The sequence below is a fragment of the Callithrix jacchus genome, chromosome 5 (assembly GCF_049354715.1).
Source record: "Callithrix jacchus isolate 240 chromosome 5, calJac240_pri, whole genome shotgun sequence".
NCBI lineage: Eukaryota > Metazoa > Chordata > Mammalia > Primates > Cebidae > Callithrix > Callithrix jacchus.
Window position 1 is genome coordinate 83701379 of NC_133506.1, and position 119429 is coordinate 83820807.

Genomic DNA, 119429 nt, shown 5'->3' on the forward strand with positions numbered 1-119429 from the left:
TGGGGTACCCACTCCAGGCCTCATGTCCACTGTGTCAAACTCAACTTCCTCCTTATTACTATGGAGACTGAGGCAGCCTGACCCTAACAGTCCCCTCCACCTGGCTTCTAGTCCCCACTCCAGCGAGGGAGAACAACTGTCACTCTGCTTTACTTTGCTCAGTGGAAGGACGGGACAGGGACTATAGGAAACTATCCAGAGCACAGGCCTCCAAGTCCAGTGGAGCATACAGTTAAAGCAAATCCTTACAGTAGGAATAGCCAGTCAGCAATTTTCCAGGTTATGGCTTGAATACAGGTGTCACCCCATCAATGTGTGAACTGGTATATTTCCACTCTAAGAAACACGATATGAAATTAAAAAATACTCAGGGAAACATAAAGCATTTGTTTATTATTGCTATACTCAAGGCAAAATCTCTTAGAATTAGCCTTGATAATGGAAGTATAACCAGAACCATTACTCATGAATTTACAGTTTATTCTTTTCTGCTGTTAAGTTTTCACTCTTTCACACACACCATCTACCCCAAGACCTTTATTATGCAAGAACAAGAAGAATTAACTTGAAAGTCACAAAGCAGGCTTGACTGCATGCTTAGTTCCTGACTTTAGGCCAATCACTTCCCCTCTGAACCTGTTTCAACCTGTGTTAAAAAAGAAATGAGAGAGGGAGAGGAAAGGACAGAATAAACCTACAACTGAGATAACACAGATGATAACTGAGAGAACATGAATGAAATTTCACTGTGAACAAAAAATATTATACACAAAAACGTATCGCTAATAACAATTAGGGCTGGGGAGGTATAGAACAGTCTATGTTCCCGGAAGCCTGCATGACAGTTGCCAAAATCTAAATCCTGGGGCAGGACAAAGGATATTCATGACCAAGTCTCTGAACTCACTAACAATGCATCTGGTTCAACAAGCCACTTAATATGTACCCAACTACACCCTAGAAACACTGTCAGTTTTATTTGACCTTAATATACATTTGTACAGGCAATAATAAAAAGGCTATTACACAACAATTCAGTGAGTTTTACCTAGTTTCAAGAATAATGCATGCAGTTACAAATGAGAGGTAGAAACACTGTATTAAAGACCTAAAATACAAACGTCATATAAATAAATGTTCAAATTAACTACTGGAATTTCATACAGATAAATAAGGTAAAAATTACATTACTTTGTCAAAGTAAAGGAAAACCATGTTTGTTTTTATCAGTACATTAAAATTAGATTAATGACAAAGAGCTCTGCGCAATTTGTCAAAGAGTTCAGATTATTTTACATAAAGGGACTAAAATAAAAGGATTAAAATTGGTGAATGGTTTATTCAAGTATTCAAGCAGGTAAGTAAAAGAAACCAAATAATACACAAGGCAGGAACCATTCCTGAAGGGATATGAAGTTAATTGCCTCATTCTCCATGACTATTTGGTCAACTGTCAGGATTAACATGAAAAATACACATTAGGCTGAAGAGAGCTGCCCATTTTCCTAGGAGAAAACGAACTTCATTTTCCACTCACTTCATGTAGAAACACCACACCACTAACAACCCTTTAGGTCACCAACTTTGTTTCGGCTCTAGTCAAATTCTCAAGAGTATCTCTTGATCCATTTTTTTTTCTAATACTGCCCAAATAAACCTAGCTTTCAGCAAACCTAAGGTCACAGGCATCAATGTACATTCTGCATGCACAATAAAAAATGGAACCCAAGAATTAATAACCAGCAACTCAAAATATTACTGAGAAAATCTGTAGGTGTAGATGAAGAAGTAAAAAAAAAAAAAATTGCAAAGGTTTACATGAATACAAGTTCAACCAAGCACTTAAAAGTTCACTGGAGATTACATGTGAATTCTGGAAAGGGTGTATGTATACAATCAAGTAAAATATTTTAAACAAGTCCATTGTGCCTCAGTTAAATTACAAAATCCAATACACAGTTGTTTTAATAAATTAGTGCAATATGAAAGATTTTGGAAGATTAACACGTGTCCATATCAGATCCAATTGAAGATTTCAAAATTTCTTCCAAGATCCATGTTTCATTTCTTCTTAAGCTATTTCTTCCTGAGCTGTTTAAAGATGCATGCTCAGATTTAAACAAACTTACTCCATATAACAAACTGGCTGGATGAGGGGTGAACACTTTTACCTTTATACCTCAGCAAACACATGGAATTTCACACACTGCTCTGATGAACTGAGTGAGGAGCACTCACTTTGTTTCACTTTAATTATCTTTAAGAATAGCTGTACCAATTATCCTAGTTCTATGGTACATTTATTCAACAAGTCCAAACTGGGAGCCCAACACTCTTGCTTCTACAGAGAAAAAGGGAAAGGGTGACTTCTCCAATAAGGCAGATTTCCTACAAATATGTAGTTTTTGGATTGTTTTTCCTTTTTGAAATCACTGCTTGTTCTTTGGTAGTCACCAGTTAAGAAGCTACAGTTTCTTGGGGTGACAGAACCAAGCTGTAATCCCAAAGGCATCACCTCATGTTCCCACCACCGGTCCACAGGATGAACCTGCTGCTCACACGGTTGCGGTGCTATGGCAGAGCGCCGACAGTCTTCTCTCAATACTACATTTATCTAGAAATGAAATAACAAAAATGAAGAACTAATGAAAAAAATCACTATATTGTCATCTCTATTCTATCTTTGCTCCAAAGTTAATAGTTCTGAATGTGTTTTCTTCTTTCTGCTTGGTAATAGTTTAGATATAACTTCTGGCTTAGTGTTGCACAGTAGTAAAATTCAGGTAAGCACATCAGCTAGCCTGCTATGTAACTAGCTTGCTTATAACTGCAAATAATATTAGAATTGCCATCCTCCTGTGGCTACTGAAAATGTAGCATGACCACATACACTCCAAAAGGTCCACCACCTCCACCTAAAAAACCAGATTACTGGGTTTGTATGTGTTAAGTAATAACATCCTGGGTATCCCATCAATCTCCATTCTGCTATCTATACCAAATCTGCAGTTTCACAGGACTCTTCAGTCACTAAGAGTCCTTAAAATAGTTGCATTTAATAATAAAGTCCTCCTACATATACAAACACACACTCACCAACAAAGTAATGCAGTATAAAAATCTCAAGATGAATTACGCAGTCACCAGTACTTTTCAGGCATCACCTCTAATCCTCACAACAACCCTGCAAGGCAGGCACTGCTGTATCTATGTATGTATCCATCTATGTATGCATCTATCTAGCTATGTATCCATGTATCTACCTATCTATCTATCTACCTACATACCTACCTACCTACCTACCTACCTACCTACCTACCTGGGATGGAGTCTTGCTATGTCGCCCAGGCTGGATGCAGAGGCACGATCTCAGCTCACTGCAATCTCCACCTCCTAAAAGCTAACAACCGCCTAAAAGCTAACAAGCTCCACCCCCTAAAAGCCAACAAACAATTCTACTGCCTCAGCCTCCCAAGTAGCAGGGCTTACAGGTATGTGCCATGATGCCCAGCTAATTTTTATATTTTTATTAGAGACGGGGTTCCCCCATGTTGCCCAAGCTGGTCTCAAACTCTTGACCTCGAGTGATCTGCCCACCTTGGCCTCCCAAAGTGCTGTGATTACAAGCATGAGCCACTGCACCTGGCCATATTCCCATCTTATGAAAAAGAAGCTGAGGCCACACAAATACTCAGTGATTTGCTCAAGGCTGGAAAGCCACGATTCAAACCCAGGCACGATTCCAAACTCCAAGCTCTTTGTACTATGCCTGTGGTGGACAACTAAACTGCAACTTACATTTATGTACATTTTCAATATCTGCAGGGTCCTGTAGAATCTTAGTTAGGCCTTCCAAAAGAAGGGCTGCCTTATGATAGCGATACACAATATCTTCGGTCTGCTGAAACATCTCATCCAGGGCTGCAGACTGAACCTGGAACCAGTCAACAAAAACACAATTCTCTCAATTTTTCCAAGAAAATACAAATCCATTTGGGCAATGCAGCTTTAAATGGAATCACTTAAAATTAACACATTTTGGTAAAGTGATATAGTCTGCAAAACTACATAAAATTCAAAGATTATTTGGGATGAGCAATACATAAAAACAACTTGATAAAGTCATTCTGCTTTCAAACATAGCCTTCTGGTATTCAGAGGTATGCCTCATAAAATTTATACTAGAACCCTTTTAAACTGGCTCTTATAAAAGAGTATGTTTAAAAGAGTGTATTTTAAACATACACTTTCACACAAGGGTAACATGAAATTTCATTAAAGCAGATTTTGTTACAATAATATAATTAAATGATGCTAATAGTCACTTACTGGCTTTACTGGTTTCTTTTGCTAGTCAAATAATTTTTGGGTATAGTCATTCATTCATTAAAATGTAGTTACTGAGCACCTACTAAGTGCCAGGCACTGTGCCTACAATGAATGAGAGCTCCAAGTCTGGAGGGAGATACAGTCTTGCAAAAAATGCAATTCTAATTCTAAGGGACACATGGTATTACAGGAGGAAGCACTGGATGGTAATGAATACATAGGGGATGTCTCTAACCCACATTATGGAAGGACTAGATGATTATGGAAAGCTTCCAGGAGATGCTGTTTCCGCTGAATCATAAAACAACAACAGCAGAAGTGAATTAGGTGAGGAAAAATGTAGGAGGGGGCTCTCCAGAAAGAGAAGATGGTAGCATATTCACAGGGGTCTCTCCATTGACATTCTGATTTTCTCTTTAATCATTAAACATCAGAACTCTCAGTAATTGGTATCCTAATTTACTTGTTAATATGCTCTATATTTTTTTGTTTTTAATTTTTAAAATTTATTTATGCATTCTTATAGAGATGGGGCTCTCACTCTGTTGCCTAAACTAATCTCGAACACCTGGGATTAAGTAATCCTACCACCGCAGCTGCCCAAGTAGCTGGGACTACAGGCACATGCCACTGCACCTAGCTATACTCTGCCAATCAAAAAAATAATTTCAAGCAGTTAACAATGAAGCAAATAAAATGATACAGAAAATCGGAGCCAGGACAAGGAAAAAGAAATAACTAAATGTGTTAATTGCCGCTAGGCTCAGTAAGCAGCCAGGACAAAAGCAGGAATTTATTAAGTTACACCACTCTTTATTCTGAGAAGGAAAAACAGCACTATAATTCCTTATGGAGGGCATTTTTCTGGCACGAAATTCTAAAATTAATTTATTACATGAAGTCTCACCTCACCATACAGCGATGCAGTACATACTATTCATCTGAATAGTTTACAGATTATATTTTGTCAAGAATTTCTATTCCAAAGTTGTTTTCCTAAGGTTATTTTAATAAATTTCAAAGTAAGGCCACAGATGTAATATAACAGCACAGTTCAAAGTAGACAAATGGAAAACAGAAAGAGGGATCTGTTACGTTAATGTGCTAAAAATACGATTGGCAGCCTGGGCACAGTGGCTCACGCCTGTAATCCCAGCACTTTGGGAGTCTGAAGCGGGTGGATCACCTGAGGTCAAGAGTTCAAGACCAGCCTGGCCAATATGCTGAAATCCCATCTCTATGAAAAATACAAAACTTAGCCAGGTATGGTGGCAGGTGCCTGTAATCCCAGCTACTTAGGAGGCTGAGGCAGGAGAATCGCTTGAACCTGGGAAGCAGAGGTTGCAGTGAGCCGAGACCATGCTGCTGCACTTCAGCCTGGACAACAGAACAAAACTCCATCTCAAAAAATAAAAAGAAAAAAAAAAAAAGAAAAGAAATATGATTGGCTAATACATTTTCCCCACTTTACTTTTTTAACAGCCTCTATTTTTATCTAAAGTTCAGAGCAATTTTTCCCCAAGAGAGAGAGAAAACAAATTATTTCCATTATAACCAGAAAACTGGAAAAGCAGGCTTTGTGTCTATACTTCAGTAAAATCAGTAAGTGGAACCTGAGCATATGAATTTATGCAGATTGATTAATAAGGCAGTGTTTTTTCTAAGACTGTTATCAAGCCAACGTTTCTTCAACAACAGAAAATGCAGAAACAGATCCTACTAATGCTTTTAGATGCATATTACAAAAAGATTAGATCAGCTGTGCGAGGTGGCTCACACCTATAATCCCAGCACTTTAGGAGCCTGAGACGGGTAGATCACCCAAGGCCTGGAGTTTGAGACCACTTGACCAACATGGCAAAATTCGATCTCTACTAAAAATGAAAAAATTAGCCAGGTGTGGTGGTGGGTGCCTGTAATCCCAGCTACTCAGGAGGCTGCCGCAGGAGAACAGTTTGAACCCAGAAGGCGAAGATTGCAGTGAGCAGAGATTGTACCGCTGCATTCCATCCTGGGCAACAGAGCAAGACTCTGTCTCAAAAAAAAAAAAAAAAAAAAAAAAATCCTGCTAAGCAGTCTAGGGGAAAAAAAGTAAAAAGATTCGATCATGCCTAATGCCAGCAGTGTTTAATAAGAAATGTGATAAATGGATTTGTAATTACATCAAATACATTCAATATCTTTTAAAAGGATAGATGTCAGATATTAAATTAAAAAGATAAGTAGTATTATACTTAAAGATAAGTAGTATTATACAATATTAAACCTTAGAAAGGGTTACCATTTCTACAGCACAATTATAGATGAGTTTCTCTGCAGTTACACTGTTGATTTCATCAATAAATCTCTGTTTGTCAGAGAAGAATCGATTCAGCTTTTCTGTAAGTTTCTTGCACATGGCGATGCAGAATTTATATCGTTCGTTCAGATTTTTGACAACTGAAAAAAAAGTTGAGATGGGAACTAATTTTAATTTTCCTCCAGAAATAAAGATGCAATGATATGTATCTTTCCTGCTGATATATAGGGAAGGTGGCCCTAAGTGATCATTCAAAAAAAAGGACCAGAAATAGAATTCTTTCATGTTATCTCTTTCAATGTGAAAAGTTTGAGAATAATGCACTTCTCACTTCTATCAATTAAATTGTAAAAAGCTAATAACCTAGCATCTTTTCCCTTTAAGAATATTGAAAAACAACAATGAGTACTCATCAGAAACTCTTGCATGCTGTCTTCTCCCATACCTTGTTTCACAGCTGTGGATGGGCTTAGTTTCCCGGACTTGATCTGGGCTTTGGCAAGATGCAGAGAAGCCGCAAGCAGCTGTGCTGCTTTCATGTACAACACCAGCTGCTCCACTCGCCTGCACCCAGAAGACAGTAGCAGAGGGTTATCTTGTGAACTAACAAAAGATGTGGCACTCTACACATCAGGTCACCATTAAAATTGCCTATCTATAAAGGAAAAGCACCTTCCTTGATTTCTTTCTTTTCTTTTCTTTTTTTTTTTTTTTGAGACAGTCTCTCACTCTGTCCCCCAGGCTGAAGTGCAATGGCTTCATCTTGGCTTACTGCAGCCTCTACTTCCTGGGCTCAAGGGATCCTGCCACCTCAGCCTCCCTGATATTAATAGCTGGGACCACAAGGGTGCACCACCCTGTTGGTTAATTTTTGTATTTTTTGTAGAGACAGGGATTCATTATATTGCCCAGGCTGGTCTCAAACCCACAGGCTCAAGCAATCCTGCCCCCCGCCCCCATCAAAGTGCTGGAATTACATATAGGCATGAGCCACTGTGACCAGCCCTCCTTAATTTCTTAATGCACAAGTAAACTCTCCAGGGGGAAGGCATTGTGAAAGATGTGTATACTTTGAAAACAAGGGATACACGCAGATAAAACTCAATACAATCTCTTTGCATAAAAGACTTTCAACAGTATAATTTACAAGGAAAGGCTGCATAATCTTCAGGTCTTGGCTCACATAGTAAAATCTAGCACAATGAAATAACTGAGATTCCTAACTTTTAATAACAAGATATGATCTTCAGTGGAGGACAATATTGACAACTAAGACACAAGTTTAGAGAAAGCATGAAAAGTCTGGAAATGAATGACAGAGGGGGAACCCACCCCCAGTCTTTGCTCAGCTGACTGATCTGGTCCACCACCACACTCTCTTGGATCTGGTACAAGGACACAGCAGATGTGCACAGCTCAGGGTTTCCTCCCCTCATGGCTGTCAGGTCCAGCACACACTCGGTGAACATCAGCATCACATTCAGATGACGTAAGGTATCTGTGTGTTCCCGCTGAAGCAAAGTTAATTTGTCTTAGAAAATTTCAGATTAAAAATAGGTACATATTAATTTCTGTACATAAACCATGGCCACTGATAATGTTTTCTATACTTATGAGTATCAAAATGACCAAAGGAGATTGAAATTTTTTAATTTCAGAAAGCTGGTAAGAAAATGAACACTAAGGCCAGGCACGGTGGCTCACGCCTATAATCCCAGCACTTTGGGAGGCCGAGGCGGGTGGATCACGAGGTCAAGAGATCGAGACCATCCTGGTCAACAAGGTGAAACCCCATCGCCACTAAAAATAAAAAAAATTAGCTGGGCATGGTGGTGCACGTCTGTAGTCCCAGCTACTCGGGAGGTTGAGGCAGGAGAATTGCTTGAACCCAGAAGGCAGAGGTTGCAGTGCCGAGATCATGCCATTGCACTCCAGTCTGGGTAACAAGAGCAAAACTCCGTCTCAGAAAAAGAAAATGAACACTGAAACCACATGTGTTTGTGTATATGTATCAGAGTACCCACATAAGTAAACTCTAAAGATGGGTCACTGTGCTTTCACCAGAAAAAGAAAAGCTGAATGATTAAATCAATATACATGAGACAAAAACGTGACAAGTTAGACATCAAGATTATAAGCATACGACATGTGCTGAATCATACCTCTTGATACTGTGAATTCTACTGACTTCTTATAATTTCAGAGTAGTTTTATTTAATTTCTGGTGGTTTTTCAGTTAACAGTGATTACTAATACCAAAGCTCTAAATTTCTATGACTTTTTCAGTTAGTTAAAGAGGAGAGTGTGGGTAGACATAACAGCATTCAGAGAGCTGTCATTTAAAAATGGGTATTGTGGATTGGACGCAATGGCTCATGCCTGTAATTCCAGCACTTTGGGAGGCTGAGGCAGGTGGATCACCTGAGGTCAGGAGCTCAAGACTAGTCTGGTCCACATGGCGAAACCCCATCTCTACTAAAAATACAAAAATTAACTGGGTGTGCTGGCACGTGCCTATAGTCCCAGCTACTTGGGAAGCTGAGGCAGGAGAATCACTTGAACCCCGGAGGCGTGGGTTGCAGTGAGCCGAGATTGCACCACTGCATTCCAGCCTGGGTGACAGAGCAAGATGCCATCTCAAAAAAAAAAAAAAAAGGATATTCTAGACTTAATGTTATTTTGAGATCTGTTTTTAGTTATAAATGTGTCATGAAATCCAAATAACCCTAAACATTTCCTAGTCTTTTATAGTTAAAGAAAGATGAGAATCATTTTCCTAGCGACAGGAGAATAAGCCAATCGACTTCTAAAAGTCTCTCTACTCTGTGACAGCATATTGGACTATTGTTTCAGTACTGGAACATGTACTAGAATGTAATACATGTCTAACTTGACGGAGACTGAAAAAACTCAGAATTGTTTTTTCCCATTTTAAATTGGATTAGATATATTTTCAAAATTACTACTAAAACTACAAAATGACTACTAAAGTTTTGTGGGCAATATTTTATAACTTTTATGTGAAATGTTTAATTATCATTCACACAAAATAGAAATATGAGAGGTCCTTCAAGGAGAGAGAATCTGCTCTGTATTCAGTCTAGGGAGCTGACCATTTTAATTTAAACCTCAGGCTGTCATCACTGTATCCAGGGACAGAGGACACACTGCTCCAGTGAGAGCTGTACTAGAGTTGAATCTGCAGAACTGAGTGGGCACAGCTTTCAAACCATAAAACTAACTTTTCTTGTTTTGTTTAGATGGTGCTCAGCAAGCTGCAGATTACGTACATGTTTTTCCCTGTAGAAGGGCACCATGGAGGCAAAGTACTGATCTACAAACATGAGCATCTAGTCTGTTTGGCAGGTGCCATGTATATTTCTGCATTAATGACTCATCTAGCATTACGGATTACTATTTTTAAAAAACTGAGTTTAAATGTGTTATTTTTATCTTGTGGAGAAAAGCAAAGTTAGTTTGAGAATTAAGTTACATTTTTAAGACAGATCACGCTTTAAAATCATGTAAGTAGTAAATAAAACTTGAATTAAAAATGAAAAACATAGAATCTATGTGCTTCTTCCTATAAACCAAAGCTTACTATGGATGACCGTCACTGTCAACACTAATCTAAAGACACCAGCAATACTTTTCAAATAGAAAAGAAAAGGCACGTCAAAGAGAACAGAACTTCATAACTACTTAATGTATTTTGTTCTTGTCATCACTAGAATGTTCTCATATTGAATTAACATTACATTCACACCACTACAGTCTCTTCTATACCTCCATCAGGGTCTCCTCTGGCAGTTCAGGAGCTTCAAAGGTGATGAGCCCCTCTAGGCTGGGAGGTGAAGCACCGTAAGGCACGTATCTCAGGCTGGGAGCTGCCTCTGCTCCTGGAGGGGAACAGCCGAAGCCCAGGCCAGGTGGGGACCCCAAGCACACACAGCCACTCGCAGAACACAGAGAGACCCCAGAGTTGCTGGAGCCCACTACAAGGAAACAGAGGATACACGGAAGTGTCCAGAGTTAGGGCTTTCACACCCACTCCTACTCTTATTTACTGAACAAACCTGCTGAGGTGATAAAGGAAAATGTTAAAAGAAACTCACCGAACCCCTATGTACTATTTGAGGATATTAACAGTTTCTACTTAACCATGTTCACTGTTATTCCTTATCTATATATTTTATATCAGGCATCATCACAGCTAGCTTTTTATATTCTGTTTCAAACAAATTTAGACCATATTCATTTCTCCCTGCTGCTCCACAGGGTCTCATAATTATAAAACTCAATGGATGCATAGTGGTTCATTAAGTTTATATATATTATATAATGTTTATCTGGAGTCATTTATACTATTTCTGACTTTATTCAGATTACAAAAAGCACTGTAATGAAATGCAGACAGTTATTCCTTCTTTTAAATAATTTCTTTGTGATAAATAGTCCAAAGTGGTATAAGAAGGAATGGAATTAGCATAGAAATTAATACACATTTTTACAGCTCTTCCTAAGAATTGCCGTATTACTTTTTTTCTTTTTTTTTTTAAAGATGGGGTTTCACCATGTTGGTCAGGTTGGTCTTGAACTCCCAATCTCAGGTGATCCACCCACCTTGGCCTCCAAAGTGCTTGGATTACAGGCGTGAGCCACCATGCCCGAGAACTGCCGTATTACTCTCTAAAACAGCCCTGAGTAAGCACATAGATCCTACTAAACCTCATTAACACTGGACATTATACTTTTTTTTTTTTTGAGACAGGGTGTTGCTGTTATCCAAGCTGAATTGCAGTGGCACGATCACAGCTCACTGCAGCCTTGATTTCCTGGGCTCAAATAATTCTTTCACCTCAGCCTCACAAGTAGCTGGGACTATAGGCATATGCCACCATGTCTGGCTAATTTCTGTATTTTTTTGGTAGAGACAGGGTTTCACCATGTTGCCCAGGCTGGTTTCGAACTCCTGACCTCAAGCGATCCTCCCACGTTGGCCTCACAAAGTGCTGGGATGACAGGAGTGAACCACCATGCCCAGTCTTGAGCATTATACTTTTTTAAATGTTGGTATAGGTAACAGATACAAAATGTTACTTTCTTAAAATGGTATTTTCTTATTTAAGATTTTTAATCATCTTAAAAATAAGATTTTTGCTCTATTTTCTCTCTTGTTATCTATTTCTATTCTTTGCTTATTCATCTGATATCTTGATTAGCAACTTATTTAGAATAAGATGACTTATGGTACAACAGATAAAATGACATCAAATTATTTATTTCAAATCCAATCTAAATACTTTATTAATTTATACTCTGTAAAAGAGTATAAATGATAAAAGAAATCTATTAGCCTTCTAATTATATATAGGATTAAGTGCAAAGATTGGGGCCCAAAGTACAAAAAATTTAAAAAATAAGTAAGTTTCTTTTTCTTTCTTTCTTTTTTTTTTTTTTTTTTTTTTGAGATGGAGTTTCACTCTAGTTACCCAGGCTGGAGTGCAATAGCATCGACTCACTGTAACCTTCACCTCCCGGGTTCAAGTGATTCTCCTGCCTGAGTCTCCTGAGTAGCTGGGACTACAGGTGCCTGACACTACACCTGTCTAAATTTTTGTATTTTTAGTAGAGACAGGGTTTCACCATGTTGGCCAGACTGATCTAGAACTCCTGGCCTCAAGTGATCTTGCTGCCTTGGCCTCCCAAAGTGCTGGGATTACAGGCATGAGCCACCACACCTGTTCAAAACAAGCTTCTTAAAAAAAAAAAAAAAAAAAACTATCATTTTCGAATGATTTATTGGGTCTACTAAAGGAACCCTGTAATATATAAGAAAAGAAACACCATATATGATTTGCTTCTTCATGAAGAAGTCATAAGTCATTTTGAAATATATTATATACAACATATATTTATAATATTTTAATATATAATATAGCATTTTACAAAGTTTTTTTCCCACAAATGTTGCCTCATTTACTTCTTATAACCCATTAAGATAATGAAAATAGTAATCTCCATTTCACAGATAAAGAAACTGAAGCCCAGAGAATTAAGTGACTTGTCCAAGTTACAACACTGACTCATTTGTCAAAACACTATATTCCAAATACTAGCCAAAGCCTGTAATATAACAAATGCTCCTTACCTGAGGTTGTTCTTGTTCGAAGGAGCATGTGGGTGCAAGTGGGGGCCGCCGCACTGTGTGGAGGAGACCCTACAGTGAAGAGGACAGCCTTGGAACTTGCTGCTGTTCCTATAGGAGGTGCCAGAACAACACCACAGGCTCCTGCTGGAGCTACAACAAAAAATTCATAGAAGGTCATATTACCTTGATAGTGTGTATATCTGGGGGATGGGATTGCAGGGGGATACTGATTTTTATATCAGGAGTCTAGTGGTTTTTTTCTTCTTCTTATGTAAGTACTTATTGCTTTTAAAATCAGAAAATGTAATACACCATTTTCATTAAAATAATTTATAGTAATCTCAAGTGTGAATCTTCTTCACACCAAAATCTAGCATTCGGAGTTACTTTTGTATACTTCTAAAATACATGAACTGCAAGTCATACATGTTGAAGATAAAGTGAAGGCCAAGAACTGGGAATAAAAATAGGTTAAGCTAGGGTGGGTGTGGTGGCTCACACTTGTAATCCCAGCACTTTGGGAGGCTGAGGCAGGTGGATCACCTGGCCAACATGGTGAAACCCCATTTATACTAAAAATACAAAAACTAGCCAGATGTGGTGGCATATGCTTACAAACCCAGCTACTCAGGAGTCTGAGTCAGGAGAATCTCTTGAACCCAGGAAGTGGAGGTTGCAGTGAGCCAAGATCATGCCATTGTACTCCAGCCTGGGTAAAGGAGCAAGACTCTGTCTCCAAAAAAAAAAGGGGAAAAGAAAATAAATAAATGAAAACCAAAACATTCCGAAATAAACAAAAGCTTAAGAATTTAAGCGGTGGGTGGGGAGTTAGGGAGAGACAGCATGGGGAGAAATGCCAGATATATATGTGAAGGGGAGGAAGGCAGCAAATCACACTGCCATGTGTGTACCTATGCAACAATCTTGCATGTTCTTCACATGTACCCCAAAACCTAAAATGCAATTAAAAAAAAAAAAAAAACTTACTGCTAGCAGACCTGCCTTATAAGAAATACAAAGGATAGTTCTTCAAGCCAAAAGTAACTAACTCCAAATAGCAATCCCAATCTATGTGGCGGGGGCACAAAAGAACATAGGTAAAGATAATTATATAACACAAACCGCATATTTCTTCTGTTAACTGATTTAACAAGCAACTGTATAAAACAAGTATACAGTTGCATTTTTGGGTCTATAGCATATAGAAATGTAATATTCATTTATTTTTAAATTTTTTTTAGAGACAGGGTCTCCCTCTCTCATCCAGGCTGAAGGGCAGTAGTGTGACCATAGCTCACTGCAGCCTCAAACTCCGGGGCTCAAGTGATCCTCCTGCCTTGGCCCTCCAAAGCGTTGGGATTACAGGCGTGAGCCACTGGACCCAGCCAGAAATATATTTGATAATAACAACATAAAGGAGTCAGATGGGAGTAAAACTGTATTAGAGTAAGGAAGTGACACCAGATGGTAACTCAAATCCACAAAAACAAAGAGAACCAAAAATGGTAAGTAAGAAGGTTAATACAACAAACTATAAACATATACTTGCTTTCTTATCTCAGCTTCTTTTAAAAGATATAAAATTACAAAGCAGAGTAAGATGGCAAAATAGAAGGCTCCACCAATTGTACAGCCCACCCCCAAAAAATTTGCACATAATAAAGCACCTTTATAAGAACCAAACATTAGGTGAGTAATCACAGTGCCTGGTTTTAATTTCTTTTTTTTTTTTTTGGGACAGAGTTTCGCTCTTGTTACCCAGGCTGGAGTGCAATGGCGCGATCTCGGCTCACCGCAACCTCCGCCTCCTGGGTTCAGGCAATTCTCCTGCCTCAGCCTCCTGAGTAGCTGGGATTACAGGCACGAGCCACCATGCCCAGCTAATTTTTTGTATTTTTAGTAGAGACGGGGTTTCACCATGTTGACCAGGATGGTCTCGATCTCTTGACCTTGTGATACACCCGCCTCGGCCTCCCAAAGTGCTGGGATTACAGGCGTGAGCCACCGCGCCCGGCTGGTTTTAATTTCATATCACTGAAAGAGGCAATGAAGAGGGCAGGAAAGGCAGTCTTCAATCGCCAGCACCATCCCCTGCCCCTCCCCTGGCAGCAGCTGTGTGAGGTGAGAAAATAATCTGTGTGCACTCAGGGAAATCAGAGTGCAGCAATTTGAAGACTGCACATTAAACTCAGTGCTGCCCTGTCACAGTGCAAAGCAAGACCATGCTGAACTCAGATCGCGTCTGCCCATGGAGGGAGCATTTGGACCAGCTGTCGCCAGAGGGAAAGCGTCCATATGAGTGGCCAGAAAGTGAGTTTCCGCAAGCCTCACCACTACAGGATAAAGCACTCTGGGTTCAAAGTGAACTTGAAAGGCAGTCTAGGACACAAGGACTACAATTCCTAACCAAATCCTGGTGCTATGCTGGGCTTAGAGCCAGTGGACTGGAGCAGTGCATGACCTAGGAAGACATCAGACAGGGCTTCTAAGGGAGTGTTTGTGCCACCCCTCCCCTCAAACCCAGGCAGTGCAGCTCAAAGCAATGAGAGTGACTTCTTTCTTCTGCTTGAGGATGATAGAGAAGGGTAAAGAGGGCTTTGTTACCTGTCATGGAGGCTCATGCCTATAATCCCAGCACTTTGGGAGGCCAAGGTGGGCAGATCACCTGAAGTCAAAAGTTCAAGACCAGCCTGACCAACATGGAGAAACCCCATCTCTACTAAAAATACAAAATTAGCCAGGCATGGTGGCACATGCCTGATCCCAGCTACTCAGGAGGCTGAGGCAGGAGAATTGCTTGAACCTGGGAGGTGGAGGTTGTGATTGAGCCGAGATTACACCATTGCACTCCAGCCTGGGCAACAAGAGTAAAACTCCGTCTCAAAAAAAAAAAAAAAAAAAGAAAAGAAAAGAAAAGAAGGCTTTGTCTTAGACACTAGGCTCAGCCACAGTAGGATGAGCCCCAGATCTCCATCCCAGGCCCTAGTTCCTGTTGACATTTCTAGGCATACCCTGGACCAGGAGGGAACTCACTGGCCTTGAAAAAAAGGACTCAATTATGACAGGATTAAACACCTGCTGAATGAAGAGTCCTAGGGCCCTGAATAACCAACAACACTACCCAGGGAGCATGCCTTGGGCCTTGAGTGAGTTGTCTGAGACATGATGGCTTCAGGTAGCAGCTTGGTCACCATGGGATATGTAAGGCTGGTTGCCTCGCCGGGAGGCCAGACACATCCACTTCTGCACTCAGCACCTGACTCTACACCCAGCACCAGACTCTGCACTTAGCACCTAACTCTGCTGCATGGCTCCTCTGGAAGGCTCCAGCTAATGCAACCCTGGCTGGCTCTCACACCGGAAAACCCACCCAACAACCCAACAACCAATGGCGGCCCGCACTGTCCCAATCCCGCTCCCCTCGAGCCAATCAGAGCACCCAGCTGTTGCTTGTTTCTCATAGCCATACCCTCCCCTCCCGCCCCAGGAAGTCAGCGTGACTTCCCTGGCCCCTTTCCCTGGATCACAGAACCTCACCTGGGAGCTGAATAAATTGGCATTTGATTTTCTTATACTGGCCTCAGTTTCCTCATTTTAAACTCGGCAATGACCCTTACAGGATAGAGCACCAAGCAGACTCTTAGGGTTCCCATATATAGGCCTAGGCTCTTGGACAACATTTCTGAACCTGTCCTGAAGGGTGAGTCCTAGGTCTAGTAGCACTCAGCACATGCTGACTGAAGAGCCCTTGGGCCTTAAATTAACATCAGTGGTGGCCTGGCAGAACTCCTTGTGGGCCAGTGCTGGTTATAGCCACAGAAACAGGTTCCTCTGCCTGTGGAAAGGGCGGGGAAGAGGGGGAAGAACTTTGCCTTGTAGTTTGAGTGTCATGTAGATTTCTAAGGTTTTTGATTCCAAGCCCTGACTCCCAGATAGCATCTGTGGACATGCCTGGAGACTGGAGAACTTGTTGCCCTGAAGGGAAGGACACAAAGTTAGTTTCACCTCTTACTGATTGTAAGCCCTCGGGCCTTGAGCGAACATAAGCTGTAGCCAGGCAGTGGATAAAGAGGGCCTTAGGCAAGACCCAGGGCAGTGCTGGATTCCTCTGATCCAGGTGGTTCCAGTGGTGGTGGCCACAGGGGTCTTTGCATCACCTCATCCCCACCTCCAAGCAGCTCAGCATAGAGAGATTTGCCGTTAGTAGTTCACTTTTTTTTTTTTTTTTTTTTTTAAATAAAAAGGGAAGAGAACAAGAATCTCTACCTGGTAATCCACAGAATTCTTCTGGATCTTATCCAAGTCTACAAGTCAGCAAGAACTACAGCATTATTGGGCTTGGAGCCCAAGTCCTGTCAAATACCTGAAGTCTTCCCAAGAAGGACTGGTACAGATTGCAAAGCCCAGATTGTGAAAACAACAATAAATATCTAACATGACAATGCCCAGACACTGACAAAAATCTACATCAAGACCAGCCAGAAAAACATGAGCTTACCAAGTGGACTAAATAAGGCACAAAGGACCAATCATGGAGAAACAGAGATATATATAACCTTTCAGACAGAGAATTCAAAATAGCTGTTTTGAGGAAACTCAAGGAAATTCAAGATAACATACAGAAGAAATTCAGAATTCTATCAGATAAATTTAACAAGAATTAAATTCTAGGGTGAAAATTGCAATTGACATATGAAGAATGCATTGGAGTCTATTAATAGCAGAATGGATCAAGCAGAATTAGTGAGCTTTGAAAACAGGCTATTTGAAAATGCAGAGGAAACAAAAGAAAAAAATAAAAAAAATGAAGCAAGCCAACAACATCTAAAAAATAGCCACAAAATGGCAAATCGAAGGGTTATTGGCCTTTAGCAGAAAGATTAATAACCCAATCAAAAATAATAACTACACCAACTTTTCAAGACATAGACAGTACAAAAACACACAAAGGAAACAACAGCAAGTTAAGAAGCAAGGAGATAAAGTTAGAGTAGTTTTAGTCTTCTTATTGCTTGTTTATATAATCAGTGTTGTCATCACTTTACAATAATGGACAGGACCAGGCGTGGTGGCTCATGCCTGTAATCCCAGCACTTCGGGAGGCCAAGACAGCCTTATCACCTGAGGTCAGGAGGAGTTCAAGACTAGCCTGGCCAACGGTAAAACCCCATCCCTACTAAAAATACAAAAATGTGCAGGGTGTAGTGGCAGGCGCCTGTAATACCAGCTACTCGGGAGGGTAAGGCAGGAGAATCGCTTGAACTCAGGAGGCAGAGGTTGTAGTGAGCCAAGATCACACCATTGCACTCCAGCCTGGGTGACAAAAGCAAAACTCCATCTCAAAAATAAAATATCAAATAAAATAATGGATATATTCAAGCCTCATGGTAACCTCAAATAAAAAAACATACACGAGATACACAAAAAATAAAGAGCAAAAAAATCAATTATGCCACCAGAGAAAATTACCTTCACTAAAAGCAAGGAGGAGGGAGGGTGGGAGGAAAGAAGGAAAAGACCAGAAAACAAATAGCACAAGGGCAGGATTAAGTACTTACTTATCAATAAAAACACTGAATATAAACAAACTAAACTCTTCAATAGAGAGTTAAAAAGACCTTGAGCAGTTGAATGGATTAAAAAAACAAGCCCTACCTATTTGATGCCTATAAGAAACACACTTCATCTATAGAGAAACACACAGACTGATAATAAAGTGATTTTAAGATATTCCATGCAATGGAAACTAAAAAAGAGCAGGAATAGCTATGCTTACATCAGATAAAATAGATTTCAAGACAAAAATCATAAAAAGAGACAGAAGTCATTATATAATGATAAAGGGGTCAATTCAGCAGGAGGATATGATGACTATAGATATATATGTACCCAACACTGGAGCACACAGATATAAAAAGCAAATATTATTAGAGCTAAAGACAGAGATACACCCAAATGCAATAACAGCAGGAAACTTCAATGACTCACTTTTACCCTTGGACAGATCATCCAGACAGAAAATCAACAAAGAAACATCAGGCTTAATCTGCACTATAAAACCTAATTTATATTTAGAGAAAATTTCACCCAGTGGCTGCAGAATATACATTCTTCTCAGCATATAGATCATTCTCAAGGATAGACCATATTTTAGGTCACAAAAAAGTCATAAACCATCAAAAACAACAACAATGGCTGGGTATAGTGGCTCATGCCTGTAGTCGTAGCACTTTGGGAGGCCGAGGCAGGCAGATCACTTGAGGCCAGGAGTTCAATACCAGCCTGGCCAACATGGCAAAACCCTGTCTCTACTAAAATTACAAAAATTAGGTGGGTGCAGTGGCTCACGCCTGTAATCCCAGCACTTTGGGAGTCCGAGGCGGGCGAATCACATGAGGTCAGGAGTTCCAGACCAGCCTGGTCAACATGGTGAAACCCCATCTCTACTAAAAATACAAAAACTAGCCAGGTGTGGTGACGCATGCCTGTGGTCCTAGCTACTTGAGAGGCTGAGGAAGGAGAATCACTTGAACCCAAGAGGAGGAGGTTGCAGTGAGCCAAAGATTGCACAACTGTACTCCAGCCTAGGCAACAGAGATAAACTCCATCTAAAAAGAAAAAAAAAATACAAAAATTAGCCAAGCCTGGTGGTACAGACCTGTAATCCCAGCTACAAGGGAGGCTGAGGCACAAGAATCACTTGAACCTGAGAGGTGGAGATTGCAGTGCACTATGATCATGCCACTGCACTCCAGCAATGCCTGTTTCAAAAAAATAGAAATCAACACAGTTTCCAAAAAAAAAAAGAAATAAAAAAATTGAAATAATATCAAGGCTTCTCTGACCACCATGAAATAAAACTAGAAATTAATAACGAGGCATTTTGGAAACTATACAAATATATGAAAATTAAACAATATGCTCCTGAATGACCAGTGAGTCAATGAAGAAATTAAGAAGGAAATAGAAAAATTTCTTGAGGCAAATGATAATGGAAACACAACATACCAAAACCTGTGGGATTACAATGAAAGCAGCACTAAGAGGGAAATTTATAGCTGTAAGTGCCTATACATCAAAAAAGAAGAAATCTTTAAGTAACCTAACAATGAATCTTAACGAACTAGAAAAGCAAGAGCAAACCAGGCATAAAATTACTGGAAAAAAAGAAATAATAAAGATCAGAGAACAAATAAACAAAACTGAAACCAAAAATATAAAAGATCAAGGAAATGAAAGCTTGGTTTATTGAAAAGATAAATAAAATTGACAAACCTTTGCCAGACAAACTAAGAAAGGAGGAAACAAGACCCAAAAGCCCTCATGAATGGATTAATGCCGTTATGAAAGGGCTTGAGGTTAAAGGGCAAGCCCTCTCCTGCCCTTCTGCCTTCCACTATGTGATAATGCAGCAAGAAGACCCTCACCAGATCAAGGGCCTTGATCTTGGACTTGCAGCCTCCAGAATGGTAAAAAGTAAATTTCTGTTCATTATAAATTACATAGTCTCAGATGTTCTGTTATAGCAGCACAAAATGGGCTAAGACAGATTTCAGTACTCACTAAATTCATCTACAGATTTAATGCAATCTCAAAAAAAACCCCAGCCAGTCTCTCTACAGAAACTGATAAGATAATGCTAAAATTCATATGGAAATTCAAGGCACCCATAATAACCAAAACAATCTTGAAAAGGAACAGAAAAGAAAAACTCATATTTCCTGATTTCAAAACTTAAGGCAAAGCTATAATAATCAAGGCATACCAGCATAAACTGATGTATAGATCAATGAAATAGTTAAGAGTCCAGAAATAAACATATTTATGGTTGTATTAGTCCGTTTTCATATTGCTACAAATAACTGCTCAAGACTGGGAAATTTATAAAGGAAAGAAGTTTGACTCACAGTTAAGCATGGCTGGGGAGGCCTCAGGAAACTTACAATTATGGCAGAAGGCAAAGCAGAAGCAAAGCACTTTCTTGTCAAGGAAGCAGGAAGGAGAAGTGCTAAGCAAAGTGGGGAAGCGCCCCTTTTAAAACCATCATCTCTCGTGAGAACTCACTATCACGAGAACACCACAGGGGAAACTGCACCCATGATTCAATTCCCTCCACCTGGTCTCTCCCTTGACACATGGAAATTATGGAAATTACAATTCAAGATGAGATTTGGGTGGAGACACAAAACCTAACCATATCGATGGTCAACCAATATTTGACAAGGCTAGCAAAACAACGCAACAGGTAAAGTATAGTCTTTAATGGTGCTGGGACCACTGAATAGCCCATCCAAAAGAATAAAGCTGGATCCCTTCACCACATCATCCACATGAATTAAATCAAACTGTACCACAGACGTAAGAGTAAGAGCCACGTCTTACACTTATAAAATTAGAATTATGAAACTATTGGAAGAAAATACAGTTAGGCAAGATCCAAATGCAATTTAAGGAGTGCACAGGGAAACACAAAAACAACAGGAGAAACCAAAACAAGGATACCAGAGAAAATTTTAGCCTCTGATACCTACAGCTACAGCAAACACTAAATAAAGCTTAACTCACGGCCAGATTAAAACAACAACAACAAAAAAAAAAAAAAAAACCTTCATAATAAAGGCCTATTTAACTCAGTTCTTAAACAAAATACATTATATTCAGCCTGAATTAAAAGGCATGCTAAAAGACAAAAATACAGTTTGAAAAGAGAGAGCAAGTCAAACATCAGAACCAGACCTACATATGGCAGAGATACTGGAATTATTTAATATGACACTGGAAATGTAAAATAATGATGATTAATATACTAAGGGCTCAAATGGAAAAAGTGGACAACGTGCAAGAACAGATAGGTAATACAGACAGAAACATGAAAACTCAGAAAGAGCCAAAAACAAATGCTAAAACTCAAAATCACAGTAACAGAAATGAAGAATGCCTTTGATGGGCTCATCAGTAGACTGGACTTTGCCAAGAAAGAATCAGTGAGACTGAAGATACATCAACATCTTCCTGAAACTTCCTGAACTAAAAAGCAAACACAAAGAAGAATGAAAAGAAGAAAAAAAAAAGAACAGACTATCTAAGAACAATGGAGCCGGTGCCTGGCTAGCTCAGTTGGTAGAATAGGAGACTCTTAAGAACAATGGGCCAACTGTAAGAGTGGAACATATACTTAATGGGCATACCAGGAGAATGAGAGAAAGAAACAGAAGAAATATTCGAAGTAATAATGACTGAAAAACTTCCAAAATTAATGACAGAACCAAACCATGGACCTAGGAAACAGAAAATACGCAGAATGAATATGAAAAAAATCTACACCTAAGCATATCATATTCAAACTTCAGAGAATTAAAGAAAAAGAGAAAATCTTGAAAGAAGCCAAATAAAAAAAAACATACCTCGGCTATAGAGAGCAAAGGTAAGAATTACATCAGACTTATCTTTAGAAACTATGCAGGGAAGAAGAGAGTACAGTGAAATATTAAATCCTATAGTATTCTCTTTGGATTAGAAACCATGACGCTGGCTCAGATATTTCATCCTTTGGATGCTCATGGGGAGAATTAAAAAATCACAGAAAAAAAAACAACGAAGATTACAACAGTGATTCTCAAATTTGAGTGTCCACAGTAATCATCTGGGAGCATATTACACATAGTGATTCCTAAAAACAACCCCCAGAAAATTTAAGCAAGCAAGTCTAGAATATGGAATTAGAGTCCAGAATCTGCATTTTGTTTTTTGACACACAGTTCAAGAAATCTAGCATGGGTGGTTATGAACATATAGTCTCTGAAACAACTGTGAAAGGTTCAGGGGTCTCAGTGACTTATGGGTCTTTATAAAATCCAGTTACTATAAAGTAAATGCACAGGAGTACATGTAGGTTTCGGCTAATTTTTCCCAGTATTATCCTACTGATAAAAAAAATCTTGGTCAGAAGTCCTTCTATTAACAACTCATAGGCTGCTGCTCATCCAGACACTGAATAAGCCCCTGCTTTGAATGGGCTACTGAGAAGGAAGTTGATAGGATAGAGATGACATCCAGAACTGTAAAATAATACATTTGTGTTGTTTTATGCTACCAAGCATGTGGTGATTTGTTACAACAGCAGTAAGAAACTAATGCATATGCTAGCAAATTACCTGCCTAAAAAGAAACATTTTTCTTACCTATATCCATTGGTCGTTCTGTATTTAAACTGTCCGTGCTGCCCTGGTGTCCACCTCCAGGAGTCTTTCCTTGTTGATCTGATAACTTTCCAGTACTGACAGATCTAAAAAGAATGGTTATGTTTTTAATAAAGGAAAAGTACACTTTTTTTTTTGTTCCTCAGCTGGAATACTTTTTAAAACTAGAAGGGTTACTAGGAAGTCAGAGAATGAGGAAACAATAAATAGATAGCAAACAATTCAGAATAGAGATTAAACTTCAATAATAAAAATAAAGGACAGAAATAGAATCTTCAAGAAGTTCAGGAAGAACTAAGTATTACACAATTACAGGGAGCATCTGTGGTTTTCCGAGATTCTAAATGTATACAATATATATTAATAACGATATGGCACGACTCAGCCATTACTCTAATGCAGTCTTACATATTTGTTTTACTATTACACTTTTCATGTTTAAGGCTAGAATGGAAACAGTATTTTACCTGCCAAACACTGCCTTGCTCTGCTGCTCGGCCCGCTGCCTCTCACTTCCTTGCACTAAAAGGCAATGGGCACATTCCCGTGGTTCATTCCCATCTTTGGATTGTTCTTCTGCAGGCCCATGATGAGTAACCAGGGCTAACAGGTTGGAAGATGCTTGTGTTTTAGGGATTTTGAAAGGAGCTGTGGTCTAAAGAGACATATATACGTAAGCTAGTTAATACGATGCATGAGCTATTCCGTACTGGCAGGCTTGTGTGACCCGGTAGTCAGGAGCATAGACTCTGGAGTCAGTCAAACCTGGATTCAAACACTGGCAGCTCTACTTACAGCTTGTATGACCTTATACAGTTCATTTAAACTCTCTAAGCCTCAATTTCCTTTTTTCAGGATCAAATGGGATCATACACAAAAAGCATTCTGCAAGTATGCTTTGGCACACATAAGTATGCCAGGGAAGTGCTCATTAAATTACAGCTATTCCTGGGCGGGCGTGATGGCTCATGCCTATAATCCCAGCATTTTGGAAGGCTGAGGCAGGTGGATCACTCAAGGCCAGGAGTTCAAGATCAGCCTGGCCAACATGGTGAAATTCTGTCTCTACTAAAAATACAAAAAAAATTAGCAGGGCATGGTGGCACATACCTGTAATCTCAGCTATTAAGGAGGCTGAGGTACCAGAATCATTTGAACCTGAGAGATGGAAGTTTATAGTGAGCTGAGATTGTGCCACTGCTCTCCAGCCTGGAGGACAGAACAAGACTCTGTCTCAAAAATTAAGATAAAATAAAATAAATTATAGCTATTCTTATCATGAATCCTTACCATAAACACTATACCAATTCCTGACCTACAAAAGGGTTTAATAAACACACCTTAGTAGGAGAACCAATGATTGTTGGCAAAGGAGTTTTAAAGAACCAGTCAGAATTCCGTGGAGAGGACCCCATGTGCTTGGTGGGAGAAGTTCCAAGGCTGCCAGGCCGACTGGGCTGAGGTGAGTAGCTGTATCCAGCCCCAGCATGGGAAGGGCACACGGGGTCAGAGTGCTGTTTTCTGAGCTTCTGCTTGTTCTGATAGATGTCAGTGAGGGTGGGGGCACTCTGCAGTCTAGCACCCAATAAGAGGGAGTGTGGTGACTGAGCTTGTGGCACTGGAGAACCTAACAAGAAAACAAATGTAACATTAACCCAAAGTGAAGAAGTGCAGTACAAAAACTTAAAAATTAAGAAGACAATTTTTAAAATGAGAATTCTGATAAATATCTTATTTTTCATAAGATATTCTAGAAGTTATTTACTTGGCAAGAGACTATTTTTCTGTCATCCTTTGCAAAACAAGTCCATCATTCATATTCTCAGGAGACAGAATTTAATGATTATCGGGTTATTATCTGTTTTTAATCAGTAGCTATCAAATAACTCAGATTAATACAAGGTCTGGTTAGCACCAAAGAAAACGATATCATTAATGAAATTAATGAATACAACAAAAACCTCCATTGAACAGAATGATTTTTACTCTATATGAATAATACATACTTCGGTAAATCAATGTAATTATTCTCTTTTCTCACATAGCAACTAAAAGAAACTTCAAACTAATCTAAAATAACTTCTTATACAAAAAAATATAAACAAATGTATATAATGTATAGGAAAGAAGATCATAAGATAATAGACCTTTCCTAGATTTTACTTTGTGTAAAAATAACAAGCATGTGGATTCTCTGTACTTTGTCTGCTAAATTACACACTCAAAACCTAAAGCATCCATATTCTCACAAAGACAACACTTGCTCACAGATATCCTTGAATTACAGTTATTAGATTAATATTAAAGACATGTAAATATTCTTAGTGACCTAACCATCATTCTTCTAAAAACAGAAACCAATAGAAGCTTTGCTATTGACCACTACTGGCTTCATCTCATTCCAAACCTGATATTTAATTTTTCTGCCCTTTGTTTTTTTTTTGAGACGGAGTTTCGCTCTTGTTACCCAGGCTGGAGTGCAATGGCGCTATCTCGGCTCACCGCAACCTCCGCCTCCTGGGTTCAGGCAATTCTCCTGCCTCAGCCTCCCGAGTAGCTGGGATTACAGGCGTGCGCCACCATGCCCAGCTAATTTTTGTATTTTTAGTAGAGACGGGGTTTCATCATGTTGACCAGGATGGTCTCGATCTCTTGACCTCGTGATCCACCCGCCTCAGCCTCCCAAAGTGCTGGGATTATAGGCGTGAGCCACCACGCCTGGCCTGCCCTTTGTAAAAATAAATTTGTGTTAAAATCTTATGGTCTGAAGAAAATTATTTAAGCTTCATTAAAGAGTGCTCTTCTAAGTAACACAGGAGTCCTTTAACTCACCAACTCCTCAAATATCCATACAATAGAATTTGACTTATAAAATCGTGACTTACACATATCTTTTCAGGCATATATATATTGTATAGTTTTTTAAAATTTATATTATTTTATCCGATGCTGACTCATGGCTCTTACCAAAATGATATTAATAAACAGTATGAAAGTAATGAAATTTCATTTCATAGATAAATAATTTTCACTATCTATGTGAAAACTTAGCTAAGTTATTTAATTCCTAAGACTTACTTTCATTAAGGAATCTCATATCCAAAAGGAAGTATTAGATGAGCTATATCACATGTTAAACCACATTAGACCAAGATTCTAAAAATCAGGATAGCAGAAGAGATATTTCATATCAATTCTGTTCTTTGAAAAGGCTAGAAAAATACAACTCAAATCCATTTTATAATACAGTTCGAATTATTAATATACCAAATACATTCTCCTACCTGAGGAGTTTCTACTCCTGGAGTCATGGCCCTGAGGATGCCCACAGCAGCACTGACTGAATTGCTCAGGAATGGTACCAACTGAAAAGAAAAAGAAAGAGAGAGAAAGGAAGAAAAAATGATTCAAAACCAATAAAAGATAACAACAGGTAACACATGCACAAATTGCACAAATTACTGGTTAGAAAATTTTAAGTAGCAAAGGTTTTAGTTCAACTAAGATTTACTGGATGACCAATCTGCTGGGTGCCGCACACTAATATAAAAAGTATCATATAATCTGCCTTGAAACAAGAACAATGCGGGGGCGGGGGAAGCCACATAAACAAATAAATGCTCCTAAGAGGTATGGCCACAAGACAGACAAATACAGAGTTTGCACAAAGTGTCCAGGCTTGTGGAGCTGCAGGGCACAGCTAACTGACAACCCCAGCTGTAGTCCCTCTGGATCTACCACACTGGTGCCAAGACTAGGCTTCCATCAGGGCTGCATATGGTGGGGCACTCATTCAGGCTTGTTGACGCAGGTCAGGGAATTCTTCTAAGACAACCCAGTGCTTGGCACTACTCCTTCAGTCTGGCTGAAACCTTCTTAAAACGACACCACAGTCTGAGACTCTTCCTGGCCAGTTCTTCCTCTTTCCTGCCCTCCTTTTCCAGGTGTTGGACCTATGTCTTTGTCTGAGGCCCCTCCCCACTTCCTCCTGCTCCTCCCCTTCATCCTTCACAGGAGTTTCCCCAAGTTACTCTCTTGCATATCTAATATGTTCTATGGATCCATTTCTCTTGAGAACCAAAACTAACAGAGAGAGAGAGTTGAGGAAGGCTTCAGGGAGTTTAATTTTTTAATTTTTAATTTTTATTTTTAAAAAGAGACGGGGTTTCACCATCTTGGCCAGGCTGGTCTCAAACTCCTGACCTCATGGATCCACCCGCCTTGGCCTCCCAAAGTGCTGGGATTACAGGCATGAGCCACCATGCCCAGCCTTCAAGGAGTTTAAGCAGATGTCTGTATCAAGAGGACTCATTCCAAGGGATCAGGCAGTGGCAGAGATCAGATTCTTAAGAAGGGCTTTATCCTTGTGTGCAAGGATGAGATTTGGACTTTGTCTTCAGAGACCTTGAAGTACCTCACCGCTGCAGCGGTGAGAAAGGGCCAAAATTTTATTCAAAGATTTTTCATCTAAAAAAAGCTCTGAAATTGTAACAACAAGTAATGTGGCAATTTAAACTTTTTTCTTTTTTTAACACTATCATTGTGTGTTTTGTATTGTTTTAAATAGGGGTCCTGAGGAAAGCCCTTCTCTTTCTGTCTCTGGAGATTACTTCCTATTCCATCTTAGTCTTACTTCAGCAGCGCTGACTGAAGGTGGGGCCCTCTCTTGTAAGTTATTTTTTTGCAGTTTTGAGATCTGCCACCCCCAGGCCCTGTCTACACCACCTGTTCTTTCCTACCACCTCAATGCTACCTCTCACACAGTTGCTGCAGTCTCAGTGGCTTTGGCTCTCTTACATGTATTTCTGGAGTTTGAGCTTTTATTTTTGTCTCTTGGTTTCACTGAAGATATGGTACGTGGTTTGTTTTTCCTTCAGGTAGCGTTTTTGTTGTTGCTGGTGTTTTGTTTGTATCGGCATTCTCCTTATTAGAGTACCGGGGAAGTGAGAAGATCTGTAATGAAGCTGCCACCACATGCCTCCCAGGACTACAAGGTTTCTGGTAATTGTGACCCAGAGCTGCTGTACAGTAATCCTTACAAGTATGAGTGTTAAGTAGAAAAGGCATGTTACACTTTAGCCAAGGATTTCTGACTTTGCGTTTACAGCCCAATTTCAAAGGAGATGTTTTTTATACATAAGGTACATCTATATTACTGTATTTCCAGTAAAGATCCTAACAGATTTATACAGACTCTCAAAAAGAAATTGGGGCTGGGCACAGTGGCTCATACCTATAATCCCAGCACTTTGGAAGGCCAAGGCAAGTGGATTGCTTGAGCCCAGGAGCTCAAGCCCAGCCTAAGCAATAGTGAAACTTTGTCTCCATAAAAATTTAAAAAATTAGCTGGGTGTGGTGGCATGCACCTATAGTTCCAGCTACTTGGGAGGCTGAGATGGAAAGATCCTTTGAACCTGGGAGGCAGAGGCTGCAGCAAGCCGAGATCATGCCCCTGCACTCCAGTCTAAGCGACAAAAATGAGACTTTGTCTCAAATAAAGAAAGAAAAAGACTAAAATAAAAGAGGGAGCTGAGATTGGGGTAAAAATGGAGGGACAGGGTAGTCTTTAACCAGCTCAGAATCACTGCCATCATGAATCAAAGTTCCTAAAGAGAATGTCTCATGTCAGATTTATTACAGTGAAAAAAAGGCTGAAAACTGTTTCTAAACTCTCCTGACCCAAAGGGGAAGGTGAGTAAGGCCTAGAAGATCCAGTGGAGAGTCTTCGTCCAACTGTCTGTGCTGCGTCTGCTGGCACCGGGGAGCATGATCCCAGCCTGAGGAAGCCCATGGGGCTGGTGTTGGACCTTCGTACCACTGCAGATCTGAAAAGTAAATTGTTTCTTTTATGAAAGGTTCTAGAACTCTCTCTTTAGTCATGCATTTTCTGAAACTTCCTAATAATATACCATGGAGTAGTTTTCAAAAAATATGTAATACAGTCACATGGAACAATTATAAGATGCATAAAATTAGACAGAGTAAGGTATCCCTCCCATTTTTCTATTCTATCTGCCTATTTCCCAACACTTCCCCAATTCTATTCAAAATGTTACCATGATTCTTAGTTTCTAGTGTATCCTCCCAGAGTTCCTTAATGCATAAACAAAACAAACTAAATATATACTCTTATTCTCACCAGGTTTTAACACCAAAGGTGATATATTACATACCACTCATTTTGGATCTTTTTGGTCTTAGGTCCCCTTTATACACTTAAAAATTACTGAAAATCCCAGAGAGCTTGGTTTATGTAACTTATATCTATTGATATTTACTGTATTCAAAATTAAGCTGAGAAATTTTAAGAATTATTAACTCATTAATAAGCTTATTCCACATAATATAAGATTATGAAAAATAAGCATATTTTCCAAAACAAAATAAATTAGTGAGAAGTAAGGCATTATTTTACATATTTATAAATATCTAATGGCTCGCAGAAAACATTTGGGTTCTCATAATTGCTTCTGCATTCAATTTGTTGTAAGATATGTTATTTTGAGTGAAGTATATGAAGAGGATCCAGCCTTCCACAGATGTGTAACTGTGAAAGGAAGGAATATTTTGGTAGCCTTTTCAGGTTAACTGTGACACACTTCTTTGATACTACACCAAAACGCAGCAAGTGGTCATTTCTAAAAGGTTGGTTGCAATGTGGATCTGAAACCAGATCAGTGAACTCATTCTCCATTATGTCAGACTCCATTCTTTTGCAAAGAATCTTGCACTTTGAATAAAACTTTTACCTGTACATGATTTTTTTAAACTACTTAGTAATTTGGAAAACACTGCTTCACTGAATTATGCAGATATTCCAATGCTGATACATTAAACAATATCAAAAAGTCACAGTCATATCAAAACATCACCCTCAATTTTTTTTTCTCCTGTCAGACATACCCTACCTGAGGATCACCCTCAATTTTAAAAGAAGCACCTGTCAAGGTATAATAGAAGCTGTCAAACTTGTATTCACCACTGAATTTTTCCAACATTATAATTTTTGCTTAAAATCTCATTTTATCATTGACATTTATCACCACTTGTTTTCTTCAAAGTGGAAAGACTTACGATTTTTGACAAAATGGCTGCTTGATACCCAATAACCAGTTTGTCAGCCATTTCTTAAAGTAAAAAGAGTAGTCTATGACAAAGCAGCTAGTTCAACTTGCAACTAGAACAGTCATACAAGTACTTTTCCTAAGATAACTACTCTAATATGCAGCAAAAGTGGTTTATACTTATATCCCATTCAAGGATTGAGATTTTCAAGGAAAAATAATAATTTTTACTGTCTCATTAAGGACATTCCTTTGTACCGCAAGTGTGTGGTGGAGAAAAACACAAAGACTAATAGCACAATTTGAGTACCACCACCCTGATTCAAGCAAAGGTACCAATAGCTTTGTCCATCTTTGCTTTTTGTACTACCAGTTATATATCAATGCAATGAAAAAAGCAAATAGTGTCCTAATTTTTATTATGAAAATAGTTTAGACCTCATGGACCCTCTGAAATGATCCACAGACTGTATTTTAAGAACCACTACATAATATACTGTTAATCACTTTACTTTTTTCATTTTATAATATAACTTGGAAATCTTTCTACCTTAGTACAGAGAGAGCTCTTTTACTCTCTGTGGAATGGAAGATGTGTAGTATTCCATTATCAGAGATAGATCATCATAATAAATTAGTTCATTACTGGTGGGCACTTGGCTTATTTTTCATCCTTTGGTAGTTTAACAGTTAATAACTCTGTGTAAATGCAATTTCATTCATTCATTCACAGGAAAGGCCTGTGTATGTGGAGTATATCTATGACTATACATATATGTAGAGTTAGTTACCAGAAGTCAAAATGCTATTTTCTCCCTCTACTCTAGTGTGTTCTCTGAGACTTAGGTCTTTCTGAAGGTACTGCGGGGCTCAGTGATTCTCATTTTGTCAGAATCCCTGATTATATGCACACTTACTTCTGTCATGCTAAATTAAGTACCATTCTTCCATCCTCTTCTGCTTTTCACAAATTAACTGAACTCTCTCTCTCACTGAATAGAATAAGAATAAGCTATGTTTGGCCAGGCGTGGTGGCTCACGTCTGTAATCCCAGTACTTTGGAAGGCTGAGATGGATCACTTGAGGCCAGGAGTTCAAGAACAGCTTGGTCAATGTAGCCAGACCCCATCTCTAAAGCACAGAAAAAAAGGAAAAAAAAAAAAGAAGAAGAATCTATTCTTATGTCACTTGTCTTTGTGGACTTGTACTTTTTTTTTTTTTTTTTTGAGATCTCAGCTCACTGCAACCTCCGCCTCCCGGGTATAAGGAATTTTCCTGCCTCAGCCTCCCGAATAGCTGGGACTACAGGTATGTGCCACCACACCCAGCTAATTTTCAGATTTTTAGTAGACACAGGGTTTCATCAGGTTGGCCAGGATGGTCTCAATCTCTTGACCTTGTGATCCATCTGCCCTGGCCTCCCAAAGTGCTGGGATTACAGGCGTGAGCTACCACACCCAGCCAGGACGTGTACCTTTGTTATTCCTTTAATATGATCTTAGTAAGGTCTCAGGATGAGGAAAAAGTAAACAATATGTCAATAATCTGCTAGAACTGGTGAGATTTCATTTAAGTGCTTCTTCAGTTCTTAAAAGTAATTACTTCAGTATACATATATCTATCCACATATATACTTAACATATAAGATATATACATATATATATATATAACCAAGCTAAGCTTAAATATCACTTAAATTGACCAACTATAAAACTTTCTTATTATTCATTTTTGTGCATTTCCATTATACACACATGTAAGAGGCTAAGTATGCCATGGAAAGTAACAGATTTTCCAGTAAGAATATTTTTTTTATTATAATAATTTTTCTTGCTCTGTCACCCAGGCTGGAGTGCAATGGCACAATCTCAGCACACTGCAACCTCCACCTTCTAGATTCAAGCAATTCTCCTGCCTCAGCCTTCCAAGTAGCTGGGACTACAGGTACATGCTACCATGCCTGGTTAATTTTTTTGTATTTTTAGTAGAGATGGGGTTTCACTGTTAGCCAGGATGGTCTCGAACTCCTAACCTTATGATCCACCCGCTTTAGACTCCCAAAGTGCTGGGGTTACATTTTTTTTTTAAAGAGAAGAAAAAGAATTAAGAAAGAAAGGAGCTACTAACTTACCTTGGAGAACCATGTACATTTGTGCCTGAGCTGGCAGTAGATGTAAGATTCTGCTCTATGCGTTGATAATTCCTTATTTGAGTAGGAACTGGAATTGGTGCTGTTTCGCTGTGAGGTGACACAGTAGGCTGACACTGCCTGCAATCATAATTTATTGAAAAAGGAAAGAAACAGTGGTAGGACTGTTTTTGTTTCATTTGACCCATTAGTTATATTTAGAGAAAATTCTAGAAAGAGCCAAATGATCACTCTACTACCTTAATAAGAAATGATCTTGTTAAAAATATATATAAAGCCAAAAAAAATCACATTTATTATCTAAAAAACTCCTGGCACTCATATGCATATTGAGGACTAAGAATTACAATAACCTGGAAAAAAGCTCTTTACAACAACAGGAAAAGTCCACAGGTCAGCAAAACTGTTTCATCTACTCACATTCTGCTATTCATTACTATGTGAAAGAAAAAATATTCAGGAAAATATGCTGAGTAAAAGAACAGGAAGTTCAACAGCAAAGATGACTGGAATGTTTACAAAAGTCATGAATGCTGTAAGCAATCCCAAAGAGCTCTGACTTTATGAAGAGGGAGAACACATTGTACAAACTCTCAAAGCATGTGACTGATCTGATGTCCACATTTTGTAGTATTTGGTTTCTTTAATAGCCTCTTTCCTCACTTTCATAAATTCAGAAATAGAATATCCTTAAATCACTTTCAATTCAATTTACAAAATATCCTAAAACCCATCAGAGGTAACACTGGGCCCTAAGAGAGATGACTTATTTCAAAGTAAAAAGAAATATAAAATACTTCTGTAGTGGAGATGTTAGCTGCTTTCCAAATATCCATTCAGTCTATGTCTTACTAAAAAAGAGCTTAAATTTTATTTAGTGGTAATAATATGCCCAGTTAATTGTGGCACAACCCAGACTCCCTTATGGCCAAGGAAAGCCATATATCTTTCTTGGTCAGTGAGATATAAGCAGAAAGAAGTCTTCTATTCATTCTTCTTGCTCAAAATGTGAGTATGCTTGCTGGAGCTTCAGAAAATACCTTTGAACCACAAAGAAATGGCGAAAAGAACTGAAGACACCTAACTTCCTTAAGCCACAGAAACCAAGGAATCACTGTTTATCATGACTTTTCTTCATGCCAGAAAACCCTTTTAACCACACTACAGTTAGGATCCTGTGGTTTATAGCCAAGTGTAATTCCTCATGATACACCATTTAGTGTGCTGCTATGAGTTCTCCCTATACATTTTTATGTAGGTATTTCCATTTAGTATCTTTAAATACAATAACTTAGGTTTTTAGTATCTATACATCTGATTCTTCAGTTCATCTACATCCTAAAAACAAACAAACAAAACCCCAAAAAACAAAAACAAACCCTCTACCACTCAAAATGCTGTGATAGCTTAACAGTAGTTCACTAATCAGCACTGGTGCCTGGAAGCAAGTGCACTCACAAGTCTGACAACCCAAATTCCTTGACAACAGAATAACCAACACAGCCATCAAATATCAGAATGTGAACGAATAAATGCCATTTTTCTTTAGTTTCAATTCAGCAAGTAAACAGAGTTGCTGAAGCATTCATTCCCCGATGAAGTACATCAGGGAATTTTTTTAAACATACACATTGCCAAGTTCTAAAACTTTTCCTGTACTGGTTAATCTCCAAAGGGAAGAAGCTAAATATAGGTATCCAAAGAAGTAAACTTAGCAACCTCATAATTCTAAACACCTCTCTCAGATTACGTAATCTCCGCTGGCTTCATTAACACCTCTGGTTCCTCCCTCTACCAGCATGAGGACATGAACAGCCATGGACTGTGTTCTGTAAATGTTATCTCAGTCTCTGGATAGGCCCTGCAAGTAGACTTGCTCAGAGTCTTAAAGTCTTCCCTGGACAAATTCCAGATCTTCAGCTAGCTAAGACAACGAAGTAATTTTCCTGTACAACTTATATTATTAACACCAATATTTAACCATCACTCAACTCCCTGAGCCCAAGGTAAAAAGAGGGAAAGTCTATGTATGTCCTGAGTCTCCAGCACATCTTTCCTCACCTCCACTAGGACCTACAATTCACAACGTTCTGTGTGGACGATCATCTTTGACCCATACGAAATATGTGGAAGATGAGGCAGCCTAGCCACACAGTCAATCACAATGTTATTCTATCTACTCCTGTAAATGCTGAGAGGAAGGAACAAATGCAAAAGGACAAATGAAGACTAGGTGATAGCATGACAACTTCTTCAAATTCACAATCTTTACACCAGGAGATCCTCGGTTGCCTCTTTGTTTTAGAAGACTCCATGAATAAATCCTGAAAGGTTAAAAAGTAATCAGGAAAGCAAGAGTTCAGCTGGAAGCAATGCCAAGGGACAGAGGGAGAGAAGAAGAAAGGATCTATGCTTATAAGAGCTCCTGTGAAACTCAATCTGGCAGACTAATGCTAAGACATAACTGTGAGCTCATGCTCATGGGGCTGTGTAAGTGATAGGGAGCCAGGTGGAAACAACCTGCTAATTACCCAGAGGCCAAAGCAGCAACAGAGAAAGGCCTAGTCTAGCACACAGGCACACAGCTTGCAAGGTTTCAGTAAGAAAGGGGTTACTGCCTGTAAAGGGAAGCAATGAGAAAGGTAGAAATCTACTCAGATGGCTGACTCCGATGCACCTGGCTGTGTATGCAGCTGGCCTCCATCAATGCCTGGCAACAACCTGTCTTCAGAATTCTGATATCATAAATCCCACCCCTGTGCCTACTTTTTGCCTGGGTGCACAAGTAACAGATATTTGAATTCCCTTATCCTCAAAGAAAGAAAACAAACAAGTTTGAACAAGATTTGCTTATCCCCATGGTTCCCAAACTGTGCACTGACGAACCCCAAGGTACCACTGCTACTCAAGGGGTGCCTTAGAGTACATCAAATTGTTTAAGGTTTGGGAGGCTGAGGCAGGCAGATCACAAGGTCAGGAGTTTGAGACCAGCCTGGCCAACATGGTGAAACCCTGTCTATACTAAAAACACAAAAATCAGTCGGGTGCGGTAATGTGCGCATATGATCCCAGCTACTCAGGAGGCTGAGGCAGGAAAATCACTTGAACCTGGGATGCAGAGGCTGTATTACGCTGAGATTGGGCCACTGCACTCCAACCTGGACAACAGAGCAAGATTCCATCTCAAAAAAACTTGTTTAAAGAAACACACAGACACTTGGAAAACTATTACTACTATAATACACTAAAACTAATATTAAGATGTAGGCCAGGCTGGGTGCAGTGGCTCACACCTGTAATACCAGCTACTTGGGAAGCTGAGGCAGGAGAATCACTTAAACCTGGGAGGCAGAGGTTGCAGTACACACACACACACACACACACACACACACACACACACACGATGTGCCAAAAGTGGATTCCTGATCTTAGAGGAAAGGCTTTCAGTCATTTACCATTGAATATGATGACAGCTGTGGCCTTTTCATATATGACTTTATTATGTCCAGGTAGTTTTCTTCTATCTTTAGTTTGTTATTTCTATCATAAAGGGTGTTATATTTTAGCAAATGCCTTTTCTGCAGTAAGTCAGATGATTGTATGAGTTTTGTTAATGTGGTGTATCATATCACACTGAGTGATTTTCATTTGTTGAGCCATCCTTGTATACCAGGGATAAATCCTCCTTAGTCATGAAGGATGACCCATTTAATGTAGTGTTGAATTTTATTTACCAGTATTTTGTTGAGGATTTTTGCCTCTCTGTTTATCAGGGATATTAGCTTGTAGTTTTCTTTGTCTTTGCCTGGCTTTGGTATCAGAGTAATGCTGGCTTCATAAAATAAGTTTGGAAACGTTTTCTTCTCTTCAGTTTTTTGGAAGAGCTTGAGAAGGATTGGTATTAATTCTTTAAATGTTTGATAGAATCCACCAATCATACAGTGGTCCTGGGCTCTGCTTTGTTGGGAGGTTTGGATTATTATTGATGCAGTCTCCTTTCTAGTTATAGGTCTCTTCAGATTTTCTGTTTCTTTATGATTCAATCTAGATAGGTGTGTGTTTCTAGGGATTTATTTATTCTGAATTGGCCAATTTAGTTGTCCAGTTTACTGGTACACCATTGTTCACAGGATTCTCTTATAAATCTTTTCACTTATTTATGAATGAATGCATGCATGAAAGACAGTCTTGCCGTGTTGCCTAAGCTGAAGTGCAGTGGCTATTCACAGACACAGTAATAGCACACTACAACACTGAACTCCTGGGCTTAAGCAATCCTCCTGCCCTAGCCTCCTGAGTAGCTGGGACTACAGGCTCGTGCCACTACACCTAGCTTTAACATGAGATATTTTAAACAAAGTATGAAGAAAAGTAAAATATGAAGAATGATATGATTGCCTGTGTACTTATCTCTCAACTCTGTTAAATCTTAATACTTTGTCTTTTAACAGTTTTTAAGAGAAACTATCATAAAGTCAATTGAAACCAAATATATACACACATGTAGATATGTGTGTGTATACAGTCCATAAGCAGCATAGTATTTTTGATATAAGTGGCATTAATGACATATGTTTTAGTTTTCGAAAAAAGTTTTTCACTCAATTAGGAAAAGTTAGAAAGGTAAGCTGAGGTTTTGAATGTTCCAGGCTTCAGTGGCGAAGTAAGGAAGGAAAACTTAGGAGACATATGAGCACAGGCTTTCTCTAGTGTTTTTATTTTTGCTTTTTGGTCTTGGTACCAAAGATATCTACAAAGAGATAGTATTATTCAGCTTTTGCTAAGTTAATGCTGTAGTAACAACCCCAAAACTTCAGTAGCTTACATAAAGGGTATTGTTCTTACTCCTGTTACTATTGGCTGTGGATCACCTGTGACTGTGCTTCACATGTGTTCATCTTTCATTGTTTTTGGGTTGAAAGAGCAGCTCCATCTGGGACATGCCATTCTCAAAGGAGAGGAAACAAGAGTGAAAGCAGAACTATGTAAGGCCCTGAAAGCTTCTTTTCTGACATCACTCTCTTACCAACTGCTTTGAGAATGGCATGTCCCACATGGAAGCTGCTCTTCCAACTTGCTTCCCAGGGGTTTGTGGCAGAGAGGAGAGTACACCATATAGAGTGTAGAAATGGGTCCAGGGAGAGGTAGTGAGTATTTTGAAAAAAATAATGCATTCTACCACAAGATATTAAGTGCAATGAAAACAGGAATATAAAAAAAATGTTAAAAGTTATGCTGTGTGGCCAGGCACAGTGGCTCATGCCTGTAATCCCAGCACTTTGGGAGGCCGAGGCAGGCAGATCATGAGGTCAAGAGATCAAGACCATCCTGGCCAACATGGTGAAACCCCATCTCTACTAAAAAATACAAAATTAGCTGGGCATGGTGGTGTGCGCCTGTATCCCAGCTATTTGGAGGCTGAGACAGGAGAATTGCTTGAACCCAGGAGGCGGAGGCGGAGGCTGCAGTGAGCCGAGATCCCACCACTGCACTCCAGCCTGGCACCTGGCATCAGAGCCAGACTCTGTCTCCAAAAAAAAAAGTTATGCTGGGTGCAAGATTAAAATGGTTGATGCAACTGAAAGACTTACTTCTCATGAAATCATGAAGATTTTGTATCTCCATATCACAATGGCTATATCTCATATGAGAATCTCTGTAATTTTAATAGTGATATATTTACTTCTTTCCTTAGAACCTCACTTTTACTGAAATAACTTTGAAATATTCTGTTGTACTGAAATGAGTTAATTATATTTAGAGTTCAGAAATTTTCTTGAAAGACCTAGTTCCAATCTTACAATATTAGGAAAATATAATTCAAGATATGGAATTTTTTTTTTTTTTAGACAGAGTCTCGGTCTGTCACTCAGGGTGGAGTACAGTGGCACAAACTCGGATCACTGCAACCTCTGCCTCCTGGGTTCAAGCAATTCTCCTGCCTCAGCCTCCTGAGTTGCTGGGATTATAGATGTGTACCACCATGCCCAGCTAATTTTTATATTTCTTTTAGTAGAGACAGGGTTTCACCATGTTGGCCAGGCTGGTCTCAAACTCCTGGTCTCAACTGATCTGCCGGCCACAGCCTTCCAAAGTGCTGGGATTACAGGCATGAGCCACTTCTCCCAGCCTAAGAATTTTACTTGTAGCATTCATTGGGGAACATATATATATATGTTATATAATTTTAACTAAAATCTTTGAAAGTCTTAAGACCTGAAGTTTTTAGCCACAGTGCTCTAGCAGTACTAGACACAAATGTAGTCTACTATTTCAGAAAAGCATTGCTTAGTAGTGCTTTTTAAACAAAATGCCATTTACAAAATCCAAATTTGAACTAGGAATTTTGGAACTGTGTTGTGTTAGTTTACCAGTAAAACAGATTAAGCTAGAAGTTCTTTGAGTGTTCAGTAATTTTTTTTTTTTTTTTTTGAGACACGGTCTCACTCTATCACCCAGGCTGGAGTGAAGGGGCATGATCTTGGCTCACTACCACCTCCCAGGCTCAAGCGATTTTCATGCCTCAGCCTCCCGAGCAGCTAAGGTTATAGATGCGTATCACTATGCCTGTCTAATTTGTTGTTTATTTAGTAGAGGCAGGGTTTTGCTGTGTTGCCTAGGCTGGTCTTGAACTCCTGCACTCAGGCAGTCTGCCTGTCTCAGCCTCCCAAAGTGCTGGGATTACAGGTGTGAGCCACTACTCCTGGCTGTGTTCAGCCATTTCTTTAGTGACTAGGCTTAATAGAAAGAAATAACTAGCAGTTCTGTTTGTTAATTAGTTCAGGCCAAACAACTTAATAGCAGTTGTGATTTATCTGTCTGTCTGCCTGCTTGCCTGTTTATTTGAGACAGGGTCTTGCCCAAGCTGGAAGTACAGTGGTGCAATCTTGGCTCACTGCAATCTCTGCCTCCCTGGTTCAAGCAATTCTCCACCTCAGCCTCCTGAGTAGCTGGGACTACAGGCATGCACCACCATGCCCGGCTAATTTTCTGTATTTTTAGTAGAGATAGGGTTTTGCCATGTTTGCCAGGTTGGTCTCAAACTCCTGGCCTCAAATGATCTTGCCCACCTCAGCCTCCCAAAGTGCTGGGATTACAGGCATGAGTCACCGCAACTGGCACTTTTATTCAACACAGTACTGGAAGTCCTTGCCAGAGCAATTATACAAGAAAGAAAGAAAAGGCATCCAATTTGGGAAGGAAGAAGTAAAATTCTCTCTGTTCACAGATGACATGGTCTTATAAGTAGAAAACTCTAAAGATTCCATACATGCATACAAAAACTAAAACTACTTGACAAATTCAGCAAAGCTGCAGGATACAAAATTGACACATAGGAAATCAGCTGTGTTTCTATACCCTAACAATGAACAACTGTTTATCTCCTATAAGGAAATTAAGAAAACAATCACATTTACAACAGCATCAAAAAGAATAAAGTATCAGGGCCAGATGCAGGGGCTCATGCATGTAATCTCAGCAATTTGGGAAGCCGAAGGCAAGGAGGGCTTGAGCCTAGGAGTTCAAGACCAGCCTAGGCAGCATAGCAGGAACTGTCTCTACTACCAAAGAAAAAAAAAATGCTGGGCATGGTGCACTTGAGGCTAATTTACTGGCAAGGCTGGAGTGGGAGGATTGCTTGAGTCCAGGAGCTCAAGGCTGCAGTAAGCTATGATTACGCCAGCCTGGGCAGCAGAGCAAGACCCTATCTTAAAAAAAAGAGAATAAAATATAAACTTCTCAAGGAGATGAAAGATCTGTATACTGAAAAAAATATAAAAAACTAATTAAAGAAGATGAAGACACAAATAAATGTAAAGATATCCCATGTTCATGGATTGAAAAACTTTATGTTGTTAAGATATCAATACTACCCAAAGGAACCTACAGGTTCAATGCAACCCCTATCAAAACCCGATGGCATGTTTTTGGAGAAAAAGAAAAACTCACCCTTAAATTTATATGGAATTTCAAGAGACTCTGAACAGTCTAAACAGCCTTGAAAAAGAAGGACAAAGTTGGAGGTCTCACATTTCCTGATTTAAAAACATATTTTGCTACAGCAATCAAAACAATATGTTATAGTACTGGCAGAAGACAGACATACAGACCAATGGAATGTAATAGAGAACAAAGAAACAACTCTTGTGGCCGGGCACGATGGCTTATGCCTATAATCCCAGTACTTTGGGAGGCCAAGACAGGCAGACCACCTGAGCTATAAACATAAAAATGGCTGAAATAGTAGATTTTATGTGTTTTATATCACAATTAAAATTTCAGACTGGGCATGGTGCCTCACAGCTGTAATCCTAGCACTTTGGGAGGCCAAGGCGAGCAGATCACCTGAGGTCAAGAGTTCAAGACCAGCCTGGCCAACATGGTGAAACTCTGTCTCTACTAAAAATATAAAAATTAGCTGAGTGTCACGGCACATGCCTATAATCCCAGCTCCTCAGAAGGCTGAGACGGGAGAATCACTGGAACCCAGGAGGTGGAGGTTGCAGAGAGCCAAGTGAGCACCAATGCACTCCAGCCTGGGCCACAAAGCAAGACTCTGTCTCAAAGAAAAAAATAACTAAATAAAATTTCAAGAAAAGAAATAATGGACTGTAAAACAAAATAAATCTTCAATCAAGAACACTAAGTTCTATAACCTTCCTCACAAAAATAAAATATAACAAATATTTCAATAAGAAATATGTAAATATACATACCCTCCACACACCAAAAACTCGTTTGAAGCACGTCTACCAGCAGTTCCCGTTGGCATGTCATCTAAAGGAGAGAAAAGTACAATCAGTTCCTGTTATACTATCTGCTTAAAAAAACACAAATTTGTTCCAGTATGATTATTAGGAAATAATTTCAGCGTAATGCAAAATGACCATCTGCTTATGTTATGATTTCATCTATAAGAAATAATAGATGACCACAGAAAGCTACACCTAGCTGAATACATAGGCTGCAACTCTTTGGATGCCCATTTCTATAAGCAAATTTGAGGTCTTCTTCAAAATAAAATGCAATATTTATTGCACTGTTTACATATTTCTTCACCACTAAACATGCAAAAACTGAGCTGTTTTTATCAGGTTCCTTTTTCTGTGTCAATGACAAAGGTGAGAGTTGTGCCCTTAATACCATTTTGCACATAACTTTATAGCAAAATTCTGCATAGAACATATATATAATATAATAGAAGAACTGACCATATAACAAAGTCTAGTTGAATAAAATGTCAGATTAACCCATCCTCCTGCATCACACTCTCTCAGGTCTTGCATGAGTTGTTGAACAAAATGTCATGGAAGGCCAGGTGTGGTGGCTCACGCCTGGAATCTCATCATTTAGGGAGGCAGAGGCGGGAGAATAGCTTGTGCCCAGGAGTTTCAGACCTGCCTGGGCAACATAGCAAGACTCCGTTCTCAAAAAAAAAGATGTCACTGAAGCTGGGGCCTCTTGAATTTAGTAACACATGACACGGGCCATCCTCATCAACCTCTACATCATCTGCATATAGGAGTAGAGTGCAGCTCAGAACTCAGGAGCACCTCATTCACTGTCAGTTACAACCATTTTATCACATTGCCCTTTGTGATTTTAAATAGCTGTGAAGGTATAATATGTGTTGATGGCAAATAGCAGTGTTGAACAAAAAATATAAGCCTTTAAAACTAAACTATGCTTCTAACTTATTCTCAAAAAGGGAAAAAGAAGCCGGGCACGGTGGCTCACGCCTATAATCCCAATACTTTGAGAGGCCGGGGGGCGGGGGCAGATCACTTGAGCTCAGGAGTTCAAAAGCAGCCTGGCCAACATAAGTGAAACCCTGTCTCTACTAAAAATACAAAAATTACCTGGGCATGGTGGTACACACGTGTAATCCCAGCTACTCAGGAGACTGAGGTGGGAGTATCGCTTGAAGCTGGGAAGCAGAGATTGCAGTGAGCTGAGATCACGTCATTGCTCTCCACACTGGGCAACAGAGTGAGACTCGATTTCAGAAAAAAAAGGAGCGGGGAGCCGGGAATCAGGAAAGAAATCACAAATATCCCTCTGGCCCTACATAGGAATTAAGAAATGCATTGATTTGGTACATCTCAGGCCCCTGGTCTCACAAAGCGTATATATTCAAGTAGTAAAACAACACAATAATGCCAGGTAGCAACAAACATTATGAAGGAAAACAAACCAGGGTCAGGGAACAAAGAGTAGCAGAGGGAGGGATAAGTTCATTTCTATTTAAAGACAATGAATAGTTGCAAATAGGGGAATTGGGAAAACAGGGAGAGGAGGCAGAAATAGCAGCTAGATTTCACTAAGTGTACTTTCTTTCATAGCTTTGAGTTTAAAATCATACATAATTTTAAAGCAAAATTAAATCAAAAGAAAATAAAATCCCTAGAAATCAAAAGTAAAGGAATCTAACCAACCATGTATCAACCTGACAGCTTAATCACCAGAGGGAAATTATTTCAAGCAACTTTTTTTTAAAAATCTACATATTTTTGACACAGAGTCTCATTGTGTTGCCCAGGCTGAAGTGCAGCACATGATCTCGGCTAGCTGCAACCTCCACCTCCAAGGTTCAAGCAATTCTCAGCCTCTGGAGTAGGTGGGATTACAGGCATGTGCCACCACACCCAGCTAAATTTTGTATACTTAATAGAGACGGGGTTTCCCCATGCTGGCAGCTGTTCTTGAACTCCTGACCTCAAGTGATCTGCCCACCTCAGCCTCCCAAAGTTCTGAGATTACAAGCATGACCAACTGACCCAGCCTCAAGTAACTTTGAAACTCAATAATTTGATTGCATATACCCAATGGGATTATCCTAAGGACAAAAAAGATTCACAAAAAGATGTTAAATGGCTTTCAATGACCACATTTAAAAAAAATTTAAGTCAGATAGGACCCATAAATAGCCATATTTTAAGTAATAGTCATAGAGTTCTTTTGATACCATATTGTAATTTTGAAACTATAGGGGCAACGGGAAGGACAGGAAAGAGAAGAACCTAAACTCACAAGTACAAGAAGAACAGAAAAGTCGGGCTGGGTGCAGTGGCTCATACCTGTAATCCTAGCACTTTGGGAGCTGAAGTGGGTGGATCATGAGGTCAAGAGATCAAGACCATCCTGGCCAACATGGTGCAACCCTGTCTACACTAAAAATACAAAAATAATTAGCTGGACGTGGTGGCACATGCCTGTAGTCCAAGCTACTTGGGAAGCTGAGGCAGGAGAATCATTGGAACCTGGGAGGCAGAGGGTGCAGTAAGCAAGACTCTGTCTAAAAAAAGAAAAAAAAAAAAAAAAAACAGAAAAGTCCACAGCCACCAAAATTTGCTGGAAGGTATAAAGTTGATGGATGAATTGTATTCGACTTAGTTGACCCAAGAAGATAGAACCTTAGCCCAGAAGTAAACCCATTTACATCACAGAACTCCAAAAGGCTGAGCAATCAGCAGTACCAGATACCTTTCAGAGTGGCACTGAAGGTAGGATTAAAAGCAGGATTGACTGAAAGTCTATTTAGAAGCAGTTAAAAGAGTTAATCGTAGTGTCCCTATTTAATAATTGAATAGATTATAGCTGCTCATGGAGGGAGAGGTGGGTAACTATGTGAGTTGATGAATATGTTAATTTATTTCACTATAGTAACCATTTTACTACGTACAGATGCCCCTCAACCTAAGATGGTGTCACTTCTGAATAAACCCATTGTAGGTTGATACTGTTTTAAGTAAAAATGCATTTAATACACCTCACCTACCAATCATGATGACTAAGCCCAGCTACCTTAAACATGCTCAGAACACTTACAGTGGCCTACAATTGGGAACACAAAGCCTATTTTAGAAATAAATGTTGAATATCTCATGGAATTGACTGTAGAGTCTAGCCTCGTCTGTTTACCCTGGTGATCATGGCTGCAGCTTGCTGCTGCCACCCAGCATCCCAAGAGAGTTCTGTACTGGATATTGCTAATACAGAAAAAGATCAAAATTCAAAATTTGAGGGATGGTTTCTACTGAATGCATATCATTTTCGCACCATCACAAAGTCAAAAAATTGTAAGCCAAGGACCATTTCTATTTCTCAAAATACAATGTATTTTTTACATAGAATTCTTTTTAAAAGAAGTGGTTAGAATTTTACATCCTTTCTCCAACCTTATACAGATAGGCAATGCCTATGTCCCACTATAGCAAAAAACTGGATATTCATACTTGAGACAGAGTAAAACAGAGGGTCTCTGGACTGCAGAACACCAGGAAAAATTAAAAGCAAGGGTACTCTGATAAAAGATTAGTGGAAAAGAGTTATTAAATGAAATTTTACACTGACTATTGAGAACTCCAGAATTCTTCCCCCATTTTGCTACTCCAGATAGTATCAGGTTTATACTCTTTAGGCAAAAGATTGGATGAGTCTCTGGGGGATCTGAGTAGCCCTCCAAAAAGAAAATAGTCCAAAGAATTGCCCCCACCATACCATTCATCAAAGAGGCTTACTGTCAATGAGATGATCCCATGTACAGAGCTCTCAAACAACTGTCAAATTCTCCATCCTCAGGAAGCATACAACAATATACTGCATGTTGAAATAAAAACAATATTCAAAGAGAAAAAAAACTTCTGAAAATTTAAAACACGAAAGCATAAAAGAAAAACTGTACAAGGGTGAGAAGAAACATTAATGAAGTTAAATTAGAGCAAAAAGGCAAAAGATGAAAAATCAGACCAAAATGATAAAAATCAGGAAGGCACTCCGGTATTTGTTATATATTGCTCTTAAACTGATAGCTGTTTTAAACATCTTGTATGTATGACATATTTCACAGAAACACATTTTTAATCATCAAAAAAAGGGCATGATCAACTGTAACAAATGTGGATATATCAGGACAATGAGGACTGAGAACTGGCCCCCAGGATTTGGCAGCACAACGATCTTGACAGGAGCAGTTCTGAAACATTGACATCACAACATAAAAGAAACAAGGTAACCAGAATAAAACAAAAGATGTGAATGCTCTTTATGTAGAAAGTATAAAGAAACCTAAGTAGAGAAATACACATTCATGCTTGACTTAATACTGTAAAGAACCTACCTGTCCCTAAATAAGTCATACTATACAGTCAATGCATTTCCCATCAAAATCCCAAAATGGTTTTTATAAACTTATCAAGCTGAAATTAAACAGTATGTGGGGGAAAGGGCCAAGAATACTGGAATGCTCTCCTGTCCTCTCTGACCACACACACATACTGACTCACACAAATTTTAAAATTATTATAATATAGACCAATAGACTAGAATAGCAAATCTTAAAAGAAACCCTATCTTGTATTTAAAGCTGACATGACAAATGTGACACCACATATCAGCAGAGAAAAGACAAATATTTAATAAATAGGACAAGTGATCAATATCTACTTTGCTCCATCTACAAAAATGAATTACAGGTAAAGTTATAGGTGGAAAAAAAATCTTTAGAATATAGGAGAACACCATTATAACACTAGGACAGCATGACAGAGAGTATCGGTACAAGTTGTTTGTACCAATATATTATAGAGTTAAAGTTGTAGATATCTAAGGTTTTTAGTAGAAGAAATTTTGGAACACGTACACAAGAATGTTTTATATATATTTTTGAGACAGGGTCTCGCTCTGTTGCCCAGGCTGGAGTGCAGTGGCACAATCATGGCTCACTACAGCCTCAAACTCCCAAGCTGAGACTATAGGCATGGGCCACCATACCCAGCTACTTCTTCTATTTCTTGGCAAAGGTGGGGTCTCTCCATGATGCCCTGGCTGGTCTTGAACTTGGGGGCTCATGTGATCCTCCTACTTCAGCCCAGAGAAGCTCTAACTACAGCTATGCACCACCATGTCTGGCTAACTTTTAAATTTCTATAGGGAAAGAATCACACTGTGTTGCCCAGACTGGTTTCAAATTCCTGGGTTCAAGCAATCCTTCCTCCTTATCTTCCCAAACTACTGGGATTACAGGTGTGACCCACAATGCATTTTGACCCTTATTACATTTTGGATAGAGAAATGGTAGAAATAACCCAAGTATAAATCAGTAGGGAAATGGATAAACAGTGTTTTAATTACATTGTAAAATTCAGGTATTAAAATGAATTTTGAATTTTAGAATATTCACATTATACTGAGCATTCCAAATGCGAAAATCTAAAATCTGAAATGCTTCAATGAGCATTTCCATTGAGCATCATGCTGGCACTCAAAAAGTTTCAGATTTGGGTGCATTTCAGATCTTCTAATTTGGCAGGCTCAACCTGTAACTGCAAAAACACAAAAATTCTGCATCGTGTATGGATGCAATTATATATAGAAATATAAAATCTACAGGAAGAATATACTTCTACCAAGAGTAGAAAGAGAAAAGGCACTTTTGCTGTACTTACCAGAATTATATCTTTTTAAAAAAGACATCTAAGACAAATATGGCAAAATGTTGACCTATATAAGTAACACAGCCTAGTGGGTGCCTTGAGTATCTGCTATATTATTTTGTTTGAAATGTTTCATGATTTTAAAAGTTTTAATTACTTTTTGTAAAAAAATAAAACCACTGTACTAGATGACTTTTATAGATAACTCTCACAGTGCTGGTTATAAACTGCCACAGCACTGCGGCTGCAGTCCATGTTTTCTCTTCCCCAGTCAGCTAATACTTAATGACATTCAGCCTAGGCATTACGGTCTTCACAACAACTAGCACAACTAGCACAGTGCCTAGAATGAGCATCTACTAAATAAGTACTAGACGAACAACTAAAAAGACCTGATACAAACTTCTGCACATAGTCAGCACTTGCTATTATTCAATTTTTAAGGTAATCAAATCTCTAGTTTTTCTGATACTATTCCTTTATGACCAAACCATGGTTCTTTCTGTTTAGTAGTTTTACATAATCTCTCCTTTTTGTAGGTTTTCTGGTATCCTTCACTATTCCAAAGTACACTGGCTCTATTTAGTCACTTGAATTCTAGTTCCTTTATGAAAATTCTTCCCATATATCTATGAAGCATATTCCTTAACTTAGAAAAGTATTTTCTGAAGGATGTTCAGATTGTTTAACACTCTTCTGACTCAGGTTTTTCCCTAGATGAGTTGTTCCTTTATTTCCTTAGTTTCACTCATTCGGCTGGTTTCTCTATTTCTATTTGGATACAAACAGAATTTGGTATCATTTCCTTTAAAGTTTTCATGTACCTTCAGAATCCAAAATTACTGTTTAATAGAAGATGACTGAGCAAATTTTAGAAAGGTAGGAATACAATTCTGAGAATTCAAACAACTAAATAAAATGCTCATTTGAAAAGGTGCCCTACACAAGAAAATGTAATATGTGGGTTTTAAAAAGATGCTAGTTTAGTAGATTAAGAAATATAATATGTACAAGTAAGTAGAAAAGATTCTCACATGAGTGGTCTGACGAGATGTTGTGTGGCACCAAAACAAAGTCATCCGTGTCACAAGAAGAATTCTTGCTACTAGTACTGGCAGAATCTTTGGAAACTTGTAGATAGTTGGGAGGACCCAATGGTGGGGAAGATAAGTTTTCTTCCTGAATATGCTGCATATCTGGAAGGGACTAAAATTAACAACATAAAATTAAAACTGGCCTAATAATCAAATGCAAGTCAGAATAGCAACTAGACTAAGGAAATTTTTTTTCCCACAAAAGTGGGCATAAAGTCCAATTCCATCTAAGGTTCAAAAAATCTGGAAAAGCTTTCCTTTAGAAACCCTTTCTTTTAAAAGTGTTTGCATAGACTTCTAAAATGTTTTCCAAAAATGATACTTAAAAATATATTATACCACTTATCACACGTACTTGCCTCCCTCTCTGGAAGTTTTTGAGAAAGGTGAGTTTTTATTATCACAACATCACCAGTTCTAGCTCATGGCCTAACAAAGCAGATACTTAATAACTGTCCACTTAATGACTAAACACAAAATGTTCAGATTTTAAATTAATGACATCTTACACACACCAAAGTTTTAAATCTATTATGAAGAAAAATTACAAGCAGGAAAGCAAGAGACCACATTATGTAAAAAAGTAGACAAATCAGTAATGTTGCCCGCACTTAAGACCAGAAATGTATTTATAGACTTGGAAAACCTTACAGGTATGCATGTGTTCCTTTTGTTTTTGTTTAACAGTGGGAGTAGTTGGTTTGTTAGTAGGAGATAGGACGGGAAGGGAAGAAAAGCATGTAAATATATTTAAACAAATACTTAAGATATAACTAGCTACATATCTTTTGTCCTTTATCTAGTTCAAGGACCCTAGCTGACAACTCATTGAATATCTTGATTATACAATGGTTTTCTACAACAATGAACTTCATAGCTTGCTGTGTTAAGCCCCTATTAACCTGTTTCATCTTTGCCTCTATTTAAGGAAAGGAAAAATTTTACATTATGCTCTTCAAACCCAAGCTTTAACTACCTGGTTCACTGCTGCTGCTCCTTTGAATATCATGGTGCCATGATATAGGTCATGACACATTTTTTGAAGAGACTTTATGTCTCAAGGTAACGAAGGGAAGGGAAGATGGAAGAACTAGGACTACTGAGCTTCAACCATGGGCTAGGCACTGTTAGGAGCTTTCCATGTTACCTAACTTTAGCCCTATTCTGAACTCCATTTCACATATAAATAAAGTTCAGAGAGGTAATTTGCCCTAGATCACACAATTAAAAAGTAGTAAAGCTGGGCTGGGTGGGGTGGCTCATGCCTGTAATCCTAGCATTTTGGGAGGTGGAGGTGGGCGGATCACGAGGTCAAGAGATTGAGACCATCCTGGCCAACACGGTGAAACCCTGTCTCTACTAAAAATACAAAAATTAGCTGGGTGTGGTGGTGCACACCTGTTGTCCCAGCTACTCAGGAGGCTGAGGCAGAAGATCACTTGAACCCAGAAGGCGGAGGTCACAGTGAGCCGAGATCATGCCACTGCACTCCAGCCTGGTGACAGAGTGAGATTGTCTCAAAAAAAAAAAAGGAATCAAGCTGGGATGTGATTCTAGGTATCTACCTCCATGATTTCTTTTCAGTGGTTTAGGCAGAAACTTTCCCAGTTTCTCAGTTTTTTTCTCCTACTATCTACAACCACCCTGGTCATTCTGTCTCCTAAAAGACAAGATGCTTTTCTTCCATGGGATCTCCTCTCTCTACCTGTTGCTCTGCATCCCATGCTCCTCTATGTCCCCAATGACCTAAAAAAAACTCCCCTCAGCTCCTGACATTTTCACCCTCTCCCTTTATTAAGGCATTTTTCCCCCCTGCAAATAACCATGTTTAACTTTCTCACATCTCAAATCCCTACAACCCTCTTGAACTACCATCTCTTCATTTCTTTATTCTTTTTTTTTTGAGACAGAATATCACTCTGTCACCCAGGCTGGAGTGCAGTGGCACAATCTCGGCTTACTGCAACCTCTACTGCCCAGATTCAGATTCTTCTGTCTCATCCTCCTGAGTAGCTGGGATTACAGGCACCTGCCACGGGGCCTGGCTAATTTTTGTAGCTTTAGTAGAGACGGGGTTTCACCATCTTGGCCAGGCTGGTCTTGAACTCCTGACCTAATGATCCACCCACGTAGGCCTCCCAAAATGCTGGGATTACAGGCATGAGCCACTGTGCCTGGCCTCTTCTTCATTTCTTAAGGTTTCTTGAAATTATCATCTTCACTGACTCAAATTTATCACAACCTATATATCCCTTAATTCATCATAACCCACTCTGTCTTTAACCCTTCAATAAAATTGCCTTTACTAAGTTTACCAATAATTTCTACTGCCGAGTCCAGCAGGTATTTCCCCTATTCCTTAAAGTACTTGAACTCTGCTCCATCTGCACTGTAGACCATTCTTCTAAATACTCTTCCCCTTCATTCAGTGATCCTATTCTCTCGTCTTTCCTCCTACTTCTTGGGGACACCTTCTGAGCCTCTTTTGTGAGTACATACTTCTCATTTGCCCCTTAAAAAGGAGGAGGAGATGAGTATAGAGTTCCACAGGAGCCACTCTGGGCCCTTAAAACTTTACTTGTTGTATTCACCCTAGTGACCATGCTCACCGTCCCGCCTACCTTTACCACTCACAAAATGATGGTTCCTACTTTTTTTTTTTTTTTTAAGATGGAGTCTCCCTCTATCGCCCAGGCTGGAGTGCAGTCGTGCAATCTTGGCTCACTGCAACCTCTGCCTCCTGGGTTCAAGCAATTCTCTAGCCTCAGCCTCCCGAGTAGCTGGGACTACAGGCATGTGCCACCATACCTGGCTAGTTTTTGTATTTTTAGTAGAGACAGGGTTTCACCATATTGGCCAGGCTGGTCTCAAACTCCTGACCTCATGATCTTCCTGCCTTGGCCTCCCAAAGTGCTGGGATTAAAGGCGTGAGCCACCGTGCCCAACAGTTCTCACATTTTGATCTCCAGCCAAGATTCTGACGAGTTCACTTGCCTATACAACAAATCCATGCCTGTACATTAACTCATCATCTTTATATTCCAAAGCACTGCTCCTCAGGTTCCCTCAGAGTGACCCTGCCAGGCAGCCACTGTAACCAGCAAGGTCTCTCTCTTCGTCAGGTCCCAAGTTCAAGCAATCCTCAAGATCTGTGTGCTCTTTGCCTTTCTCTTACCTGGCTCTTCTCTTCTCCTTTCCTACTGCCACATAGTTCAGGCTTCGTTCTCAAAATAGCAATGATGACAATGACAATAATGATGATAATAACAAAAGGTGCAAGGGTCTCAAGGTGTTCTCTCTCCTCTAGTGGAGACCTCTCTCACTCTAACCTAGTCTTCCACCCTGCTTTTGGGAGAATCTAGCTAAAACACACAATGGACATATCACTCTTCACTTTAAAGTCATTCCAATAGCTCACTACAACTTTTAAGGATGCAACTGAAATTCCTTTGCTTGACATCCAAATCCTGTTGAGCCTCTGCCACCTCTCTAGCTTTCTTTTCCCCTCACCCATCACCAATGCTCTCTACATCACCAAACTGAACTGAGTGCAGCCTTCTCCTTTCTGCAATGATAGAAAAGGCCTATATTTGAGCTATCCACCATGGGAGCCACCACCTAGCTAAGGCTACTAAGCACTTGAAATGTGGCTGGTGTGAATAAGAAAGTGAATTTTAAAATTCACTTTATTTCTTTTTTGGCACAATAAAATTCTTGTTTATTGCTGGACAGTATTGTTTCACACATACATCAAACAGGCCAAAAAAAGCAAATGGCGACTTCATAGACAAAAAAGGGAAAAAAAAGAAACCTTTTATATTTGACCTTATTAACCATGTCATACAAACCAACTACTTATAGTAGAGCTAAGTACATATACAAAAAAGTTACTGGAATGCTTGGAATAAGATTGTTTTTCTGTTGTTGTTTTTGCTTATTTCACAAGGCTTTTTTTCTCCTTTGAGATTATAATGAACATGGTCACACAAGTCAGAAGTAGGACAGAGAATGCTCCAAGGGCTGGTTTGGTCATCCGAGATCATTAAAAAATGGCTGACCTAACAATACGTACAAAAATATAAAATGTAAATAAAAAATACAAACAAATTTCCTTTTTAAAGTACTTTTAAAAAAAAAGCAGGACTTTGGAAGTTTTGGTTCTTTTTTCCACCCTTGTTGCAAACTCTCATGGTTTGGGCTGGGTGGTGAAGAGCATGTGTTATCTGCAGGTGACACTGCCCACAGTGGGTGGGCTTCTCTACTCAAAGGTAATCACTTTTAGATTCTGAGATGGAGTCAAGGGTGAATAGGTCACCCTTTTTTTTTTTTTTTTAGTTTGACTTTTCCTTTTTTGCTGTCTAGTCATCCTAATTGGTCTTCTGCTTCTTGGTATCGACATCGTTAAGCTCATGATCTTCAGCTGCTTGCTTCCTTGCCTGTAGCAGACTCAGCTTCCTTTTCCTCACTATCACCTTCTTCTTCATCCTCTTCCTCCCCACCTTCTTCCTCTTTTTCATCTACCTCATTGTCAACCTCCTGCTCTCCATTTTCCTCATTATCATTTCCATTAACAGGGGCATCTCTTCCCTTTGTCACCTCTTCCACAACTTCCTCCTTCTTAAGTCCTTGGGTAGTAATTTCGAAGCTGGTGTCCACAGCTGCATCTGACATGGTAGGGCAAGCCAGTGATCCAATGCAGGGGATTAAAAAGAAAGTGAGAGTCAGGGACTCTGGCGATAAAGCTGCTGGAGTCCGTGGTGGCTGAGGTGGCTGCTGTGAGCACGGAGTCGGACAGAGGAGCAACAATGCAAGGATGACTTTTCAGAGCAGCCAATGGGGCAATTCACTTAATCTTAACAAATTTAAATGTAAATGGCCACGGAGAGCTAGAGAATTCCTTCAGTGGCTCATGCTTCTATGACTTCCAGTACAGAAATTCTTCTGCTTACAGTATCATTCTTTCACTAATTCATCTTGCAAACTTTCTTCAAAACTCAGCTCAAACAATCCCCTCTTCTGAGTAGCCTTCCTAAGTCCTTAGTCTAATTTTGATGTTCCCTATTCACATTCCCATAAGCAATGAAGACACATATACATATGCTTCTAGCAATGATTGAGTTACCCACCTCTTCTCCATACAATTAAATCAAAACCGCTTAATGTTAAGGACCTGGCCATCTCATTCATTAGTATAAACCAGAACATCACACAAAGTATTCAATAACTGTTATAAAATGAATACATAGGCCAGGTGTAGTGGCTCACACCTGTAATCCTAGCACTTTGGGAGGCCGAGGCAGGCAGATCAGGTCAGGAGTTGGAGGACAGTCTGGTCAACATGGCAAAACCCTGTCTCTACTAAAAATATAAAAATTAGCTAGGCGTGGTGGCTCACTCCAGCTACATGGGAGGCTGAGGCAGGAGAATCACTTGAACCCGGGAGACGGAGGTTACAGTGAGCTGAGATCACACCACTACACTCCAGCCTGGGTGACAGAGCAAGACTGTCTCAAAAATAATTAAATAAATAGGTAGGGCGAGGTGGCTCACGCCTGTAATCCCAGCACTTTGAGAGGCTGAGGCAGGCAGATCACCTGAGGTCGGGAGTTCAAGACCAGCTTGACCAACATGGAGAAACCCCGTCTCTACTAAAAATACAAAATTAGCCAGATGTGGTGGTGCATGCCTATAATCCCAGCTACTTGGGAGGCTGAGGCAGGAAAATCGCTTGAACCCAGGAGACAGAGGTTGCAGTGAGCCAATTACACTCCAGCCTGGGCAAGAAGAACAAAACTCTGTCTATAAATAAATAAATATTCAAGATTTACCATCTAAATAGCATTTAATCTCTAGTCAGTATCAATAATTAAAAGAGCAATTTGGAGGGTTTTTTTTACTGGTCATAATTTTTTGTTTTTAAGGGGACGACAATTCTTCTGGAATAAAGTAGCAGCTAAATATTTACCTGAGAATGTAAAAAAGACAATGTTATATTGCATGCCTGTGTACATCAAGCCTCTGTATGATTCTACACTAGTCCTAGGAAGGGGACACATGTATGAAATCATCTTATTTTTGGCAGTTTATGTTAAATATAAGGTCCCATCAAACCATTCCATTTTCTGATCCCACTAACTAAAAATTATATACAAATGTTCCTACTTTCCTTTTTTCCCCTGCTTTCCACTTCATTTCCATTTTTTTAAAAGCCTTCCTAAAATGGTGTTTATTTGGTTGGTTGGTTGGTTGGTTTTTGAGACAATGTCTCTCTGTACGCAGGCTGAAGTGCAGTGGAGCAATCACAGCTCTTCAACTCGGGCTCAAGCACCCAGCTAATTTTTTATTTTTTGTAGAGAGGGGATTTCACCATCTTCCCCAAGCTGGTCTCGAACTCCTAGGCTCAGGCAAACCTCCCACCTTGGCCTTCCAAAGTGCTTCCAGGTGCGAGCAAGCACACCCAGCCAACCTTACCTTTTTTTTTTTTTTTGAGACAAAGTCTGGCTCTGCAGTAGTACAATTTCAGCTCACTGAAATGTCCACCTCCCAGGTTCAAGTGATTCTCCCACCTCAGCCTCCCAAGTAGCTGGGATTACAGGCGCACGCCACCACACCTGGCTAATTTTTTAATTTTTAGTAGAAACAGGTTTTCGCCATGTTGGCCAGGCTGGTCTCAAACTCCTAACCTCAAGCAATCCACTCACCTCAGCCTCCCAGACTGCTGGATTATAGGCATGAGCCAGTGAGCCTGGCCTAACCTTACTTTTTAAAGAACTCTAATGAATAAGACATAAAAAGGGTATGTTTATGCCAGTGACTTATTTTGAGATGGCGTCTCACTCTGTCACCCACACTGGAGTGTAGTGACGCAATCTCAGCTCACTACAGCCTCTCCCTCTGGGGTTCATTCTCCCACTTCAGCCTCCTGAGTATCGGGGATTATAGGCACATGCAGCCATGCTCAGCTAATTTTTTATTTGAAAAAAACACTGAGACGCAGGGTTTTGCCATGTTGGCCAGGCTGGTCTCAAATTCCTGACCTCAAGGGATCCACCTGCCTGGGACTTTCAAAGTGCTGGGATTATAGGCGTGAGTCACCACACTCAGCCATATTGTATTTTTTTTTAAAGAGTACATATAATTTCAGAATGGGAACCTGATTTGCTGCAAATAAAGATACTTAATTAGGCCAGGCACAGTGGCTCACGCCTGCAATCCCAGCTACTCAGAAGGCTGAGGCAGGAGAATCGCTTGAACCTAGGAGGTGAACATTGCAGTGAGCCCAGATCGTGCCATTGCACTCCAGCCTGGGCAACAAGAGGGAAACTCTGTCTGTAAAAAAAAAAAAAAAGAAACTTGATTAGGATTTACTTTTTTAAGAGAGGCAGGTTCTTACTATGTTGCCAAGGCTGGTCTTGAACTCCTAGGATCAAGCAATACTCCTGCCTCAGTAAAAATAGGTTTGTCCACCAGAGTTTTTAACATCTAAAAAGTCTTTCTCTCTGTCCTGCCTCTCTTCACTCTTCCAGTTAGTTCTGCATTCACCTACTCCTTGACAGTCTAGCCTGGCTCCTATTTTGTTCTCCTCTTTCAACCAACAAAAACCTCAAAATGCTCTCTCCAGTCAAAGGAAATTTCCAGTTCAACATATCCCTGCTGGCCTCTCATCCCTCCGTCACACTACCATCCCACAGGCTCCTTTATGTTTGCTCTCCCAAAATTAGATTCTTCTCTGTTGTTCTCTTCTCTAGCACAAGCTTGCTTTTCATATCACATTGTGTCAACTATATGGTTTATAATAATAGCCACAATTTATAGAGAATTTGCTATGGCTAGGCACTTCCCACATACCACTACCAGGAGCCTGCAAGCAAAGGTTAATCAAGTCTATGGTCCAGATGAGGGCTCCATAGCCCACCTCTCTAACTGACTAGTCCAAAGTCACTGAGCGGGCAAGCAGCAGGGCTAGGATTGGTGACAGTGTGCCTGGCTCTTAATTTTTTAGTCCACAAGAATATAACATAAGACTTATTAACATAATCTCCATTATCTATTTGGTATGAATTCTCAGGGCTGCGTAAGAAAGGTTTGGTGCCAGTTTTGAGACTTGTCTGTTTGCAACAGGTTACATGTGCACCTGCTTTATCTAACAGTTGACACTTCCTGCGTTATATACTATGTGCCAGACACTACATGCAGTAAGTGCTTGCACTCACTTATCCCTGAAGAACCCTATGAGGTAGGTAAATTATACTCACTCGACATATTTTAAAAAAGGTGTCCTAGTTAATATGACAGGTAAGGGATGTGGAGGCTCCAAGCCCCATCCACTTAAACCTCTAAGTTGCCTCACTTTTATGGTTCCCCTACCTTTCTGCCAGCGGAATTCAAGAAATTCAAGTCTGGGGCTGGGTGCCATGGCTCACACCTATAATCCTAACATTTTGGGAGGCCAAGGCAGGCAGATCACTTGAGGTCAGGAGTTTGAGACCAGCCTGGCCACCACAGTGAAACCCCATCTCTACTAAAGATACAAAAAAATTAGCTGGATGTGGTGGCATGCACCTGTAGTCCCAACTACTTGGGAGGCTGAGGCTGGAGAATTGCTTGAACCCAGGAGGCGGAGGTTGCCAAGATTACACCACTGCACTCCAGGCTGGGCGACAGAGCAAGACTCCATTTCAAAAAAAACAAACAAAAACCTAAGAGGAGAGCTAGGTAAAACCCTGGGAGAGAAGAGTAGGAAGAAGTGACTAGAGTGATCAGAAGGCCTCGGGATTAGGAAGAAGTACTAAGATGGGAGGGAACACAGCCATGAAGAAAATGGCTTGGGAGATTCAGGGAAAGGAAGAGGTTTGAGTAGAAGCCACCTTAGAGGGCCAGAAATCATGATTAAGAGAATCTAAGTCAGAGAAATCTGGCTCAGAGGTGGCTCCTCCATCAGTAGAAATTCCAAGTACAAAAAAATCCAAGCTCATGTCTACTGCATTCAGACAAAATAAATATCTACTGCCTATCCAGCTGTAATGGGTACTCTTTGTTTACAAGTATCATCACCAAAATACCATACAGTATAAAAAGGTGATAGTACTGTACTCACTGTTCAGAGGAAAATGGCCCAGAGAGGTGGCATTTCTTACTGAAGCTTACACAGTAACATATGGGCAGAGGTCCGAATACAGGTCCCTTTGACCCAAGTATAATGCTCTTTCTCCCAAACCTCAGCTGCATTAGTAAACATTATGCATAAAGAGAATAGCCACAGCATATGTGCATGTTCCATTTGAGAACAGATGTAATAGCACTAACTCTGAAATTACTTTTAATAAAACCAGAACTTACTGGTGGAGAAGCAAAACGACAAGATGGAGAGCCGACACAGGAGCTTCCAGAGACAGAACCAGAATAAACGGGCACTGGAACTGGGCAAGCTGGGGGAAGAAACACAAATGAACTACATCATTTTATAGTGCAGTCACATGATCTGTATAATAGAAAAACCTGCCAAAACTACCACACCTTTGTGTTCCCCAAAATTTGCATTCACCTACATATTATCATAGCTGATGAAACTAAAAATGCAGCAATTACTAAAACTATTCCAACTTTGTTTCAGAAGGAAAAATAGAACTGTCATTATAAACACAATCCTAGGTATCTAAGAAAGTCAGGCCAGGCACAGAGGCTCACTTTTATAATCTCAACACTTTGGGAGGCTGAGGAGGGAGGATCACCTGAGGTCAGGAGTTTGACACCAGCCTGGCGTACATGGTAAAATCTCATCTCTACTAAAAATACAAAAATTAGCCAAGTGTGGTGGTGACCACCTGTAATCCCAGCTACTTGGAAGGCTGAGGCAGGAGAATCACTTACACCAGGAGGCAGAGGGTGCACCACTGCACTCCAGCCAGGGTGACAGAGCAAGACTCAATTAAAAAAAAAACAACAACAACAAAAAAAAACGTAAATTCAATGAAATTTTAATAGGCACAGTAGAAGATTAATTTTGTAATAAAAAAATCATTAATTTTTCCTAAAGCCAGCATTCATTCTTAAATAAAAATACAAAAAATGGGTACTCACATTTCTTAATTGGAACTTGCTCAAGAAAAGGATGACTAAAAAATGCTTCTGTAATGAGAAATGAGAATGCAACCTTTAAAGAGACATTGACTAAAGTATCAACAAGGCTATTTTACTCAATGTATTCAACATAATGTCTAAGATCAGAAATAAATTCTTCATATAGCCTCCATTTCCTTTAAATGTAAAAGCATATTTTTATAAATCCTCTATAAAATAATTATTTTAATAATATGTAAAATAATGTATCAATAAACACTAAGTAATTATGAATTCTCAAAACACCTATCACCAACACAACATCCTCTGATGCTACTTACACAGACATGTTCTCTAAAGAATGCCACCCTCTAGCGGACAGCCACACGAGAGAACTGTGATCACCAGGACCGTATTAAGCAACCATGTTAACTACACCTGTCAATTGTCCTGAGAGGAAACTGAGACAGCTGATTTATACAACAATCTATCCTTTGCCCCTAGAAGTATTCCAGATTCTGGTTTCACATTTAAAAATAAAAAAAAGCTGGGCACACACGGTGGCTCACACCTGTCATCCCAGCACTTTGGGAGGCCAAGCCGGGCAGATCACAAGATCAAGAGATGGAGACCATCCTTGCCAACATGGTAAAACCCAGACTGTACTAAAAATACAAAAATTAGCCAGGTGTGATGGCACGCACCTATAGTCCCAGCTACTCAGGAAGCTAAGGCAGGAGAATCCCTTGAACCCAGGAGACAGAGGTTGCAGTGAGCTGAGATCGCAGCCACTGCACTCCAGCCTGATGACAGTGCAAGATTTCATCTCAAAAAAAAAAACTGGCCAGGCATGGTGGCTCATGCCTGTAGTCCCAGCACTTTGGGAGGCCGAGGAGAGCAGATCACCTGAGGTCAGGAGTTTGGGACCAGCCTGGCCAACATGGTGAAACCTGGTCTCTACCAAAATACAAAAACTAGCTGGGTGTGGTGGCGGGCGCCTGTAATCCCACCTACTCAGTACGCCGAGGCGGAAAATCACTTGAGCCTGAGAGGCAGTAGTGAGCAGACACTGCATTCCAGCCTGGATGACAGAGCTAGATTCTGTCTCAAGAAAAAAAAAAAAAAAAAAGAAAAACTGGCTGGGTGTAGTGGCTAACACCTGTAATCCCAGTACTTTGGGTGGCCAAGGTGGGTGGATCATTTGAGGTCAGTAGTTGGAGACCAGCCTGGCCAACATGTAAAACCCTGTCTCTACTAAAAATACAAAAATTAGCCAGGTGTGGTGGCAGTTGAGTGTAATCTCAGCTACTTGGGAGGCTGAGTTCCAGTGAGCCAAGATCATGCCATTGCACTCCAGTTGGATGACAAGAGTGAAACTCCATCTCAAAACAAACAAACAAACAAAAAAACCCAAAAAGCTATTAATTTCAATTTCTTCAGCTATCCACCAAGGTTAAAATCTACATGATAAGCCTGCTAATTAGCCAAAGATAAGTTAGTAAGTACATGGAAGTTCATTATTTTAGTCTCTTTATTTCCTATGTTTATTAAAACCCACAAACATAATCTCATTTATCATTAGGGCTCAGACTTTTATATTAACTGTGTATTAATATTTGAATATCACAAGTAGCTGGGCATGGTGTTGCATGCCTGTAATACCAGCTACTCGGCAGGCTGAGGCAGGAGAATCGCCTGAACCCAGGAGGCAGAGGTTCCTCTGGGTTCTGTGGTGAACTGAGATCATGCCATTACACTCTAGCCTGGGCAACAAGAGTGAAACTCTGTCTCAAGAAAAAAAAAAGAGAATTAGGTTGAAAAGAACAATCTTTTACATAAGGATGGTAAGAACAAGTCAAAGAACCATCCCCACAGAGAGGAACTAAGAACCAAGCAATTTCAGGGATAAATGTTCTTCCAAAACCAGAACCAGGGGTGGGATAGAGGAAAAACAAAAAGCAGAACTGGAAAATCCCTACAAGACTAAATGTTCCAAGTTCTTTTACTATATGTGAAGTGGTTTTAAAAAAATTAGTGAAGACAGACTGTGGTATATTGAACTGCTCAGAGGGAAATTATTAGCCTAACACCCATGTTATAAAAGAAGGCCCCAAATCAATATTCCTACTGTAAGAATCTAAAAATCTAAGAACGAGGCCTCTGAGACTACAAGCTGCTCTCCCAAAGCCTCAGTGAGAGCAGAGCTGCCACAGGGCCTATTCCTAAAGAGCCACCACATGGAGCTAACCCTCTCTAAGCCCCATCTTTGAGGCCATGGTGTTTTACACCAAGGGTGTCTCTCCTCTCTTCCCTCCCAGATCTAATGATCAAAGAAATGAAAAAGCCTGGAGAGAGTTTCAGGCTCTGGGTACTTTCTCTGCAAAGCCAATCCGGAATCTGGCCAACTACCTATCATGTTGCATTCCTATGCATGCTACAAAAGTCAACCTCCACAGCACCAAGAGCCCTGGCCACAGCTTGCTGGCACTGGTGTAGACGTGTGGGCCTTTCTAATTATAGAATCCAAGAAGAGCAAATGCTTAACAGAAACTGATAAAATCACCACTTAAGAATAGTGGTCTTCCCACCTCATAGTAGTTCAAGAAATATCTTCTGTTCTCATAGAGGTCCGCTTTCTTATTTCCCTCCATTTTTCTATGTAAAACAGCCTGAGGAAGGTAGCTTGTTCAAATGGTTAAACTTTTTGCTGTTTTTATTTTTCCCCTCCCTCCTACTGCTGCCTGGTTAAGCTTGTTATAAATAAGAATTTAAAATAAACGAGTAGTATCGTGGGAATATAAAAAAGTAGAACCATCAGAAATGTATGTCACACCAGTGAATTATACACTTAAAAATGATTATGATAGGCCAGACATGGTGGCTCACCTCTGTAATCCCAGCACTTTAGGAGGCCTGAGGCAGGTGGATCACCTGAGGTCAGGGGTTTGATACCAGCCTGGCCAACATGGTGAAACCCCCTCTCTACTACAAATACAAAAAATTAGCAGGGCATGGTCGTAGACACCTATAATCCAAGCTACTTGGGAGGCTAAGGCAGGAGAATCACTTGAACCTGGGAGGCAGAGGTTGCAGTAAGCCGAGATCACGCCGTTGCACTCCAGCCTGGGCAACAAGAGTGAAACTCCATCTCAGAACAAACAAACAAATGATTATGACAGTAAAATTTATGCAATGTATATTTTACCATGATACAAAATTGTTGAAAAGAGGCTAGGTGCAGTAAAACACGCCTGTAATCCCAGCATCAAGAGGCCAAGGCAGGAGAATCACTTGAGGCCAGGAGTTTGAGATCAGCTTGGCCAACATGGTAAAACCCTGTCTCTACTAAAAACACAAAAATTAGCCAGGCGTGGTGGTGGGCACCTATAATCACAGCTACTTGGGAGGCTGAGGAAGGAGAATTGGTTGAACCCGGGAGGTAGAGGTTGCAGTGAGCCAAGATCAGGCCATAGCAATCCAACCTGGGCGAAAGAGCAAGACCCTGTCTCAAAAAAAAAAAAAAAAAAGCTGGGCGCGGTGGCTCACGCCTGTAATCCTAGCACTTTGGGAGGCTGAGATAGGTGGATCACCTGAGGTCAGGAGTTCAAGACCAGCCCGGCCATGATGGTGAAATCCCATCTTTAAAAAAAAAAAAAATTTTTAATTAAAAAAAATAAAATAAAATGAGAGCAATTTTTAAGACACAACAGGAGACTAAATCTGAACCTTGATATTAATAAACCATCTTAAGATGGCAGAACATACTGAAGAACATATAGACATGTGTGACCCAAGGCTGGGCATGGTGGTTCATGCCTATAATCCCAGCATTTGGGAGGCCGGGGTGGGTGGATCACTTGAGGTCTTCGAGACCAGCCTGGCCAACAGGGTGAAACCCTGTCTCTACTAAAAATACAAAAATTAGCTGGATGTGGTGGCACATGCCTGTAATCCCAGCTACTAGGGAGGCTGGGGCAGGAGAACTGCTTGAGCCCAGCAAACAGAAGTTGCAATTAGCCAAGATCATGCCACCTCACTCCAGCCTAGGCAACCGAGTGAGACTCCATCTCAAAATAAATAAATAAATAAAACAAAAACAAAAACAGAAATGTGTAACCCAGTGGACCAAGGAAAACTAAATTTGTATTCTGATTTTGGCACATATCTTGGTAACATTAAGTTGTTTTTTTATTTTTGTTTTTGTTTTTGAGACAGAGTCTCACTTTGTCACCCAGGCTGGAGTGCAATGGTACTATTTCAGCTCACTGCAATCTCCCCCTCCTGGGTTCAAGTGATTCTTTTGCCTCAGTCTCCCAAGTAGCTGGGATAACAGGCATGCACCATTACACCCTGCTATTTAGAAATGTTAAGTTCTGCTACTTTTTTTTTTTATTTGTCAAGACAGAGTTTTGCTCTTGTTGTCCAGGCAGGGCTATAACGGTGCTATCTCAGCTCACTGTAACCTCCGCCTCCCGGGTTCAGGAGATTCTCCTGCCTCAGCCTCCCGAAAAGCTGGGATTACAGGCACACACCACCACACCCAGCTAAGTTTTGCATTTTTAGTAGAGACGGGGTTTCACCATGCTGGTCAGACTGGTCTCAAACTCCTGACCTCAGGTGATCCACCCACGCCGGCCTCCCAAAGTGCCTGGATGAGCCACCGCGACCAGCCAAGTTCTGCTACTTATCTTAATGACAGCAACACACGCTATCAGGAGAAACTCACGGTAACTGCTTAACTCTGACTATTTAATAACAAGTAAATTTTAAAATATATTCCAGACAAATCCTTTTCTACTTACACCTGCCATTTTTTTCTGCTTTACAACTTTAAATCCTTACCCTCTTTCCACTACAACTGATTCTTCTTGGTAGACAAAATTAGTGAACATAGGAATCAATTTTATATACTTCACCAAAAATATCTACACTGAATGTACATATTTAACCTTTCATCTAATTATTTAAACTCAGGTCCTCTTCTTAGGCTATCATCATCATATGTATATGTCTATGTATATGCATGCATGTATAGCTTTCCCCTTTCTCTGTGGTTCAGTATCCACAGTCAAATACGGTCCAAAAAAAGAAAATCCCAGAAATAAACAACTCTAAGTTTTACATGGCACACTGTTCTGAGCAGTGTGATGAAACTCACATTTTCCTAATCCATCCCACCTAGGACATAAATTATCCTTTTATTAAGTATACTCAAGCTGTATACATTACCCACCCATTAGCTGCTTAGTAGCAGTCTCAGTTATCAGATCCACCACTGCAGTATCACAGTACTTGTGTTCAGGTAACCCTTATTTTACTTAATAACGATTCCAAAGCACAAAAGTAGTGATGCCGGCAATTCATTTATGCCAAAGAGAAACTACAAAATGCATCTTTCTTTTTTTTTTGAAACAGAGTTTCACTCTTGTCTCCTAGGCTGAAGTGCAATGGTGTAACCTCAGCTCACTGCAACCTCCACCTCCCAGGTGTTCAAGCAATCCTTCTGCCTCAGCCTCCCAAGTAGCTGGGATTACAGGCATGCACTGTAAACCAGCTAAGCAAAATGCATCTTTTAAATGAAAAGGTGAAAGTTCTAGCTTAAAGAAAAAAGTCATATGCTGAAGCTGCTAAGATTTATGGTAAGAATGTATCTTCTGTGAAACTGTGAAACAGAAAAATGCATGCTAGTTGTGCATCTCAAACTGCAAAAGTTACGGCCACAATGCATGTTAATTGCTAAGACAGAAAAGGCAATAAATCTGTAGGCTGAAGACATGAACAGAGACATGCTGTACTGAGACAATCAGGTGCAGTACTAAATGCAGTTCCAGGCGTCCACTGGGGTTCTTGGAATGTACCCCCATGGAAAAAGGAGGATTACTTTATGTATGTACATATGTGTATATGGATGTCAAGTATGTGGAAGACAGCACAAGATGTCTTCACGTTTTCTATATATAGTTGTCCTTAGGTATATGGGGGGCGCGACTGGTTCCAGGACTGCCCACGTATACCCAAATCCACATATACTCAAGTCCTTCAGTTGGCTCTGTGGAATCTATGTAAACAAAAAGTCAGCCCTCCACATATGCAGTTTTGTATCCCACAAATATTTTATTTTCAATGTGTATTTGGTTAAAAAAAATCCATACATAAGTGGACTCACACAGTTCAAATCGACATTGTTCAAGGATCAACTACAACTGCAAAAGTTGTTAGCTGCCTGGAATCACATTAAAAAAGTGAATGAAGTTTGAGCACTGTCTATTCACTACTGGATCTTTTTTTATTTTAAGAGATGGAGTTTCATTCTTGTCACCCATGCTGGAGCGCAATGGCTCTATCTCAGCTTACTGCATCCTCTGCAGAACACAGACAGAAACTGTCTAAACCAACTTTGTTAATGCTCTGGAAAACAATGAAAGGTTTAGAGCAACCAAGCAAATAATCAAGAAAAAGCCATCTTAAAAATGCTCCTGGCATTCAAGGAAATACTGTGAAAACAGCAACCAAACAAATGGAAAGAACAGAGACATCAGTGTTCATACAAAATGAGAACAGTCTTTGCAAAAAGTTTGGAAACTTTCAAAGCAAAGAGACTACCATGATATCAATAATTTAAAAAAATAAACAACAGCAAAATAAAAATCTGCTTTTCACCACTCCTACACTATAACTGGAAAATGCCAAGCTTTCAAGAAAAAGAAAAAAATTACAAAGCATACAAAGAAATACGAAAATGTGGTCAGGCACTGTGGCTCACACCTGTAATCCCAGCACTTTGTGGGGCCGAAGCAGGCAGATCACGAGGTCAGGGGTTTGAGACCAGTCTGACCAACATGGTGAAATTCCATCTCTACTAAAAATACAAAAAGAGGAAAAAAAGTTAGCCAGGCGTGGTGGTGTGTGCCATAATCCCAGCTACTTAGGAGGCTCAGACAGGAGAATTTTTTTTTTAATTTCCTGGCAACTTTCATTTAAGAGACAGGAGAATTACTTGAACCCGGGAGGTGGGAGGTTGCAATGAGGCAAGATTGTGCCACTGCACTTCAGCCTGGGCAACAGAGCAAGACTCTGTCTTGGGGGAAAAAAAAAAAAAAAAAAAAACCAGGAAAATGTGGTATACTTAAAGGATCAAAGGAAACTGACAAAAAGTGTCCCCAAAGAAGTCCAGATGTTAGACTTACTACACAAAGTCTTTAAAATAACCATCTTAAATATGCTCAAAGAACCAAAGGAGGCTAGGCACAGTGGCTCAAACCTATAATCTCAGTACTTTGGATGCCCAAGTGGGGGCTGATCACTTGTGGTCAGGAGTTCAAGACCAGCCTAGCCAACATGGTGAAACCCCATCTCTACCAAAAATACAAAAATTTGCCAAGCACACACTTGTAATCTCAACTACCCAGGAGACTGAGGCAGGAGAATCACTTGAACCTGGGAGGTCGTAGCAAGATGTCGCCACTGCACTCCAACCTGGGTGACAGAGCAAGACTCAAAAAAAAAAAAAAAGCAGGTAACTTCCAAGAACTCTAAGGTAAACTGATGAGACCTACACAGAGATATAGAATCAAACTTTCAAAAGACAAAGAGAGAATCTTAGAAGCAGCAAGATAGAAGCAATTGTACAAGGGATCCGTAATAAGATAATCAGCCAATTCCTCATCAGAAATCTTGGAGGCCAGAAGGCAGTGGGATATTATCTAAAGCGCTGAAAGAAAAAAAAAAAGTTAACTGAGAATTCTACATTCTACAAAACTGTCCTTCAAAACTCAGAAAGAAATTAAGATATTCCCAGAAAAACAAAAGTGGAGGGAATTCAATACCACTAGACCTCCCTGTAAGAAATGCTAAAGAGAGTACTTCAGGTTAAAATGAAAAGAGCTAAACAGTAAAGAAAAGCCATATGAAGATATAAAGATGTCTAGAAAAGATAAATACACTGCCAATTTAAAAATCCAAGAGTACTGTAATTTTGATTTGTAACTTCACTTTTCACTTTCTACAGACTTTAAAAGACAAATGCATTAAAATTATTATAAAGATATAACTTGTGATATCAATAACATAAAGATGGGACAGAGCAATACAGAAGTAGAGTTTTTGTATGCAACTAGAGTTAAGTTAATATGAATTCAGTAACTTCAGATGTTATATGTAATCCCCAGGTAACCACAAGGAAAAATATACACAAAAGGAAATGAGAAGGAATCAAAACACATCACTACCAAAAAAAAATCAAGTAACACAAAAGAGAGCAGTAATGTGTAACAAAAAAGCTGTAAAACACAAAAATAGTGAAATGGTGAAAATCTTTCCACATCAGTAATTACTTTAAATGTAAATAAATCTCCTTAGGCAGAGATTGGCAAAGTAGATTAAAAGGAAATAATCCAACTATAAATTGTCTGGAAGAGAGTCCCTTTAGGCCATGCAAGGTGGCTCACATTTATAATCCCAGGCAGATCTCTTAAGCTCAGGAATTCAAGACCAGCCTGGGCAACATGGTGAAACCCTGTCTCTACCAAAAAGATAAAAAATTAGCCAGGCATGGTGCTGCACATCTGTGGTCCCAGCCACTCAGGAGGCTGAGGTGGTAGGATGCCTTGAACCCAGGACATGGAGGTTGCAGTGAGCTGAGATTGCACCACTACACTCCAGCCTGGGTGAAAGAGTGAGACTCTTTCTCAAAAAAAAGACTCACTTTAGAGCTAAAGACACAAATATACTGAAAGCAAAAATGATGGAAAAAGATACTCCATGCCAATACTAAGCAAAAGAGAAGAGCAAGGTTGGCTATTAGATAAAATAGAATTTGAATTGAAAACTGTTATAAAAAACAAAAACTACATTAAATAAGGCCAGGTGGCTCAAGCCTGTAATCCTAGCACTTTGGGAGGCCCGAAGCCGGTGGATTGTTTGAGCTCAAGAGTTCAAGACCAGCCTGGGCAACGTGATGAAACCCTGTTTCTGCAAAAAATATAAGTATTAGCCAGGTTTGGTGGCTTGCACCTGTAGTTCCAGCTACTTGGGGGGCAGAAGCAAGAGGATTGCTTGAGCCCGGGAGGCAGAGGTTGCAGTAAGCCAAGATCGAGCCACTGCACTCCACCCTAGATGACAAAATGAAACCCTGTCTCAAGGAAAAAAAAGGGCATTAAATAATGATAAAAGGGTCAATTATTATAAACACCAGAGCCCCAAAATACATGAAGCAAACATTGATAACGGAAGTGAGAAAGAGATTTGTACGATAATAGTTGGAGACCTCAATATCCCACCTTCAGTAATGGACAGGACAACCAGATACAGCATCAATCAGGAAATTGAGGCATTGAACAGTGCTACAAACTAACTGGACCTAACAGATACACACAGAATATTCTAGTTTCTGAGAGTAGAACATACATTTCTCTCAAGTGCACATGGAACGTTCTCCAAAACAGACCACACCTTAGGCCACAAAACAAGTCTTAATAATTTTTTTTTAAAATCAGAGACAACGTCTCTCTGTTTCCCAGGCTGGAATACAGTGGTGCAATTACCTCACTGCAGCATCAAACTCCTGGGCTGAAGTAATCCCTCTTACCTCAGCCTCCCAAAGAAGCTTGAACTAAAGGTGCATACCACCACACCCAGCTAATTAAAAAAATGTTTTTGTAGAGACAAGGTCTCGCTATGTTGCCCTGGGTAATTTCAAACTCCTGGCCTCAGCAATCCTACTGCCTCAGCCTCTCAAAGCACCAAGGTTACAGATATAAGCCACCATGCCTGGCCCACAAATTTTAAAAGACTGTACTCATGGCTGATTATCTTTTCCAATCACAATGGAATAAAAGTAGAAATCATGGCCTTGGCACGGTGGCTCATGCCTGTCTTTTTAAGACTTTGTCTCAAAAAAAATTAAGTAGAAATCAATAACAGAGGAAATAACTGGAAAATCCAAAATATGTGGAAATTAAATAATACACTCTTGTATTACTCCATTTTCACTCGCTATAAAGAACTATTTGAGGCCAAGCACCATGGCTCACACCTTAATTTCAGCACTTTGGGAAGCCCAGATGGGCTGATTGCTTGAGGCCAGGAGTTTGAGATCAGCTGGCCAATGTTGTAAAACCCTGTCTCCACTAAAAATACAAAATTAGCCAGGCATGGTGGTGTGTGCCTGTAATATAGCTACTCAGGAGCCTGAGGCAGGAGAATCGCTTAAACCCAGGAGGTGGAGGTTGCAGGAAGCCAAGATCGCGCCACTGCACTCCAGCCTGGTGACAGAGCAAGACTCCATCTCAAAAAGAAAAAACAAAAGAATTACCTAAGACTGGCTAGTTTATGAAGAAAAGAGGTTTAATTTACTTCTGCATGGCTGGGGAAGTTTCAAAAAACTTACAATCATGGCTGAAGGCAAAGGGGAAGAAAGCATGTCTTACCATTTTAGATCAGGAAGGAGCAGGGAGAGGATGTGCCACACTTTCAAACCATCAGCTCTTGTGAGAACTTACTATCATGAGAACAGCATGGAGGAAATCTGTCCCCATGGCTCACTCACTTCCCACCATGCCCCTCCCTGGACACATGGGGATTACAATTCGAGATGAAATCTAGGTGGGGACACAGAGCAAACAATACCAACTCTTTTTTTGGAGCTGGAGTCTTACTCATTTGCCAGGCTGAACTGTAATGCCATGATCTCGGCTTACTGCAACCTCCCCCTCCCAGGTTCAAGCAATTCTCCTTCTTCAGCCTCCCAGGTAGCTAGGATTACAGGCACCAGCCACCAGGGCCAGCTAATTTTTGTATTATTAGTAGAGATGGGGTTTCACCATGTTGGCCAGGCTAGTCTTGAACTCCTGACCTCAGGTGATCTGCCTGCCTCAGCCTCCCAGTGCTGGGATTACAGGCGTTAGCCACAATGCCTGGTCAACGATAACAACTCTTAAGCAACCATTGAGTCAAAGTCATAAATGGAAATTAGAAAATATCCTGAGACAAATGAAAATGAAAACACAACATAGTAAAGCTTATGTAGCAAAAGCAGTACTAGGGAAATATTTAGCTGTAAACACCTCCATTAAAAAAGATAAAATAGAGCCAGGTGCAGTGGCTCACACCTATAATCCCAGCACTTTGAGAGGCCAAGGCGGGTGGATTACTTGAGGTCAGGAGTGCAAGATCAGCCTGGCCAACAAGGTGAAAGCCCATCTCTCTGGACAATACAAAAATTAGCCGGGCACATGTAATCCTAGCTGCTTGGGAGGCTGAGGGAGGAGTATCGCTTTAGCAGAGGAGGTGGAGCTTGTAGTGAGTCAAGACTGTACTGCAGCCTAGAAGACAGAGCAAGACTCTGTCTCAAAAGAAGAGGAGGAGGAGGAGGAAGGAGGAAGGAGGAGGAAGAGGAGGAGGAAGAAAGAAGAAGAAAAATAGGCCAGGCATGGTGGCTCACACTTGTAATCCCAGCACTTTGGGAGGCCAAGGAGGGTGGATCGCCTGAGGTCAGGAGTTCGAGACCAGTGTGGCCAACATCATGAAACCTGTCTCTACTGAAAATACAAAATAGTCAGGCATGGTGACGTGTACCTGCAGTCCCAGCTACTCTGGAGGCTGAGGCAGGAGAATCACTTGAACCCAGGAGCTGGATGGAAGTCGCAGTGAGCCAAGATCGTGCCACTCCACTCTAACCTAGGTGACAAAGTGAAACTCTGTCTCAAAAAAAAAAAAAATGAAAGAAACATCTAATGAATAAGCTAACTTCATGCTTATGGAACTAGAAAAACAGCAAACTAAGCCCAAAACTAGTAGAAGAAGTAATAAAGATTGGAGTTGAGATAAATAAAACACAGAAAAGAAAAACAAAAGAAAGAAAAGGCCACAACAGATTTGAAAGTTCATGAACTTTATTTATTTATTTATTTAGCGACAAGGTCTCGCTCTGTCACCCAGGCTGGGAGCATTAGCATGATCACAGCTCATGGTAGCCTTGACCTCCAAAGCTCAAGAAATCCTCCCAGCTCAGGCTCCCAAGTAGCTGGGACTATAAGCCCACAGCACAACACCGGCTAATTTTTGCATTTTTAGTAGAGGGGTTTCACCATGTTGCCCAGGCTGGTCTCAAACTCCTGAGTTCAAGTGATCTGCCCACCTTGGCCTCCCAAAGTGCTGGGATTATAGATGTAAGACACCATGCTCAGTTGTGCTCGAACTCTTAGTGCATTCACAAGCCATACACAGATCTATGGACAAAGGACGGTAACTTACTGTCTCAAAGTGTTTAAGCACCACCTTTGACCAATCACCAGCTGACTGCTAGAAAATTGTTGACACAGGGTGACCCCTAAGAAACAGGGCTTTTTTAACTGAAAAAAATACAGAAACAACTTTGGAGATAAATCAATTTTCAAAAACTGCAAGGAAAACAATATTCCACAGATTTGATCCAGACAAGTTACTAAACAAATAGAACAATCCGGCCAGGCATGGTGGCTCATGCCTGTAATCCTAGCACTTTGGGAGGCCAAGGCAGTCAGATCACTTAAGGTCAAGAGTTTGTGACTAGCCTGGCCAACATGGTGAAACTCTGTCTCTACTAAAAATACAAAAATTAGCCAGGCATTCTTGCAGCAATTATTCCCTATGGTGCAAAAAAAAAATAGTGGTGTGCCCCTGTAATCCCAGCTACTCAGGAGATTGAGGCAGGAGAATCATTTTAACTCAGGAGGCAGAGGTTGCAGTGAGCTGAGATTGTGCCACTCCATTGGCTTTTTATACTATTTATTGAGTTTTTTAAAAAAAAATAATTGCTCTAGGGATTACAGTATGCATCTTAATTTATCACAATTTATTACACTCCAGCCTAGGCAACATAGTGAGATTCTGTCTCACTGTAAAAAAAAAAACAAAAAAACAAATAGAACAATCCCCAATTGGAAGAGGCGGAGGGTGCAAATCTAAAGTTGCTATCTGTATTGTACAAAAAATCTGATTTTCGACAAAAAACTGCAAGGCATGCAAAGCAACAAAGAGGCAAGGTCAATACACGGGGAACAAAACAGTCAATGGAAACTGTCTGTGAAGGGAGCCAAATGTTGGACTTCGCAAAGACTTTGAAGCAGTTATCATAACACATTTTTAAAAGTAGAAAAAACCAGCCAGGCGCAATGGCTCAAACCTGTAATCCCAGCACATTAGGAAGCCAAGGTGGGTGGACCGATCGATCACATGAGGCCAGGAGTTCTAGACCAGTCTGGACAACATGGTGAAACCCTTACTCTACTAAAAATACAAAATATTAGCTGGGCATGGTGGTGTGCACCTGTAGTCCCAACTATGCAGGAAGGTGAGGCAGGAGACAAAACCTCCATCTAAAAAAAAAAAAAAAAACAATTTAAAATTAGCTGGGCATGATAGCTGGGCATGGTGATGTGCACTTGTAGTCCCAGCTACATGGAAGTTTCAGGCAGAAGGATCCCTTAAACCCAGGAGGTCAAGGCTGCAGTGAGGCATGTCTGTACCACTGCTCTTCAGCCTGGGTGACAGACTGAGACTCTGTCTCAGAAAAAAAAAAGAGAAATACACAAAAGGACTCTATACATGTTTTTCACTTTTCTTCTCCTCGCTTCTTTAAAAGAGGTAAGAGTGTATAAAGCAATAGTTGTAACACTGCACTGTTGAGATTACAACATAGACATAATACGTGAGCCGATAACAACACAAAGGGAAGAGGGAACGGAGCCATATTAAGAGAACAAAGTTTCTATGTTTTAATGGAATTCAACTAGTATTTATATAAATTGTGATAAATTAAGATGCATACTGTAATCCCTAGAGCAATTATTTTTTTTAAAAAAACTCAATAAATAGTATAAAAAGCCAGAAAACTCAATGAAAGTATTTAAATAGTACACTAGAAAATAATCTATTTTGACTATGCACAGTGGCTCACACCTGTAATCCCAGCACTTTGGGAAGCTGAGGCAGGAAGAGTGCTTGAGGCAAGGAGTTTGAGACCAGCCCTGGTAATATTGTGAGACCCTATCTCTACAAAAGGATAAAAAAAATTAGCCAACTAAATGTTGTTAATAAGATTAACAGGTTACTTCTCACCTGCTAAAGAATGTGAGTGCAGGCTTACAGTCTCAGCTACTAGGGAAGCTGAGGCAGGAGAATCACTTGAACGTAGGAGTTCAAGGTTGCAGTGAGCTATGATCATACCACTGCATTCCCATCCAGCCTGAGTGACAGAGTGAGGCCTTTTCTCAAATAAAGGGGGGGAAAAAAGATAAAATAATCTATTTAATAAATATCACCGAGCACGGTGACCATGTGCGTAGTCTCAGCATTTTGTCAGGCCAAGGTGGGTGGATTGCTTGAGCCCGGGAGTTTGAGACAAGCCTGGGCAACATGATTAAACCCTGTCTCTACAAAAAAAAAAATACAAAAATTAGCCAGGTGTGTTGTATACTTGTAGTCCCAGGTACTGGGGAGGCTGAGGTGAGAGGATCACTGAGCCTGGGGAGGTCAAGGCCACAGTGAGCCATGATCACACCACTGCACTCCAGCCTGAGTGAAAGAGTAAAACCCTGTCTCAACAATTTTTTTTTAAAAACCAACAAATAAACAAATATCAACCACAGGCTGATAACTCCCCAATCTGTCCCCAGTCTAACCTCTCTGAAATTCACATGCACTTTTGACATCTACACTTAGATATTCAATGGTTATCTTAAATGTAACATGTCCAACAGAAACTCCTCATCTTGTTCCCACAGCCTGCTCTATTTATACAGTCTTTCCCATCACTGTAACTGACACCATCCTTTCAGCTGCTCAAGCCAAAAACGTTGGCGTCATCCTTGAGTCTTCTCTCTCACACCCCCACATTCAATCCCATCAGTGAATGCTGTTGCCTCTACCTCTACCTCCAGAAAGACTTCTTACCACCGCCACTGCTATTCCCCTATAGTCAATGCTACATACACTCATCTCTCACCTGGGTAATGACAAGAGTCTCCTGATTAGTCTCCCAGCTTCTGCTCAAGAAGCAGCCAGCTTGATCCTTTTTAAAAACATTAGTCAGATCACTTTTCCTCTACTCAAAACCCTCTAATGGCTCCCATCACACTTTGTGGAAAAGCCCATGTTTTCAACTGGCCTTCTAGTTATTCTTCAAGTTATTCCTTCTAATTATTGCTCAGGCATGCTTTCAGCCCTAGGCATTCATATTAGCTGTTCACTCTGCTTAAAAAGCTCTTCCCATGGATATCCACATGGCTCACTCTCATTTCAAGTAAAGTCTTTATTCAAATGTCCCTTTCTAAGGTCTTCACTGACTACCTTATTTAAAATTTGTTTCCCACCCCTACCCCCACCCCCAATTCTTTTTTCCCACAATACTTAGCAACTTCTAATATAATATGCAGTTATGGTTTTCAATTTGTTTCTTGTCTCTCTCTACCACGAAAATATAAGCTACATGAGAGGAGGGATTTTGTTTATTACTCTGTCTCCCGGACCTAGGACATAGTAATAAGCACTCAATACATATTTATGAAACTAAAATAAACAAATACAAATAAACAAAAAGAAAAGTGAAACTGACTTTAATTTTCTTCTGAAATCTCTATGGTATTTTTTAAATCTTTCAGCACATATAAAAATAAAATTAGAAGGCATGCAAAAGTTGAAACTATTTCTTACCAAAGTCCAGTCTATCTTTCTGGTTTCTCTGAAGCAAACCCAAAAGGAGATTAGCCAAGTAAGGTGATGTTTCTCTTGGAATACTGGGGGAAAGAAAAAAAAACAACCATCTGAGTGGTAAGTTCATACATATAAATGACGTTAACTTTTGCCTTCCACATAGAAACTAAAACATATATGTGGTTTCACAAATACCAATACATTTATACCAAGAAGACCATGTAAGACTCATCTAAAGAAAAAAAAAAGCACTAAACAACTATCTTTGAGAAACAGCATCAAATTGAGAAGATTCCTGTATTGTGCTTATTCTTGTTCAAGTATCTGCAGGAATAAAGCATCTCAAAAGCCCAATGTTGAGTTTTAGCATAACCTCAACCTTGCACTAATAGTTGCTATAGTGTTCTCTATTACAAAATAGCCACTTCGCTTTCTGTCTGGAAAAGGGCAGCACTTAAATACAAGTGAGAACTAACACAACTTTGTAACATCCAATATGAAAACAAGCAATAGGAAAATGAGTTAAGTAATAGGAGTACACAATTCAAAGAATAAGAATTACAAAAAAAAATATTAAACAGGCTGGGCACAGCATCTCACGCCTGTAATCCCAGCACTTTGGTAGGCTAAGGTGGGTAGATCACTTGAGGTCAGGAGTTCAAAACCAGTTTGGACAACATGGTGAAACTCTGGTAAAAATAAAAAAATTAGCCAGGCGTGGTGATGTCTGCCTGTAATCCCAGCTACTTGGGAGGCTGAGGCAGGAGAATGGCTTGAACCCGGGAGGCAGAGGTTGCAGTGAGCAAAGATCGTGCCACTGCACTCCAGCCTGGGTGACAGAACAAGACTCTGTCTCAAACAAACAAACAAAAAAAGTGGCCAGGCACAGTGGTTCACGCCTGTAATCCCAACACTTTGGGAGGCCGAGGCAGGCAGATCACGAGATCAAGAGATCAAGACCATCCTGGTCAACATGGTAAAACCCCATCTTTACTAAAAATACAAAAATTAGCTGGGCATGGTGGCATATGCCTGTAGTCCCAGCTACTTGGGAGACTGAGGTAGGAGAATCACTCAAACCCGGGAGGTGGAGGTCGATATGAGCCAAGATCTCGCCACTGCACTCCAGCCTGGGCAAAAAAGCGTGAAACTTTGTATCAAAAAAAAAGATATTGAACAAATACAAAGAGCCAAGCCAAATTCACCAATGAAGAGAAAAATGCAAATTAAATTAACAGCTAACTTGTCCTCATGCATTTGTAAGGCATCAAATCTAACATTCCGTGTTGGTAAAAATGAGGGGAAAAGAACAGTCTTCTATCTTGCCGTATTCACTGGGATAGCCTACTTGGAAAGCATCTCTTTTGGTCTGACAATTCCACTTCTAGGAGTCCATCCTAATAAAATGCACACATACACAAAGGTATACACACACACACACACACACACACACACATTTACTAGAGCCTAATTAAATTATACATTTATAGTAACCAAAAAATGAAAACAAGGACCTAATTAAATAAAATAACATACATCTATGGGACTCTCTGTGGCATTTAAAAGCATAGAGTGAATCAAGTATGGTGGCTCATGCTTGTAATCCCAACACTTTAGGAGACTGAGGCAGGAGGAGCACTTGAGGTCAGGAGTTCGAGACCAGCCCAGCCAACATGGTGAAACCCCATCTCTACTAAAAAAAAAAAAATTACAAACATTAGCTGGGCACAGTGGCAGGCACCTGCAGTCCCAGCTACTAGGGAGGCTGAGGCAGGAGAATCGCTTAAACCTGGGAGGCTGGGGCTGCAGTGAGCCGAAATCTAGCCTGGGAGACAGAGGAAGACTCTGCCTCAAAAAAAAAGCATACAGTGGCTCTCCACATCCTGTTGTGGAACATCATCTGTGGTATATTACAAAGTAAAAAACAATACGCTGCAAACAACTCAAAAAATAAGATGTAATTTCTCTTAAACTATGCGTGTATATAAATACATACATAAACAAGCACTCACCTCATGACACAAGTTCAGGAGAGAAAAAAAAGAGAACAAGCACTCAAACACGTATAAAGAATTCCCACAAAAACAACATAGAAAGAGACACAGCAAACTCTTGTTACCCATAAAGAAGATAGCAAAGCTGGAGGGAATTCACTTTCTACTTTACATGCATCTATTCTGTCCACATAACACTCCTTACAAGGAACACATGTAACTTCTGTACTTTTTTCTTTTTTTTGAGACAGAATTTTGCTCTTCTTGGCCAGGTTGGAGTGCAATGGTGCAATCTCGGCTCATTGCAACTTCTACCTCCTGGGTTCAAGTGATTTTCCTGCCTCAGCCTCCCAAGTAGCTGGGATTACACGCGTGTACCACCATGCTCAGCTAATTTTGTATTTTTGGTAGAGATGGGGTTTCTCCATGTTGGTCAGGTGGGTCTCAAACTCCCGACCTCAGGCGATTCATCCACTTCAGCCTCCCAAAGTGCTGGGATTACAGGTGTAAGCCACCACATCTGGCCACCTTTTTCTTTTAAATTTACTTTACATTTTAAAAAGGAAAGAAAAGAGTACAGCACTACACAGATACCTATAATGTGCCAGCAATTTTCTAATTTCTTGTTATAACAAATCCTTTCACGTTACTATCAACTGAAAAAGAATTCAATAATGAGAATACATAAAACGCATAAAAACACATACAATAAACAACACTCTGTTCACAAATAGTAAAACCCAGTGTAATCTAAACACATACCTAGGCATTAAGCTCCTGTTTTTTTCATAAAACATCCTTAAGTCTTGAGGACTATTGGCCTATTAAAAAAAAAAAGGTTTAATTTCCTAAACAATGGGAGCAAAACTTCCAAATCATATGATTGACGCTCATATTTTTTTTAAGGGATTGAGGGAGTGGGAGTTTCAAGAAAAGGATTGAGGGGAAAGTACGAGGGAGGAGGAAAGGAAAGACAGACGATGCTCATGTTCTTGCTACAGAACATAAATTCTCAACTTGAAAGCCACAAATTGCTGAAGGAGCCATAACTGGTCATTAGGAACTCATAAAACCTGTGAAATTGTGTGAAAATTTTGCACATTTGAGTATAATGTATCTTTTTTGAGGTACCTTTTTCAAGGTCAGTCTCTCAGGAGTCTGAAACTTAGAATAGATTAAGGACCACTATTCTGAAGGTTACATGACCTGCCCAATACGTAGATTATTGTTGTGTGAAATTCAGGTGTACTCTACCTTAGGAGCCTAAAGGAATTCAAAGAAAAGAACTATGTATACTGCTACTATTCAGTCTCTCCACACCAACAAGTAGCTGATAACAACAGCTACCGACTTAGTGAAGCCTCCTCTATATGCAAACTAGACTAAGAAATTAAAAGTGTTTAACTTGGCTGTGTCACTAATCTTCTTAATATTATCTTGGGCAAATATTTTCACTTTGTTCCAGTTTTCAAATTCAAAGATCTTTTTTGTAACATAAGAAATTATAACATGGCGGCTGGGCATGGTGGCTCACGCCTGTAATCCAAGCACTTTGGAGGCCAAGGCGGGCGGATCACCAGAGGTCGGGAGTTCAAGACTAGCCTGACCAACATGGTGAAACCACGTCTTTATTTTTAAAAAAAGAAATTATAGCATGGCAATATTAACTCAAAAGAAATCATTGTGATTATATTCTACAGGGTCACTTTTTGACAGGATATTGGAGGAGAGGAGGAAAAGACAGACTCATAATAATTTCCATAAAGCGTATATAATTACCTCCCTCTCACCTAGCAGTGTCAGGAACAGACAGTTACAGGTGGTTTCCAGTGATCTCCCCAGACCACCCCCAGCCCTCATGTGGATTCCAGGCTAAGCAGGAAGCTCTGGTGTCACCATTCACACCCATTTCCCAGCAGGCTGTTTTATCCCTGACCCCAGCTAGTTTTTACTAGCCCGGAAAACATATAACAGGCTTCATGCCCAGTTCAACTACAAAGGGCAGGCAAAAAAAAGGGGAAAAGCAAAGGATGTTCTGAGTCATTAACACAGTTTTTGCCTATAACAGAATCAAAGTAAGTCACAGAGAAGCCAAAAACACTGCTTTCAAAGTATTCTTCATTTTACAAATCAAAGGCAACTATATAATGAGAAGGTTCCAAAACTGAGGACATAAGAAAAAAATCAGGCTACCTGAAAAGGTGGTTTTCCAACTAGGCATTGGTATATGACTGTTCCTATGCTCCACAAGTCAGCCTTAGCATCATAATGTTGAGACATAATAACTTCAGGAGCCTAGGTACAGAGAAATTTAAGGGGTATGGAGTATGTTATTCACATAATTAATATGCACATCTTAATTAACTCGTTAAAATGACACTCCTAACAAACTACCAGAATAAAACAACACCCTGTAATAGTTCTCTAATCAAATAACTTAGAACTATGTAATTATATATTGAGATTTACTAGTAAATCTCAAAAACAATGCTGCATGAAAAGACGCAGTTATAGAAACAAATGTTTCAACTGATTATAATGGACACATAAAGTCCAATGACAGGACTGAAATAATAATAAAGAAAAATACACACCAATTATAGGACAGAGGATCCCTCAGGTATGTGAGAGAAGCAGAAGAGGAAAGGTGCAAAGGAACTTTGGCTGTTTCCAAAATATTTTATTTCTTTTAAAAACAAGAGCAACATACCCAGACACCAGGCCAGAAAAAAAAAAAAACAAGATCAAGACAAACATGGCAAAATGTTAACTTTGTGAAATATGGATGGTGGGTATACGGGTGTTTGCTATATTATTCCCTATGTTTTTTGTAATCTGAACACTTTCATAGTAACAGAAAAACTATGATGCAAAACCTCACACAATAATAAAAATTGTCCTAAAAGCAAAACCATTTATCTGCTGCTTTGTTACAGGTATTTTCAGACCTCTCATCAAATTCTGCTTTTTAAATATATCATTAATCAGCACTATTAAATAGAAATGGAAAATACACTTAAAGATAGTAAGTTTTATTTCCCAGATGTAACATTTATTTTCAATTTTAATTCCCTTTGGAAATCGGGTCTTTCTGTGTCCACAGCTAGCCATGAATTCCTGGGCTCCAGCAGGCCTCCTGCCTCAGCCTCCTGAGTAGCTGAGTTTAAAGGCATGCATCACTATACACAGCTTAGACATAACATTTTTATTTTCCCTAGTAAATTGCTTATTAAGTCAATTTCTTTTAATAATCAGCCAAAGCACTGTAACCTCATGGCTAAACTAATTTTGCACTCAAGAAGTACAAAGTATCTTGCATTAGAACTGAATCATTTTCTTAAAAAAAAAAAGAAAAAAATAAAGAAGTACAAAGTAATTTTAAAATTTACATAAAATTCTAAAATTTATTATATATAAGCAGTAAAATTAGGATCAAGAAAGTAAAGCTGATAAATTTTTTTGAAATGTGATTACTAGTTCAAAATTGATTTTAGTTTAGAGAAATTTCTAATTTAATATAAACCCATTTTAAACTTAGAACTAAAATAGGGACATTTATTTCACATAATTCTGAAGCTCTAGAATTAACATATTTCCAGACTAAATGCTGCACATTAGTTTACAAGTTTCATAGCCTAACCCTATAATATATAATGATATCTGTATGAGAGGATAAAGGGGAAAGCTGATATTTTTCAGCTTTGAGTGTGAGGCTGATGGAAAAAACATTTATAATATAGGGATCCTGTCAAAAGAGTTAACATGCAAAAGATGAGCACCTTACAGCTGAAGAACTGCTCGCAGAAGGTGTTTGTTAAGCATTCCTAGTATTATACATTATGTACAGCATGGCTATTCTTGATGAATTTTTATTTTTGAATTAATGGATTTGTGCCATAACTAATTTTTTTCTAAAAATAAAAACAAATGGGCAAAAATGACTTACTTTTACAGTCCACTATGCTAAAGCAAAAGATGCCTGTATTATAGCATCATCAGTAATAGAATCAACATTAGGAATCACAACTTGGACTATATGTAAAATCACATCTTATTTGGAATCAAGTATTATATTTAAATTCCAATGCTTATGGAGCCACACTTTAAACACACAAGGATGCAAACACCCACTCACCATGTACATGGGGGATCCACACAGTGTTGCAGCCATCATGTTACTGTGTAGGTAACGAGCAAAACCAAAATCCGCTATTTCACAAAATAAAAAGTAGAAAAGCAAATGATACCTTTGTTCATACCTAGCATATATGATTCTTCAAGACACAAGAAGGCACAAAGGACTATGAAAAATAAACAGCTTATTGAATAAGACTGTCCACCAAAGAAAAAAGTAGCTACCTTGATTTCAACAAGCTAAAAATAGTAGTCATCATCAACTGTACAAGTCATTGCTCTGCCAGATTTGTAACCAAGGTGCACCAAGCTTTGCAGGTGAAAATACTAATTATAATAAGTTCATTAATAAAGCTTTCATTAAATATCAATACCAGATGTAGAATGTGAACAATTATGTTTTTCTTTTCTTTTTTTTTTTTTCTTGTTTGAGGCAGAGTCTCGCTCTGTTGCCCAGGTTGGAGTGCAGTGGTGCAATCTCAGCTCACTGCAACCTCTGCCTCCTGGGTTCAAGCAATTCTTCTGCTTCAGCCTCCCGTAGCTGGGACAAGAGGCATGAGCAACCACACCCAGCTAATTTGTGTAATTTTAGTAGACGGGGTGTCACCATATTGGCCTGGTTTTGAACTCCTGACCTCATGATCTGCCCACCTAAGCCTCCCTAAGTACTGGGATTACAGACTTGAGCCACTGTGCCCAGCCAACTATGTTTTCTTTATTGTTCTTTATTTTCTTTATTGTTATTCAAATCCTTTTGAGATACTGCTAAAAAAGAAAAAACTGCCAAGGGCTAAACTAGATGGTCTCTGAGATCCCTATGTCAAAAGCCTAGGAACTGTAAAGAATCAGGGTTAATTTGCTGCCAGTAACCACACCACATCAATTTCCCACTCAAGAGAAGCAGGTATTCATAGTTAGAGTTCTCGATGTGGGTCTGTCAGCACTGCTTGAGATTTAGCAGACACTGTCAATAAAGTTAAGGATTCACCTATCTAAGCAACCTCCACAACCTCAATAAAAATATCAAACTGCATCAATAAAATCCATCATTTGGCTAGGCGTGGTGGCTCACACCTGTAATCTCAGCACTTTGGGAGGCTGAGACGGGCAGATTGCCTGAGGTCAGGAGTTCGAGACCTGCCTGGCCAACATAGTGAAACCCTTTCCCTATTAAAATACAAAATTTAGCTGGGCATGGTGGTGCATGCCTGTAATCCCAGCTACTCAGGAGGTTGAAGAAGAATCACTTGAACTCAGGAAGCCTAGGTTGCAGTGAGCTGAAATCACACCACTGCACTCCAGCCTGGGCAATAAGAGCAAAACTCCCAATAAAAGGAAAAAAAAAATAATCCATCATTCAACAAAGCTAAAGTTGTCTAAAAATAGTTTCAAAAATGTTCTTTCCACAACGCAATACATGGCAATTTACCTATTTTGATGCGAATACCACTGACACTTGACTTTCTGCGATTGACATAGGACAGCAAGATGTTCTGTGGTTTGAGATCTCTGTGGATGATTCCTTTGCTGTGCAGGATTCTCATGGCAGCTGCAATCTGATGCAGAAACACTCTGATAGTGTCTTCGCTGAGAGTTCCTTTCACTGGTATAAAAGGAGTCACGTAAATATTTAAGCACACAAAATCAAATTCCATCTGCATATTCCAACAACATCGCTGAGTTGTAAAGGAAAGTATGAAGGGAATAAGGAATCCTTATTAACATTTATTCATTTTTAACTTTAATAATTGAAGTCTATGAAGAAATACCAGATTTCTCAAGACTTGAAATCAATCTGTTGTAAACAGAACTGACTGGCTCTTTCATCTTTTGTTTCACCTGTGTCTTTTGCTTTTCCCTTCCTGTTTTTACTGCTGAAGGTGCCCACGTGACTTTGAACACCACAGGTACTCAATAAACATGAATCCCCTTTACCAGCCAAAAACTAAGTTCCCCTTCATATTAGTCAAATATCTGGAATAAGTGTCCATATTTAATTCTAACCATTATGTGAGCACAAATGAAAAACAAGTAAAATCCTTGACCAGAGGGACCTGGATACTACTCCTACCCGTAGCTGTGAGACATCTATGTTCCTGCATCTTCTCTATCCTTTTCTCTCCCACGTACCTGTCCCACCATAATATCTTTCATAACTAAAGATACCCCAAGAATAAATGTTTTAACCTATTTCACCACTATAAAGAGGTGATATGAGCTGGGCGCAGTGGCTCATGCCTGTAATCCCAGCACTTTTGAAAGGCCGAGGTGGGTGGATCATGAGGTCAAGAGATCAAGACCATCCTGGCCAACATGGCCAACTCCCCACCTCTACTAAAAACACAAAAATTAGCTGGGTGTGGTAGTGCATGCCTGTAGTCCCAGCTACTCGGGAGGCTTGAGGCAGGAGAATCACTTGATTCTCGGGAGACGGAGGTTGCAGTGAGCCAAAACAGTGCCATTGCACTCCAGCCTGGTGACAGACCTAGACTCCGTCTCAAAAAAAAAAAGAAAATCCCTCTGTGCCATATATAAAACTTGATGAGACTAACTACATGAGGCTGACATGATGATTAAATAAAATCCATTTAATAATGAAAACTTGCAGCTGGGCGCAGTGGCTGAGGCCTGTAATCCCAGCACTTTGGGAGGCTGAGGGTGGGCAGATCACAAAGTCAGTAGTTCAAGACCAGCCTGACCAACATGGTAAAATCCCATTATCTAATAAAAATACAAAAAAAATTAGCTGGTGTGTGGCACACACCTGTAATCCCAGCTACTCAGGAGGCTGAGGCAGGAGAATCACTTGAACCTAAAAGGCGGAGGTTGCAGTGAGCTGAGATGGTGCCACTGCACTCCAGCCTGGTGTCAGAGTGAGATTCTGTCTCAAAAAATAAGTTAATAATGAAAACTTGTGCTCATTTCAGCAGCACATATATTAAAATGAGAATACAGAGATTAGCAAAAATAAATTTATATTAAAACCTTTAAAAAATATGAAAACTTTAGAAAAAGTTTTACACATAATAAATATTTCAATGTATTAAGTATGCAAATAAGTTTATTATAATGAGTCTAAAAGTCACAAGTGTAATTCCTTACCAACACTAAGGATTTAATATCCATGAACCTATTTAAATTATTTGTGAATGCATGTCTGTTCATGTAATTCTTAGAAAATGTTTACATAACATATTCCATTTGCAAATAAGAGAAATAACATTAATACATGGAACAAGTGCAATATTATGGTTTTAAAATCATTGTAATGACCTGTCAAGTAATACATGTCCTTAACATCTTCAAATAAAATAAATCTTTATGGTTTAAAAATTAGCAAATATGCCAAGTGCTGTGGCTCATGCTTGTATTCCCAGTTCTTAGGGAGGCAGAGGCAGGAGGATAGCTTGAGCCAAGGAGTTCAAGACCTGCCTGGGCAATATATCGAGACCCCGTTCTCCACGAAAAGGAAAAAAACAAAAAAATTATCAAATATGGCCCAATGCATGGTTCACGCCTGTAATCCCAGCACTTTGGGAGGCCATGGCAGACTGATTGCTTAAGCCCAGGAGTTTGAGGCCAGTCTGGGCAACATGGTAAGACTCATCTCTACCAAAAAAAAACAAAAAATTAAGGCCAGGCACAACTGCTCACACCTGTAATCCCAGCACTTTTAGAGGCCAAGGTGGGCCAATCACCTGAGCTCAGGAGTCTGAGACCACCCTGGGTAACATGGTGAAACCCCACCTCTACTAAAATACAAAAAATTAGCCAGGCGTGGTGGCACACATCTGTAGTCCAGCTACTCAGGAGGCTGAGGCACGAGAATTGCTTGAGGCCAGGAGGCAGAAGCTACAGTGATATGAGATTGAGCCACTGCACTCCAGCTTGAACTACAGAGTAAGATGCCATCTCAAAAAAAAAAATTAAAATTAAAAAAATTTTTTAATCATCAGGTATTTTTTTTCTGTGTGGGCTGTTCTTAACCTGTTCTTTTTTCTCTCTTTCTTTTTTTTAAAAAGATGGGGTTTCACCATGTTGGCCAGGCTGGTCTTGAACTCCTGACCTCTGGTGATCTGCCCGCCTCAGACTCCCAAAGTGCTGAGATTACAGGCGTGAGCCACCACACCCAGCCCCTTAACCTGTTCTTAACCTATCTTCCCTTTTTTCCATTTTTATTTTTTTTCTTCTAACTACCAAATTCAGGACAATGGCTGCCTCTAGGGAAAGCACAGGAATGGGACTGCAGAATGGCTTACAGGGAGCTTCAACTTTATTTATAATTTCTTGTTTTTCTTTCTTTTGTTTTTTTTGAGACAGAGTCTTGCTCTATCACCTAGTCTAGACTAATGAAATGGCGTGATCTCGGCTCACTGCAACCTCTACCACCCAAGTCCAAGCAATTCTCCTACCTCAGCCTCCCAAGTAGCTAGGACCACAGGCATGCACCACCATGCCAGACTACTTTTTACATTTTTAGTGGAGACAGGGTTTCACCATATTGAACAGGCTGGTCTCGAACTCCTGACCTCAAGTGATCTGCCCACCTTGGCCTCCCAAAGTGCTGAAGTTACAGGCGTGAGACACCACGCCCAGCCTATAATTCCCTTGTAAATAGTGGTGGGGGTTCGATACCAGTATTCTTTACACTTTTCTCTACACAGCTTTTGAATGCTAGCAATATTCTATATTTCAAATATTTCTGAATCACACCCCAATTACTAGGTGAAATTGAACATTAACATGTTATCTTTTGTAAACTGTCCACACTCTTTGTGTATGCATCAATTGAGGTCTTAGTGCTTTTACCATCAACTGCCATAATCTACTTATAGGTTGAATGTATTAACCTTTTGCTGTCTTTTTGAGTATTCCCCCTGCAACTTTTAAGGGGTGAACAAGTAGGTGTTGGCTACTTGTTAAAGAAATATTAAAAGAAAATATTCTGGGCCGGGCGCAGTGGCTCACGCCTATAATCCCAGCACTTTGGGAGGCCAAGGAGGGTGGATCATGAGGTCAAGAGATCAAGACCATCCTGGTCAACAAGGTGAAACCCCGACTCTACTAAAAATACAAAAATTAGCTAGGCATGGTGGTGCATGCCTGTAGTCCCAGCTACTCGGGAGGCTGAGGCAGGAGAATTGCTTGAACCCAGGAGGTGGAGGTTGCGGTGAGCCAAGATCATGCCATTGCACTCCAGCCTGGGTAGCAACAGCGAAACTCCATCTAAAAAAAAAAAAAAAAAAAAAAAGAAAAGAAAATATTCTGGAGGGACATAATTTGATCTGAATATCCTACATGTATGCATTTCGGGTTCAGAATTTCAAGCACCATCTAACACTAAAATCTGTACTTCTGTACCACAGAATACTGTAAGGTCTTATAATGTTTTTTGTTGCCTTTTTTTTAATTACAAGAAATGTTCACAAAAATATATTCTTGGATATATTTTTCACTATAATTTTTTTATTTTGAAAGAAATGAAAAGGACTAAAACTCAGTCAAGCCTTTTGAAGGAGAGGAATTCTATCTGGTTTCTTCTCTCCTTGGGACAGGCCCATATCTCAAACACTGTCAGAGGTAACAAAAAGGTAAACACTGATATAAAAGTAAAGCTTAGGAACAAAACTACAACCAACACCAACTTGGCTACAAAGTTACCACAAGTCAAACACAAATCTTTATTGAATGTTTCTATACAAGAGCAGAAAATGGGTAGTGTAATTCAGAAGTACCTCTCAGCATTAAACAGATTGCAGCACTATCTTTGTTGAAAACTGACACATAGACAAAATTACCTTGCAAATAATCTGCGAGGTCTCCACCATTGCAATACTGACATAGAAAAGAGAAAGTAATGAAAATAAGGATAGTGATTCAAGATTAATTCAATCCATTGTCAACTGTGATTAAAAAATCATTTGCATATAATGTAATGTAAATCTAATCTAAAAACATTATAGATTCAAAATTTTAAAAATTTTAAATTCCTTGAGTAGAATTGAGATCACTAAATCAACTTTATTAATACAAAAATTAAAATAATTTATCTACTGCCAATTCTAAAGTACATATTAATCAAAGGGATTTGAAATATGCAGATTTATGCTAGAATCTAAAAAAAAAAAAGATATTTGAAATAAATTCAACAGAAATTTGCATACTACCTACCTCCATCACCAAAAAGACAGAGTTGGGTAATTCCTGAAAAGTAAACATATTAAATACAATTTAGAGAAAAATTAAACACAAAATTTAAAGATAATGATAGTTAAAAATACCATACTTGTTCATTATTAAAACTGATAAAATGAAATCACAAAATCTATTAGAAAGTGAAATAAAAATTCCCAACACAATGATGTATCTCCTCTAGAAAGCCAGATCAACTTTTAGTAACACTAATGTAGTCATCAAGAAGTAAAATTTTGTTTAGCAAAATAACTAGAGAAAAATTCAACTTTTGGTTATGATTGATCTAAAACAACAGATATAAGACAAAAAGCATGGCAAATTTACAATGGGGAAAAAAAAGGAAGGATTCTTTGCTCCTTGGGGAAACACTTCCACTTTGAAAAGTTTATGATTTGGCCGGGCATAATGGCTCATGCCTATAATCCCAGCACTTTGGGAGGCCGAGGCGGGTGGATCACGAAGTCAAGAGATCAAGACCATCCTGGTCAACAAGGTGAAACCCCGTCTCTACTAAAAATACAAAAATTAGCTGGGCATGGTCGTGCGCGCCTGTAGTCCCAGTTACTCGGGAGGCTGAGGCAGGAGAATTGCTTGAACCCAGGAGGCGGAGGTTGCGGTGAGCCGAGATCATGTCATTGCACTCCAGTCTGGGTAACAACAGCAAAACTCCATTTCAAAAAAAAAAGAAAAAAAAGTTTATGATTTGGAGCAGTAAAATGTCATAATCCTCCCTAGAAACACTAAATGCACAATCTGATTTCTGGAATACATGACTCAGGATGCCTGGTTTTCTGTTTTTCTGGGTTTTTTTTGTTTATTTGGGGCAATTACATTATCAGGAATTGTTGGCAAAGGGAAATGCTTTATCACATTACCAACACATGTTCTAAAATGTTAAGGAAATGAATTGAGGGCTCTTCAAAAGTCTCTGCTGGTAAGTAAGTCAAAGATTGATTAGCTGGCTCTTCAATGGCAATTTTTATAATGATAACTAAATTTTAGATTGGGCTTCCCTACGGCTTAACTTGAGCCAGTGTGCAAACGTGATTCAAAACACAACTTTTGGGCTGGGTGCAGTGGCTCACACCTGTAATCCCAACACTTTGGGAGGCTGAGGTGGGCAGATCACCTGAGGTCAGGAGTTCAAGACCAGTCTGGATAACATGGTGAAAGCCCATCTCTACTAAAAACACAAAAAAATTAGCCAGGCATGGTGGTATGTGCCTGTAATCCCAGCTACTGCTGCGGCTGAGGCATGAGAATCACTTGAGCGGGGAGGTAGAGGTTGCAGTGAGCTGAGATTGCGCCACTGCACTCCATCCAGCCTGGGCAACAGAATGAGACCCTGTCACAAAATAAATAAATAAATAAATAAATAATAAAAATTTAAGTCTTGAAGGACACACAACAGTATTTTCTTCTGAAAAAAAGGAAATACAGAGGCATAAGAAGAGGGCATCTCTTTTTTACTTCATATACTGCTTGACTATTTGAAATGTTTTTATACTGATGGTCATTTACTTTTGTAATTTAAAAAAACAATAAATTCTTTTTAAAAGTCAAATAGCATGAGTAGGTGGTTCTCTCCAGTAGAATTCAGAGGCCTAGAAGCAGAAATAGAGAAAAAAGCAGCATGATACAAAGCAATAGAAAAGAAGTAAATGATAAGCCAGACAATTCAAAAGAAAAATTCCTGGTTTCTTTTTTATTTTAAAGTGATACTTTTAAAAATTTTTTGTTTTAATTTTTTTTTTCTTCTTGAGACAGGGTCCCGCTCTGTCACCCAGGCTGAAATGCAGTGATGTGATGTTGGCTCACTGCAACCTCCGCCTCCAGGGTTCAAACAAGTCTCCTGCCCCAGCCCCCCAAGTAGCTAGGACCACAAGTGCACACCACCAAGCCCAACTAATTCTTATTATTTTTAATTTAATATTTTTAATATTAAATGTAATATTAATAATATTAAATTTTAACATTTTTTCTAGAGACAGGGTTTTGCCATGTTGCCCAGGCTGGTCTTGAACTCCTGGACTCAAGCAATCTGCCCACCTTGGCCTCCCAAAGTGCACCTGGGAGGCATTAGCCACTGCACCTGGCCTAATTCCTGATTTCTAAAACCCAAATCCTCACATCTCTCTGCTATATTTCTTAATTCATTCTCTACCCCTCAGGAAACTTCTATGGTTTATCTCACAGAAAAAGAGAAAGAAAACATTCCTACAATCCTTGGGTTTATTTCCCTTGGTGTTACCTGGAATTAGACTGCCTTACAGCATGACTAACTAGCATTGGAATTATCATCCACACTTTGGTGAGAGGGTGGTTTTAACATGGAAAAGCAGTTTGCTCAAGATCCTAAGTTAAGTTGAGTTTGCTAATAAAAACAGTACTCTAAGCCCGTTTCCTATTCACATCCATGGCTCTTCCTCTCAGATCATTTCTTAGTCTATTTAGGCTGCTAAATTTTCATAACAAACTAGCATAGACTGGGTGGTTGAAAACAGAAATGTATTTCTCACAATTCTGGAGGTTGGGAAGTCCATCAAGGCAGAAGCAAATTTGGTGTCTGGTGAAGGCCCACTTCTGGTTCAGACAGCTGTCTTCTCACAATAAGGACACATAGTGGAAAGAGCAAGGGAGCTTCCTCTGGGGTCTCTCATAAAGGCACTAATATCTCATTCATGAAGGCTCTACCCTCATGATCTAATTGAGGCCCCACCTCCTCATAGCATCACCTTGAGGGATAGGATTTCAACACAGGAATTTTGGAGAGATGTGAACATTGACACCATAGCAGATCTTTAAGTTCTACAAAACTTAAAGACGCAAAATACAATATATAAAAGCCAGTTCTAGCTTCCTGACCTAACACAAACCCAACATAGGTTTATGGAAAAACTCTCCCTTAACATGTATCTCAGTAATACTAATTACACCAAAGGCTGCAAAAATATTCAGAATATATAACACTGATTTATATACAAATTTATAAACTGATACTCACCTAATCCAACCCTGATTTGCTATAATTCTTCAAATTCCCTAAGTCCTAACTCTTTTTAACGGTCTTATAAAAGATACCTTCTTCTGTAGTTATTCTCAAAAACAGGTAGGTATCTGGGATAATTGGTTGGGCTTTCTAAAAAATAAGTTAAGTCTCTATATTATCCTTGGTATATAACTGAATTCCAGAGATCAAAAATATAAATATGAAAACTTGAAACCCTATTTACTAGATTAAAACATGGGAGATTATTTTCACAAGCTCAGGGTAAAAAAATTCTTCTAAAATATGAAATTTAGGGGTCATTAAAGAACAGGTTGGATAAGTTCTACCATGTAGAAACTTTCCTATATTAAAAAGAGGCAGCCAGGCACAGTGACTCATGCCTGCAATTGCAGCACTTTAGGAGGCCAAGGTGGGCAGATCACCTGAGGTCGGGAGTTCAAGACCAGCCTGACCAACATGACAAAATCTCCTTTTTAAAAATACAAAATTAGCAAGGTGTGGTGTATCTAAAAATACAAAATTAGTCAGGTATGTTGGCACATTCCTGTAATCCCAGCTACTCTGGAGGCTGAGGCAGGAGAATCGCTTGAACCTGGGAGGTGGAGGTTACAGTGACCCGAGATTGTGCTATTGCACTCCAGTCTGGGTAACAAGAGCAAAACTGTCTCAAAAAAAAAAGAGGCTAAAGTAAGACACACACCCCCAAAATACCAGACAAAATGGGGAAAATATCTCAAAACATGACAAAGAGCTAGCAACTCTGATTCCCTCTTGTTTACCTCCTACTTGGGCACCTCAAGTGCCCAAGTCCTATCAATTCTATCTCTTAAACATCTCACCAATCTGTCCAGGCCTCTGTCACCACTGATGCCATCATTCTCTCTTATCCAGATATATATATATATATTTCTTTTTAATAACAGTATACACTGAGCACGGTGGTTCAGGCCTGTAATCACAGCTACTCAGGAGGCAAAGGCAGAAAGATTGCTTGAGCCCCGGAGTTAGAGGCTGCAATGAGAGATGATGGTGCCACAGAAGAAATGCACTCCAGCCTGAGTAATAGAGTGAGACCCCAATTCTAAATAAGTATTTAAAAATAAAAATAAATGTACAGTTCAATGTGTTGTGACAAATGTTTACACCTATGTATCTACCATGCCAATCAAAATATATAACAATTCTATCACCCCAAAAGTTCTCTTATGCCCCTTTGCCATCAGTCCCTGAGACCAAGGGGCAACCTCTGTTCTGATTTCTATCACCCTAGCTTACTTCTGACTCCTCCAAAATTCACAAAAACAGAATAATACTATAGCAATATATGCCAGGCTTCTTCTTCTTTTTTTTTTTTAAATTTTTATTTTTGAGACGGAGTTTTGCTCGTTACCCAGGCTGGAGTGCAATGGCGCGATCTCGGCTTACTGCAACCTCCGCCTCCTGGGTTCAGGCAATTCTCCTGCCTCAGTCTCCCAAGTAGCTGGGATTACAGGCACGCACCACCATGCCCAGCTAATTTTTTGTATTTTTAGTAGAGACGGGGTTTCATCATGTTGACCAGGATGGTCTCGATCTCTTCACCTCATGATCCACCCGCCTCAGCCTCCCAAAGTGCTGGGATTACAGGCTTGAGCCACCGCACCCGGCCCTATGCCAGGCTTCTTTTTCTCAAAACAATATTTGAGATTCACATTATAACAAGGATCGTTTGTTCCTTTTTATATATGTCAATTTGTTCATTGCATTATTTACTATAAAACGAGTTTTAAATTTTTTTATATGTCCCTACTACAGCTGCTGAGTTTCTTATCTGGATTTAAAATGTCTTTCTGGCTGGCATGGTGGCTCATGCCTGTAATCCCAGCAGTTTGGGAGGCTGAGGCGGGCGGATCAACTGAGGTCAGGAGTTCAAGACCAGCCTGGTCAACATGGAGAAACCCCAACTCTACTAAAAGTACAAAATTAGCCAGGAGTGGTGGTGCATGTCTATAATCCCAGCTACTCGGGAGGCTGAGGCAGGAGAATCGCTTGAACCCACGAGGCGGAGGGTGCAGTAAGCCAAGATCACACCACTACACTCCAGCCTGAGCAACAAGAGCAAAACTCTATCTCAAAAAAAAAAAAGGCCAGGCGCGGCAGCTCACGCCTGCAATCCCAGCACTCTGGGAGGCCGAGGTGGGTGGATCACCAGAGTTCAGGGGCCTGACCAACATGGAGAAACCCCATCTCTACTAAAAATACAAAATTAGCTGGGTGTTGTGGCAAACACTTGTAATCCCAGCTACTCAGGAGGCTGAGGCAGGAGTACGGCTTGAACCTCAAAGGTGGAGGTTGTGGTGAGCCAAGATTGTGCCACTGCGCTCCAGCCTGGGCAACAAGAGCAAAACTCCATCTCAAAAAAAAAAAGTCTTTCTATTCCTTGGATTATACAATCATCTAAATATTATTCTGAGACTGTTATTGTTTATATATTTAACCCTTTAATTCATTTGGAAATTATTTTGGAAAATAATTCAGTTCCAATTCTATTTTTTGTAAGATGTCTCAGTTTTACAAGCACCATCTATTAAATGAATCATTTTTCTTGCTGTACTAAAAATTACCAAGAGGTCGATATTTAACCAGACCACTGACAATCATGCAGGTAAGTATTCCTAAGTGAAAGTACTTATGCTCAGAGTGCTCTAGGAGATTTATCTTTTGAAAAACAAAAATAGTATCACTCTCCTGCTTTAAAACTCTTCAATAGCTTTGCACTGTCCTTAGGATAAAAGATCAGATCTGGCTCTTGTTAACCTCTCCAATATCACTAACACTTCTCTTGCTCTCATTATTGTACTCTGGACACACTATCCTTCTTCCAGTTCCTCAAACTCCATGATCTCTCCTGTCAGCGGTCTTTACAGAAGGCTTCATCTCCTAGGGAAACCTACTTTATCTTCTCCCACTAACCCCCACCTAAACCTTCTCCCACTCATCCCTCACATCTCTATAGACATCATTTCCCCAGGAAGCCTTCCCTTGTTCCACTTCCCTAGCCCCCATATTGTTTCCTCCAAACCTCTTCACTTCTCCCTGACAGCACTTGGCACACTTATAAATAGTAACTACTAGCCCAGGTGTGGTGGCTCACACCTATAATCCCAGCACTTTGGGAAGCCCAGGTAGGCAGATCACTTACATTCAGAAGTTTGAAACCAGCCTGGGCAACATGGTAAAACCCTGTCTCTACAAAAAACAGAAAAATTAGCCAGGCATGGTGGTGCCTGCCTGTAGTCCCAGATACTTTGGAGGCTGAGGTGGGAGGATGGCTTAAGCCCGGGAGGTAGAGGCTGCAGTGAAGCATGATCATGCCACTGTACTCCAGCCTGGGCAACAGAGTCAGACCCTCTCTCAAAAAAGAAAAAAAGAAACAGTAACTATTTGCTTAATGTCATCTTCCCTAATTTACTGTACATTCCATAATGACAAGGACCATTTCTACTTTGTTCACCATTATACTCCTGTACATCTCATTACCGAGCTCAGTAAAAAAAAAAATGAACACAACCGATGCATCAAAGAACAGCAATGGGAACATCACAGAAGAAATGTAAAAAGACAAATATAGCAAAAAGCTGATCAATACCCTAACAATTTAAGGGAAAAAGAAATCAGCCAGGTCTGGTAGCTCACGCCTGTAATCCCAGAACTTTGGAAGGCCAAGGCACGCGGATTGCTTGAGGTCAGGAGTTCGAGGCCAGACTGCCCAACATGGTGAAACCCTACCTCTACTAAAAATACAAAAATTAGCCAGGCGTGGTGGTGGGCATCTATAACACCAGTTACTCAGGAGGCTGAGGCAGGAGAATTGCTTGAACCCAGGAGGCAAAGGTTGCAGTGAACCGAGATCATACCACTGCACTCCAGCCTGGGCAACAGAGTGAGTGAGACTCCATCTCAAAAATAAATAAATTTTTTAAAAAAGAAATTAAAAAAATTTAGGCTGGGCATGGTAGCTCACACCTGTAATCCCAGCATTTTAGGAAGCTGAAGCAGGAGGATCACTTAAGTCCAGGCATTTGAGACCAACCTGTGCAACACAGTGACTGTTGTCTCTACAAAAATAAGTAAACAAATACAATTTAAAATTTTAAAAAAATATATATTTTCCTAGTATGAGATTATAAAATTTTTTCTTTAAAAGGTCACTACTGGTTAAAAGAACTGATATAGGCTGGGCATAGTGGCTCATGTCTGTAATCCCAGCACTTTGGGAGACTGAGGCAGGTGGACTGCTTGAGGTCAGAAGTTCAAGACTAGCCTGGGCAACAAGGTGAAGCCCCATCTCTATTAAAAATACAGAAACAAAATTAGCCAGGAGTGGTGCTGGGCACCTGTAATCCCAGCTACTCAGGAAGGCTGAGGCAAGAGAATTGCTTGAACCTGGGGGGTGGAGGTTGCAGTGAGCCCAGACTGTCACTGCACTCCAGCCAGGGCAACAGAAAGAATTGGTATCATCTTTTAAAAGACAGCTAGTATCTTTGGCCAAGCAATTCCACTTCAAGGAATTTATTCTATAGGAATGCTATAAAAACACATAAAGATAAAAAAAATAAAAATAAATAAACACATAAAGATATATGTACAGAGATTTCTCTGCAGTACTGCTTTTAATATGGAAAAAATAGAAAACACTCCAAATAACCATAATTGGGTGGTTTTTTAAGAGACAGGACTCACTCTGTCACCCAAGCTGGAGTACAGTGGCCAGTGGCACAATCACAGCTCACTGTAACTTCAATATCCTGGGCTCAAGTGATCCTTCGGCTTTAGCTTCCCAAGAAGCTGGGATTACAGGCATGCGCCACCACATCTGGCTAACTTTATTTTTTTGTAGAGATAGGGTCTCACTATGTTGCATAGGCTGGTCTCGAACTTCTGGCCTCAAGCAATCATATTACTTCAACTTCCCAGAGCACTGAGATTATGGTGTGAGCCACCACACCTGGCTCATAATTGGGTTTTAAGTAAATTATCATTTAGCCCTACAATATGATACTGATTATGAAAATGCATCTAAGATACGTTAAGCTTAATGAAACAAGTTGTATTTCTGTACAAACACTACTAATTCTCTCACAATGAAAAGCTTTAAACACTAAGTATAAAGGTCGGGTACAGTGGTTTACGCCTGTAATCCCAGCACTCTGGGAGGGTGGATCACAAGGTCAGGTGTCTGAGAAGAGTCTGACCAACATGGTGAAACTCCATCTCTACTAAAAACACAAACATTAGCCAGGTGTGGTATAATCCCAGCTACACAGGAGGCTGACGCAGGAGAACTGCTTGAACCCAGGAGGCGGACGTTGCACTGAGCCAAGATCAGGCCACTGCACTCCAGCCTGGGTGACAGAGTAAGACGCTGTCTCAAAAAAAAAAAAAAAATAAGTATAAATGGTTATAGATTGATATATGTATTTAGAAAATTCTAAAACAAATATACCAAACAGCGGTTATCTCTGGGAATTGCCATCTCTTTTCTAATTTACCATTTTCATAGTACTTGATTATTTTAACTGTGGGCATACATTACTTTTGTAATTAAAGGAAAAATGCATTTCATTTTAAGTGTCATTTAAAACTGAAAGCTGATTTTTACAATGTCAAAAGTTTTCAATTTGGCAGGGCATGGTGGCTCACACCTGTAATCCCAGCACTCTGGGAGACCAAGGCAGGCAATCACCTGAGGTCGGGAGTTCAAGACCAGCCTGACCAACATGGAGAAAGCCCATCTCTATTAATAATACAAAATTATCCAGGCATGGTGGTGCATGCCTGTAATTCCAGTTACTGAGGAGGCTGAGGAAGGAGAATCGCTTGAACCCAGGAGGGAGAGGTTTTGGTGAGCCAAGATCGTACCATTGTACCCTAGCCTAGGCAACAAGAGCAAAACTCCATCTTAAAAAAAAATGTTCTCAATTTCTAAACCTCAGACAGATAACCAAAACTAGTGCTCAGTAAAAATGACATTTGCTTCAAGTTGGTAAAGTTACTATACTAGTTCCTAAACATACTGTACCCCTTGATGAACAATTTAAATCAAGAAAACAAATGTAGGTTGCGCGCAATGGCCCACGCCTGTAATCCCAACACTTTGGGAGGCCGAGGCAGGTGGATCACAAGGTCAGGTGATCAAGACCATCCTGGCCAACATGGTAAAAGCCCATCTCTACTAAAAATACAAAAACTAGCTGGGCACAGTGGTGTATGCCTGTAATCCCAGCTACTCTGGAAGCTAAGGCAGGAGAATCACTTGAACCAAGAAGTCAGAGGTTGCAGTGAGCTGAGATTGTGCCACTGCACTCTAGCCTGGCGACAGAGCAAGACGCCATCTCAAAAACAAACAAACAAATCTGAAGTATTAGGTTAAGACTCTGCTTATTTAATAGCCAAATGCTCAAAACGTTTGAATGATACTTCCTAAGTTTATTTTCACAAATTAGTTCCAAAGCATTGGTGGTTCAGTGGTAGAACGCTCACCTCCCACGCAGGAGACTCAGGTTTGATTCCTGGCCAATGCAACTCCCGCTGGTTGCCAGGCATTGTAGCCCACACCTGTAATCCCAGCACTTTGGGAGGCTTAGGCAGGTGGACTGCCTGAGGTTAGGAGTTTGAGACCAGCCTGGCAACATGGTAAAAACCCATCTCTACTAAAAATACAAAAATGAGCCAGGCATGGTGGCAGGTAATCCTAGCTACTTGAAAGACTGAGGAGGGAGAACCGCTTGAACCCAGGAGGTGGAGGTTGCACTGAGCTGAGATCTCACCACTGCACTCCAGCCTGGGCAACAAGAGTGAGACTTTGTTTAAAAAAAAAAAAAAATTCCAGTAGTATACAATGTATGAATATAACATTTCAATGCAGTCACCTTGAAATTCCTGACTGTTTAATAATACACATTTTTTAGTATGTTCTCTCTAATGATACCCCATTCTGTAATCAAAGCTGGTACTAAAAAATATTTTTCATTCTGATAGAAAAAAATCTAAGTATACTTTCAAAACAAAACCTACTCTGCAATTGCCATGGTTTTCTGTATCTCTCCAAGATTGGAAAACTTAAGAGTTAACATTATTTAACAGTTTTTGTACTAGGCACTGAGTTGTACCACTTGGTGCCCTCTATCTACAGAGACTAAGACCAACTACACAAACAGCAGTGAGGAGAATCAACATTTCAACTAGGGACTGAGAGATGAGTTTAGTTTTGACATTAAAGTTTCTCCCCTTTTTATACTGCTTTGAATTTCTCAAATGAAGGAATGAATTACAGCTATATGAAAAGATACTAAAATATACCTACTGCATTCACATATTTCATGAATGGAAATTTAAATTGCAATTTTTTTGGAAGGCAATCATACTCTACAATCAAAAACTTTAACACTGTGCATGCTATTTGACTTGGTCTTTCCAATTCTAGAAATTGAAGTTTAATAATCAAAAATATGTTCAGAAGGCATACATAATTCTTATAGCATTTTTCTGTTTAGGAAAAACTTAAACATCCTCCCCCCCTCCCCCAGATGGAGTCTCGCTCTGTCACCCAGGCTGGAGCACAGTGGCACAATCCCAGCTCACTGAAACCTCCACCTCCCAGCTTCAAGTGATTCTCCTGCCTCAGCCTCCAAGTAGCTGGGATTACAGGCATGCGTCACCATGCCTGGCTAATTTTGTATTCTTAGTAGAGATGGGGTTTCTCCATGTTGGTCAGGCTGGTCTGGAACTTCCGACCTCAGGTGATCCGCCCACCTCAGCCTCCCAAAGTGCTGGTATTACAGGCGTGAGCCACCCCGCACCCGGCCGCAAAATGACAATTTAAAAAATATATATATAACAGGGCCGGGCGTGGTGGCTCACGCCTACAATCCCAGCACTTTGGGAGGCCAAGGCGGGTGGATCACTAGGTCAACAGATCAAGACAATCCTGTTCAACAAGGTGAAACCCCGTCTACTAAAAATACAAAAATTAGCTGGGTATGGTGGTGCACGCCTGTAGCCCCAGCCGCTCGGGAGGCTGAGGCAGGAGAATTGCTTCAACCCAGAAGGCAGAGGTTGCGGTGAGCCAAGATCGTGCCATTGCACTCCAGTCTGGGTAACAATAGCAAAACTCCGTCTCAAAAAAATAAAAATAAAAAAAATTAGCCAGACATGGTGGCAAATGCCTGTAATCGCAGCTACGTGGGAGGCTGAACCCAGGAGGAGGAGGTTGCAGTGAGTCGAGATCGTGCCACTGCACTCCAGCCTGGACAACAAGAGCAAAACTCTGTCTCAAAAAAAAAAAAGAAAGAAAAAAAAGGAAAAAGCTCTATTTAGGCTGCATGTGGTGGCTCACATCTGTAATCCCAGCACTTTGAGAGGCTGAGGGAGAAGAATCCCTTGAGCCCAGCAGTTCAAGACCAGCCTGGACAACACAGAGACCCTGTCTCTACAAAATAAAAAAAGTTTTTGTAAAAAAATAAGCCTCCATTTAGGCAGGGAGCAGTGGCCCATGCCTGTAATTCCAGTACAAGGTGGGAGAATCACTTGGGGTCAGGAGTTCGAGACAAGCTTGGCCAACATGGTGAAACTCCATCTCTAATAAAAATACAAAAAAAAAATTTAAAAATTAGCTGGGCATGGTGGTACATGCCTACAGTCCCAGCTACTCCCAGGGCTGGGGCAGGAGAATCACTTGAACCAGGGAGGTGGAGGTTGCAGTGGGCCGAGATCAAGCCACTGCACTGCAACTCGAGCAACAGAGTGAAACTCCATCTAAAAAATTTTTTTAAAAGCTCTATTTTTAATAGTCCTTACCACATTTATCAGAGAATGCTATATCTGGTATCAATATTCCTCTACTTTACCAAAAATAATACTACCCCTATATTATCAATTGTTAATAAACTTACTCATGCAGCATATTCTTTCAGCCTGTTACTCTGGGCTGTTTTAAACAATTTCTTAATTTAGAAACATATAACTCAAGCTATATATCTTTTCAACAAGAATTAAGGTCATTTTTGTTTTTATTAAGAGTCACTTAAATCTGTATGAAATAGAAAAAAATTAACTTTAAGTTTAAAAAATTTCTAAATAAGGTACCTGAACATCATAGAGTGCTACAATATTTTCATGCTGAAGCTCCTATTAAGAAAATTGAGAATAAAAAATATGTAAGTATTGTAATAATTTTACTATATTTTAATATGTAAATAAAATTAAAGTATACACTTCTACACTACTAGTATTATACTTCTATTAATAGGCCAGAAAAATTCAGTATCTTAAAGAATAAGAAACATACCTCATCAAACAGAAAGCACATTATCTCACTGAAAGAAAATATAATTGTTAGCTCAAAGAGCTATAATTCTTAGCAAAGAGCTCTCCACAGGAAGTAGTTTTGAAGAAGCTGAGTGTTAAATAAGGGCTCTGGCCAGGCGAGGTGGTTCACACCTATAATCCCAGCACTTTGGGAGGCTGAGGCAGGCGGATCACCTGAGGTCACCAGTTGGAGACCAGCCTGATCAACATGGAGAAACCCCGTCTCTACTAAAAATACAAAAGTAGCCAGGTGTGGTGGCACATGCCTGTAATCCCAGCTACTCAGGAGGCTGAGGCAGGAGAATCACTTAAACACAGGAGGTGGAGGTTGTGGTGAGCTGAGATCGCACCATTGCACTCCAGCCTGGACAAGAGAGAAACTCCGCCTCAAAAAAAAAAAAAAAGAGCGCCCCACGCTTGTATTAGTTTGGAAAACACCAGGTCCAGTACTTCCAAACTAGTTTCTTCATTGTAGAATTTTTCAGACTTTCTTTAATGAGCCATAGGCTTTGTGACTCTCCAAGAAGTATTTAGCAAATAGGATTTTCCAAACTTACTTAACTATCTTCTTAAACCATCTCACTTAGGTAATGATGGTTGTGAGTGATCTAAAAAGACCACCTCTAAGAAACACAACTTTCTTCAATTTAAAGAAAGATCCCAAGTGCCTCCACTCTAGTAACATGAAAGGGGACAACAGGAGAGGTAAAAACAATGTACAAGATGGGTCTGCCTGGCCCTCCTCTCAAACACAGTAACTAGGAAAAAGGAGAAATGATGAGAAGCTAAACTCAGTCTTCACAGAATCCATCTGAGCTCTGGTTCTTAAAAACAGATTCTGAGGGTTGGGCGTGGTGGCTCATGTCTGTAATCCAAGCACTTTGGAGGCCAAGGCAGGCGGATCACCTGAGGTTGGGAGTTCAAAACCAGCCTGACCAAAAAAAAAAAAAAAGCTTCTGAGTACTCAATGTTTTAAAAAAGTGAGCATGTAAAAAGGAAAGCAACAGTTGAAAATTCTCAAACTTGGACCCAACTACTAAAATTACAAAGGATGGCAGCAGGTATTCATTTAAGTTTTAACTTTATATGAATACTACTACATAAAGAAACATACCTTTAAGATTTTAATTTCCTTTCCAAGTAGTATTTGTGATTTTGACAAGTTCTTTTTATTAATACTTTTAATAGCTACCTCCCAATCAGTTTTCTGAAAAGGAAAAACAGTGTTACTCCTAGATATCACTCCACAGAAAAAAATTCATAAGCACGAAGATGTTTTCATTAAAAATATGTACAGCATTGGGGAAAATAGAAAAGAACCTGGATTTCCAATAATGGAAAAGTGATTTCATAAACTATAGTGTTATATGCCAAGGTCCTACAACATAACTACTAAAATAACAAATATGAAGGCCACATAGTAACTAACATTAAATGAAAAAAGAACAGTTCACAACCACCTCAAAGTTATGGAGAAATGTAGAAATCAACTTGAAAGGTGATATGGTTAATTGAAAAATTATGGTTAGCTTGGCAAGATTACACCGTGCTTTTCTTGAGTTCTAAATTATTTTCATAATAAATGAAAAGTTGCCAGGCATGGTGGCCCACGCCTATAATCCAAGCACTTTGGAGGCCAACGTGGGTGGATCACCTGAGGTCGGGAGTTCAAGACCAGCCTGACCAACTGGTGAAACCCCGTCTTAAAAAATAAATAAATAGGCTGGGCGCGGTGGCTCACGCCTATAATCCCAGCACTTTGGGAGGCCGAGGCAGGTGGATCACGAGGTCAACAGATCGAGACGATCATGGTCAACAAGGTGAAACCCCATCTCTACTAAAAATACAAAAATTAGTTGGGCATGGTGGTACGCGCCTGTAGTCCCAGATACTCTGGAGGCTGAGGCAGAAGAATTGCTTGAACCCAGGAGGTGGAGGTTGCGGTGAGCCGAGATCGCGCCATTGCACTCCAGCCTGGGTAACAACAGCGAAGCTCCATCTCAAAAAAATAAATAAATGAAAAGTTAGGCCGGGCACCGTGACTAAAGCCTGTAATCCCAACTCTTTGGGAGGCCCAGGAGGGCAGAACACCTGAGGTCAGAAGACCACCCTGGCCAACGTGGTGAAACCCTGTCTCTACTAAAAATACAAAAAAAAAAAAAAAAAAAAAAAAAAAAAAAATTAGCTGGGTGTGGTGGCCTGTAATCCCAGCTACTCAGGAGGCTGAGGCAGGAGAATCTCTTGAGCCCGGGAGGCCGAGGTTGCAGTGACCAAAGATCTTGCCATTGCACTCCAGCCTGGGCGACAGAGCAAGACTGTCTTTTAAATAAATAAATAAATACATGAAAAGTAGCATCACTTTATCCGATAAGCAACAAAGTCAGCCCACTTTTAACTCGCTCCGTGGCAACAATCAGAACTGCCACACCCTTTAAGACTATTTCCATTCCCCAAACGCCTTTCCAAATTCTTTACATTCTAAAACCTCGTTTAACTGTACTTGCAAAATAGCAATGGCTTAAAGAAAAATTTTTTAAGGCTTAAACATGCTTTCATGTTTCTGTGTACTGAAAATGAAGCGTCTAACCATCTTTTTCACCCGGAGTTCGCCAATCTGACCCCGGAGGGGAAAAGGATGGGGGGCTCTTCGGGGTGCAAGGGACCAGTGCTGGGAAAGGTGACACCTCCCAGGCAGAGAAAGCCTGAGGCTAACGGGACATCCACCCATTTCCCCTCTGGGTATGTAATTATCAACCTCAAAGGTGATCAGCCCTGGGCGGGGGTTAAAAAAAACAAAGATCCATTCACACCGGAGCCTTGAGAGCGCACCGGGCTGTGCCATCTATTTTGGGTCCAGAGTAACCTAGGGGCAAAGGCTCCTGCAGGCGGCAAAGGGGTGGGTCCCAAGCATACAGGAGGGTCAGCAGCAGCTGGTCCGTAGGCGGAGAGCCGTGAGAGGCTTGGGCCCCAGAGCAACCCTCGCTGGACCAAAACAAACCGCGAGACTGACAGCGCGCACAATAGCAGCCCCGGCAAAGCGCCGAGATGGGGGCTCGGTCCGCGGCTCCGCCAAGTTTCAGGACCTCCCAGCCCCGTGCCGGCCGCCCGGGGCCCGGCCTCCCCCCGGCCGGAGCTCACCTGGCGGTGCCTCCCCCGGAAGACCACGGCGAAGGCCCCGTGTCCCACGAGGTCCCTCTTGCTGTACTCGAAGTCCCCCACCACCTCCATGGCCGCGCCCCCGGGGAACACAGCAGGAGGGCGGCGCAGGTATCAGCACCGCAACTCCGCGGGTCCGGAGCGCGCCAGCGGGCGGCGGGTCTGGGGCAGCCGCAGCCCCGGCCCCGGGCGGACTCTCATGCCGAGAGGCCGGAGCAGAAACGGGGAAGGCCGCCGCGCGGAGCCGGGATCAGCGAGGCCCGGCCAGGCCCCGGCAGCTCCTCACGGCCCAGCCCGCGGGCTTCTAGCGAAGCAGCCTCTGCGCTGCCGGGCCAGGGTTACCGGCGCCGTCACTGTGCGCGCCCACAGCCGTACCCGCGCTGTGAGGCGGTGAGGGACCTGATACTCTCCATCCCCAGCTCGTCCGGCCTCCTCCGCCCTTCCCCCCCGGGGCGCTGCTGCTGTGGAGGCGGCCGCCGCCCTATAACCCGCAGCGCCGCGGTCCCGCGCTTCCCCGCCTCGCGGCGGCGCCCAACACCCTCGCGCGCGCCAGCCGCTCCCGCGCGACTGGCTGCCCTCTGCGACGTCCGCGCGCCTGTAGGCCGCAGCGCCAGATCGCTCCCTCCGCCGGGGAAAGGAGTGCGGCCCGGTAGCCGCGCCCGGAGCTGGGTTGGTCCTCTGCCGCTCCTGAGGCGGGGACAGTGGACGCGACCCGCTGCGGCCACAGCAGGTTACGGGCTGGGGGCTCCGTGCTGTGCCAGGGGAGCAGATTCGAGCCGACCACGCCCCGGGCTCCGGACCGCTGGGAGGCGGACTTCAGAGAAGCGGGTCTTGAACCCCAACTGCAGGCGGGACGGGAGTATCTGTGCAGGGTAGACCCCCAGATTACTGCCAGAGCAAAGAAGCAACTGCTACTCCCTCGCCCGCGAAAACCAGAGTTCACGCTGCCAAACTGCTGGCCTTCGGACATCTCTCGGGGTTTACTCGCTCAGGGACGGCTAGAGGGACTGTGTCAAGCGGGATTCTGCACCTTTTGGGGATCCCTTGACTCTAAGAGAAGCTGATGACAGCTCAGGGCCCTCTTCGCAGAGAATTGCCTCTGCACACTGACTCAGGATCGCACATGCTTTCAAGGCTTTGCTGGGGCTTGTGGTGTCAGGCCAGTTTGACCTCAGGCTTACCTCACATGGCCGAAGAGAGCTTTCTTTTCTACCTGATTGTTAAAGTTGTTCAAGTGACAAGGAACAGATTGTCAGCGTTCCCTCAAGGAAGTGTCTTATGAAACCATTTAGTAAACAATATGCTTGAAGCTATCATAGAAAACTCAGGCCCCATACTTGAGTGTGCGTTCCATTTTTAAGGGTATGTGTTTTCAGGGTCTCCCTCACCACCCCCACTGCCACTCCCTGTCCCTGCAAGCTGATCTCTGAACCGTGACAGAGTCAGCTCCAGGATTCTAAGAGAACCCTCCTTCTTCACACTCTCAAAACGTAGGGCCTTGGTTTCTGCTTCTGCTACTGTGCACCCTTTGTCATCCTGTCCTTATATCTGGCTCAGCTGGTTGCCTTAGACACTGAAAATCTGGAGCCTTTGAAAGTTTACAGCAAGTTAAGCAAGTTTGCACATACACACAAAAATGTGTGGAGATGATTCCTTACCTCACTGAAACATTCTCTAGTCTATCCTTTTCTTTCTTTCTTTTTCTTTCTTTCTTTCTCTCTCTCTTCTCTCTCTCTCTCTCTCTCTCTCTCTTTCTTTCTTTCTTTCTTCCTTCTTTCTTTTCTTCTTTCTCAGAATTTCACTCCATCACCCGGGCTCGAGTGCAGTAGTAGCACAATCTCGGCTCACTGCAACCTCTGCCTCCCAAATGCAAGCGACTCTCCTACCTCAGCATCCCAAGCAGCTAGAATTACAGGCACACCCCACGCCCAGGTAATTTTTGTATTTTAGTGCAGATGGGGTTTCTCCATGTTGGCCAGGCTGGTCTCAAACTCATAAACTCAGGTGATCCGCCCACCTCGGCCTCCCAAAGTGCTGAGATTACAAGTGTGAGCCACCATGCCCAGCCAATTTTGGTTTTCAAAAGGATAGACTGGGCCGGGCGCGGTGGCTCACACCTGTAATCCCAACACTTTGGGAGGCAGAGGCAGGTGGATCACGAGGTCAAGAGATCCAGACCATCCTGTTCAACATGGTGAAACCCCATCTCTACTAAAAATATGAAAAAATTATCTGGGCATGGTGGCACGTGCCTGTAATCCCAGCTACTCAGGAGGCTGAGGCAGGAGAATTGCCTGAACCCAGGAGGCGGAGGTTGCGGTGAGCCGAGATCGCGCCATTGCACTCCAGCCTGGGTAACAAGAGCGAAACTCCGTCTCAAAAAAATACAAAGGGCCTGGTGGCGCCGTCTGTAGTCCCAGATACGCAGGAGGCTGACGCAGGAGAATCACTTCAATCTGGCAGATCACAGTACTGCACTCCAGTCTACTGCCTGGGCCACAGAGCGAAACTCCGTCTCAAAAGAAAAAAATAATAATAATGCCCGGCACAGCCAAAGCGCTGTTTGTTTGTTTGTTTGTTTGTTAAGTATGTATGGATACGGTGGCTCACGCCTGCAACCCAGCACTTTGAGAGGCCAGGGCAGGCAGATCACGAGGTCAGGAGAGCAAGACCATCCTGGCTAACACGGTGGAACCCCATCTCTACTAAAAATACAAAAAATTAGCCCAGCGTGATGGCGCTCACCTGTAGTCCCAGCTACTTGGGAGGCTGAGGCAGGAGAATCACTTGAACCTGGGAGGCGGAGGTTACAGTGAGTGAAGATCATGCCACTGCACTCTAGCCTGGGCGAGAGAGCAAGACTACATCTCAAAAAAAAAAAAAACAACTAAACAAAAAACAGGCCAAAGTTAGCCTTAGGCAACATTTCCCAAATCCCAGACCAGTGCCGGCTGGATCTTTCCCCCTTCCTCCTCTCTCCACTCCTGGGGTGGTTTTCAGAGTAATAGAGACCAAATTTTTCAGCTCCAAGGATAAGGTAGTTTATCTAGCAGATGTCTGGAGAATTCACTTTCTGTAAACTCTTTGTAGAAGCAATCAGAGTAAAATTTTGGATAGCAAGGAAGCAATTGAGGAGGGGGACAGCACACCTGGAGTGGGCCAGCAGCTATTTTCACACCGTTACCTGGCAGCAGCCAGCATCACCTGGAGCTCAGGGAGAGCCCTCCCTGGCTGTCCAGAGGCAGCCAAAGCTGCTGGATTCTGGGCCTGCCCACCACAGCACTTTAGTACAATGGAAGCAGCATGTCCACCTTCCTGCTGGCCAGCTGCCAACTACATGAGGACAAGTGCACCCGCTGTCAGCCGAGCCAGTCATATTTTACACATACCTGTGTCGCCATGTTTTTGTCATGAGACACAATTCACAACCCTTAAGCGTCCTACTGAAGACCCCCAAAACTCCCATTCACAAAGGTTGCATTTACTAGACACTAACTATAATTAATATACAGTTTTGAGATGTTTGTATTTAATGCCATTAAAATCTCATCCCCATGCCAGAATATTATGAAGGGTTTTTTTTGTTTTATTTTTGTTTTTTTGAAACTGAGTCTCGCTTTGTTGCCCAGGCTGGAGTGCAGTGGCAGGATTTCAGCTCACTATAACCTCCATCCCTCAGGTTCAAGTAATTCTCCTGCCTCAGCCTCCCGAGTAGCTGCAATTACAGACCTGCGCCACCATGCCCAGCTAATTTTTGTATTTTTAGTAGAGACAGGGTTTCACGATGTTGGCCAGGCTGGTCTCAAACTCCTGACTTCAAGCGATCTGCCTGTTTTGCCCTCCCAAAATGCTGGGATTACAGGTGTGAGCCATGACATCTGGCCACAAGAAGGCATTTTTAAGAAACGACAGGCCGGGCACAGTGGCTCACTCCTGTAATCCCAGCACTTTGGGAGGACAGGGTGGGTAGATCAGGAGGTCAAGAGATTGAGACCATCCTGGCCAACATGGTGAAACCCCATCTCTACTAAAAATGCAAAAATTAGCTGGGTTTGGTAGCACGCACCTGTAATCCCAGCTATTCAAGAGGCTGAGGCGAAATAATCGCTTAAACCCGAGATTGCCCCACTGCACTCCAGCTTGGCAACAGAGCGAGACTCCATCTCAAAAAAAAAAAGAAAGAAAGAAACCACTGATAGGCCCTTCATTTAGACATGTGTCATGTCCTGTATTCACAGGCCAAACAGGGGACCCATGGACATATGCATTTGAAAAGCAAGATGTTCAGGATTTCTGACCTCAAGGGTCAGAAAAGATGTCGGGGCAGGAGGCAGGGGGTGCCTTGCTAAGCAAATGTTTAGTTAGGACTATGTTGGTAGCAAATAGCAAACATCAAATGTGATAGAGTGAAAGGAATGTAGATAAAGATAGAGGTGTGCTTCGCAGAGTTCAGGCTTCTCAGGCCTCAAAAGCAAACTACACACAGAACCAGGATCTCAAAAAGAACCACACTCCATCTGTGCCCCTCTTTGTTCTCTTGTCTGAGATCTCCTACATGGTGGCAATGGCAGCCCCAGTCTCCAAATCAAATTCTTAAGGCAGGGATTCTGATCAACCTAACTTCAGCTTGGTGCTATGCCCTGAACAATCATCAGAAGCCAGGAGTGGGACTGAGGAAGGCAGAATCATATAACCATGGCTGCCCCAACACAAGCCTGTGGGTGTTCTGAGTCCCCAGAAGCAGGGACCACATAGGCACTCCAAGAAGTGTCACCCTAGGTCAGCTTTAGGCTTCATTTGAGTGTGTGGCCAGGAGAGATTTCCAGTTTGCCTCTAAAATCACTGGAAATTGCCAATTTGATTCATGTTTATTGTTCTTAATTTGTCCTGTGTGTGCAGGTGCATGTGTGTCTAAACATGCTAAACTGTTGAAATGTTTCAATGCCAGTTAGTAAATAGTATAACAGTAACTGCAATGAGAGGTAAAATTAATTACTAATATAGGCCGAATGCGGTGGCTTAGGTCTGTAATCCCAGCACTTTGGGAGGTCAAGGTGGGTGGATCACCTGAGGTCAGGAGTTCGAGACCAGCCCGGCCAACAGGGTGAAACCCTGTCTCTACTAAAATTACAAAAATTAGCTGAGCATGGTGGCAGGTGCCTGTAATCCCAGCTACTCAGAAAGCTAAGGCAGGAAAATCACTTGAACCCAAGAGGCGGAGGTTGCAGTGAGCCAAGATCATACCATTGCACACCAGCCTGGGTGACAAGAGTGAAACTCCATCTCACAAAGAAAAACAAAATAGCTAGTCATGGTGTCTTGTGCCTGTAATCCCAGCCTCCGAGAGGCTGAGGAAGGAGAATTGCTTAAACCCAGGAGGCAGAGGTTGTGGTGAGCCAGGATCGCACCACTGCACTCCAGCATAGGTGACAGAATGAGACCTTGTCTAAAAAAAAAAAAGCAATTACTAATATAAATTCTAATATAAAACTAGTATATTATCCAGTCCTATAGAAATGTTCTGATTATAAAAGGCCTCCTGTGAAAATAAATGTGAGAAATATTCTGCCGGGCAGGGAGGCATTCCAAGATGTAGGAGAATAGCCAGTTTATTATAATCTTCAAATTACATCATTGCTATTGCTTCTATTTTGGTTCTATTGTTTCTACTTTGATTACAATGCTGATGCTTTGAAATTCTTGTGAATAGTTGGGGTGCAATGCTTTGATATTTATAAATGCAAGAATTTACAATAAAATATGAAAAATAGGCACTAAAAAAGCAATAATAAATTTTGAGCATGTTTTTTAAAGTTGAAAAAATAACATAGTAACAAATCTGAATAATAAATATAAGTTTTCTGAAACAATATCAGTAATAAAGTTCAGCCTAGGAATTTTCTGATTCAGTGCAAAAAAAAAAAGCAGGGAGCATCTTTTTTTTCTTTCTTTCTTTCTTTTTTTTTTTTTTTTTTTTTGAGACAGAGTCTTGTTCTGTCGCCAGTCTGGAGTGCAATGGCACGATCTTGGCTCACTGCAACCTCCACCTCCCGGGTTCAAGCAATTCTCCTGCCTCAGCCTCCTGAGTAGCTGGGACTACAGGCGCACGCTACCACGCCCAGCTAATATTTGTATTTTTGGTAGAGACAGGGTTTCACCATGTTGGCCAGGATGGGCTCCATCTCTTGACCTCGTGATCTGCCCGCCTCGGCCTCCCAAAGTGCTGGGATTACAGGCGTGAGCCACCACGCCCGGCCGCATCTTTTTATATTGTGCAAAAATCAGTATAAAATTAGCATTTCAGGCCAGCACAGTGGCCCATGCCTGTAACCCCAGCAATTTGGGAGGATGAGGAGGGCAGAGAGCAGGCGCTCAGGAGTTCAAGACCAGTCTGCACAACATAGGAAAACCTTATCTCTACAAAAAATAAAACAATTGGCCGGGTACGGTGGCTCACGCCTGTAATCCTAGCACTTTGGGAGGCTGAGGTGGGTGGATCACCTGAGGTCAGAAGTTCAAGACCAGCCTGGCCATCATGGTGAAACCCCATCTTTAAAAAAAAAAAATAAGAAAAAATAGGGCCGGGCATGGTGGCTCAAGCCTGTAATCCCAGCACTTTGGGAGGCCGAGGCGGGTGGATCACGAGGTCAACAGATCGAGACCATCCTGGTTACCTTGGTGAAATCCCGTCTCTACTAAAAATACAAAAAATTAGCTGGGCATGGTGGCGCATGCCTGTAATCCCAGCTGCTCAGGAGGCTGAGGCAGGAGAATTGCCTGAACCCAGGAGGCGGAGATTGCGGTGAGCCGAGATCGCGCCATTGTACTCCAGCCTGGGTAACAAGAGCGAAACTCCATCTCAAAAAAAAAAAAAAGAAAAGAAAAAGAAAAAAGAAAAAAAGAAAACAATTGACCAGGCTGGGCGCTGTGGCTCACACCTGTAGTCCCAGCATTTTGGGAGGCCAAGGCAGAAGGATCACTTGAGTTCAGGAGTTCGAGACCAACCTGGCCAACATGGTAAAACCAGAAGACAACGACTCCAACGTTGTTTGGGGTTGCAGAGTTTTCTGGAAGAAAGTCACATTGGAGAAAATTCTTAAAAGATGTATCAGAGCTTGCCAAGTAGGAAAGCTGAGTGAAAGGAATGTGTTCAACATGTGACATTTGTGGGAACCAGTGAGCTGCTTGGCATAACGAGAATATAAGGTACATGGTTGGATGGATTGGATAGAATAGTGGGAGATGGGGCTGGGAAGTTAGGTTAGGACCTTATCCAGAAAGGTGCTAGAGGCCCTGCCAACTCCTACTTCCAGTCCATCTGATGAGGTCATGTCCAAAAAAACCATGAAAGGGGATGGAGAAGGAGCTGGGTTCCCCAATTCTGTTCACCACACTGTTGTCCATAGCTCTTACTTCCTTATCTGGGCTCTGGTGAACATGCGTCCTAGATGAACAGATGCACAGGTCAAGGCATGTCGGAAGGGGCATGGAGCTTCTATGTCGCTCCAGGCACACCATCCTCTAGGAACCTCCACCTGTTCAGCTATCCGGAAGTGCTTCAAAAATGTCAACAGAATCTACTGTATGGTTTAGAAAGATTAGAGCATTTTCAGTCATGATGGATTTACTAGAAATTTAAAAAAGAGTAAGACCTGCCAGTTACGGTGGCTCATGCCTGTAATCCCAGCACTCTGGCAGGCTGAGGCAGGTGGATCAGTTGAGGTCAAGTTTGAGACCAGCCTGGCCAACATGGTGAAACTCTGTCTCTACTAAAAAAAAACAAAAATTAGCCAGGTATGGTGGGACACACCTGTAATCCCAGCTACTTGGGAGGCTGAGCAGGGAGAATCACTTGAATGAAGGAGGCAGAGGTTGCAGTAAGCCAAGATGGCATCATTGCACTCCAGCCTGGGTGACAGAGCAAGACTCCATCTCAGAAAGTAAATAAATAAATAAATAAGACCAATGTAGATGTCTCATTGTAATCTAGATTTGAGCTCCCTTTTGCAAAACAAAGACCTACTGAAACGACAAAACTATTGTCCTAGGTTGCCTTCTCTGCAAACAGATGGTGACCTGGACTTGAGGTAGGGGATGATTATTAGGGATTAACACCAGTGAAAAAAATGGGGGCTGGAAGCAGAACTGGACAGAAGAGGAAGAACTGTGATGCAGCTTTGACCAAGCCTAACCTCCGCAGCAGAAAGCTCTGGAGCAGACCATCAAAGTTGTCCTGGATAGAGCCAAAATGTCCCACCTCAGTCAGTCACCTGATGGGGCCACCCAGGCCCCCTGACACAGCGGTGAGGCTGCTCTGAGGCCGGGAGAAGCTAACTGCTGGAAGCTTACTGTGCTACCCCAGCCTTGCAGCAAGTCTGTCCTCCAAAGAAAGCATGTCCTCAAGTCTACTGCAACAACTGTCATTTTCTACCATTATCAATGCCACATCTATTATTTCCTTTTTTTTTTAGACAGAGTCTTACTCTGTCGCCAGGCTGGAGTGCAGTGGCATGATCCCGGCTCACTGCAACCTCTGCCTCCCAGATTCAGGCAGTTCTCCTGCCTCAGCCTCCCAAGTAGCTAGGACTATAGGCACCTGCCACCATGCCCAGCTAATTTTTTTATTTTTAGTAGAGACAGGGTTTTGCCATATTGGCCAGGCTAGTCTCAAACTCCTGACCTCATGATCTGCCTGCCTCACCCTCCCAAAGTGCTGGGATTACAGGTGAGAGCCACTGCACCCAGACAAAAATTTATCTCTTTTTTTGAATCAGGTTCTTACTCTGTTACCCATGCTGGAAAGCAGTGAGTGGTATAATCACAGCTCACTATAGTCTTGCCTTCCTGAGCTCAAGCAATCCTCCCACCTTGGGTAGCTGGAAGCACAGATGTGAGTCACTGTACTGGGTTAATTTAAATTTTTTTGTAGTGATGGGGTCTCACTTGTTGCCCAGGCTGGTCTCCAACTTCTGGGCTCAAGGGATCTTCCTGCCTCAGCCTCCCAAATTGCCGGGCTTACAGATGTGAGCCACCACACCTGGCCAATTTCTGTATTTAATTTCTGATACAGTATGCATATGTCAGTAGTTCCGACCTACATAAACCAAAGTTCTTTGAAATTCTTGAAACATTTTCAGGGTGTGAAGCATTTCTGAGATGAAAGGTTTGAGAACCGTTCCACTAGTCCAAGGTCAGGCTAGAGGCCAGGCTTCATCTACACTGTGCTGTCTGCAGGAAAGTAGATTCAGTTCCATGTTGTGCCACATCCCGGCTATGGGACCTTCAGTCTTTCCCTCACCTCTCCAGGCCTCTGTGCCACCTGTGGAAATGGAGATGATGTGTTTAGTGACTGCTGGTGGCAGTCAGAGATAGAGGCAAGTTCACTGCCTTGCAAAACGTTGGTGGGACAGTCAGAAGGTCCTGATGATGTATTATGAAGATGAGGGTAAAGAGTTGGTGGACAGGCACAGCAGCTCACACCTGTAATCCCAGCACTTTGGGAGGCTGAGGCAGGTGGATCACCTGAGGTCAAGAGTTCGAGATCAGCCTGGCCAACATGGTGAAATCCCATCTCTGCTAAAAATACAAAATGCTAAAAATTTGCTGGGCATGGTGGCATGCTCCTATAATCCTAGCTACTTGGGAGGCTGAGGCAGGAGAATCGCTTGAACCTAGGAGATGGAGGTTGCAGGAACCAAGATCATGCCATTGCACTCCAGCTTAGACAACAAGAGGGAAACTCCATCTCAAAAAGTAATAATAATAAATAAATAAAAATAAAGGGTTGGTTTTTCTGATTTATTACAAAGAGAGACCCATCTCATGACCTTATTCCCAAGGCTACTGTGTCCATGCAGCCCTTGCAGCCCTCAGTTCCTCCTTAGAGGAGTCTGTCATCAGGAGGACTGATTTCTGGCCATTGCGTAATTGCTAACACTGGGAAACTGATATTTCCCTTTTTCTCCCCACTGTAGTGAGAATTGCTGAGCTGGTATGTTCTCCAACTCAAGAGGAAGTGAACCCCCTGCCCTGCACAGAGGGTCCGAAGCCATCTCTGCTGCCTCTCAGGGATGTGGCCGGGATCCTGCCCGAGCTTGACCACACGGCACACATATGCCCACATGCCATGCCTCTCAGCGAGGAAGCTTTTGGAGGCTGCCAGCCTTCTTCAAAGGAAGGAAGAAGCAAAACCCACCAGCAACAAGGACTGAAACCGTGTGTGTGATCTCAGTGCAGACGTAGTGGAGACATCAGTAGAACCAAATGGAAAGCCCTGAGACACACGGCGAGGTCAGCCCGCAGTGCTGCGCCATGACAGTGAGGGGGTCAGCTTGAGAAGCCACAGCCGATGTTCTCCCTAAGGCTTCACAATGGGACACATGCTCTAGAGAAACCACAGCAATCAGGATGGAGAACTTGGCCTGGCAGATCCATTAACCTGATTTCATGAGCACCCAGAGATCAGGGTGAGAGTCTCTCTCAAGAAGAGTTCACATTAATCACAATCCTAGAGGCTGTGACATACATCCCTGAAGCCAAATGTATTGATTTGTGAGGGAAAGGTTCAGTTGTTAAAAAGTAAACCAGAAAAAGGCCAGGCGCAGTGGCTCATGCCTGTAATCCCAGCACTTTGGGAGGCCAAGCTGGGCAGATCACCTGAGGTCAGGTGTTTGAGACCAGCCTGACCAACATGGTGAAACCTAAAAACACAAAAATTAGCCAGGCATAGTGGTGCGCACCTGTAATCCCAGCTATTCAGGAAGCTGAGGCAGGAGGATCATTTGAACCTGGAAGGGGGAGGTTGCAGTGAGCTAAGATTGTGCCACTGCACTCCAGCCTGGGAGACGGTGTGAGGACTCATCTCAAATAAAAAAGTAAACCAGAAAAAGCATTTGACAAAATCCAACACACATTCTGATAAAAACTCCTAGCAAACTAGGAATAGAAGTGAACTTCTCCCAACTTTGACGTTTGTCCAAACCCACAGCACATCCACCACCAAGAGTAAACGCTAATGTAAAAACTCTCCTGTAAATGGTGGACATCAGGCGATTAGAGCATGCCAGTGTAACAGGATGGATTGTGACCAATGCACCACTCTGGTGGGAATGTTGATAGTAGGGAAGGCTGTGCATGGAGTGGGGGCAGGGAGTGTACGGGAACTTGATGTACTTTCTGCTCAATTTTGCTGTGAACCTAAAACTGCTTTAAAAAGTAAAGTCCTAAAAAACGCTCAGCACCACTAATCATCAGCAAAATGCAAATTAAAACCACAATGAGATATCATCTCACACCAGTCAGAATGGCTATTATTAAACGGACAAAAAAATAACAGATGTTGGTGCGGCTGCAGAGAAAAGGGAACTCTCATATGCTCTTGGTAGGAATGCAAATTAGTACAGCCTCTGCGGAAAACAGTGTGAAGATCGCTCAAAGAACTGGAAATCGGGCCGGGCGCGGTGGCTCATGCCTATAATCCCAGCACTTTGGGAGGCTGAGGCGGGTGGATCACGAGGTGAAGAGATTGAGACCATCCTGGTCAACGAGGTGAAACCCCGTCTCTACTAAAAATACAAAAATTAGCTGGGCATGGTGGTGCACGCCTGTAGTCCCAGCTACTCGGGAGGCTGAGGCAGCAGAATTGCTTGAACCCAGGAGGTGGAGGTTGCGGTGAGCCGAGATCGCACCATTGCACTCCAGTCTGGGTAACAACAGCGAAACTCCTTCTCAAAAAAAAAAAAGAACTGGAAATAGAACTATAATACCATTTGATCCAGCAATCCCTTTATGGGTATCTACCTAAATGAAAAGAAATTAGCGTATCAAAGGGATACCCGCACTTGTATGTTTATTGCAGCATTATTCACAACAGCAAAGATATGAAATTAACCTAAGTGTCCATCAACAGGTGAATGAATAAAGAAAATGTGATGCATACACACAATGGAATACAATTCAGCCATAAGATGAATAAAATTGTGTCTTCTGTGGCAACGTGGATGGAAATGGAGGTCATTATCTTAAGTGAAACAAGCCAGGTGCAGAAAACAAAACACTGCATGTTCTCAGTCATAAGTGAGTACTAAAAAATGTGTGGACATAGATGTAGAGTAGGAGACTCAGAAGGGTGAGGGGCTGTGGGGGGATGGATGATGAGAAATTAGTAAATAGGTACAATGCACATGATGGGTGCACTGAAAGCCCTGACTTGACCAGTATACAATCAATGCATGTAACAAAATTGTACATGTACCTGCTACATTTGTACAAATAAAAGGAACTGAAAAGATAAAAAATAAAGTCTTTGAAAGAAAAAGGGTAACTCAGATTAAGTTGTTCTTTGTGAAAACCCTACAAAGTCGGGCCGGGCACAGTGGCTCACTCCTGTAATCCCAGCACTTTGGGAGGCCGAGGCAGGTGGATCACAACAAAGTCAAGAGATTGAGACCATCCTGGTCAACATGGTGAAATCCCGTCTCTAATAAAAATACAAAAAATTAGCTGGGCATGGTGGCACGTGCCTATAATCCCAGCTACTCGGGAGGCTGAGGCAGGAGAATTGCCTGAACCCAGGAGGCGGAGGTTGCGGTGAGCCGAGATCACGCCATTCATTGCACTCCAGCCTGGGTAACGAGAGCAAAACTGTCTTAAAGAAAAAAAAAAAAACCCTACAAAGCCTTCTCATCCAACCAAGGGAATGTAAAGTCCTTACAGGAACCTGTGAGACCCTTCAGTATCTGGCCTGTTTCCCATGTGTCACCGTCCCTCGGATTGCTTGGCCCCAGCCACATTGGGCTACATGCAGGCTTCTGCTCCAGGGCTCTTGAACATGCTGGTCCTTCCTCTGGGGATGCTCCCACTCTATCTGCATGGATCACACGGTGACTTCCTTCAGGTCTTCACTCAGATGTCACCTGCTCAGGAGGCTGTCCCTGGCCTCCTCTTCTCAAGTTGTATCCCTCCTTCTACGCTCCTATCTCCCTTCCAGGTTTCATTTTCTCCTTCATACACATCACCAGCTAACATCCTACCCACTTTGCTTGATGGTCAGTTTTCTCCACTAGAGAATACACTTCTTGAGGACAGGGGCTTTGTCAGTTATTTCTATTGTTTTTAAAATATATATATAATATAAATATGAATATAAAATACATATAAATATATATATATGTATGTATTTCAGAGACAGGGTCTCACTCTGTTACCCAGGCTCTGAACTCAAGTGATCCTACTGCCTTCTCCTCCCAAAGCGCTAGGATTACAGGCTTGAGCCACCACACCTGGCTACTCTGTCAGTTTTGCTCACTCCTAAATACTTGCTGGAAGAATGAATAAATGAACCGTCTGGTGGGCTAAAATGCTGGTAACAGTATCTCCTCACATACCCTCAGCTCTGCAAAGCCACCTGGGAAGCCATAGGTTCAAGGGTACTGAGTGAGCTGAAATCTGAGCCCAGGATGTCTGCTGACCTCAGGCAATGCTGCTGGAGGCATCATCCTTATCAAGGCCATACTTCCTCTCCCCCGTCTGCCATTGTTTCCTTGACTCTGGCTTTTCATTCTTCCAGGATTCCCAGCCCCTTTCTGATTAGTACACTCTTTACTCCCCTGCTTCCTCTTTTCCCTCTTGCTTCCTTTCATTTTTTCTTCTTTCTTTTTTTTTTTTTTTCTTTCCCAAGATAGGAGTCTAGCTCTGTCATCCAGGCTAAAGTGCAGTGGCATGATCTCGGCTCACTGCAACATCCACCTCCTGGGTTCAAGACAGTCTCCTGCCTCAGTTTCCCAAGTAGCAGGGATTACAGGTGCCTGCCACCACACCCAGCTAATTTTTGTATTTTTAATAGAGATGGGGTTTCACTGTGTTGGCCAAGCTGGTCTTGAACTCCTGACCTCGTGATCCGCCCGCCTCGGCCTCCCAAAGTGCTGGGGTTACAAGCATGAGCCATTGCATCCAGCCTCATTTTTTCTTCCTTCCTTTCAAAAAGTTCTCACTCTGTTGCACAGGCTAGAGTGCAGTGGCAGGATCATAGCTCACGGCAGCCTCCAACTGCTGGGCTCAAGCAATCCTCCCACATCAGCCTCCCAAAGCACTGGGATCACAGGTGTACGCCACTGCATCTGGCCTCCACACTCTTTTTTTTTTTTTTGAGACAAAGTTTCCCTCTTGTTGCTGGGCCGGAGTGCAATGGCACAATCCCAGCTCACTGCAACCTCTGCCTCCTGGATTCAAGCGATTCTCCTACCTCAGCCTCCTGAGTGGCTGGGATTACAGGCATGCGCCACCATGCCTGGCTAATTTTTGTATTTTTAGTAGAGACAGGGTTTCTCCATGTTGGTCAGGCTGGTCTCAAACTCCTGACCTCAGGTGATCCACCTGTCTTGGCCTCCTAAAGTGCTGGGATTACAGGCATGAGCCACTGTGCCTGGCCCCAGCACACTTTCTCTTTTTTCTTTGAGATGGAGTCTCACTCTCTCACCCAGGCTGGAGTACACTGGCATGATCTCAGCTCACTGCAACCTCCACCCCTAGGTTCAAGTGATTCTCCCTCTCAACCTCTCCAGTAACTAGGATTACAAGCATGAGCCACCATGCTAATTTTTGTGTTTTTAGTAGAGCCAGGGTTTTGCCATGTTTGCCAGGCTGGTTTCGAACCCCTGACCTCAGGTGATTTGCCCACCTTGGCCTCACAAAGTGCTTGGATTACAGTTGTGAGCCATGGCACCCGTCCCACACTCTTTCTTAAGATGTGCTCAATTTAAAAGTCTTGCTGGCTGGGCGCGGTGGCTCACGTCTGTAATCCCAGCACTTTGGGAGGCTGAGGTGGGCAGATCACAAGGTCAGTAATTCCAGACTAGCCTGACCAAACTAGGGTGAAACCCCATCTCTACTAAAAATATAAAAATTAGCTGGGCATGGTGGCATGTGCCTGTAATCCCAGCTACTTGGGAGGTTGAGGCAGGAGAATTGCTTGAACCTGGGAGGTAGAGGTTGCAGTGAGCCGAGATTGTGCCACTGCACTCCAGCCTGGAGACAGACTGAGACTCTGTCTCAAAAAAAAAAAGTCTTGCTGCTGGGTGCGGTGGCTCACGCCTGTAATCCCAGTACTTTGGGAGGCTGCGGCAGGTGGATGGCTTGAGACCAGGAGTTCAAGACCAGCCTGGCCAACATAGTAAAACTCCATTTGTACTAAAAACACAAAAAAATTAGCTGAGCATAGTGGCACATGTCTGTAATCTCAGTTACTTGGAAGTCTGAGGCACAAGAATCGCTTGAATCTCGGAGGCAGAAATTGCAGTGAGCCATGATCTCACCACTGCACTCCAACCTGGGTGACACAGCAAGACTCTGTCTCAACAAAAAAGAAAAAAAAAAAAAACAAAACACAAAAAAACTCATGCTGACTTGGCATTAATATTTCTCCAAGACATCTCACATAACCTCTGCTGTCAGTTATTTTTTGCTGATCTTGAACTCTGACTGACAGAGCCAACCTCCTATCCACATAGCTCTCCTGGGAAACATTTATTATCCATGCCTCCATCATGATAGTCTTAGTGTCTGGGCTAGCACTATTAAACAAAGCTGGGTTTTTTTGAGACAGACTCTCGATCTGTCATCCAGGTCGAAGTGCAGTGGCATAGTCTTGGCTCACTGCAACGTCTGCCTCATGGGTTCAAGCAATTCTCCTCCCTCAGCCTCCCGAGTAGCTGGTACTACAGGCGTGTGCCACCACACCCAGCTGATTTGTGTATTATTAGTAGAGACAGGGTTTCACCATATTGGCCAGGCTGGTCTTGAACTCCTTACCTGGTGATCCACCCACCTTGGCCTCCCAAAGTGCTGGATTACAGATGTAAGCCATCATGCCCAGCCTGTGAACAGTCTTTTTAAAAAATGTTGGCTGGGCACGGTGGCTCACACCTATAATCCCAGCACTCTGGGAGGCTGAGGCACTCAGATCACCTGAGGTCAGGAGTTCAAGACAAGCCTGACCAATATGGTGAAAGCTTGTCTCTACAAAAATTAGCCAGGCATGATGGTGGGCATCTGTAATCCCAGCTACTTAGGAGACTGAGGTGGGAAAATTACTTGAACCCGGGAGGCAGAGGCTGCAGTGGAGTGGGCCAAGATCATGCCATTGCACTCCAGCCTGGGTGACAGGGCAAGATGCCTTCTCCAAAAAAAAATTTTTTTTTTTGGTTTAAGTGACTAAGTTTTGCAAAACAGTGATAGAATACTGAAACAATATTCATCCTTGAGGGGCTACTGAGGACAGGAACCAAATCTTTCTTGTATATGGGATGTGAAACACATTTAATAATATTTAATATAAACAGTATAGGCAACATTTAACAATATTATATGCTAACATATAAAGTTTAACATTTTATTTTTTGAATAAACCAAATAACACTTGCCATAAAATTTCCTAACAACTCACTGTAGATATAGCACACATTATTTGTTAAATTCTTTGAAGATTTCTAAATCATTTATTAATATTTGGAAGTTGTTGAGTGATTGTTTGATGTGGCTCTCACTAGTTAAATGAGGGCTCCATCTGAATGATGATTTAACAACAGTGAACGATATCAAAGTCTTCTGATGACTTCCCTACTAAATTAAAGTCATAAAGTGGCTTGCATTCTTAATATCTAGAGAATGTTTTGATATTAACAATATTGCTCATGTCTCTGAATCTTCTTAATCCATGTAATAATGTCAGAGATTTTAAAAATATATTCATCATGTTGAACCCTAATGACAGATCCTGGCCAAAAAAAAAAAAAAAAGAAGAAAAAAAATATTCAACATCTTTATTATGAGGTATATATAAAATAATTTATTGGAATGAGTATCTTACTTATTTATTTCTCTATTTTTTCAGAGACAGGGTCTGTCACTCAGGCTGGAGTGCAGCATACTATAGCCTCAAACTCCTGGATTCAAGCAATCCTCATACCTCAGTCTCCTGAATAGCTGGGACTACGGCTGCATGCAGCTACACCTGGGTAATTTTTAAAATTTTTAGTAGAGATGAGGTCTCACTATGTTGCCCAAACTGGTCTTGAACTCCTGGGCTCAAGTGATCCTCCCCCCCTGGCCTCCCAAAATGCTGGGATTCCAGGCGTGAGCCACCCCACCTGGACCACAAACTCATTTTCATATCATTAAATAATCTAAAATTTTCTCTTAAAATTGATACTTGATTTTCTTTTTTCTTCTTTTTCTTTCTTTTCTTTCTTTTTTGAGACAGGGTCTTGCTCTGTCACCCAGGTTGGAGTACAGAGGTATGAACACGGCTCACTGCAGCCTTGACTTCCTGAGCTCAAGCAATCCTCTTGTCTCAGCATCCTGAGTAGCTGGGACCAGAGGCAGACACCAGAAACATCCTGGTAACTTTTGTTGTTTTGGTTGAGATAGGGTCTTACCATGTTGGCCAAGGCTAGGTACTTGGTTTTCTTTTCTTTCTTTCTCTCTCTCTCTCGTTCTTTCTTTCTTTCTTTCTTTCTTTGAGGCAGGGTCTTACTCTGCCACCCAGGCTGGAGTGTACTGGCACGATCGCAGCTCACTGCACTGCAGCCTGGACCTCCTGGGCTCAGTCGATCCTCCCACCTCAGCCTCTGGAGCAGCTGAAACTACAGGCATGCCCAGCTAAGTTTTTGTACTTTTTGTGGTGACAGGTCAGGGTCTCCCTATATTGCCCAGGCTGGTCTCAAACTCCTGGGCTCTAAGAGATCTGTCTGCCTCAGTCTCCCAAAGTGCTGGGATTAGAGGCACAAGCCACCACACCTAGCCTGGCTTTATTTCCAACAGCATATCTCTTCAATCTCTTCCTTCACTACTTTTTCATAGTTTCCCCTAGTTTTATGTGTTCAATCATTTTTGTCATTTGCTTACTTAATCTAGCAGTTCTTAAGCTTTTATTTCTTTTTTAGACTGAGTCTCGCTCTGTCACTCAGGCTCAGGCTGGAGTACACTGGCTCGATCTCAGCTCACTGCTACCTCCGCTGCCTGGGTTCAAGTGATTCCCCTGCCTCAGCCCTCTGAGTAGCTGGGACTACAGGCACGTGCCACCACGCCTGGCTAATTTTTTGTATTTTAGCGGAGACGGGGTTTCAC

At 41.2% G+C, this 119429-nt stretch overlaps 1 protein-coding gene, 1 non-coding gene and 1 pseudogene across 10 annotated transcripts; 1 reads left to right on the forward strand and 2 right to left on the reverse strand.

Moving 5' to 3' along the window:
- Positions 1–372: 372 nt before the first annotated feature.
- Positions 373–101875, reverse strand: ULK2 (unc-51 like autophagy activating kinase 2). 9 transcript variants are annotated; one of them, XM_035303141.3, is made up of 27 exons: positions 101289–101875; positions 99265–99357; positions 97929–97970; positions 85769–85801; positions 85396–85432; positions 81027–81200; positions 79599–79672; positions 77657–77758; positions 76226–76284; positions 73470–73552; positions 57801–57848; positions 57060–57148; positions 47661–47832; positions 40909–40969; positions 32174–32311; positions 28658–28803; positions 26263–26343; positions 24319–24605; positions 23446–23633; positions 22961–23064; positions 12780–12929; positions 10415–10623; positions 7961–8139; positions 7074–7192; positions 6611–6768; positions 3799–3934; positions 373–2614 (listed from the first exon to the last, which is right to left on the reverse strand). In XM_035303141.3, exons 1-27 carry the CDS (start codon positions 101376–101378, stop codon positions 2556–2558), a joined length of 3111 nt encoding a protein of 1036 aa, XP_035159032.3. In that variant the 5' UTR covers positions 101379–101875; the 3' UTR covers positions 373–2555. The 9 variants fall into 9 exon arrangements, 7 of the variants coding, with proteins under 7 accessions (XP_035159032.3, XP_054112996.2, XP_054112998.2 ...); XM_054257021.2 differs by having other exon boundaries at positions 6596–6768; XR_013535619.1 differs by lacking the exon at positions 7961–8139.
- Positions 51938–52541, reverse strand: LOC144582593 (prothymosin alpha pseudogene; annotated as a pseudogene).
- Positions 95295–95365, forward strand: TRNAG-CCC (transfer RNA glycine (anticodon CCC)). The gene has a single exon. It is a non-coding gene; the product is annotated as a tRNA-Gly (tRNA).
- Positions 101876–119429: the final 17554 nt, after the last annotated feature.

Excerpts from the sequence above, each read along its gene's own strand:
- ULK2 (XM_054257021.2), bottom strand. The coding sequence starts at position 101,378 with ATGGAGGTGGTGGGGGACTTCGAGTACAGCAAGAGGGACCTCGTGGGA. Across the intron at positions 47,833-57,059 it reads GTCGTTTTGCTTCTCCACCA|TCCCTTCCAGATATGCAGCA; the intron begins GTAAGTTCTGGT and ends TGTTAATTTTAG. Across the intron at positions 3,935-6,595 it reads AAATGGTAACCCTTTCTAAG|GTTCAGTCTGCAGCCCTGGA; the intron begins GTTTAATATTGT and ends GACTGGTTCCAG.